Source organism: Acartia tonsa, chromosome 10 (assembly GCF_053477335.1).
Source record: "Acartia tonsa isolate MP-2025a chromosome 10, ASM5347733v1, whole genome shotgun sequence".
Lineage (NCBI taxonomy): Eukaryota > Metazoa > Arthropoda > Copepoda > Calanoida > Acartiidae > Acartia > Acartia tonsa.
In genome coordinates this window covers 1,975,010-2,119,188 of record NC_137269.1, presented here as the reverse complement: position 1 = coordinate 2,119,188, position 144,179 = coordinate 1,975,010, and the positions used below count along the sequence as shown (strand labels likewise).

The window sequence follows — 144,179 nt, the reverse complement described above, 5'->3', positions numbered from 1 at the left end:
GATCTCGCTAACCGCTGAACCGATATTGTTCTCCTTTACAGTGAAGCTTCTTATTGGTCCTGGGAAGGTTTTAAACTATTTTTGGGAAGGGTATCTTCACCCCCCTCCCCCCCAAAATTTTTTTTTGCTCTTTTAAAACTCAAATTTAAAATGGGATGAGGTCCTTTTTCCCCTCCTACCTTAAGTGCCCCTAGAGGCTTCTAGGGGCGTAGCCGCTTGTCTATAATACAAAGTAGAATGATGTCTGTTGTATCGACCGTCCGTCTGTCACTTAAGATCTCGGTAACCACTGAACCGATTGGATTCTACTCTTCAGGGAATATGCCTCTTGGTACAGTGGTGGTTTTAGGCTATTTTCTTGGGGGGGGGACACCCCCCCCAAAAAAAGAGCAAAAATAATACCCCCCCCCCATTATTTTTTTCCCGAAAATTTCGAAATCAAAGTGGGGGCATCTCCAATTTTTTTTTTAATTACCTCTTGGGGAAAAAAAGCCCCTAGAGGCTTGGGGCGAAGCCGCTTGTAGTACATAATTGAAAAGTGTGGATTTTTCCCTCAAAATACTATGTTTTCATTTGTTTTTTTATTAGGTATTAGGTAGTAGCCCCGCATGGTTAAAGCCCCTCGCAAGGGTTAGATATAGGAGGAAATACTTCCCACTTTCTCAGATTTATATTTATCTCAAAAATAAGTTTGGGGGGTCAGTGCTTGACTAACACTTTGTGGTAAAGCCCTTCATGGGAAAAAACTTTCTAGATTTAAAAATGATAAAAGTTTTGTTATGCTAATATCGTAGAAAACGCAGACAAATTTCATTGGCGCTTTAACCAACTCAGAACTAAAGTACTAAATTATGGAAATTTAAAGCCATTTTTAACATTACTTGCGGCTTTGCCCCTAGCCTATAGGGACTTTGCCCCATGAGGTAATTAAAAAAAGTGATAAAAAAAATAAAAATTGGAGGTGCCCCCACTATATTCGATTTAAAAAAATTGAGAGGGATTTTTTTGTGTCCCACCTACCAAGAAAATAGCCTAAAACCACCACAGAACCAGTAGGTATATTCCATGACGAGTAGAATCCGATCGGTTCAATGGTTACCGAGATCTTAAGGGACAGACGGATGGACGGACAGACAGATATCGTTCTACTATATAATACGTTCTGTGCGTCTGTCAGTAAGATATGCTATTGGGGAAATGTATTTTTTTCTGCTACTATTTAAGATAATTGGCTAAAATTTTGAGTTATGAATCCTTATATCAATGAGCAACCAGTTTATAATTTATTTGGTTTAAATGTCCGTCGGTCATGCTCTCTAACTTAATTTGTTCGTTTCATTATTTTTTTGTGCTTCGCTACTTGTCATCTTTGTTTGTTTAGCTTGTTTTTTTTCATGGATGTTGAGTTTCTTGTTTACAGGTTGACTGGCTTTTTTTTTAGATTGAAAAAAGTTTTTTTTTGCACATATAGATACCCTGTGGCAGGACATTACTGGTTAAACATATATTTTTTTAAATAACGAAACTGCTCTATAAGTTTGTAAGTGTCTGACCATCTGTCGGCTATCATATTCCTAAATCATAGCCCTTCATATTTAATAATTGTAAAAGCAATCCATTTTTGAAGTATTTTGTTTTGTCTTTCGTCCCTACTTAAGTCTATCATTAATTAAAGTAAAAGAATAGAGGGTCATGAGCTATAACTAACTCTGCCCTCAGAACAGAGACCCTGTTCCAATTTTGTATTGGGTCTTTGAAATGAGCTAATAGGGCCGAAAATATGTAAACAAAGCCGAGTTCATACAAAGATCAAAAAGCAATTTGCTAAGAGACGAAAAGGGTCTTTGTGACTTGGGGCAGGTGGTTGCCTATTACATCTATATTTACTCTTTCAATGTATGGTTGTATATTTTGGTTAAATTAACAACAGTAACGCTATATCTGATGTAACCACCCTTGTTTGTTTACATGCCACACATCTATACAGTAGTTATGTGCCAAGGGGAAATTTTTGTCACTACAACTAAATTTAAACAAGGATGACAACATCCATAAAAGCGAATCTCTGAAACGGTGGGACAAAAGGGCATTAACACTTGTAGAATGTCAGAACTGAATAATAAGAATATAAATGTATAAGAGTCGAAGCAAAATTGTAAGTAAATTTGTTAAAAAACTGCTTGATACAGGATAATGTTTAAGGACATATTTACATTTTTAGGACTTGATAATAGAGTTGCTTCGCTTATAATAGTCTTCTTTGTTGTCCCAGGAATCAGTATACCAAAAAACAGATTACTCGAAATTAGATCTTATAAAAATTTGTTTTTAAAAACGGAAAAAAATCTAAATTCTAAATTCTAAATTGTACCTAACTACTTCAGGAATCACCATCATAGACGTCCAAGGGGGGGAGGTAATGGGGCGATTTCCCCCCCCCCCCAAACGAATTTGGGGGTGCCATAGGCACCCCCAAAATTTTTTTCATTTTACCCCCACCATTTAAAATTTACCCCTACCTTGGGGGTGCCGTAGGCACCCCCAACCATTTAGGAGGGGGTATTTACCCCCCCCCAAGCAATATTTGGGGGGTAAATACCCCCCCCAAAATAAAAAATCTCTATAAAAAAAAATTTTTTGGGGGGTAAACAAATTTTACCCCTGCCAACAGATTTCAGGGGGGGTAATTACCCCCCCCTCTAGGCAAATTTTACCCCCGGGGTAAAAATTTTGGGGGGGGGGTAAAAAAAATTTGCGCCGCGCTTCGCGCGCCATTTTACCCCCCTCCAAAAACGAATTACCCCCCATTAAAAAAATTTTACCCCCCCCCCCAAAATAAAAATCTTGGACGCCCCTGATCACCATGCAAAGTTTGAAATCGATAGGACAATTCTAACATGCCTAAATTAACGTAAAAAGATATTCGTAACGGACTGACCCTAATAGAAAAGCCTCGCTTTTAAAACTGGGTTAAGAAGAAAAATTAGCTTTTTGATTTATTATTAGACGTTTTTTTTATATTTGTACGAAAACGAACAAGGTACTGAAAAGGGGGGGGGGTGAGGGGGTGAGAAGAAGAGAAAAAAGGGAAGATTTATATGGTCTGATAGATAGCCACTGTGGTGTAAAAACTTGGATTGATGGATCAGAAAACAAACTTTTTGTGAACATAAATTGCTATTATTAATGTTCATGTTTTAACCACTTAGATTTCTCTTTTTAAATAGTATACTAGCGGCTACGCCCCCTAGAGGCCTCTGGTAGGGTGAATAGTCTATTAACCCTCGTTTTAAATTTTAGTCTTAAAAATAAAATTTAATGATTTTTTTCTATTATTTTCTAAAAACATTGAAAACCTTGCCAGGACCTATGAGAAGCTACCCTGTAAATGAGAACCATATCAGATCACCGGTTAGTGAAATCCTTTTATATAATTGGTTAGAAATTGTATGCATTATGGTACGAAAGGGCAGTAATTCATTTATTTCCTCCTTAGTTTGACAGGTAATATTAGGGGCTTAGAATCTACATCATTTTTAAAAGCGAAGCTTTTCTATACCTAGGGTCGGTCCATCCGTTCGTAACGGTTAGGTCACAGATAGCTCTAAATGTTAATTTAACATGTTAATTATTCTATCGATTCAAACTTAGAATGATGATTCCTGAAGTAGTTTGGTATGATTTAGAAAGCGTAGCAACTCTATAAACGTTACCAGAATGTCCGTACGTCCATTAACATCGTATAAATTAACCCTGTCAAAATTTGGTGCCGTTATTATGTCAATCACGACGACTAAAATGCATATCTTTTACAATTAAAATCTTGTACAACAATGGCTCACATAAAACTGTTTATACTATTCCAGCAATTTAAGTAGTCTAAACGGAAAAGTAGAGAAGTATCGTACCTATTTCCGAAAAGCGAAGCTTTTCTGAAATTATGGTCTGTCTGTATGTACGTACTAATGATTTATGTAACAGTTATGTACAATTTAGAAACTCTATAATCGTGCATTATTTTAAAACATCATATTATCAAAAAAAAATCCTTTTAAAATAAAATCTTTTTCTAAAATACGAAAAATTGGTTTGATCAAATCTCTTTGGGCAAAGCCTCGAGAGGCTAGGGGCGAAGTCGCTATTGTCCTTAAAAAGTATTTATCATTGATAATTTTTCATCAGATTAATGTTAAATTTTTAAAAATCAATATTCTGCTTAGTTTTAACACTCTACAAGTATTTATGTTTGTTTGTCTTACTCTTGTATTTGAATACTAGAGCTTTGCTTTTATGGATGTTGTCATTCTTGTTATGTATGCTTTTAAACAAAGCCAAGCTAAACCAACTGAAGCTCTATATAATGCCTACTAGTGGTTTCGCCCCCTTGAGGCCTCTAGGGACACTTGAAGAGGGGGGAGTTGAATCCCAAAACCCAGTTTTTAAAATTTAGATTTATAAAAAAAAAAAATTTGTGGGGGGGGGGTAATTTTTTCTAGAGGCGATTTCTCTTCCCGGGAGAAGCTACCCTATTAAGGAAAGCCCAATCGGTTCAGCGATTAGCGAGATCCTTTGGTATAAACAAACAGACAGACTGAAAGACAGACATTGTTCTACTTTGTATTATAGATAGAAAAGTTGGATTTTAAACATAAAGATTTTTTTGCTTATTTGATTTCATTTATTATATTACAAGATTTGATTATCCTTTTTACTTGATTTGCATTAATTCCTAATATATTGTTATATTGACTTAAAAGAGGGTATAAATTTAAAACTTTTGGTTGGCCCAAGTATCCCGAATGACGTCATATTAGAATAATGAACTTGTTTATAAAGATGCATCACTGTTAATGTTATGGCTAATCTACCTAGGAATTAATATTTCAAGAATCAGATGTAAAGGATATTATACAACTAGAGTTGGCTCGATATAATTATCTCCCTATTGGCTAGTTTTCTATATGCATATCTATTTCTCAATAAATCTATTTTCCTCACCCGGCATTACTATCTAAAAGAAAGTAAATATTTAATAATTTAAATGATTTTTAAAAGATTTTTTTAAATTATATTTTTTTCTTTACATTACCATCACCAAAGGGTTAATGATGATGATTACAATTTTAGTTTAATATTTGAACACACAAAATGTCGCCACAATCGAATTCTTTTAAAACATAGTTTTCTTAAATTTATCATATTATAAATTTAAATTTTCTTTTTTATGATTAGAAATTAAATACATCAATATAAGGTAAATAGCAACATGAAATGAAAAAAATGAATTTATTTTTAATAAAGTAAAATAATGGGTCTTATCGTTCTGGGCAATGAGAGTTTATTATGGATTATTGGAGCACTATGAGTTTTAATCATATATTCCTTGGAAAACTTGAGCTCGTTTATAGACATTTATTTCCTATATAGATCTGACATGGATCTTGAAGCAATTAAGCAGGCCGTTTTGTACATGTTAAAAATTGGAAGATTTCATTAAATAAAAGTAATCGTAAATATACTTAGTAAATGAAATAAATTTAATAAGACTAGCGGTTACAGCCAAGCTTTAGGGGCTCTGTAGGCAAAGGGGCAGAAAGGGGGCTTAACTAAAACCATTTCATTAACTACATATATGAATCTTACTTTTAATAGAAAACCTAATCATTTCGGTAGTTTTTGAGATCCTAATTAATAGACAAAAAACGTTACTTCTTATATAATAGGATATGCATAAAAAAATTTTATGTTTAAAATTGACATACTGACTTTCTGGTAATGAGTTGTGAGTTGCTACGATGTTTTAAACTCTCCCCAAATTTTACAGAAGTCGCCATATGACAAGTTTAAAATGAATAAACATTAAAAATGTAGAAAAGATATTTTTAGTTGGTATTTGTACAATCATACACAAATGCACACTATTTTTCACAATATTTCCGAGGTACGCGCGTTCTGTGCAACGCGCGACGGGTATGTTCAAAGTCACCCGGTCAGAAACGGACTGAAATCTCGGCAGCGGCGTTCCGCCACTCATGTCCATGCGCTGAGGAAAGTGTACGAAAACTGATAATAATACTGCTCGTTCCATTTCTATGGAATTTAATTGTCATCGTGGTCGGTTTCACTCTGTTCAAATATTTCCCATTGAAAAAGATAGAAAACATAACAACAAAGAATTCTTTCCTTAACTTCATAGTTTTTGGGGTTGATAACAATTATAGTGTTATTTGAAACACTAGCGGATTCGCCCTTTAAAGGCCTCTAGGGGCACTCGAGGAGTGGGGAGTTAAATCCCAAAACCCATTTTTTAGATTAAGATTTTTAAAATAAATATTAAACAATAATTTGTTGGGGTAGGAGGGATGAAGGGTGCCCGCCCCCCCCCCACCCAATTTTTATTTTAAGTTTAAATAAAAAAAAATTTTCAGGGTGGTTAATTTTTATAGAGCGATTTCTCTTTGGAGGGTGGTGGACCCTCCCCCAAAATAGTTATATAAGTCCCGGGACCTATAATAAGCTACCACGTTAAGGAGAACCCGATCGGTTCAGAGGTTATCGAGATCCTTCGCTACAAAAAAAACAGACAGACAGACATCGTTCTACTTTGTATTATAGATTATTTCGAAAATTGTAAATAGTTTATTGTCAGTTTTTTACTGTTTTATTTTTTTACACTTCGATACGATATTTTCTTTACACAAAGAACAATTTTTTTTCTTCATTTTCCTTGTTGATAGATAGATAACTATCAAGCTATATAGATAGATGAATAGATAGCAAGCCAGGCGGCCAGATAGATAGATAGCGTGGTAGACTAGACAGAAAAGTAACGATTCTTTTCGCAGAAAAAAAGTAATTATGTTGCATTTTTATTACCCTATTAGTTTTTATGTATACTTTCTAGTTCATATTTTTAAAAGGTAAGCTTTTCTATAATTAGGATCGGTCCGTCCGTCCGTCCGAAACAGATAGCTTTTTTCGTTAATTTAGGCATGTTAGAATTGTCCTATTTATTTCAAACTTTGCATGGTGATTCCTGTAGTAATTAGGTATGATTTAGCAACTCTATAATCATTACCAGAATGTCCGTACGTCCATTTTAAACATGTTGATTTTTTTACTTTTTTTACTACATTTTTTATGTGATCTAATCATTCGATTGATCTGTTTTTTGGTATGCTGATTCCTTGGACAACATAGTACAGTCTAAAAACATTATTCTATATCAAGCAGTTTTTCAACAAACTTACTTATATTTTTATATTCTGATTATTCAGTTCTGACACTATACAAGTGTTAATGTCCATTTGTCCTACCGTTGCAGTGCTTCGCTTTTATTGATGTTGTCATCCTTGTTAGAAACTAAAACTAAACTTAGTTAGAAACTAAAACTAAACTTTGATTAGTAGGAGGAAAGGAGGGGACATTGTACTGTTATTTGCAGTGGTAACAAAAGTCTTATAACCACGTTATCTTATTCGTGGGCTAAAAAACTTTGCAAATTTTGAACAGTTGGTTTCCAAACTTTCAATATAGCAACGCATTTAATATTTATAATTATTTTGATGAATTAACATTTGTGGAGTATTTATACTCACATATTCCAGGGATCTAAAGGGAAAAGACAATGGCCGTTAAATTGATGTGATTATCCCTTCTGTAGATAAGTGGTTAAAACGTTTGGACACTTAAATATAAAAGCCCTCAAAGTTTTTGAGCCATCGAAAAAGAAAACGTTAATATACAACTTTGGGGACTATTGTAATGAACAGCCCAATTTATTTATTAAAATGTATTATTGAAAATTAAAGTCAAAATTAAAGAGTAAAAGCGCTTTTTAATTGTATCTAACTATTACATGAATCAGAATGCCAAGTATGAAATCTTCATAAAAATTCTTAGATGCGCGAATTAACGTAAAAAGCTTTTTGTTACTGACAAAGCTTTTTTACGATTACCATAATATTTCCTAAAACAATTTACAATTTAGAAAGCGTAGCAACTTTTTTCTATAATCTTAACCAAAATATACATTTTAAACATGTTGATTAGACATTTTAACGCAATTTTTTTAAGGAATGTTATTTTGATGGTACCATATTTATATTTAATACTAGAGTTTGGCTCGATATAATTATCTCCCTATTGGCTAGTTTTCTATATGCATATCTATTTCTCAATAAATCTATTTTCCTCACCCGGCATTACTATCTAAAAGAAAGTAAATATTTAATAATTTAAATGATTTTAAAAAGATTTTTTAAAAATATTTTTTTCTTTACATTACCATCACCAAAGGGTTAATGATGATGATTACAATTTTAGTTTAATATTTGACCACACAAAATGTCGCCACAATCGAATTCTTTTAAAACAGAGTTTTCTTAAATTTATTATATTATAAATTTAAATTTTCTTTTTTATGATTGGAAATTAAATACATCAATATAAGGTAAATAGCAACATGAAATGAAAAAAATGAATTCATTTTTAATAAAGTAAAATAATGGGTCTTATCGTTCTGGGCAATGAGAGTTTATTATGGATTGTTGGAGCACTATGAGTTTTGATCATATATTCCTTGGAAAACTTGAGCTCGTTTATAGACATTTATTTCCTATATAGATCTGACATGGATCTTGAAGCAATTAAGCAGGCCGTTTTGTACATGTTAAAAATTGGAAGATTTCATTAAATAAAAGTTATCGCAAATATGCTTAGTAAATAATTAGTAATGATATGTACTACTATCGGCTACGCCCCTAGAGGCCTTTAGTGGCACTTTAAATGTTTTTTAAAATAATACGTAACATTTCTATGTTGTGTTCAAGTCTCTACATACAAATTTTTTTTTGAGATTTCTCTTGGGAGGGTGGTGGTACCCTCCCCTAAAATAGTTATAGACCTTCCCGGGACCTATGAGAAGCTACCTTGTTAAGGAGAACCCGATCGGTTATGCGGTTAGCGAGATCCTTCAGTACAGACAAACAAATAAACAGACATCCTGTTACTTTATTAGAAGGATTTATATAAATGGTTATTTTTTCAAAATCTTTAAATATCTCAAAGCATTCAGAATAAATGAATTCAAGAAAATATGAATTCTTTATTTTCAATTAATTTAATTTTTTTGAGAAGCTTTATATTGGACTATTTTCTCCTAACTTTTCAATGTAGGTCACAGAATGGATGATATATTATAACTTAAATCTTAAACTAGATTTTCATGTTCTCTAATAAAGTGAAACTTGCAGCCGGGCTAAAAAAACGATTCCTCTTCCATCCCCTCTACCTTATCCCCTCCCCAACTATTTGAGGAACTAACTGACTAATAAGCGAGTTTCATGTTAGCAATATAAATTGATGACAATTTTTCCCCTGTCATAATATCCACGTATATTTTACATCTATAGGTCACAGTAAGTTATTCTAAACTGACCCTAGTTTGGTTTTACATTATTTATAAATTTTATAATAGATTTTCTAACAAATAGAGTAACATCAGGGATCTATAGGGATAAGACAATGGGCAATGAATTTATGTAATTCCTCGATGATGAAACACAAAATTACCCCTTATGTAGATTAAAATAAGTGGTTGAAACACTTAAACACTCAATTTAATGAAACAACCAGTCAAAGAAAACAATATATAAAACTTTGGGGACTAGTGTAAAAAACATTAAACAGCCCATTTTCCCGTCTCTCACTGGAGTAACATACTAATTACAAAATCATCACATAGTAATGTTCACTTAAAAGCACATGATGCTAAACTAACATCAGGTCAAGCAATCAAGAATAACCAAGGGGAGCAGTGGCTTTATTTCTAACACTACTCAAGTTGAGCCCGCTAAACAACCCACCCTGCAATTGCACGACCTTTGTTTGAGCATGTTTGAGTCTGTTTTTGGGCCGTTGTATTCCACCTGCCTGACTTTTTAGCATCTTTTGTATGATTTCTTACAAAAAGTGTGAACGTGAATTTTATGGGGTTAATTCTCTAGTTTTTATATGACGCTATTTACATTAAAGGTGAAAGGTATAATATTAGAGTAAAACACTAGAGGGGAAAGGGTTTAAATAGCTGTATTTTCCTATCCCAATGACCTTGTGCCGACTCTCAATTGGGTCTTTGAAAATCAACCAATTGGGTCGGGATTATTAACACAGATAAGTAGTAGATAAAAATTTTGCTAGCAGATCAAAAAGGTCATTGGAAAAGGAGGGGAGGGAGTAATCTGTGTATACATCTATACTATAGTTCTGATGGTATAATACAGAAGAAATACAAATAATTTTTCGACCAACTACAATGTTTTACACGTACTTCTAGGCCAAGCGGGGAATCTGTCGTGGATCTTCTGACCGTTAATTAACCAAACCTACAATAAGTATACAAATAAGTTTTTGGTCTAAACGCGGAATTAAGGGAGACACTATAGTATTTTGTAGGAGCGTATCTATACTTTAACTAGAGTTTGTCCAAACGCTGGAATGTTAATGCATAAGACGATGGACTATAATCCAAAGTTATTTTCCCATACTATTAAGATAACGTGATCTTAAACTTTGTGTAATTTATAGTTCAATGTCCCCTCACTCTCTGATTTTGGATGCATTAGGGGGGGGGGGTGTAGACCTTTGTCAAGGGGGTTATCGGAGTGGGGGTTACCGGGTACCCCTAGTAGGCATTATTCGCCAAGCCCTAGTTTTTTAAGGAGGTTAGGTTTTTTTGGTCTGTAGCAAAGGATCTTGCTAACCACTGGACCGATATGGTTCCGCTTTACAATGTAGCCTCTGAAAAGTCCAGTGAAGGGGTTTTAAATATTTTTGGGGAGAAATGACTACCGTTTAATTTTTTTTATTGTTTAAAACTAAAATTTAATGATAACTCAACTCAACAACCGTAGCTGTATTACTCTATGTTATCTCAATTAAGAATTTGAAGTTAGCCAAAGCCGAGAGGTGGGGTTAACAGGTGATTTCTGGGCATATCCAGTATAATACTTTGTTCGTACTATAGTCTTCATACTACAGTTGGGAGGATCAAACTTTCTTTCTTATTTTAATTAAACTTTTAATCTTTTTTTTTGGGGGGGGGGGTAAATTTTTTTTTTGGAGGGGGAGGGGGTCCCCATTTTTAATTTTAGTTTTAAAAATTTAAAAATTTAATTTTTTTTTGGGGGGGGGGTATTTTTTTCTAAGGGCAATTGCTATTGGGGGGGGGGGGGGATGGTGGAACCCTTCCTCAAAACCTTCAGTACAGATAACACACATCCTGTTACTTTATTATAAGGATAATCAATAAATTAAATAACCAACACTGTTAACATAGTAAATCCTCGCATTGTATTATGGGAATCTTTCCGCAGATATTATATGAAAAATTATATGATTAAAACCATAGACGTCCAAGGGGGGGGGGGTATTGGGGCGATTACCCCCCCCCCCCCAAACAATATTGGGGGGTGCCGTAGGCACCCCCAAAAATTTTTTCATTTTACCCCCCCCATTTAAAATTTACCCCTACCCTGGGGATGCCGTAGGCACCCCCAACCATTTAGGAGGGGGGTATTTACCCCCCCCCCCAAACAATTTACCCCCCAAGAACGAATTACCCCCCCCCTTAAAAAATTTTTACCACCCCCAAAAAAAAAAGCTTGGACGCCCCTGATTAAAACAATACATCCATAATAAGGTGGGTTGATTTGCCATCTTTTTTTGATTTTCACATTAGTACACTTTGAGTCAACAAATATGATAACATGTGTATAATACTTTGGGTACCAGTATGATTTATTGTCCAACGTGAAGCTAGTAAAAGTTGCTGCCTCAGATTATGACGTCAAAAAAAGTTAACCAATGAGAGGCCACTATAAATTTTACCATTGGTCAATTACAGTTTATACTGGCCTCTCATTGGTTATTTTTTTATGACGTCATAATCTGAATCAGCCACTTTTACTAGCTTCTCCAATGCCCCCCCCCCCCCAACCTCCTGTGAAAACATCAGTTTATTAACTAAGCTCTTTCCAGTCCGTACTTTGTATAATCTTAAAGAAAGAAACTTATTTTCAACCTCCCAACTTGAAGATTTTGTACATTTATGTATTTTCATCATAATACCCAGGGATCTCAAGGGATAAGTCAATGGACGTTGCAATGATGATAAACAAAACTATCCCCACTGTAGATTGAATTAATGATTGAAATTGATGATGACATTGACGAGTTTGAACCAACCAATAAAGCTTTATCTAATGAAGGCAACCAATAAGATAAAGTGTTTATAAAACATTGGGTACCAGTATAATTTACACTCCAACCCACCACCCCCCATCCTCCTCCCGGATAATACCACAAAGATTTTTTAAATGGTTCGTTCAGAAAACATTTTAATTGTTTGTAACAAAGACTAATTAAGTTTAAAGTATGCTTTAAAACAATAATAATAATAAAAATTTTAAAAAAATATTAACTTAAAACTAAGGTAGGAATAAATGCATGGAAATGGAAATGAAAAAAATTTAATGAGCTTTAATGAACAGTCTCATCCATAATTTCAAATATTAGATTACCTTGCACTGCCCTATCACTGCTTAAATGGATGGTTGATTTAGATTATTAGGTACACTAGCTAAAACTTAAAAATAATTTAACAAATCTAATGTAACAATGGATTTATTATTACATAGATCTTACCCCAGCTTTTCATGTTCTCTAATGAATTGAAATACGCAGCTGGCTAGAATTACAATTCCCCCCCCCCCCATCCACCCTTCTTTAACCCATCCCCTCCCCTCCTATGTCCATGTAATCACTCTAAAATGGCGACAATTTTCTCCTGTCATATTATCGACGTATATTCTATATCCATTATTGTACTTTTCACTAGCAATTTTCTCCTAGCCTCTGGGGGGAGGGAAATTTTCTAAATCTAAATGGATCGCTAATTCCAATTAATAAAGAGGGTATATCTCAGATAACAAAATCGAAGCTCTAAGATTAAGGCAAACGAGCAGATTTTTATTTAAACTTAAAAGAGCTAACTATTATGCACGTAAGGACGGACGGACAGACGTATAGAACGTAATCATAGGAAAGCTTCGCTTTAAACAGATTTCATATTGATTCTAGGCTAGTTTCGATCTATTTTAGGAAATTTTGCTGGTTAGGTACCTTAGACTGTAAATTATACTGGTATCTAAGGTTTTTAAAACTTTTTTTCTTCAAGGCTTACTTTGGGTACTTTTATTAAATCTTGATTAGCTGGTTCAAATTTATCAACCCATAATTTTAATCCATATAATCTAATTGACAAAAATTTGAGATGTACATTAATTTATCCTCCATCGTCCCATCCCTAAATGTTGCGACCCCCTTCACCTTCTACTGCATCATTTCAGAGCTTCACTTTTTTGGATGTTTTCATTCCATAGTTATATATAGATTTATTTAATAGTTTTATATAAAAGTTTATATAAAAGTTATGGGCAATAAAACTAGACTTTGCAATCTTTGAAAATTCAGGGGTTTCAGGGATAACACAATAACCGATATGTTTATATACGTGCCTTGGACGTACGGACCGACCCTAATTATAGAAAAGCTTCGCTTTTAAAAATTTTGGTGAAAAAATTGCGAAGCAAAAATAAACAAAATTTCAAATTAGTAGCAAATTACAAAAATCAACGAAGAACAAACGTACAAAGTGAATAGTAGACTCGTAGAGTGAATGTTGAGTGGTCATAAAAAGAGAGAAATAAAAATAAAAGTGAAGAAGTATATTAAAATTGATTTTCAAAGCTACTTCGGCTGAAAGTAATAGAGTGCAGAGAGAGAGAGAGAGAGAGAGAGGGGGGGGGACAATAGGCTGTTTATCACACGAATCCCAAAAATAACGTTTTCTTATTTGTTTGCTAAACAACTTTGGGGACATTTAATGGATTTTGATTGGTTGGTTCATTAAGTTAGGTGTCTAAATGTCTCAATATATAATCTTTATCTACCAAACAAAAGGGTAATTTTTTGTAACATCATTGGGAATGTGAGTTGCTTGGTACAGCTAAATTATTCGGCTAAACAGATTTCTAAAAAAAAATGCACCGGATTAGCTACAAGATCAATGCTCTGTTTGTATTAACAAGGATGACAACATCCATAAAAGCGAAGCACTGAAACGTTAGGACAAACGGACATTATCACTTGTATAGTGTCAGAACTGAATAATCAGAATATAAAAGTATAAGATTCGAAGCAAAATTGTAAGTAAATTTGTTGAAAAACTGCTTGATACAGGATAATCTTTATGGACATACTTACATTTTTAGAACTTGATTATAGAGTTGCTTCGCTGATTACATTATACTTTGTTGTCCCAGGAATCAATATACCAAAAATCAGATCAATCGGATGATTAGATCACATAAAAATTTGTTGTTAAAAAAAGTTAAAAAATCAACATGTTTAAAATGGACGTACGGACATTTTGGTGATGATTATAGAGTTGCTACGCTTTCTAGATCGTACCTAACTATTAAAGGAATCACCATGCAAAATTTGAAATCGATAGGACAATTCTAACATGCCTAAATTAACGAAAAAAGCTATCCGTTACGGACGTACGGACGGACCGACCCTAATTATAGAAAAGCTTCGCTTTTAAAAATCAGATTGTAACTTTGACAGGGAAGAATGGAACACTTGACTGTAAATTACACTGGTACACAAAGTTTTGTAACCAGAAGGGGTAATTTTGAATATAACCATTAGGGTCGTCCATCCGTCTGTCCGAGACATGGATAGCTTTTTTCGTTAATTTAGGCATGTTAGAATTGTCCTATCGATTTCAAACTTTGTATGGTGATTCTTGTGGTAGTAAGTTACGATTTAGAAAGCGTAGCAACTCTATAATCGTTACTAGAATGTCCGAAACCATTTTAAACATGTTGATGTTTTACTTTTATAGTAACAATTTTTTATGATCTAATTATCCAATTGGACTGATTTTTGGTATGCTGCTTCCTGGGACAACAATATTATAAGCCAAGAAACTCTTTAATCAAGTCCCAAAAATGTAAGTATGTCCATAATAAACATTAGCATGTATCAAGTTTACTCACAATTTTGCTTTGACTCTTATTCATTAATATTCTGATCATTCAGTTCTGACACTCTACAAGAGTTAATATTCGTCTGTCATACCGTTTCAGAGCTTCGCTTTTTTTGGATGTTGTCATCCTTGTTATTGTAATATTTATGGCTAATGTGCATATTTCAGCGCTTGGCAGCCGCGACTAAGCCTCAAATTAAACTTTTTTAAAAAAAGGGATTGTCATTTTTCGGTCGTCACAATCAGACATCTAGTAAAAGGTAGACTTACAGACGGCTAACGCGCGTCTACCAAGCCCTTGCACATTCTTCTAGTCTGCCTGGCAAGAAACATAAAATACGATTTTTGATGTGGGATTAAAGAATAAAGGCATAGGCAAAGTAGAATTTAAAAAGCCCAACCACACTGTGGGGGGCTCTAACCGTGCGTGGCCAATCACCTAACTTATTAAAAGCTACTCTGAAAATACGACCAAACGCTCCTTAAGAGTCTTTGCCACGAAAGGGACTATACCTCAAAAGTGTTTTAATAAAGTTAAATGTCCATTAATTGCAATTAATTGCCACAATCGTAAAACGTATGCATAAAATGTAAGGGGGGGGGGTTGCATCCTTCCCTCCTCCACATGAAAAAGTACATTTTCTGACTGTTAATTCATCGCATACAATTCAGTGATGTAAGGAAAGGCCAATGTAATATTATAAAACTTTTCCAGTATAGCTGCTTATTCTGGATTAGAACCGGGTCTGGTCTATACTGAAAAATAATGTTTTATATCGTAGTAATAAGAATTTTCCGCGAAAAGTAAAATAAAAATCATAAAACTAATTGATTTTTGGTAAGGCTAAGTATTCGTCTCCGCGGAAAGCTGTCTATTATAAGGTGCTATCCAATTGAATCCGAGTTTTTACATTTTTATGAGTAACATATAAAAACTAGGGAGGGATGGGACATTAGAATGTTTATTACATTAGTCCCCAAATATTTATAATAAAGTTTTTTTTATTTGTTTGCTAAACAATTTTGGGGACATTTATTGAATTTTGACTGCTTGTTTCATTTAGTTAAGTGTCCAAACGTGTCAACCTTTTATTTTATCTATAAAAGAAAGGGGTAATATTGTGGATCAATCATTGGGGATGTACATCAATTTATTGACCTATGTCTTATCCCTTTAGTAAATCCCTGACAAACTGATTCTACACCACTTAACTGAGACGTTTTTTACTCGGAACAAGATTAATTCTCCTTTGATCTTAGGGAAAGTTGTTGGAGATAAAAATATGGTAAAATTTAGCAGGAGAACAAGGACAGGTAAATTGAACATTAATTTAAGAGAGGTGTAAAACATACCACGACACACATAAAATTATGTCTGTCTGTGTGTACCAAAGGATCTTGCTAACCGCTGAACTGATGGGGTTCTTCATTTTATCTTCTAGTAGGTCCTGGAAAGGATTATAACTATATTGATAAGGGTACCACCACCCTTTCAAGATAAATCCTCCTTGGAAAAATATGACCCCCAACAAAAAAAACAATATTTATACATTTATTTATAAAACTTGAAAATTTTAATATAAGTTTTTTACAAGTTCCTTTATTTGTGATTCGTTTAGCCTGTAAAATTTGAACCTCGTTTTTCCACTTCTTGTATGTTCAAACAAGAACAACAACGTACCTAAGTAGCGCAGCAATATACAAGCTACAAATATCTTTATCAGTAATAGGAGACCAGGATTCTGGCAGACAAGTGCAAATTTTTCCCTGACCTAATTCCTTTAGTTCTCCCCCCATCTTATCTCATCCACTTCCCTTCAGTTACATCGCATTTCGGCAATTTTAAATGGAATTATATTGCTGATTTACGGTCCCTGTGTTTAAATGTTCCCATAAAATTAATTTCAATATAGTCACACGACAGAAATGTTCAAATTATTATTGATAAAATATATTTTTACCTATAATATAAAGTATTGGGTTTTTATCTGACGCTAAAGAACTCGAAAATTGAATGTCCAAAGGGGTTATAGAAATGTCTTGGGAGTAGTTTTATGCTATTTTCTTCCCTAGAAGCTTGGGGCGAAAGCAACAAGTCTGTATTAAAGTTACTGAACGTTTAGCTTGTTCAAGAATTATATTTTCGTTGAATTTTTTTAATAAAGCAAATGTAAACAATATATTATTCTAAAATCTTTTAATTTTTAAGATTCGCAACAGTTTGATAATAGAACTTATATTTAGGACCGAACAACATGACTGAACTACTTGTAGAGTTGGTTCGCAACTTTAACTCTCTAAATTCCTGGTCTGTATGTATAATGTATATAACATATACGTATAAAATGTATAAGAGAACTAGTTTTAAAACAGTAAATGTACTATGATCCAGATATCTAAAGTGATAAGACAATGGCCGATAAATGGTTTAAACCTTTGGACAATCAACTAAATAAACCAACCAATCAAAATTTAATAAACCTCATCTAGGTTGTTAAGCAAACGAATAAAAAAACGTAATTGTAAGACTTTGGGGACTTGTGCAACAAACGGGGGAATATCCTGGATAGGATCTATTGGAGTTTCATTTATTATATTTTACTTTATCAAGGATGAAAACATCCATGGATGACATTCTTCCACGGATTAACCATTACAACAATCAAGTCAATAGAAAATTATGAAATATATATAATACAAGGATGACAACATCCATAAAAGTGAAGCTCTGAACAAACGGACATTAACACTTGTATAGTGTCAGAACCGAATAATCATAATATAAATGTATAAGAGTCGAAGCAAAATTGTAAGTAAATTTGTTGAAAGACTGTTTGTTACAGGATAATTTTTATGGACATACTTACATTTTAAGGACTTGATTATAGAGTTGTTTTGCTTTTAATATTGTACTTTGTTGTCCCAGGAATTATGTAGTATATTCTGGGAGTGATTATAGAGTTGCTACGCTTTCTAAATCGTACCTAACTACTACAGGAATCACCATGCAAAGTTTGAAATCGATAGGACAATTCTAACATGCCTAAATTAACGAAAAAAGCTATCCGTTACGGACGTACGGGCGGACGTACGGATGGACGTACGGACGGACGTACGGACGGACCGACCCTAATTATAGAAAAGCTTCGCTTTTATAAATTATCCAAGTATCAATTTCTATTTTTATCAAACTTTATGAAATCATTATCCATAAATCTTTATGGAGATATATGCCTCCTATCCTTGAGATTTAGAAAGTTTCTACCTATAAAAAAATTCACTATGGCATAGAAACCGATTAATAACCGCTGATTTAGAACCGGTTCTCAACCATACTGAAAAATAATGTATAGCATCGAATACAGACAATTTACCACGGATATTAAAATAAAAATCATAAAATTAATACCAGTTTAGTTGGCCCGGGCCAAAGGACCCTCGGGGCTAACAAAGATGGTTTAAATATTTTTTTTTAAGAAAAACTTTTAATACCCGCGGAAAGCCGATTTTAATACGATGCGATAAATAACTATTAAGAGCCAAGCTATATTGCATTTAATATTTTTACGCCATAAAGGATAACTTGATGTCTATCTTTCTTTACAAGGGTCAACACCCGCTCTACCAGCCAAGATAGGGGGTGTTAAGTAAAAAAAATCACACCCCCTTTTAAATTGACACCATTCACCCCTTTCGATTTTGGTTTTGAATAGTTTTAAAACCATAAACTTTCAAGATAAAGGGAAGAGTGTAAAAAGTGTATACACAGAATCCGTATGTGTAATTGTGTGTGAGTGTGTGTGTGGATGAATATTTTTTATTTTGTGTGTGTGTGTGTATGTATTTTTGTGAAAGTATATCTTAACAGGGAGTAAGAGAGGGGACAATGGATCGAATATTCAATTTTTAGACTGTTGGTACTGGCTTAATGGGAATGTGCAAGAATTTAGCAGGTTCTGACTGACTTTCTAGGAATATGGGGTAAAAGAGGTCCATGGAGATTTTTCTAGTAATTAATTACAGAATGAATACATCAGTCTGATGTTCTGGTAATCTAATTTTCAAATGAATGCTTTTTTTCTTAGAACTTTTTCTTATTTACAGTTTTCTAAATTTGATTAACACACCCTTTACAATTTTCTTCAAATTTTCTGGATAAATCTGGATTTCATGGCCTTTCAGCAAAAACTCTTAAATTGAATTAATTGCCCATTTTCCCCTCCCTTACTCCCTGATATCTTAATAATGGTATTTTTAACCTTTTATCCAACCCGCCCCCTATCTCTATAAAGTTGTTCTTTAACTTTAAATCTACAATCAATATAAATGAAGAAAAAAAACTGTTATTTTTGTAGTTTAAAGTCCTCATGCTGAGTTGATACATTACATCTATAGAAATTTTGGGTATAGTCCTTTCCATGACATCGCTCCATATGGGGCGATGATTTTAATTGATCGCCTCTTATGACAAGGGGCGATGTATTGGCTCCTTGAAAGGAGCGATTTAATAGCCCCTTATAACAAGAGGCGATGTTATGACTTCTTGAAAGGAGCGATTTGATAGCCCCTTGCCCTAAGAGGCGATTAAATGATCCTTTATCGCTCCTTTATCGCCCCTTCTAAAGAGGAGATGATATGTCCTCTTATCCCAAGGGGCTATTTAATTAAATATCGCCTCTTCATGGCCCCTTCACTATTATATATATCTTAGTCCCTTGATGGCCCCTACATTGCTCCTACATCGCCCCTTCATCGCTCCTCCATCGCTCCTTCTCCAAATTTATATTACATTGTACTTTAATGGCCCCTACATCGCCCCTCCATCGCTCCTACATCACCCCTTCATCGCTCCTTCTTCAAATTTATATTACATTGTACTTTGATGGCCCCTACATCGCCCCTCCATCGCTCCTACATCGCCCCTTCATCGCTCCTTCTTCAAATTTATATTACATTGTACTGTGATGGCCCCTACATCGCTCCTACATCGCTCCTTCATCGCTCCTACATCGCCCCTTCATCGCTCCTTCTCCAAATTTATATTACATTGCAACTTGATGGCCCCTACATCGCTCCTACATCGCTCCTCCATCGCCCCTTCATCGCTCCTTCTCCAAATTTATATAACATTGCAACTTGATGGCCCCTACATCGCTGCTACATCGCTCCTCCATCGCTCCTACATCGCCCCTTCATCGCTCCTTCCACAAATTTATATTACATTGTACTTTGATGGCCCCTACATCTCTCCTCCATCGCTCCTCCATCGCCCCATCGCCCCTTAATAGCCCCTTACCTTAATTTATATAAAAAAGCCCCTACATAGCCTCTCCATCGCCCCTTAATAGCTCCTTACCTTAATTTTTATAACATAGCCCCTACATAGCCTCTCCATCGCCCCTTAATAGCCCCTTATCTTAATTTATATAACAAAGCCCCTACATAGCCTCTCCATCGCCCCTAATAGCCCCTTACCTTTATTTATATAACAAAGCTCCTACATAGCCTCTCCATTGCCCCTTAATAGTCCCTTACCTTAATTTATATAACATAGCTCCTACATAGCCTCTCCATCGCCCCTTAAAAGCCCATTACCTTAATTTATATAACATAGCCCCTACATAGCCTCTCCATCGCCCCTTACCTTAATTTATATAACATAGCCCCTACATAGCCTCTCCATCGCCCCTTAATAGCTCCTTACCTTAATTTATATAACATAGCCCCTACATAGCCTCTCCATCGCCCCTTAATAGCCCCTTACCTTAATTTATATAACATAGCCTCTACATAGCCTCTCCATCGCCCCTTAATAGCCCCTTACCTTAATTTATATAACATAGCCCTACATAGCCTCTCCATCGCCCCTTAATAGCCCCTTACCTTAATTTATATAGCATAGCCCCTACATAGCCTCTCCATCGCCCCTTAATAGCCTCTTACCTTAATTTATATAATCCTTACCTTAATATATATAACATAGCCCCTACATAGCCTCTCCATCGCCCCTAAATAGCCCCTTACCCTAATTTATATAACATAGCCCCTACATAGCCTCTCCATCGCCCCTTAATAGCTCCTTACCTTAATTTATATAACATAGCCCCTACATAGCCTCTCCATCGCCCCTTAATAGCCTCTTACCTTAATTTATATAATCCTTACCTTAATATATATAACATAGCCCCTACATAGCCTCTCCATCGCCCCTGAATAGCCCCTTACCCTAATTTATATAACATAGCCCCTACATAGCCTCTCCATCGCCCCTTAATAGCTCCTTACCTTAATTTATATAACATAGCCCCTACATAGCCTCTCCATCGCCCCTTAATAGCCCCTTACCTTAATTTATATAACATAGCCTCTACATAGCCTCTCCATCGCCCCTTAATAGCTCCTTACCTTAATTTATATAACATAGCCCTACATAGCCTCTCCATCGCCCCTTAATAGCCCCTTACCTTAATTTATATAGCATAGCCCCTACATAGCCTCTCCATCGCCCCTTAATAGCCTCTTACCTTAATTTATATAATCCTTACCTTAATATATATAACATAGCCCCTACATAGCCTCTCCATCGCCCCTAAATAGCCCCTTACCCTAATTTATATAACATAGCCCCTACATAGCCTCTCCATCGCCCCTTAATAGCCTCTTACCTTAATTTATATAACATAGGCCCTACAAAGCATCTCCATCGCCCCTTAATAGCCCCTTACCTTAATTATATAACATAGCCCCTACATAGCCTCTCCATCGCCCCTTAATAGCCTCTTACCTTAATTTATATAACATAGCCCCTTCATAGCCTCTTCATCGCCCCTTACCTTAATTTATATAACATAGGCCCTTTATGGCTCCTGTACAGCCTCTGTAATTGTATTGCCCCTTCATTATAGAAGGTAGGGCATTAAGGTAAGGAAGGAATGTGACCCTCTACAGTTTTAAATTTAAGTTTTAAAAGGATGACAAGGATGACAACATTTATAAAAGCAAAGCTCTGAAACGGTAGAAAAAAGTTTAAAGGAAGCCTGCAAGAAATACCACGCTTTAACTGCTGAAAGACTGCCACAAGTAGACCAAATACCCCAAATTTGAAGCCTTCAGCTTCTATAACAAAAAAGTTCTAGGCATTTTAAAATGACATTTTATGTACAATGGAAATTTTGAAAGAATTGCAATGCTCATGTTGAAAACTTTAAAATTAAACTACGTGGCCTAGAAACAAAATTATAAGCTTATTTTTTTTGTCATAAATTTAGGTTTCCAGTAACTAATTATATTTTTACAATAAAAATACCCATTTTTATAGTCAAAATCATTAAAAAAAAATAAGTTTTACTTGCGTTGTACCGAATGTACTGTAGCCAATCAGAAGGCTGAATCAGCTTAACAACCAATCACAGCTAAGCTTGTATTAGTTTACCCCTTTGTTTCCGCTATGATTTTCGTTTAAAAATGCAATTTAAATCGATTTTTTTTCATAGATTTTGACTATGAAATGTGGTGTTTTTATTGTAAAAATGTAATCAGTTACAGGCAATCTAAGTTTCTGACAAAGATAAGGTTATAATTTTATGTCTAGGCAACGTAATTTAATATTGTTTTTTCTTTTTTGAGCATTGGAAATCTTTCAAAAATTCCATTGTACATAAAATGCTATTTTGAAATGCCTAGAACTTTTTTGTTATTGAAGCTGAAGGCTTATAATTTGGGGTATTGGGTCTTCTTGTGGCAGTCTTTTAGCAGTTAAAGCGTGTTATTTCTTGCAGGCGTCCTTTAATGAACATTAATAATGTAGAGTGTCAGAACTGAATAGTCAGAACATAAATTTAAAATTCGAAACAAAATTGTAAGTAAATTTATTGAGAAATTGCTTACATGCAGGAAAATGCTTAAGGACGTACTCACATTTTTTGGACTTGATTATAGATATGATTCGCTTATAACATTCTATTTTGTTGTCCTAGGAATCAGTATCCCAGAAATCAGATTAATCGGATAATTTTGATACATAAAAATTTGTTGTAAGTTAATAATTAGTATGCTTAAAATGGACGTATGGATATTCTGATAATGATTATAGACTTTCTAAATCGTACCTTTCTACTACAGGAATCACATGCCTAAATTAACGAAAATAGCTAACCGTTACGGACGTACGGACTGATCCTTAATATAGAAAAGCTTTGCTTTTAAAAAGTTAAAAAGATTTTTTGAGGGGATGGGGTAATATTTTTCTTGGGGTGAATTTTCTGGGAGGGTGGAGATACCCTCCCTCGAAATAATTATAAACCCTCTATGAACTTAAAAGAAGCTTCACTGTAAAGGAGAACCATATAGGTTCAGCGGTTAGCTTTTCTACAGACAAAAAAAAGATTACTACTTTATATAATAGGTTATGAAAAAGGAAAAAAAAAGCAAGATAACAAGGATAACAACATTCACAAAAGCAAAGCTCTAAAATCAGGAGGTCAAACATAAATTTTGTTAAAATTAGCGTAAATCTATAATACAAAGTAGAATGATGTCTGTCCATCCGTCTGTCTGTCTGTCCGTCTGTCTGTCCGTCTGTCTGTCCGTCTGTCAGTCCCTTAAGATCTCGGTAACCACTGGACCGATTATATTCTACTATTCAGGGAATATACCTACTGGTCCTGTGGTGGTTTTAGGCTATTTTCTTGGGGGGTGGGATACCCCCAACCCCCCCAAAAACAAAAAAATCCCCCCCCATTTTTTTTTTTGCTGAAGATTTTCTTGGTCCTATTACGAATTTCGCCAAAAAAAAATTTTATCACCTCTTGGGGCAAAGCCCCTGAGGCTAGGGGCGAATCTGCTAGTATAGAATATAGTAAAAGGGCATAATTTTATTTTTAGTATTTGATTATAATACTAAACCTTGTTGTCCTAAGAAACATTACTCCAAAACCCAGATGAATGGGACAATGATATTATACAAAAAAATGGACGTACATACTTTCTAGTAATGAATATAGTATTGTACCCAACTGTTATAGAAATCATTCTGCAAAGTTTGAAATCGATAGGATATTTATAACATGTCTAAATTAAAGAAAATGTCGTCTAACCGTTTGGACGTACGGACAAACCAATCCTTACTATAGAAAAGTTTCGCATTTAAAAAGGAAAATTATAATGAAAATATAATGAATTAATAAGATAAATATAAATAATATAATAACATAATGAAATAAAGAAAAAAAATAAACTAAGAGAATGAAATTTTTTAGTTAAATAGAAATTTGAATAAGGATCATATAATGGACAAACAGACAAAGTAAGTTATAGAGCAGACTTTAAGAGAATATGCTATTACTCAAAGATTATCACGAAACCTAAGTCTTTTGAAGCATAATTGAGAGACAGACAAAATAATTTATAGACTGGATATACATATGTCATGGGAATATTCACTAAAAATCTCAACAGTCTATCATTAACAATAGCAGAGAAAACCACATGCTTAACTTAATGAGAAGAGCAATGACGAAAGGACTAGCCCTAATTGTAGAAAAGTCTCTCTTTTAACAAAAAAAGTATTTTTTTTTGTCTGAAGCTTAAAAATTTCATAAACTGACTAAATTCTCCATTTAAGGGAAGCTTCACATAGGTCATGGGATGGTTTTTTGCTTTTTCATTTTCAGATTTAAGCCCCTAATTGGTTTAGGCTATTTTTCTGCCTCCTTACATTAAAAAGAGCGCAGCTGCAAGTGAATAAGAAAAGAGAAATATAAAAGAAGAATACATATTATCCTATTATATAAAGTAGTAAAACATAAACAAACGTTGGAGTGGACAAACCTAGGAATGGGACAATCGTCGGAGTGGACATTGCTTATGTAAAACGCAGGAGTGTCTTTTATTTTATTTATAAGATAAAAATCTTTCAAAACAAAAAAAAATCTTGAATATCTTTTCTCACAGACTGAAATTTTAAAATCAGTCTAACAGTTTTCCAAAGTAGGTAAGTTCTATCGAAAGGCAAAGGTTTGAAACAGATAGAACATTTCATTAAACTAAAACATATTTTTTTCTCACATTGTTTACAACTGTCAAATATGTTTTTTTATATGCCTAACCCCTGCAGGGGGCTTATTTGTATATTTATATCTTAACCTAACCTAACCTGTGTAGAAATAACTAAACAAATGTTGTTGAAACCTAATTTTTAAGATATTATAGACACTTCTGCGTTTTACTTATATAATGTCCACTCCGACATTTGTCCGAAATATCCTGTGTTTGTCCACGTTAGTAAGGCTTTCTGTTCTGAAACTTAAGATCTCAATAACTACTAAACAGATTGGGCTTTCTATTTCAGGTAAGCTTAATATTTGTCTTGTAATGGCTTTAGGCTATTTTATTTTAAGTCGAGGGATGGTTTTAGGCTATTCTATTTTAAGTCCTGGGAAGGCTTTAGGCTTTTATTCATTCCCCTTTGAATACAGAGCCAATAGATGCTGGGGGCGTAGCCGCTAGTCGATATACAAAGTTTTTTTTTGTCTGTAGCAAAGGATCTCGTTTGCTGCTAAACCGATATGATGTATGTCTGTCTGTCTATACCGTAGGATCTTGCTAACCGCTGAGTACTGAGATGATTTTAAGATAGTTTATTTTTTTTCCTTATAATAAAATAACAGGATATTTGTCCATAAAAAGCGAAGCAATATCTTAATTTTTGTTGTTGGAACTGTTATTCAGTTGATTATACCAAGGATCTAAAGGAATAAGACAATGGCCGATAAATTTTTATCCATCCCTAATAACGATACACAAAATTGCAACACTACAACCAAAATATGACAAAAGTCCCCAAAGTTTTGAGCCAACGAATAAGAAAACTTCATTATAAAACTTTGGAGACTATTGTAAAAATTGCCTAATGTTTCCTTTATCCCTGAGATTATACAGACTATCCTTAAACTAATATTTACATTAAAGTAACAGGATGTTTATCAGTATCAACTGAACCGATATGCTTCTCCTTTACATTGAAGCTTATTTTACTCGCAGGAAAAGTTTTCATTTTGGGGAGGGGACTAACACTTTCAGCCCCCGGAAGGTATCACTTCCCTTAAATTCTTAACCTTCCCCCTCCCCCCCCTCTCCACCACATCTATTCATTAAAGTACTCCTAGGGTCATCTATGGGATTAGCCGTTAGTGACTTAAAAATAATTCAAGTGCAATGATATATTTACCAAATTAATACGATAATTTTGTATACATTTTTTATGAAAAAAAATTATTTTGCCAAAGGCAGCCAAAAAATAAGCAGCAAATATTTCAAAAATGCTCTGATAATCAGAGATCTACAGGGATAAGACGATTGTCGATAAAATGATATATATACATATATACAGTGTGTTTTTTTATGAGAACTTTTTTGAAAGCAATTTTACCTTACTTATAGTTATTAGAATTTAATGATTAATGGCTTATTCTCTTCTTTTTTATAACCTTTAATAGAAAAGCAAAAAATATTTCAGTTTTTATTCAAAAAGTACAGTAAATTAAAAAATTTTAAACTTAGGTGTCAACATCTAAAAATGGTTTTAGTGCATTTTTCTTATAATCTACCTTTGCAAGAATGGCTGCAAAACGCTTCAAAGTTGAGATATTGAGCTAAAAATTTATATAGATACTACTTGTGACATGTACTAGAACATTTTGAAATTTGAAGGCCATATCTCAACCAGGGAGGGAATACTGGCCCCCCAATGTACTCCCTCCATTCTTGGAAAGGGTAGAAGATTTGAGCATAAGAAAAATGCGCTAAAACCATTTCTCGTATTCATTTGAATCCGGTGGATAGGAACCGGTTCTCATCCATACGAAAAAACTATGTCTAGCATCGTATTATATCCAGCTTTCTACGAATATAGATATGTACAATCATAAGATTAAACCCAGTTTTTTTAGCCGGTGCCTTCTGCACCTCGGGGCTAAAAAAACTAGTTTTAATCTCATAATTGTACTTTCTATATCCGCGGAAAGCCGTTTATAATACGATGCGAGAAATAACTATTTTAGATGTTGACACCCATGTTTTGAAATTTTGAATTTACTGTACTTTTTAAATAAAAACTGAAATATTTTTTTGCTTTTCTGTTAATGGTTATAAAAAACGAAGAGAATAAGCCATTAATCATTAAATTCTGATAACTATAAGTAGGGTAAAATTGCTTTCAAAAATGTTCTCATAAAAAAAACACTGTATATATATGTATGTTTATATATTAATTATTCCCATTGATGATTCACAAAATTACCCCTTCTTTAGTTTAGAATTAGTGGTTGAAACATTTAGACACTCAACTTAATGAACTAAACAATCACAAAACAATAAAAAGTCCCCAAGGTTGTTAATCTAACGAATAAGAAAACGGTATTATAAAACTTTGGAGACTAGACAGCACTCTTGGATAAGCCAACTTATAACACTTTGGGAACTATCCTAATCCTCCCTGGCGAAATGACAATGAGATTTTTTGGTAAATTTGTGGCAAACTTTATTCTTAATAAATTAGCACTTGGCAAAATTATACTGGAGAGATATTTCATTGAAGAATAAATTTTTTTTTGCCCAAACTTTTCGTCAGCCAATAATAACAGATAAGTTAAACATTGTAAAAATAATATAGTAACTTAACTCGAGTTGTCAACGGCAGAAATTAGGTCCTGAGATGGTTTTAGGCCTGGAAAGGTTTATAACAATTTTATCTGTATTTCTTAAAATAAATTAACAGAATCTTTGTCTGTATGTATGAATGTCTGTCTGTACCGAAGGATCTTGCTAACCGCTGAACCAATATGGTTCTCCTTTACAGTGAAGATTCCTATAGGTCCTGAGATCGTTCTCCTTAATAGGGTAGCTTCTCATAGGTCCTGGGGAGGTTAATAACTATTTTATTTTAATCCTTATAATAAAGTAACAGGATCTTTGTCTGTATGTATGTCTGTCTGTACCTTGCTAACCACTAAACCGACATGGTTCTCCTTTACAGTGAAGCTTCCTATGGGTAATGAGATGGCTTTAGGCCATTTTATTTTTAATCCTTATAAAAAGTAACAGGATCATTGTCTGTATGTATCAAAGAAGATCGCTAACTGCAGAACCAATATGGTTCTCCTTTATAGGGTAGCTTCCAATAGATCCTGGGAAGGTGTATAACTGTTTTGAAGGAGGATATAAGGGGCTATTAAGGGGCGATGGAGAGGCTATGTAGAGGCTATGTTATATAAATTAAGGTAAGGGGCTTTTAAGTGGCGATGGAGGGCTATTAAGGGGCGATGGAGAGGCTATGTTATATAAATTAAGGTAAGGAGCTATTAAGGGGCGATGGAGAGGCTATGTAGCGGCTATGTTATATAAATTGGCTATTAAGGGGCGATGGAGAGGCTACATAGGGGCTATTTTATATAAATTAAGGTAAAGGACTATTAAGGGGCGATGGAGAGGCTATGTAGGGGCTATGTTATATAAATTAAGGTAAGGGGCTATTAAGGGGCGATGGAGAGGCTATTTAGGGGCTATGTTATATAAAATCGGGTAAGGGGCTATTAAGGGGCGATGGGGAGGCTATGTAGGAGCTATGTTATATAATTAAGGTAAGGGGATATTAAGGGGCGATGGAGAGGCTATGTAGGGGCTATGTTACATAATTAAGGTAAGAGGCTATTATGGGGCGATGGAGAGGCTATGTAGGAGCTTTGTTATATAGATTAAGGTAATAATAATAATAATAATAATAATAAGAACTTTTATTCAATAACTCTTCAATCCTGTTATGAGTAAATCACATAGACAATTAATTATTATATTGAAATTACATGTTAATATTTCATAATATAACGATAATAATTATATGTTTTTATTGTTACTGGTAAACATAATTGCGGAATTTGATAAACTAGGTGATTTCTCTTGGCGGGCCAGGTGCGGCTGAGCCTACTTCGGGCTGGACTGTGGTTGGTGTCGGTACCACTTTCGCCGGCCGGTGACCGCCATATAAATGCGGATCAGAAAGTTATCCGCTCGTGGTTCCACCGCTTTAACATCTACGAGCTCGCCTTCACATCAGCTTTGCCTGCAACCCCTTCTCCATAACTTCCATATGTCAACCTGTACAGCAATGTTAGTACGTGACCGGTCAACGAGTTGACCGGCTAGCGATTAGACAGATAGATGGATCCTGTGCCCAACATGTAAATATGAACCAACCTAATCATGACATATAGACATTTCGTGTGACCAAAGAAAATTTAGAAGGAAAAAACTAAAAAAAATTACGAAAAAAGAAGGAATTTTGATTAAAAATAGGAATTTGTTTAGAATTTAATAAAATTTAATAAATTTTGTGAGAATCTCAACAGGTTTCTAGATGCGCTCCCCCGTAAAAGTAAGTTGAAAAAGAAAGAAAAATTGTAAAGAAGGTGTATCAACTATTTTTTTATAGCTAGCCGGTTCTTTTAGTAAGTAGTAGATGTAAAATTTTTCATAGAATTCAGATATGCAATCGGTTTTTTTGTAGACCTCTTATTTTTTAAGTAATTTAAGTTTAAAAAAAAAAAAATTAAGTCGATTTTAAGGTACTAAAATGCAACAAAAAAAAGAAAGAAAATGGTCATTATGAACAAAAATAGTAAGATCTTTAATTTGACACCTTACTTTTTCAATTCTGTCAGGTAATTATTGAAAAAATCGATTTTTTTAAACCCACGAGAATAAAAACTTTGAACTTAATTTTATTATTTCACAAATAAAAAAATATGGGTTCATATATACCATTAGAATCAGAAAAATATTACGAATCCATTGTAAGCAAAATTGAAAAAAAAAGTTTACAATATAGTATATAAACTACAATAAAAGGAATTATATGAAAATATCATATTATGTTGTACAGGCAACGTCTTAATTCTTCAATTGAGTATAAAAATGGGAAGGGGGTAAAGAGGGGGTAAAGAGGGGGTAAAAAAGGGAAAACAATAGTGTTGTCTGAACAAAAAAAATAATTGGCCATTTCTGTAATTTTTTAATTTTTTAATTTTTTTCAATTTTGCTTACAATGGATTCGTAATATTTTTCTGATTCTAATGGTATATATGAACCCATGTTTTTTATGTCTGTTTGAGAAAATATTTAGGTCTAAAGTTTTTATTATACCGAGGTTAAAAAAATAGATTTTTTCAATAATTACTCAACAGAATTTTAAAAGTAAGGTGTCAAATTAAAGATCTTACTATTTTTGTTCTTACTGACCATTTTCTTCTTTTATTTTGTTGCGTTTTAGTACCTTAAAACCGACTTAATTATTTTTTTAAAAAACTTAAATTACTTAAAAAATAAGAGGTCTACAAAAAAACCGATTGCATATTTGAATTCTATGAAAAATTTTACATCTACTACTTACTAAAAGAACCGGCTAGCTATAAAAAAAAAAGTTGATACAACTTCTTTAAATTTAAATATTGTTATGAAGAAACATGTTGAAAAAATGTTGAAAAGAGAATATTGGAAAGGAGTTGCTAAAAAATTGATAAAAAACTGTAATGTAAAAAATTTGTTGAATGAATTTAATTTAATTGCAGGGGTTAACATCTAGTAAGAACTCTATTTTGAACGACAACTCGACGACGGGGATGTAGGTATTTAGGTCGGACTCGAAGGACACAATGTACGCCTTCCAGGAGCTCCTGGTTGTACAGACCGGGACAAGGTAGTCTAAAATAAATTAGATAAATTAATTGAAAAATAAAATTGAAAAATAAAATTAAGTTGAAAAATGAATCGAAATTAAATTTGAATTTGAAGAGTTAAGATTAAAGAAGAATTTCTATGTGTATTAAGTCCTAGGTAGCTAATTTGATATTAATTGGTCATTTGTATTTAACGTTTCCCGGCCGTTTACAAAAAACTCCGACGTTCTTGAACTAAGTTTCAACCCTTGCTAAATTTCCAATGAATCCCTTAGTCCCTGAGACGACCATGTACAACCCCAATGAATGAAAAGAAGGAAAGAGAAAAAACATTGCTTGAAGGCATCAAAATTTTGGTTGTAAGGGGCTATTAAGGGGCGATGGAGAGGCTTTGTAGGGGCTATGTTATATAGATTAGGGTAAGGGGCTATTAAGGGGCGATGGAGAGGCTATATAGGGGCTATGTTATATAAATTAAGGTAAGAGGCTATTAAGGGGCGATTGAGAGGCTATGTAGGGGCTATGTTACATAATTAAGGTAAGGGGCTATTAAGGGGCGATGGAGAGGCTATATAGGAGCTTTGTTATATAAATTTAGGTAAGGGGCTATTAAGGGGCGATGGAGAGGCTATGTAGGGGCAATGTTATATAATTAAATTAAGTGGCTATTAAGGGGCGATAGAGAGGCCATATAGGAGCTTTGTTATATAAATTAAGGTAAGGGGCTATTAAGGGGCGATGGAGGAGCGATGTAGGGGCCATCAAGTTGCAATGTAATATAAATTTGGAGAAGGAGCGATGAAGGGGCGATGTAGGAGCGATGAAGGAGCGATGGAGGAGCGATGGAGGAGCTATGTAGGAGCGATGTAGGGGCCATCAAGTTGCAATGTAATATAAATTTGGAGAAGGAGCGATGAAGGGGCGATGTAGGAGCAATGAAGGAGCGATGTAGGAGCGATGTAGGGGCCATCACAGTACAATTTAATATAAATTTGGAGAAGGAGCGATGAAGGAGCGATGTAGGAGCGATGGAGGGGCGATGTAGGGGCCATCAAAGTACAATGTAATATAAATTTGGAGAAGGAGCGATGAAGGGGCGATGTAGGAGCGATGAAGGAGCGATGTAGGAGCGATGTAGGAGTGATGTAGGAGCGATGTAGGGGCCATCACAGTACAATTTAATATAAATTTGGAGAAGGAGCGATGTAGGAGCGATGGAGGGGCGATGTAGGAGCGATGGAGGGGCGATGTAGGAGCCATCTAAGTACAATGTAATATAAATTTGGAGAAGGAGCGATGAAGGAGCAATGGAGGGGCGATGTAGGAGCGATGGAGGGGCAATGGAGGGGCGATGTAGGGGCCATCAAAGTACAATGTAATATAAATTTGGAGAAGGAGCGATGAAGGGGCGATGTAGGAGCGATGAAGGAGCGATGTAGGAGCGATGTAGGGGCCATCACAGTACAATTTAATATAAATTTGGAGAAGGAGCGATGTAGGAGCGATGGAGGGGCGATGTAGGAGCGATGAAGGAGCGATGTAGCAGCGATGTAGGGGCCATCAAGTTGCAATGTAATATAAATTTGGAGAAGGAGCGATGAAGGGGCGATGTAGGAGCGATGAAGGAGCGATGTAGGAGCGATGTAGGGGCCATCACAGTACAATTTAATATAAATTTGGAGAAGGAGCGATGTAGGAGCGATGTAGGGGCCATCACAGTACAATTTAATATAAATTTGGAGAAGGAGCGATGAAGGAGCGATGTAGGAGCGATGAAGGGGCGATGTAGGAGCGATGTAGGGGCCATCAAAGTACAATGTAATATAAATTTGGAGAAGGGGCGATGGAGGAGCGATGTAGGGGCCATCAAGTGGGTTGTTATATAAATTAAGGTAAGGGACTACGGAGGGGCGATGGAGAGGCTATAAAGGAGCCATCATGGGGCTATAGCATAGCCTCTTATCATAAGAGGCGATATTAACGCCCCTTCAAAGGAGCTATTAAGAGGCCATGAAGGAGCTATAGCATAGCCTCTTATCATAAGAGGCGATATGAACGCTCCTTAAAAGGGGCTATCACATCGCTCCATATGATAAGAGGCTATGCTATAGCTCCTTGAAGGAGCTATAGAAAATCATCGCCCCATATGGAGCGATGTCATGGAAAGGACTATACCCGAAATTTTAGTTACTTTAAAAAAAAACTTACATTTTCTTCATCTATATATAGGTACAGAATAAGAAGCAACAATTGAATTCAGGTGTTCTTATAATTAAGCAATATTTTCCTTTAAGATTTGTTGCTAATTTTGTAATCTTTTTATCGGGGAGGTGTCATGTTTGAGTCAAAACCAAGTTAAGTCATACTTAAGACGTATACATGGGACACACTGCTGCTTTGTTAGGCGCGTTATGCCAAAATAAAGATTAGATGTAATGCCCTGGCCGATAAACAGAAGAACTCATTACAGTTAGGACTATCAGACAAATAATTTATTGGATAAATTCACTGAGTAAGAAAGTCTGTTTCTTCTTAGTTATTTATTTAAAATATATTTAGGTGAACTGAAAATGGCACCCTCTTCAGTCTAAATGACATCAATCATATTAATTTAACTTACATAATTTGTAAAACTATATAGGCAAAAAATGATGTTCAAAGGGACTGTTGTCTATTCGGTGTTCTTTACCTAATACCCCAGCCGTGGGGACAGAAATTGAGACATTGTTCCACTTGATTGCTAGAACTGACGTTACAGTGCCATGGGCAGCAGCCTTATGGGGTTATTGGCGAGGTAATGATTCTTAGGATGCTAGTGTGAAGCTATTTTTTATGCCGTCTGTCTGTCTGTATGAGGGTTAAAAACAAGAGTTTAAACATGTACATATGAATTTGGTTACCAATTTTAAAATTTTTTCTAGAAATTCTTTAATTAAAAAAAAATTACTTTAAATGGACAGAATTGACTTTTTTTTACATAAATAATATTTTGTTCTTGCGGTACTACACACACACACACTCACACTCACACACACACACACACACACATAGTGAATGATCATGGGAAGTGTTAGCTTTCTATTATTATAAACATCTTTCCGCGGATATAATTATACGAGAAAATATATTAAACCTATATATATCTACATATACGCCTACAGGCCTCTAGGGGTAATTGATAAAGGGAGGGGGGTTGATTTCGACTGCCCCTTTTCTGTATTTTAGATTTAAAAAGTAAATTTTTAACAATTTTCGTGGGGAGAAACTTTATTTTTTTTTGGGGTGGGGGGGGGGGGGGGGAATCGACGATCCCCTAATTTTAGTTTTAAAAGAAGAAATATTTTTTGGGGGGTGGACCAGTAGGTATTTCTCTGAATAGTAGAGTCCAATCGGTTCAGTGGTTACTGAGATCTTAAGCTTCAGACAGACATCGTTTTTCTTTGTATTAAAGATAAAGAAATCTGTGATATCCCATAAGACTTGTCTAATCCCATTTAACAGGGCTCGTGAGACGTCAACCGCGCGTCAGCCGCCTGTTAGGAAATCTACCTTTCGCAATTTTAAAAATCAGCTGGAAGTCTAAACCTGACCAAAATATGGCGATCCCATTTTTTTTATCCAAAGCATACAAACGGATTTTTATTCGAGGCTTAGTCGCGGCTGACGCACAGCTGCTGAGCCCTGCTATTTTTATCGACCGCCATTGATAGGACTTCCGTATATTTACTTTAACCAAAATAAAAGTTGAGGGTTAAGTAATATAAATTGTTCTGATTACAGACAGACACAGCATACACACTTATAGAGTAGCTTTCCTACTAAATAATCAGAGATCCGTTACAAGGACGTGCACAGTAGGGGAGGGGGGGGGGGTTGGAGATAAATTTGAAGAAGAAATAGAAAACTTTGCCATGTCATGTTTTCCTTAAAAATCGACATAAAAATGAACACTTCGAAAAATATTTTAATGGCAAATCTCCTCTGCAAGTCATCATGTCGTTTTCATCTATCTATCTATTTATCTATCTTTCTATCTATCTACCTATCTATCTATCTATCTATCTATCTATCTATCTATCTATCTATCTATCTATCTATCTATCTATCTATCTATCTATCTATCTATCTATCTATCTATCTATTTATCTATCTATTTATCTATCTTTCTATCTTTCTATCTATCTACCTATCTATCTATCTATCTATCTATCTATCTATCTATCTATCTATCTATCTATCTATCTATCTATCTATCTATCCATCCATCCATCCATCCATCCATCCATCCATCTATCCATCCATTCATCCATCCAAATCAAATTTTAGGTTGTTGTTCATCTATGAACATGTATGATGATAATGACTTGTCAATGTTAATAGAATTGTACACTAATGGATGTAGAATATGCGTGGATATTATAACAGGAGAAAATTGTCGTCAATTTAGCTTGCAATTTCCCCTCGCTTTTATTGGTCGGGCCGTTTATCCAGTAGGAGGGGAGGGGATTAGGTAAAGGAAGGGATGGAGGAGGTCGTTATTTTAGCCCACTACAGAGTTCTCTTTATCAGATAGTATTAAAATCTGATGTAAGATTCAAGTAATAATATATCCATTTATAAACTGGCCACCTACTTCATATGTTTATTTAGTAATTTCAAATTTAAAAGTACATTTTTGAAATTGCCATTACAAGGACGCAAACGTTCATAACAAGCAGCTGTGTAAATATTAGTTGTAAATCTACTTTGTAACTAACTAGCGGCTTCGCTCCCATAGGCCTCTAGGGGTACTTGAAAAGGGGAGAGTCGAATTTGATAACCCAATATATTATTTTAGATTTTAAAAGAAAAAGTTAAAATAATTTTTTTTGGGGTGTCAACCAATTCCTAATTTTAGTTAAAACAAAATTGTAGTTATAAACCTTCCCAGGACCTACCCTGTTAAGGAGAACCCGATCGGTTCAGTGGTTAGCGAGATCATTCGGTACAAACAGACAGACAAACATACACACATCCTGTTACTTTATTATAAGGATGTATCCCCATTCAACGTGCAAATAAGAAAGTTCAGAAACAGCAATTCTAAGTTATTTATTTTTTGTTATTGTTCGAATTTTCTTTTACCGTTACATCTCCTTTTATTTTTGAATGTACTTTTCTCACACAATCTATTAAAAGCAAAGCGTTTCTATAATTATGGTCGTTCAACCCATCTGTCAGTCCTTCCCTAACGGGTAGCTCTTTTCGTTAGAATTTTCTTAACAATTTCTAACTATGCATAGTGATTCCTATAACAGTAAGGTACAATTAAAAAGCTTAGCAATTATGTAATTGTTACGAGAAAGTACGTACTTCCAAATAAAACATGCTAATTTTAGTATGACATAATTATTCTATCATATGATTTTTAGAATAATGATTCTTGGGACATCAAGGTACCAGGTATTATAAGGTAAAATCACATCCTAAAATGAAAGTATGTCCTTTTACTGTATCCTATACTAGCGGCTACGTCCATAGAGGCCTCTAGGGGCACTTGAGAAGGAGAGAGTCGAATTTAATAACCCAATTTCTTATATTAGGTTTTAAAAGAAAAAGTAAAAAAAAATGTTTTAGTTTTAAAAAATTAAGAAAAAGATTTTTTTGGGGGGGATTTTACACTTTTTGGGAAGTTGGGGGTGTCCCCAAGAAAATAGTTATGAACCTTTCCGGGACCTATGAGAAGCTACCCTGTTATGGAGAACCTGATCGGTTCAGGTGGTTAGCGAGATCCTTCGGTACAGACACACAGATACACAGACAAACAAACATCCTGTTACTTTAGTAATATATACGCAATTTAAGTGCAATTTCGTTTAGACTTGGAAATTAATTTTCAGCTTATTCTGAAGTTCTGAAACACTTATTATTGTTCGTTTGTCCTTCCATCTGATTTTAGAGCTTCGCTTTTATGGCTGTTGTCAACCTTGTTAAACTAAAAACAAACAAATTTGCTTTTCTCAATAATCCCATTTTGCGACCTGGGTGATTGCACATCCTTTGTCCAAACTATGCATAGTAATTAGTTGTGATTGTTTGCGGGCAATGGCAATACTCCATACTCCAAGTACTATGTTCACACGTACACTGCGGTATGGCCTTAAAACTGTAGCTAGACAAAGTGTCTCAAAATCGCCATGTGACTTCATAAAAATGAGGGAGATGAGAGGAGAAGATTGAAAGATTGAAACCCCTAATAAAGAGATCGATATTCCCTCATTTCAGTATATATTACGCCACATGGCTGATTTTTGAGACACTTGGTCCAGCTACCCAAAAACTTCTTAAGCTTAACTCCTTATGGTTCGAAGCCACTTGAGGCTAAGGGGAAGTTATTAGAAATAGAGGAAGTTTAATTCTCGAAGATAAAAAAAGACATATACATAAGATACCAAGAACAGTAATGTGCATATAAGTACGCAGCATAAATAACATATTTCCATTCCATATACATACAAACGTGAACACAAGCAAGCAACATTATTTTATGTTCTAAGCTAAACATGGCCGTTATTTAGGGGAATATGCACAAAAAAATATAGGTGGCATTCGTTAATATAAGCTAAAAACTAGTAGAATTAGTAGAAAATGCAATAAAATAAAAAGCGACTAAAAGCAGTTACTAGACTCCCAATGTTGTCAAATGCCCAAAATATCATTATCCAACAGCCAGGGGAATCTACACCAGAAATCTCAGGATGATATTGACCCACAAATGGATCAACCCTAGTTATTGAAAAGCTGCACCATTAAAAATAATTATTTTCAGTGTGCCAACTGGAAACAGTGTAGTCATTTTATTGTTTAGTTCTCAAGGAGGGGGGAAATTAAAATGATTTATCAAAAATGAGAAATTTTATCCATGACTGGCAAAAAAACGGTACAGGATTTTATATTGTGTATTTCATCGACCAACTAAATTCTAAGAAACAACAAGGATGACTACACCCATAAAAGCGAAGCATTGAAACGGTAGGACAAACGAACATTAACACTTGCATAGTGTCAGAACTGAATAATGAGAATATAAATCTATAAGAGTCGAAGCAAAATTGTCAGTAAATTTGTTGAAAAAATGCTTGATAGAGAATAATGTTTATGGGCATACTTACATTTTTAGGACTTGATTATAGAGCTGCTTCGCTTATAATATTGTACTTTGTTGTCCCAGGAAATCAGATCAATTGGATAATTAGATCACATAAAAATTTGTTGTTAAAAAAGTAAAAAAATCAACATGTTTAAAATGGACGTACGAACATTCTGGTAATGATGATAGAGTTGCTATGCTTTCTAAATTATTTATACCTAACTGTTACTGGGAAATTTAAATTTGAAATTTGTCTGTAGCTGAACCGATTTAGTTTTCTTTTTTAAGTAAGCTTTAGATTATATCAAATGAAATACTGTTTAGGAAAAGACAAAAATCATCATGTTTGAAGTTTAAGCAATTGCCCGTCCCTCTTCCCCTTTTCTTCTGTTCACTATTTTTTTCGATTAAGTCTTGGAAAATGCCATTTCTCGCGTTTGTACGCGGTTATGTGTCATGTTGCAAGGGTGACGCAAATTTCAGATTTCAAATTTCGCGATTTGAGAATAGTTATTTCTTGCATCGTATTATAAACAGCTTTCCGCGGATATAGGATGTACAATTATAAGATTAAAATCAGATTTTTAGCCCATTTTTATATTCGTAGAAAGCTGGATATAATACGATGCTAGACATAGTTTTTTTCGTATGGATAAGAACCGGTTCTTATCCACCGGATTCGAATGAATACGAGAAAAAATTATCTTTATATTATAGCAATTTAATTAATATTGCAAGCGTCGCTTTTATCTTATAGAGAAAAATAATAAATCAAATAGCAAAAACTGAGATCTGAAATTTGCGTCATCCTTCCAAGATGACGCATTACTGCGTACAACCGTGAGAAATGACATTTTATTAGACTCAATCGCATTTTTGCAGGGTGCTTATTGAGTTACTCTTTCCCCCCTTCCAGTCAAAGAAGGAAGGGGAGGGATGATAGTAAAATGGGAAAAATGCCCTCCCCTCCCATAAAAAATGGCTTTGCACACTCCTGCTTCTTGTACCACAAATTGTATACCATTCAAAAATACATTCATAAATAAACATCTTGCTATTTTATTCTGAACCTCACTTAAAAAAGCTGTTTTTTACACTAGTCCACTATAGGTTTTATTTTATAATATTTTCTTATTCGTTGACTTAACATGGGGCCTTTTAATGTATTTTTATTGGTTGGTTCATTAAGTTGAGTGTCCAATTGTTATATAAAGAAGGGGCAATTTTGTTGTTTATAAGCATTAGGAATGTACATCAATTTATTGGCCATTGTCTTATCTCTTTAGATACCTGAGATGGGTTTTTAAAAGATGCCGCGTTTTTACTCCACATTTTTACGCTATGAATAACAAGTGTGGCATTTGCGAAATCTAAACAGAGTATACAACTTAAGAATTCAAAATTTTTAAATTATCATTTTAGCCATTTGTATAATGTCTAATATAGCTCTAAAAAGATATATTATTGAATTTGCAGCAAAAATGGATTTAAGATAATTTGTTTTTCTTTTAAAAAGGCTGTACCAACAAAAGCGAAATAATTAAATAAATAGTTGTATACTCTGTTTAGATTTCGCGAATGCCGCGCTTGTTATTCATAGCGTAAAAAATGTCGAGAAAAAACGCGGCATCTTTTAAAAACCCATCTCTGGCCATTATTCTTAATATGTCTTGTATAAACAACAGGTGGATCAATTTTGACTGTATACATGTATTTCAAGTCAGGGATCTAGAGGGATAAGACAATGGCCGATACACAAAATTACCCCTTCTGTATATTAGAATTAGTTGTTAAAACGTTTGCACACTCTACGAACCAACGAATCAACCAATCAAAATTCAAACATAAAATGTCTCTAAAGTTCTTCAACTAACGGATAAGAAAATGTTATTATGAAACTTTGGGAACTAGTGTAATAACAGCTCAATGCCACCTTCCTCCCTGATTTAAAGTAAGTACGTGGATTTTCTTCAATATTAATGTTTGCGCTCTTATTGTTTGTTCTTTCAATATTTGTTTAAAATTATTTTTTTTATTAATTTTAAAGCAAACCTATTCTACAAATAGCACTTGTTGTTCGTTATAGTTTGTCATTCAGTCTGCTATCAATAATGAAACAAGGATGACAACATCCATAAAAGCGAAGCACTGAAACGATAGGACGAACGGACATTAACACTTGTATAGTGTCAGAACTGAATAATCAGAATATAAATGTATAAGAGTCGTCAAAGCAAAATTGTAGGTAAATTTGTTAAAAAACTGCTTGATACAGGATAATGTTTATGAACTTACATTTTTAGGACCTGATTATAGAGTTGCTTCGAGTATAACATTATACTTTGTTGTCCTAGTAATCAATATACCAAATTTCAGAGCAAACGGATGATTAGATCACATAAAAATTTTTTGTTAAAAAAGTAAAAAAATCAACATGTTTAAAATGGTCGTACGGACATTTTGGTAATGATTATAGAATTGCTACGCTTTCTAAATCGTACCTAACTACTAAAGAAATCACCATGCAAAGTTTAAAATCTATAGGACAATTCTAACATGCTTAAATTAACGAAAAAAGCTATCCGTTACGGACGGACGTTCGGACGTACGAACGGACGTACGGACGGACCGACCCTAATTATAGAAAAGCTTCGCTTTTAAAAATAAAAGTATAAGTTTATGTATAACCCAGACAACTACTTGGCCCAAGTTGTGGGGACCTTTTATCGAATTACTTTCTGCTGTTTTTTAGCGACTTGGCTTTGTTATTTCTAATGCCATTGGCTGATATTGAAAGACTCAATTGAAATTCAGCACATGGTCCCCGCCAAATTGGTCGAGTTACGTATAACTCGTGCCCACTCTTGTTTTATTTTTATTGTTGAAAAGAGTAAAAAACACAAGGAATTATACAATAAGTAGTAAATTAATGTACCCCCTGTTATGATAAACAAAATTACCTTTTATACAGATCTATATTATCAGAAACTGTAACTTTTTACACTCGAATCAAGATTTAAGCCCAACCCAACTTTAACTTTGATATTTGCGCCGATCTGGCGCGCCCCGATCTGGCGCACCAATAAATGATTTAAAGATCCAGCTCTGATTTTGGCTGCACTTACATTTACTAAAAGCGAAGATTTTCTATATTTATGGTAGGTCCGTCCGTAACAGATAGCTTTTTTTGTTTATTTAAAATTATTAGAAATGTCCAATCGGTTTTAAACTTAGCATAATGATTCTTTTAGCATTTAGGTATAATATAGAAGGCATAACAACTCTATAATCAATACCAGCTAAGGTAGTATGTCCATTTTAACATGATGATTTTTTTAACAATATTTAATTTAATTTCTTGTATTCATTCGAATCCGATGGATTAGAAGTTAGAACCAGTTCTCATCTATGTCTAGCATCGTATCATATCCAGTTTTCTATGAATATAAAAATGTACAATCATAAGATTAAAACCATTTTTTTAGCCCGGGCCTTCGGCATCTCGGGGCTAAAAGAACTGGTTTTAATCTTATAATTGTACATTTTATATCCGCGGAAAGCTGTTTATGATACATACAATGCGAGAAATAACTATTAATTATTTTATTCACTTAATTTTGGAATGTAGACTTCTAAGACCACTAGGTATAATCTTATGTTTTGACCAAGTCTAAACATTTAAGTATGTCCAATTCAAGTATCCTGTATTTAAATAATTTTGAGTTCGATTTTTAGGGAATATCATTTCATAAATAAGAATATTGAGTGTTAATCTATATTTGTTAATGTTTGTTTGTCTGACTTTCTGATTATTTAGCTTTGCATTTGTGAATGTTGTCATCCTTGTCTCAGTTTAATAAAAAGCTTGCTAGGAAAAATTTACTTTGTTAGTTTGTCCTTATAGTGTGTTTTATCTTTTAATATTTTAATAAAGAATTATATAATTCTTCATAATGAAGTTCTTATCTTTGTATTATAATGATTATTAAGAAACGGGGACATATGTATACCTAGACATTAAAGTTTTGTTGTAATTCTACCCCATACCCCTCACTCTTTTTTACCGATTGTTACAAGCGAAACTTATATAATTAGGGTCTTTCTGTACGTCCGTCCGTACGTAACGTATAGCTCTTTTCGTTTATTTAGGCGTGTTAGAAATGTCCTATTGATTTTGCATGATGATAGGTGATAGGTACGAGTTAGAAAGCGAAGCAACTCTATAATCGTTTCCAGAAAGTCCGTTTGTTCATTTTAAACATGTTGCTTTTTAACTTTTGAAGAAAAAAAATTATTTGATAAAATTATCCGATTGGTCTGATTTTTGGAATACAGATTCCAAGACAACAATTAATACGTTGTTATAAGCGAAGCATCTCTAGAATCATTTAATCAAGTCCTAAAAATGTAAGTATGTCATTAAACAAAATCTTACTGTTCCTTTTTCCCGAATCAGCTTAGTAGAGAGGCTTCCTCTTTGTTCTCTTCCTAATACATGGAATGACCGTGACAATATAAAAAATGCCTTAAACCTAAATCAATTTAAGAAGCAGCTTTAAAAATGTATTCTCTCAAGAATAGATATAACATGTAATAGACTACTTTGTCGTTCTTGCCACCTAAGAATGTAAAACCTCTATGTTGTCTGTTTTACAAGCCCTAGATTAATCAATTCCCTATTCTTTACTAAATTATAAGTATTTTAATCAATAATATGAACTCACACACACTCACACAATCATCCTACCATTTCCTTCTGCAAATCCTTTCCCTATTAATATCCCTGTAATATACCCTTATAAAATGTTTACTTTCTCGTTTTCATAAATAAGATTCACACTACCTTTTAGTTTATTTTTCTATGTTATTTGCAAAGGCTATCTAATATCACCTCGAGAGAGATTATTTAGTCCTTTGACACTTATATTAAATTCTTTTTTTTTGTCTTATGTGGATATTATTAACCTTGTTATTATACTTTAATTATTTAATCATGATCAATTTTACTGCTTGTTTGTGATTATTTATGTCATGTATATATGTAATGTATGTCTATTTTACTATGTGTGTCATAAAATAAATATTTCATTTCATTTCAAAAAAAAAAAAAAAAAATATATGTATATACATAGGCGTCCAAGGGGGGGGGGGGGGTAATGGGCCATTTGGCACCCCCAAAATTTTGTGAACAATACCCCCCCCCAAAAAAAAATTACCCCTACTTTGGGGGTGCCGTAGGCACCCCCAACGATTTTGGGGGGGTAATTACCCCCCCCCAAAATAAATGTTCTTTAAAAAAAAAATATTGGGGGGGGGGTATTTACCCCCCCCAAAATTGAATGTTCTTAAAAAAAATTTTACTGAAAATTTTTTTTTGGGGGGGAGGGAGTAATCCCCGCCCCCCACCCCCTAAAAAAAGTCATTATTGTATTTTTATGTTCTAAAGAATGAGATACAACTATATATTTGAATAGTAGTGGCGCCCTTAGCATCTAAGAACTCGTGTTTTCTAAAGGGTAAAAAGGGAGGAGAAAAATAGCCTAAAACCACTCAAAGGATTGACCTATAATAGTGTGGAACCATCATGGGATCTATGTGAAGCTTTCCTAAAAAGGAGAACTCAGTATTAAAAGTAATGAAATCTGAAGCTATAGTCAAATAAACCTTACTTACTACTTTATGTTATAGGATAATACTTATTAACTTAATAGATTAGGTAGGTGCTTTTTTACATAATTAAATTACCCCCCCCAAAAATTTTACCCCCCGGGGTAAATTAGTTATGGGGGGGGGGAATTACCCCCCCAAACAGATTTGGGGGGAGTATTTACCTCCCCCCCCCAACAGACTTTAGGGGGGGTAATTACCCCCCCAATCAAATTTTACCCCCGGGGTAAAAATTTTTTTGGGGGGGGGGTAAAAAAAAATTTCGGCGTGCTTCGCGCGCCATTTTACCCCCCCAAACACGAATTACCCCCCCCCCTAAATTTTTTTACCCCCCCCCCCAAAAAAAAAAGCTTGGACGCCCCTGTGTATATACAAAAAATAAACCTTACTTACTACTTTATGTTATAGGATAGTACTTATTAACTTAATAGATTAGGTAGGTGCTTTTTTTACATAATTAAATTACCCCCCCCAAAAATCGAAAAAGGGCTTACAAAACGTTACTGGATACAAAAATCATTTTTAGTTTTATTTTGCCCTAAAAGTTAATGATAATAAGTTTTAAAAGGACGATATTTAATAAAATCGACAGCGCCACTAGCACCAAGAGATGATTTAAGGGGGGCAGAAAAACAGCCAAATACCACTCCAAGACTTAATCTATGACCTATATAAAGCTTCCCTAAAATGGAGCATTCAATAGGTTCAGTGGTTAGCAAGATCTTTATGGACAAGTAAAAAATGCATTACTACTTTTTTCTATAGAATTTTCTAATCATTTGTACTTCAGATTAAGCATTTTTTATCTTATGTAACTTTTTATTCTAAATCATAAAATACAGATAATTCCATTATTTTGTTATCTTTATGCATATTTCCAACTAAAGGCCTCAGTATTTAAATAATATTGAAACAATGCTGACTAACATATTTTTGTCTCTGTGCCTTTGTTTAACAGTTTCATCAGGTTGAAAATGTCAAAGCTCATAATAAACAAGGATAATAACATCCATATAAGCGAAGCTCTAAAATCAGACTGTAGGACAAGCTAACATTAACAATGTAGAGTGTCAGGTTTTAAGCAGAATGATAATCTATAAGTCTAAACTAAATTGTCTGCAAGTTAAAGGCGACTAGAATAAATTTTTGTTTTAGGACATGCTTACATTTTTAGGACTTTATAATAGAAATAAATAGTGTAATCATATCATATAAAAGCTTATTGTCATAAAAATACAATCCAACATAGTTTAAATTGACATACTTAAAGTTTAGCCCTTTAGTATAGAGATGCTTCGTTTATAAAGTTGTACCTTGTTGTCCTGGGAATCATTCTTCCATGACCTAGATGAATAGGATCATTATATCCTATTAGATGGTTGTCAAAATAGTTTTAAAATACAGATTTTTAAATTGACCTATGGCTTTCTGATAACGATTAAAGAGTTGCTACGCTTACTAAATTGAGCCTAACTGATACAGAATTATTATGACAAGTTTGAAATCGATACGACAATTCTAACATGCATAAGAGCTATCCGTTACAGACGGACGTAAGTACTGACCGACCGACCCTAATTATAAAAAAGTTTTTTTAATCACTTATAATAAAAGCGCTGCAACTCTATAATTGCATTTTTGCATGTACATAATTGTGTTTATTCTAGAAGATGTAGTTAAAGAGGATAGTTTCGGAGCTGTTCTTATTGGTGGCTTCGAGTCAGGTATGTACCAGTGCCTTTACAAAGTGTCTAAAAGATTAGCCATGTGACGTCATAAAAATGAAGGAATGAAATGAGAGAAGTGGGAAAGAAAACCCCTTAAAAAGAAATAGGTAATCCCTCATTTTTATGACGTCACATGGCTGATTTTTTCGACACTTTGTAAAGTTGCGTCAGGTATTTGATAATTGGATAAATTTCAGGAAAAAGGGGACATTGGACTGTAAATTGTACTGGTACCCAAAGTTTTATCAACATCCTATCTCGTTCGTTAGCTTACAATTTTTGAGTACGTTTATCAAATTTTGATTAGTTGGTTCTACTTTCAGTGATTCGGTGTCCAAACTATTAAAACAAAATGAGTAATGTTGATTTAATAATTGGGTGTGTGCATAAATTTATCGTCCATTGTCTTATCTCTTAATATCCCAGGATAAATTTTTGAAACAAATTTCGAGAAAAACCAAATTGCTGCAAAATTGTGTAAAAAGTTATCCAAGTTACGTCATAAAATGAGGGAGATGAGAGGAGAAATGGGAAAGAAAACCCTTAAAAAAAGAGATGGACAATTCCTCATTTTTATGACACAATTTTGTAGCAATTTGGTCTTTGTCAAAATTTCGCTATACCTTATTTCTTGGTTAAATTATACCCATATTAATGCGCAGCAATAGATTTTTTAAAATAAGAAGAACTTTGAAACCTGGATTACTTGATTATCTTGTATGTGCTTAATATTGTAGTCTTAGGTTCAAAGTTTACTTTACTTGTTTGACATCCAGGCAAGGACGTCCAAGCTTTTTAGTTAGGGGGTATGTTTTAGGAGGGTAACCTTCCCTTACTACCCCCCCCCCCCCCCAACAGTTTTGATCACATCAGAACTAAAATTAGTCGGAGCCTGAACAATTTATATGATCTTTATGATTTCAAGAGTTGACTATATAAGTCCTTACCTAACTCACCCCTGGCTAATGAATTAATTCAATTAAGGAGTGGAGAGTTACCCCTGCAGCCTAGAAGTGCCCCAGCTGCCATCAACACTGAGAAGTACAGCTGCCACAATCTACAACGGCTCCCTGCAAATTTGTGGCGGCTGGAATTTCGATGAATCTTTCTTGTAAGTTTTTAGTAGCGAAGCTACTCTATTATTATATTTGTCTGTCCGTCACTCCGTCTGTAACGCTATTGGGGGAATGTGATTTTCTCGGATGCTATTGAAGATAGACGGCTGAAATTTTAGGTGAAGATTTCTTGTATCTATGAGCATCATGTGTATAATTTACTTTCTCGTATTCATTCGAATCCGGTTGATAGGAACCAGTTCTCATCCATACGAAAAAACTATGTCTAGCATCGGATTATATCCAGCTTTCTACGAATATAGAAATGTACAATCATAAGATTAAAACCAGTTTTTTTTCGGCCTGTGCCTTCGGCACCTCGGGGCTAAAAAAACTAGTTTCAATCTTATAATTGTACATTCTATATCCGCGGAAAGCGGTTTATAATACGATGAAAGAAATAACTATTCTCCGTCAGTCTGTCGGTCATGCATGAAAAGACAATAAATAAATTTATCTTCTTATTTCAGAAAAGTTTCGTGATTTCTAATTAATTATTACATACTTGTTAACTGAACATATTCTCTATAATTCATTTTGTCTGTTTGTCCTTCCATGAATTTGTATTGCTTCGCTTCTTATGGATGTTGACATTCTTATTTTTTATTTTTTTTTAATTGAAAATTTAACTGCATAAAACTTTTCTTTGTTAAAATATTTGGGTATAGTTCATATCGTGGCAACGCTCCTTAATGGACGTTTCTTCGTTTTATTTCACAGTAGCTTGTCTCCTATTTCTAGTCCCTGCGGAGGGCTCTAACCCTGCGGGGCCAATTGCCTAACACTGTAGGGCAATTACTTATCCCAACATAACCTAACATAACCTATAAATACCTATAAAAAGCCATTAAGGGACGTTGCCACGATAGGGACTATTCCCAAATATTATTATCTCCCCATAGATAATTTTGTCGAGCTATTTTAGAGATCTTTTATGATTACTATTTTGTTTCTAGTGATGAATGTAGAGTTGTAGAGAATGGGGAGTGGAAAACTGTTTCAAAATTAGTGGTAAGAAATATTTAATCGCTAGTTCAGCAGCTACTCTATAATTTATATTTAATGTTATTTATTGTGTATTTCTTCATTTAAAAGGACTATCAACAATAAACTAATTTTTAGAAATAAAAAAAAACAGACCTTTTTATATTTTTTCCATAGTTTTCCAGCCTTGAGGCCTCTAAATGCCCTTTAGGGAATAGTGGGGGAGTTAGGCCGACCCTCAACTCTGCATTGGAATTATCTATAAGAAAGAGGGGGAGGGATATTTTTCCATTGGTGATTTTTGTTGGAGTGTGGTGGTACCTATAGACCTATAAGAAGCTCTACTGTAAAGGAGAACCATCTACAAGTACAAAGACATACACAGAGAGACAGATAGACATCCTGTTACTTTTATAAATAGAATAATTTTGTAGGTGCCTAGAAATGACCATACATTGAACACCCTTGGCTCCAAGATGATTGTTACAGGAGGATATGGTGCTCTCAAGTAAATTTTATAGTAGCTATGCTACAATTGATCTTCTTGCAATGAGAGGTGGCTGGTTCGAGCCTATACCTCACTTCCTGAAAACAAAGATTGTAAGAGTCGTACCCCTACTACTGGATGCGGCGTATTGTAGTTTGTTTAACAAATTGCCTGTAATAAATCTAAAATAAAGTGGGGGGTAGGGGTGGGTTTAGTTTTTTTCCTGTCCTTAAATTCTATACCTGGTCCTGCAGTACTCTAACCCTGGCTAAACAGTACTCAATACAATCTAACTTAACCTGACATACAGAAATAAACAAGCAAACAAAAACTACCCCCCTTCCCCCTATAGTTTTGAATTTTGTTTCAGATTTAAGGAATATAGGGATTTGGTGTTCAACAAAGTAGCTGTCTATAGTGCCCTAGCAAAATGTGAATTCCCTATATCCCATCTTTTATCTAAGGTTGTTTCTTTCCTTCTTCTCTTTCTCTTTCCCTCAACTATGACGTCAATTGAATAGGTAGGCCAAAAGCGGTGGCATCTATCCCCATTTTCCTAGGGCACTAAACACAGCTACCTCAACAAAGCATTTCGTGGGAAAACGATAATTTTGTTAAGGTTTTTGGACGTAGTAGAAATATTTGATGGAGAAAGTTGGAAAAGATCAGCTGACAAACTGAGTATTCCCAGAAGTGGACATTGTGCTGTTAGCATCAGGTTATACAATAACATTTTTAACTACATATAGATGTACATCTAGTAAGATGGATGTAAGCCGCGGACACGACGGACGGACGTATCTTGATTTTCAGTTTGTAGAGAAACTTCGCTTCAAACCCAAACAACAGAAGAAAGTTCTATAAACAAGTAACTTAACCAGCTGCGAGTATTACTTTATCAGAGTATACTATGCATTATAGATATGAAAATCTGACTCAACATCCAAGTAATAATATACAGATTATCTTACTTTTGTCAATCCATGATTTTTGTGCTTCGCTACTTACCAAATCTATAATACAAAGTAGCTTGATTTTTGTCTGTCCGTCCGTCCCTTAAGATCTCGGACACCACAGAACCAATCGGATTCTACTCTTCAGGGAATATACCTGCTGGTCCTGGGTGGGACACCCCCCAAAAAAAGCCCCTATAGGCTAGGAGCGAACCCGCTAGTATTTCATATTTTAGTGACACAGAACTGATAACCATTGGTGGTCAGACCAGCAACGGAGGTCCTCTCCTCGTACCCCTGCCCAATATTGAGATGTATGAGGAGGGGATTGGATGGTATGAAATTGGAGAGATCTACCCACCCAGGTAATGTTTATAATTGAGCCATGTCATGCAAAAGACGTTAATAGATACAGTTATTAAATAGCAATACAAACAGACAAAAGAACACCCCTATACTAAAGTAAAATTAATCATTACTTTGTTCGCAAGGATTATACTGGGAATCACCTACTTTTAAAACTCAAGACAAATTAAAATGTATGAGCTCTGAGCTAGGGACTCGAAATTGTGAACCCGTTGGCTGCGGAGAAGAAGGTTGGGTAAAAGGGGGGGGGGTAAGTCGACTCTCCACTTTTCCATTTTAGTTTCAACTATTTTTCCTCTGTGGAGGGTGGATGTGCCCTCCTCTAAAATGGTTATATTCCTTTCCTGGACCAATAAGAAGCTTCAATGTAAAGGAAAACCATGTAGGTCCTGCTATTAGCTCCAGATCTTAAGCTACAGACACGCAGACAAACAACCATATGCTTTTCATGTAAGTTTTCTTGTTGTCCTAAACCATACAAATATGAAATACGATGCTCTCTGAGAGGGGCGGGTTTTTTGTAGTTGTTCAAAATTGGAAGAATTTATCAAACAAAAGTTGTCGCAAATATAGGTATTAAATAATATCAGATTTGGTCATGCCTGTGTCCTCATGGGAAATGAGATAATAATATCTGGTGGGAGCGCTGGTGATCATGTTGTGGAGGCCATGAACCTCGAGACACTGGAGTTTAGAAGGCTTCCTTCCACCATTCAACAAAGGTAGTTTTAAAAGCGAAGCTTTTCTATAATTAGTGTCGGTCCGTTCGTCCGTCCGTAACGGTAAGCTCTTTTTGTTAATTTAGGCATGTTAGAATTGTCCTATTGATTTCAAACTGTGCATAGTGATTCCTGTAGTAGTTAGGTACGATTTAGAAAGCGTAGCAACTCTATAATCGTTACCAGAATGTCCGTATGTCCATTTTAAACATGTTGATATTTAACTTTTTAACAACAAATTTTTTGTGATAATGGATTTAGAAAATATGTGGATATTATGATAGGGGAAAAGTTGTCGGTTGGAGGGTGGGGCGATCGTTATTTTAGACAGCTACAAGTTTCACTTTAATAGAGTACATAATAATCTGATGTAAGAGATCCAAGTATTAATAATGTTCATGTTTTCATTGCATTGTTATTTTGTGAATTTACCTTGTTTGATGAAATTAAAGACATCAAAACTATTTTAAATACAAAGATCTACAAGGAAAATATAAACCTTTAACCTAGAAAAAAACTAATAAGATTATTTTTAAAATCAAGTAAACTTTTTTAAATTAAGCACTTAAAGCATACAGACGGACGAATTAAAGTACAAATTAGGTATTTAGTTCAGGGATTGTTTACAAAAAAAAGTCAGCCATCTATCTGAAATAATAACAAAGATAATAACATTTCCCAAAAAACATTCTATACAAACATAAAGACAAGGTTCTTGAATTACTGAGAAGCTTTACAACTTATATTACAATTAACAAAAGAAATTTTCCAAGATGGCTTCGAAACCGATTAATATCCGCTAGATTAGAACCGGTTGTCAGCCATACTGAAAATTCATGTATATTATCCTATTATATCCAGTTTACTACGAATATAAAAATGTACAATCATAGTATTAAAACCAGTTTTTATTTCGGGGCTAACAAAACTAGTTTTAATCTAATAATTGTACATTTTTATATCCGCGGAAAGTTGTTTATAATACAATGCGATAAATATTAAATAACTAATCTAAAATTTAGATGGGACCACACAATGGAGGTTGTGAACGGCCAGCTACACATTTTTGGTGGACTCTGGGAGCCTTACACCATGGAGTGGTTTGATGGAGAGGAATGGCATCTGGAGGATCTCCAGTTCAACCATCTTGACTCTACCAGTGCAGTCCTTCCCTGTAATTAATCATTGTTATCCTTGTTTTTATTGTATTTTTTTTATTCAATTAAATAAATTTGTTAAACTTTTTTCTCTATAACTAAATTTCATGTACGTGCGAATGGGACATTTGGGGCAATTTTCATCCCCTACCGTCTATAACTAAATTGCCTATTTTATAATTTATCAAAAACTTTTTTTTAAATCAAAAAATAAAACAATATTAAAATAATAAAAAAAAGATGATTTTAAGATAAAACTAAGTTAAAAAAGATAAAATTATAATTTAAAAAACGCATTTATTGCAAAACAACAAAGAAAATTTCATTCATTTTATTTTAATTAAAACACCAATCCCAAAACCTCTTAACATTGCCAGAGTGCGCTGTTGGAGATTTAATGTATTCTCTAGCATTCTCAATAGTCAAATCAACGTGACCTTGAATGAAACTTAAGATGGCAGGAAATCCATCCAATACAGCTGTAGAATAATCATCTAATGTAATATCTGAATCAATAAATAAAGTTGGCGGAACTGGGAAATGATGCATAATATCTCTCAATGATTCTGGAAATAATGGACAGTAAACATTTACACTTCCACCATTGATTGTAGCCACATCACCGCTGTTTAATCTAGAATGATTCTTCAAATAGTGGGCTGAACAAGGAAGCCATCTTATATTCAAGTCCAACACATCTCCATCGGAAGGACAACCCACCTCTATTCTAAATGCACATTGGTATTCTTCTTTAATAAGACTCAATTTACACCTATCCACCAACTTTGCGTAAGATTCTTTGGATGTTTTTGCTTTATCACAAGCAAGAAGTCCAGCAGCCAGCAGGTCTTGAAACGAATACCATTCTGTGTGCCATCTGTTGTTCATGAACAATAGATTATTAGCTTGCACCGGATAAAAAAACTGAACCTCAGGTATTGGGTTACACCCTAAAACAAGTTCAAGATCTAACGGTATTCTTAGAGGTGTCTTTGAACCCAGAGCAACTCTAAACTCTCCAGACAAGGACTTTCCATCACTTACAGCACAAACAGATAAAATAGAATTTATGCCTTGTTTCAACAGTTCAGGTGTAATTGTTGGATAAAAAGAACCAAATTTATCAGCAGTTTGGACCAACCTTAAAATAAAACAAGTCATACACTAAATAGTTTTAAATAAAAATAAAACTAATAATGAATTCTACTATAAAGAGTAAAATTTCATATTAACCATTAATATTTAAAAATAAATTCTGACTATAAACAGTCAGATTACATAAACATAAAATTTTATGTGCAAATATTAATTACGAATTTTAAACTTCAAAAACAGATTTCAAAATATGAGAAAATAAAAATCCTCAATTTAAATAAAATTTTCTTTTCTTTCTACGTTTTAATACATTATTATAATTAATAAAAACTACTTACTTATTTGGATTCGGTACCATCGTTTCAGTTCTTTGGGCCGAAACCCGCCGCCGCCTCTCTGTTGAAAAACTTTTAAATAAAATTTAAAAAATCTGAAAATATAATAAGATTAAAATTGATAAAAAGATGAATTTTAGATAAAAACAAGGTAAAAATATAAAAATTATAAGTTACAAATAATCACGTTCATTGCAAAACATTAGAGAAAATTTCCATTCATTTCAATATACTTGAAATACCAATCGGATATTGCGCACTTGCCGCGTTCAATTTTAAAGTCAATGTAAACAAACAAAGCAGAAAAGTATTTTGAAAGTTTTACTTTACATTTTACCTAAAAACTTCCAATTTTTCCTTATTTTAATGTATTTTCCATTTATGAATTATTAAAGTTGACTATGAATAGTTTATAAATAAAATGAAACGAGTTCTTTAAGATCTAAAATGTCCTCGAGTAGAGAAAACGAACCGTTTGAAAAAGTAGAATCTGTATGTAGAGAATTAATTGCTTCTTTAAAGGTAAAAAATACTATGGATGAGATAATGGCCGATAAATTGATGTACATCCCCAGTAATGATACACAAATTACTTCTTCTATAGATTAAAATTCAAGGTTAAAACGCTTGAACGCTCAACTTAATAAACTAACCAATAAATTCTCTGAAGTCCCCAAGGTTGTTAAGCCATCGAATACGAGAACGTTGTTACAAAATTTTGGGGACAAGTTTAATAAACAGCCTAATGTCCCCTCTCTCTCTCTCTGTAAAAAAAACATGTATATATATTTAAGTAGCAAAGACAAGTATGTCCCCTTAATAGCGCAATTATAACAATAGCAAAGCCACTAAAAACAACAGTAAATTAAAATTTAAGTGTTGCCTTTTAAACTTTTCACACTAGCTACCAGTAGACATTTTTGAAATTGAATTTCGGAATTAGGATCTGAATTTATGTGGGTTTTAGCGGATGCCTGCGCCCCTCTCATCTAGCTACTGGCACCTATTTGAAGATAAGGAATGGGCACAAAAATAGGCAACCCTCCCCCATGACTATAATCTAGATATAAAAAGCCTATATATATGAAAACCAACCCGTGACATATGTGAAGCTCCTCGAAAAGAGAGAACTCAATTGTTTCTGAGATCCTAAGTAACAGACAAAGAACAAAATATTATGCATAATTAAATTTGTTTCTATTAAAAGTCTGAAAAAGTAAAGACAAAGAAGTTAGAAGAAGAACTGAAACTAAGTCGAATCATGAATGTTAAACAGTTAAAAGCTATCCAACAGTTTCAACTAGAAATAAAGGTAAGTTTTATAAAAAAAATTACATAAAAAAACCGCCAAATGCAGTAATTAAGGAATGGGACAATAGATCTAAAATAATTCTCTTGGTGGACTTGAACTTTGGGTACTGTAATTAACGCAATTCTTCTAATTTTTGCCTTAAACCGACCATAAGACTTTGATTTAGAAAAGATAGCCTAAATCCATACCGGTAGGAATATGAATCTTTCTTAAATGGAAAACTTAATTAGGTTAGTTGCAAAGTAGAGAAATCTTAACTGTCAAACAAAAAAACCTCCCATTCTAAAAAAATTAAATTAATTATTTTTAGAGCAAGGATGAATACACTGAAGAATTAAAGAGAAAACTGAAGGAAACAGAATTAAATCTTCTAAAATGTTCTCAAGAATTAAAAAAGATGAAATGCATCGGGATAGAATTAGGTAGGTACCTACCTATGAGTGTATAAAAATAATTAAATTTTAAAAATTAACTCACATAAGAATAATTTTGTCCATGTATGCAACAAAATAGTACTAATATTTTAAAATAAAGCAGAAGAGTAAATTGAAATACAGATTTGCTTAGAAAAATTTATTTCATACTGAGTGAATGTTTTTTTAAAGACAACAAGAAAGTAGTAGAATATACGTGGATATTATGACAGGAGAAAAATTGTTGTCAATTTAGGTTGCAAAATCACCTCGCGTTTATTGGTTGGGTCATTTATCCAATAGTTGGGAAGGGGATGGGATAAAGAGCCCGCTACAGAATTAACTTTATAATAGAACATGAAAATCTGGTGTAAGATCAAAGTAATTATAAATCCATTATTAATAAGTAAGTCTTTTTTGTATATTTGTACTATTTTATGTGTGTGTGTCTCTCAATTTGCATATATGTTATAATTGTGATTACATAGATCAGTAAATAATACTCTAGTTACAGAGAAGTTGCAATACCAACAATTAAAAGATTTTCCTAATATAAAAAAATATGTTTATTTGCATAAATTATCTAGGTAGTTATTTGAATTTCATATTTATTTTAAATAAATTTTTGTTTAGATAAGAATCTGGAATCAAGTAAATATGAAGAAAACAAGGTATGTTTCATATTTTGTTCTTTCACACAAAGTGCATTGTTGAGCACTAACACCCCCCCCCCCTCTCCACCTTTATTTTTTAAGTAAATTAAAATTATGGGTAGTGGGGGGTTATTATTGCTAAACAGGCACTTGTTGGAAAGCACCCATATTATTTCTCATTTTAAAGCTTTTCTTAGCTTTATTAATTACTAGCGGCTACGCCCCTAGAGGACTCTAGTGGCACTTTAAATGTTTGTTTTTTTTAAGATAATACGTCACCTATCTATGTTGTGTTCCTTCAAGTCTCTACGATAATATTTCGATTTTTTTGTGATTTCTCTTGGGAGGATGGTGGTACCCTCCCCCCAAATAGTTATAAACATTCTCTGGACCTATGAGAAGCTATCCTGTTAAGAAGAACCCGATCGGTTCAGCGGTTAGCGAGATCCTTCGGTACAGACACACAGAAATCCTGTTACTTTAGTATAATGATTGTGAACAGTAACAAGTTTTTGATAAATTGATATACATTTAGTAGGTAATACAATAACAATAAGTGGTTGTTAAGGATCTAATGGGATAGGACAATGGCCGATAACTTGATGTACAACCCCAATGATTGATGATACACAAAATTACCCCAGACCTTCTGTAGATTACAATTAGTGGTTGAAACACTTAGGTACTGAACTTCATTATACAACCAATCAAAATTAGAAAGGTCCCCAAAGTTTTTAAGCCAACGAATAAGAAACGTTATTATAAAACTTTGGGGTCTGGTTTAATAAACTTCCCTGACGTATTCTCTCTATCTGGGTTGGTGGTTAATTAGGAGGATAAAACAGTTTTCAATTAATTTAAAATGCTTTTATTCCTCCGTGGATGGGTAGTATACTAAAATAATGTTGTTGTTAAATTAAAGTAAAAGAATAGAGAGGCATGAGCTATATGTTACTCTGCCCCCAGGGCGGGAATCCTGTCCCGATTTTTGTATATGGTCTTTGAAATCAGCTAATAATGTCTGAAATACAAACACAGCCGAGTTCCTACAAAAGAACAGAAAGGAATTTACTAGCAGACGAAAAGTGTCTCCATCACTTAGTTGTTCAGATCACAAATCTATACTTATACATTTATTGTTGTTTCTTCAGAATAAAGACCCCTTGAAAGTGAGATTATCAACTGAAGAAAATACCATCTACACTCATGTGGCTGAGGTAGGGACGTTGATTTTAAACAAGGATATCAACATCCATAAAAGCGAAGTTAAACATATTAGACAGCCAGCAACAATCATTAACAAATATAAAGTAACAATCTAGAAGACAAATTTTTCATAGCATAAAATATCTCAAATTTACTTACATACAGGATCCTTAATATAAACAAAATATACTACGATTTGAGACTTAATAGAGAAGCTTCTCTTAAAACATTGTACCTAATCGTTTTATGACCTAAATCGTATCTATCTGTTACTGGACTCATCATGTTAAGTTTGAAATCGATAGGACAATTATACCATGCCTAAATTACCAAGAAGAGCTATCCGTCACGGACGTTATAATCCTTGTTATTAATACTATAATTTTTATTTTATTTCTTAACTAGTGGCTACGCCTCTAGAGGCCCCAGAGGGGGTGGGGGGGTTGAATTCGACCGCCCTATTTTTTTAGTTTTAAAAGAAAAGGTAATTTTTCTCTAGGGGTGATTTCGGGTAACCCTCCCCCAGAATATTTATAAACCTTCCCAGGACCTATTAGAAGCTACACTGTAACTCAGAACCATATCGGTTCAATGGTTAACGAGATAACTCTGTATACACACACACACACACACACACAGACAGACACAGATCCCTTTACTTTTGTCTTTTGTTTAGACTGAAGATAATGAAATGGTTTATTCCCAATCATACCAGGACAACAAAACCAACCAAGAATCTATAAAAGATGTTTATAAAAGAAAGACACAAGAAATATCTACATCTGATAGTGAAGCACAAAGTCAAAGTATAAATGTTAAAAAAGAAAATTATAATCCTGAAATTATTACAGGTATGTATTGATGAATATTTAGTTTTTTTTACCAAAATACTCAACAAGAATCAATTAATGGAGAATTTACACCTGCACCTCCCACTTTCATGATATTTTTTTTGTTATGACGCAGGTGCTAATTAATTTTAATAGCACAAATAAAAATAGTAAACTTTTTTTTCATCTACCTAATATTTGAAACTTTATAACTATGCATGATTAAAGCCTCTGGGGACGCATTCAATCGATTGATAATGACGGAGGGCCAGCCAGGCAGACAATTAACCCTTCGATTGTATAATATTTGTCCTGTGTATGGTAATGAGCTACGCCAGTTATGGGCCAAGTCATTCCCCCTTACAATTAATGTGGCGCGCCTTACATAGCAGCAGTAGAAGCTACGAGCTTTAAGTGTGTAGTAATGACGTGGTTTGGGCTGAGATTCAATCAAATCACCTTAACCAAAGACAAGAGGATGCGCTACGTGTAACGATACAGTCACGTGTCCTATGGACGAAATTGTCCTTGTTTATCGTAAAAATAACTATATTCACGTATAACTTTATCAACTTATATTAAAGGAGATCAGTATGATTCATCATCAATATTACATGACTACTACACCCCTCTTGATCATCAGAACATCATAGACCACTCAGAAACCTACCATCCTCCTGTTAAAAAGAGAATCATTGATTCCAGAAATCCAGGAAAGTGACCATGAAAAATTATTCTCAGTTGGAATACAAAGTTTGAAGTCGATAGGACAATTCTAACATGCTTAGATTAACGATAAAGTCTGTTACATATAAACGAACAAAATTCATTATTTGTAATAATTTATAAATAATAATAATAATATAAATAATAATTTATACTGTTATGGGTCAATCTAAAGCTTTACGGAAAAAAATTAATTTCCTGGTTCACTTTATTCTAAGATCCTACTAACAAAAAACAGGGCTCGTCAGCTGCGACTAAGCCTCACATTTAAACTAGTTTGGGTCAGGTTTAAACTTTCCCTAAGGCTTACAGGCCGGCTTTCGCGCGGCTGCCGAGCCCTGAAAACAATCATACAGCCCTTTAGGTATTTTTTTTACATTATTTTCATGGCTCACACTATCAGAATCTGAAAGCCAGAGAAACTCAAATATACAAAAACAAGTAGAATCAAATTATTATAAGTCGCAACTAGAAATTAGAAATATAACTAGCAATTCCAATTCAATAGAACAGCATTCCTATTATTCGAAATCACAAAATACAGGTCTTAAAAGGATTCTAATATAGATTTTTTTTTATAAAAACCGCAGCGATTATAATATTAAGTCTTTGTCGGTCCGTCAAATTCAACATCTGCTTTTTATTGGGTTTAGGATTAGGATTCAAATACTTTTTAATGTAACATGACAAACATATCATTAATAGGAAGAAACGTCATTTTATCACTAGTGAAATTATCATAAAAAATACATTTCATTAGGTATTAGGGGGGATGTACACTTTCCTTTTGAATGGGGTGGGGGGGGGGCTAACAGGAAGCTAACAGACTCTTGGACACCGATTCCAGATAACCACCCCCTCTTCTGCTTGAATTATGTCTATGAACTTTTATTGGTTGGTTTAATATTCAAACAATACAATCATGGGTGTACTGGCAACCAAATACAGAGGGTACAGGTGGGCCAGTATTGTGGTCAAAAATAGTCCAAGGTGGGTGATAGCAAATTCGGACAGCACCCATTTTATGATATCTTCTGCAACATTTACTCGTTTCATGGTGAAAAGTATAAAATGTTATGTGGCATTTAGTCCCATCTGGGATAAGGAATGGACTTAATTTCCCAGACATTTTTTCCGCGGAAATTTTGGGGAAATTTTGTCCGAAAATGAAAATGTTTTGATAAAATTTCTGAAAAGAATGGACAAATTTTAAGTACAAAAAGTCCCTTTTTAGGGAAAAAGGGTACAAAAACAATTTTTGAAATTTTAGAGAATTAACAATTAACATAATACAATGGAGAGCATGAATTATACTAATTTTCTCAGGATCTAATATCCAATAGAGTCAAATGAGTAAACAGTGCAGCAAGATAACACATTCTGCTTAAATGGTCATTAAAAAGGGGATTGATACTTTCAGCGTCATTACGACTACAACAATGGGGTATAGTCCCTTTCGTGGCAACGCCTTTAAACTGTTTTTAATCTATTTTTAAAATGTATATCAAAAATATACTATGACACCAGTAGAATCAGACTGCAGAGCCCAAATTTGAATTAAGTCCCCAATAAACTTTTTTGGGGGGATTCAAAAATTAATTATTACTGTTGCTCTGGTCAGATTGACTAGAGCAAAAGGGTTTTTTTTACTTGGGGTAATATTGTAGCTTAGAGAAAATTTTTATATAATTCACGTTATATTGATACAATAAAAAAAAACATTAGGTATTCTGTTCAATGGAAATAATTTTTTCTCTAAAACAATTAATTTCAGTGAAAAATTAAACATAATACAATAAAACACATAATGCTAAAGTCAAACCAATAAGATTTCTTGTTTCATTTCAATTCTTTAGCATTTCCGAAAGAGTGTTTTCACAAAATGACTTATTTACAATGTAGTTAAATAATTTTTATTTAATTAAAATGAAAAGAATGAAAACTACACACGTAAAAGATACATACTTTTTAAAATATTTAAAAATATAAGTTTGAATAATCTTATTTTATATCATATTTGTATATGTGACAAAAATAATTTTGTTGTATTGCATAAACATTTGTTGTCATCTTGTCATGTTGTCATCAAATTTAACCCTTTACAGCCAATTTTTATGTGTTTAAAATAGGTGATAGAACACAAACATGTTAATGTTAATTCATTGGTATATTGTAAAGATTTAACTTTTTAGTGAATTTTACAGTAAAATCATAAGGCCTAATTTTACTCTATACCAGAATACAATATTATTATATTTATGAAGCAAAACACTCTAAAAGCTACGAATTTTACCCAAATAAAAAAAGACCTTTTGCTCTGGTCAAAATGACCACGGCAACAGTAAAAATTAATATTTAAATCCGCCTTAAAAAGTTTATTGGGGACTTAATTCAAATTTAGGCTCTGCAGTCTGATTCTACTGGTGTCATAGTATATTTTTTATATACGTTTTAAAAATAGGTTAAAAACAGTTTAAGGCGATTCGTCGTATTTTTAAAATGGCTTTTGATAGGTTATTTTAGGTTAGGTTAGGTTATATTGGGTTAGGTGATTGCCCCGCAGGGTTAGAGTTAAACCGCAGGTGCTAGGAATAGGAGAAAAGCTACTGTGAAAAATACGAAGAATCGCCCCTTAAGGAGCGTTGCCACGAAATGGTCTATACCCCAATCATGTTAGAGATCAAATTATTATTAGAATTCTCTTATAAAATATCTGAAGACAATCAAGAAAAAACTTATTTAAACAAAACATCAAATCATTGTGATAAAAGTACAAAGTCTCCAAATCAAATTTTAATGGGCAACAATACAGAAACTTGTTCCAATAATCAATCAATTGTAAAATCTACAATTTATAAAGTAAATCCTAAAGAAAATGCATTTACAATAAGAAACGTAGAAATTGGTACGGGGGCTTATGTCATGGGAAACGAAAATGATAGGCCTAAAATTATTTCTTTCACAGGAAATATAGCACCAAATAATGAAGAAGCAATCGTACAAGGTAACTAATTTTTTAAAAATGTGTCTATATAATAATAAGATAAAATGCGGGGCTATCCAGTAGCTAAAATAACCAGGGGTGTATATTCTGCACAAGATTCATTTTTTTCCCCTGCTGCAAATTTTTTTTTCCCCCACCTATTTTTTTTCCAGCCAGGAAGGGGATAAAATGGAAAAATATTTTCAAAACTCTTTATTTTATTCATATTATCCCCCCTCCCACATATTCTTTTAGTTTTTTCCCCCAAAGAGGGGAGAAAAATGGAAAAAAATGCTTTCATTTCTCTTAATCTTTACATTTTTTCCCCCAACCACATATTTTTAATTTTTTACCCCCCCACCCGTAGCAGGGTCAAATTTGCAGATTATACACCCCTGAAAATGACCTAACCTAACCTGACCTAAAGAGATAAACAAAATACTTAATACTTATCCCTTCGCCTTATTTTGAATTTCTTTTTAAACATTAATGATTTTTTCATAGATAAATCTAGACAAACCAAAAAAATACTAATTTTTGTTAAAAAATGATACCATAAAGACATTTCTTGTATTCATTCGAAACTGGTGGATTAGAACCGGTTCTCATCCATACAGAAAAAAATTATGTCTAGTATTGTATTATATCCTGGTTTTAATCTTATAATTGTCAATGTACATTTTATATCCGGAAAGCTGTTTATAATACGACGTGAGAAATAACTATTATGTGTGTTTGATTGAGGGGGTGGGGGGGAGTTAAAGAGAATTCATATTTTTTTTGATTATTATTTAAATATTGAAGAAATTTTAATACAATCATTTTCTTTCCAAATTGAATAACAACAAAATTACTATTTTTAGAACCAGAAATAATTACAACTATTGAAAACAATGAAACTTGTGGAGATAATATTGCAGAAACTGATCCTTACATTGAAGAAACCAATTCAGTTGGAAAAAATGAAGAAGTCTTCTTTTGTGATATTACAGAGAGTTCTGACTATGAAAATGACCAAGGAATGATTTTTAGGCTTTTTAGAATACCTATGCTTATTTTATTATTTATATTCGCAAAACTTGAGCGCTTAGAAAACCTATAAAAAAAAGGTAGCTACGCTTTCTTGATTGTACCTATCGTCCAAACTTTAAAGTCGATAGGAGAACTCGTAACATGCATAAATTAACGAAAAGAGCTAACCGTGACGTACTTAAGGACGTACAGACCTTAATTATAGAAAAGCTTGGCTTTTAAAAATATAAATAAAAAATCATTTCCAGACAATGAAAATCTAGAAGATTCAAAATTCGCCATTAATTTAACTTGCCCACATTGCGAAAGGTAAAATTTTTTTTAGGACTGAATATTTAATCTTTTAAATACCTAAGTAATTAGTCCTAGAATAGCTGTAGACTTAACATTTGATGCTTTTTTTCACTTCTTCCACCAATTCAAAAAAATTCCTAAATGCACCTTGTCATTTGTATGGGCTTTGGGACATCTAAAATGATGGTCCCAAAAAATTTTCTTTACGTTCTTTCGTTGTCTGTTCGTAAGTTACGCTTAAGACATGTTTTATGATTTTCGTCTTACGTATTCTGTGATTCGTATGTCCGTACGAAGGTCCGTCCGTGTAAGATAGATAGATATAATTTTTTGTTAGTTTTTATTATTATTGAGTTGATTTTAGATTGCAATATGATTTATTTTAAAGGTTTGTATGTTTTTACACGAAAGAAGAACAATATTTTTTTCATTCAGAAAGGCATCAGTTTTCATGACAAATATTCTTCTTAGAAGATAAATAAATCTTTTGTTTTGATTATCCAAGTATTTGGTTAGGTTTACAAGTTTCTGAGATCTTTTTTTGCAGATAAACAACCTTTCTTGTACCCTAATAGATTTATGGGGTATAGTCCCTTTCGTGGCAACGCCCCTTAAGGGGTGATACAGCGTATTTTTAAAATGGCTTTTGATAGGTTATTTTAGGTTAGGTTAGGTTATATTGGGTTAGGTGATTGTCCGCAGGGTTAGGGCCCCCCGTAGGGGTTAGAAATATAAGAAAAGCTACTGTGAAAATACGAAGAAATGCCCCTTAAGGGGCGTTGCCACAAAAGGGGCTATACCCGACTTATGTTTTAGGATGCTAGATTCAGAGGCCGACCTCACCTTCCACATAGCCGCTGAACATAAGTGTGTGTGTGCCGCTGAACATCATATCAGACCAACGATCAGTCCATCTTGTAGGATATGTCTGGCACAATATAATAGCATTAAAAAGTTAGTATAATTTTCTTATAAATAAAAGATGTGCAATCAAAGGGTTTTCTGATTGTTATGAATGTAATTGTAGATAGTACCATAAATCGATATATAATTACTTGGATGTCGAACCAAATTTTCATGATGATGTACCTTAATAGAGTTATACTTTCAGCTGGCTAAAATATTAACGTTGCCACCACCCCCCTCCCCTTTACCTCATTCTTTCCTACTGGATTAAAACAAACGGACCAATAAACGAGGCCCATATAAGCAATTGACGACAAATTTTGCCCTGTTAATATATCAACGCATTTTTATATCCACTGTGCCAATTTTTCTATGTCCCAATTTCATTAATGCTTCAACAAAAAGAAATGGCGTCGTCATTACAAACTGAAGGTTTAATTACTTGTTTTGGTTGCCTTAAGAAATTCAGCTAATAATGGCGTTATTTTGAAAATTTTGATAACCCCCCTACCTCCAGTTTCTTACAATTAGGTTAGGTTAGGTTAGCAGAGCGCTCGCAGCTAGGCAGGCAAGAGGGCCGAACGTTGCGGCTAGGCAGGGCAGGGGGACGAGCGCTGCGGCCCTGGTTATTATTTTGTGGGAGGGGGGGGGGGATTAAAATTTTTTAAAATTGAAAAAAAAATCCTAAGAGGTTATACCCTAATTTTTTTCCGTATGCATATGTAGCAGGACCTCACCTTTTTGTCGCAAGACTTGTAGAGTAGCTTCGCTTCTCAGCTCAATTGAAATGTCCCTTTATCTGTCTGCCCTGCTAGGGGAAAAGCTATTGTGTAGATAGTTATTGATTATTTTGTATAACAATCTAACTAATGATGGTTTGACCTTTTTTATTCCCTCTAAACGGGACTTTTGTTGTTTTCCTAGCCCTACCCTTCAAGGATAGGGCCAGACATAACTAGTGAAGTGTACGTCTGTCTGTCTAAGTTGCTTGTTATTTAAAGAACCCAGAAGCTTGTCAACAGGGACACACTCCCACACATGATATATTTTTATTTAGGTTAACATCTCACGCTAAAGAGAAGCACTGTCAAGATAATGGTGAAGTTAAAGAAGACTCTTGTTTAAATAATTTGGAGGGGTAAGCTAACTTTTAAGTACTGTAGCTTATTTATAACTAGGGGCTTTGCTCCAAGGGGTAATCAAAAAAAAAGTACCTGGATGTGTCCCTACCTACTACGTAACTTTCCATTAAAAAAAAAAATTGAGGTGCATTTTTGTTTTTGTTTTTTTGGGGGGGTTGAGGGTGTCCCACGCCCCAAGAAAAAAGCCTAAAACACCACAGGACCAGTAGGTATATTTCCTGAAGAGTAGAATCCAATCGGTTCAGTGGTTACCGAGATCTTAAGGGACGGACAGACATCAAGCTACTTTTTATTATAGATTATGATATTTATTTTGTTTATATTATTATTTTTCAGTGGTTCAAGTATTCAAACGCAGCCCTCGAAAACTACCCGCATTGTAAGTATTTCACTTTAATGTACTGTCTAATTTTTAATTTTAAATCCGATTTCTAGAAGAAAAATGATATTTCTTACATGATACAAAGTAGAAAGATGTCTGTCTGTCTGAAGCTTAAGATCTCATTAACTGCACCGAACCTATTAAATTCTCTCTCCAGGGAAGATTCCTACTGGTCCTGTGGGGGTTTTAAGATAAGGGTTTTTGTTATTTTTATATATAAAAGTGGGGGAGGGGGAAACCACAACACCCTAGGGCGAATCCACCGTGAAAATATCCCCCCCCCCCCTCAAATTTTCCCCTATTTTTACTACAAACGAACGATTATAATAAAATAGAAGGTTGACTTTCCAATACTTCTAGGGGCGAAGCAGCTAGTTTGCTACAGAGAATGGACAACAGACAAAAATTTACAGTTGAGGTGCCTGTCTGTTTCATTCTCACACAACAAACCTCTATCTTGATTAACATCCGAGAAAACGACTTTTTAATTAATTCCTTTCATGACCAGGTTTAATTTAAGTATACTTTTTTTAGAGAGACAAAGGCCTGAAAAAGTCTCCTGCATGCGAGTTGTGTGGAAAACAGTTTTCCACAGAATACTACCTGAAAATACACACGGACATCTGTAGTGGGGTCAAGAGATATACTTGTACCCTATGTACTAAGGGGTAAGTTACAATTCTTGGTGTTTTTTTCCCTCAAAGTTCCTTGTCAAGCAAAGGAACCTCCCTCCCATTGATTTTAAATGAAGAAAAAATAAGTGGTTGTTGTTAGTTTTTATCTTTTTTCTACTTTAGGTCGGGTTAGGTAATATTGGTTACGGGTTAGCCCGGCAGGCTTAGGGCATTACAGTATCCTACCTTTCTTTTTTCAATTTATTTGAAAATAAGATTTGGATGTTTTGTGCTCGCTAGGCACTTTCAGTGAAAGCATTATAATTATTGTTTAATTTACCCCTGGAGACATAGATTAAAACCTGCCCAGTACTACAACAAAGCTTGTGTACTTATACATGATATTTTATTTTTAAAACACATGAACACTCCAGGGATCTAAAGGGATTAGACAACGACCCATAAAGGGAGGGGGCAGAAGTGACACTTTTTGAAACCAAAACTAAAAGTCAAAGGAACTCAACTAAATAAAGAGTTACAGCTCTGAGATTTGACATGGAAGTTGCTTTATAGAGGTGAAATATGGAACTGTGAAGAAACGGCGGTGGAACCGCCGAAAACCGCCGATATTTATCTTTGCCTTTTCTCGCCAATTTTCAATCATATGAGATAAACTTTTTTTTTATAAAAATTTCCCTTTTTTGAAATATTTCAAACATGTCAATATTAAAAACGAAAGTGTCAAGTGCAAATATATTGAACGGCATCATACTTCTAGTAAAACCACAATTCTCCTCTGCTGCATTAGCAGCCTTCCACTTTCCTGTCGTTCCTTATATTTTCATTTGGCGAGAAAAGACATAAAAATCACAGTTCTTTCTTCACAGTTCCATCGCCGTTTCTTCACAGTTCCATATCATACCTCTTTAAAGCAACTGCCATGTCAAATCTCAGAGCTGTAACTCTTTATTTAGTTGAGAACCTTTAACTTTTAGTTTTGGTTTCAAAAAGTGTCACTTCCAGTTCCGCCTCCCTCTTTATGTACAACCCCAATGATAATACTCAAAATTACTCCTTCTGTAGATAACCATTAGTGGTTGAAAACGTTTGGACACTTAACTTTTTTAACTAACCATTCGAAATTTAATTCAAGTCCTCAAAGTTACTGAGCCAACTAATAAGAAAACGTTATTATAATAATATTATGAAACTTTGGAGGCTAGTTTAATAAACAGCCCAATTTCCTCTCCCTTCCTGCGAAAACTCAATGCTTAATAATTTACATTACAATGTTTTGTGATTAAATAGGTTTACCCGAGAAAATTTGTTACGAGACCATATTAGAGTTCATACAGGAGAGTTGCCTTACCAATGCAGGATCTGCAACAAATCTTTTAGGTGACTCAATTTCTTTTTTTATTAAAAGCGAAGCTTTTCTATAATTAGGGTCAGTTCGTCCGTCCGAGACAGATAGCTTTTTTGTTTGTTAATTTAGGCATGTTAAAATTGTCCTATCGAAATCAAACTTTGCATGGTGATTCCTGTAGTAGTTTGGTACGATTTAGAAAGCATCCGTTTCAGAACTTCGCTTTTATGGATGTTGTCATCCTTGTTAATTTATATGCTTTAGTTTAACATATTCAGTGGCGTGAAAATTTTACCTCTCCGTTACCAAAAATTGAAGGGGGTATAATTCAAACAACAAGAGGGGAATAATTTATTGTGAAGGGGATGGATACATCATGCAAGATGTCCAATAATAATTTTACATAATCTATATATTCAAAATTACAAAAAGCGTCTTTTGACTGGTAAATTAACGAGTTGGTCGAGCTAATATTTTTTCACACTTCCCATAAATTCAAAAGGTGTGTTACCTTAAAAACTCCCTTAACTGTGATAGGAGGGTGCAGAGTCCAGACAGTAGACCCTTGTTAAGGGAGTTTAGAGGTGTGGACACCTAGGGGGATGTATTCATTCACCCCTCTTAATTTTTCCATTTTGCCAGGGGGTTGATACACCTTCCTCCTGCACATACATGCAGTACTTTACAGCTCCTCAGTTGCGCTTGGTGTCCCCTCCTTTTTATAGGGTTGGACGTCTGGGACAAAAGTTGGGTTTCACTTGGGTTGCCCTTAATAAGGAGGTCAAATGTTGGGTTTCACTTGGGTTGCGAAAACCCAATTAATGCATGCATGCTTCTGCACACCTCTGAATCTATGTTTATCTTAATACACGTCCTTGTTACATAGTTTTCTTTTGGGATTAATAATAATATATTTCTAGTAAAATCTTTCTTAAACCTTTGACTGCACCTAACATAAAGTTAAATTAAAAATACATTTCAGGAAATTATTTATAGTGCAGTGGTAATAGTAAGATAGCATTAGTCAAAAAACTTTGAGAGGAACTATCAAGAAATAAAAAAAAATATGGGTAGCTCAACATATTTTCATGTCTTATCTACGCCATTCCTAGTCCAAATTGCTATCAAAGAAGTTAAAGTATAGAATTGAAAACCTCAAATGTATTTTGGAAAATTGAAGAAAAGTCGCGCTTGCGCAATAAAAAACTTATAACCAACTTTAATTGTACGATTGTCCAGTTTGGGCAAAACTGAAATAATACTTTTTAAAAAGAAAATATATCGAATGTGCAAATATCATTATTTTTGTCCAAATAATTCTTAGTCATTTTTACTAAATTCATGTTTAAATTTAATTTTATTCATGGTTTTGCACATTATACAAAGCTTTAATCCATTGCGAATGGCCGAATTAAATTTTATTATTGTGTTAAGGTCCTACAGTGTGCTACTGAACCACGCAAGAAACAGTCACAACGTCAAAAGTGCCAAGGAGCTGAGAATTGAAAAATCTGTATAGTTAACAAATTTATTTATTAATTGTTATTGCGATAATATATTGTTATTAGGGTTGGCAATCCGAATTCGGAATCCGCCCAATGTTTAGACAATTTTTGGACCCAGAATCCGATTCCGCAACCAACACTTAAAATTGCGGATTGTTGATTTTTATGACTTTTGTAGCACTTACAATTTTTAATTAAAAATGTGACAAGACAAAAACCAAAAAAGTATTTCATTGTTTCTTTTAACTACAAGTAAAATGGTGGGTAGCATCTAAAGTTTTTCTGTATTTTAGTTCACAATAGCTTTTTATACTTATTTTAGGTTGGGATAGGTTAAGTCAAGGTTAAAAAAAATTATGAAAAGAACTTTAAAAAAATTACTAGAATCCACAATCAGACAATCCGCAAAAAAATCAAGAATCATTAATCCGCTTTTTTTTTTGGGGGGGGGGGGGCGGATTTTTGTAAGAATCCGAATCCGGTTAAAAAATTGGGCGGATTGCCAACCTTAATTGTTAGGATGTATTCTAAATAAATTTTTAGTTTTTCTAAAATAGTTTGTTTAATAGCGATGTTACTCTATAATTTATTTGTGTATCCCATTTTTCAATTGCCCCTTTCATCATATTTCTAAGTTAGAATGTTTCTTGATGAGATTCTAAAATTTTAGGAGCCATGGGGTTATTATATTACATTCATTTGACATACAAGTAAGTATTCAATTAAACAAGGGTGCCAACATCCAAAAAAGCGAAGCCCTGAACGGTAGGACAAACGAGAATTAGTACTTGTAGAGTGCCAGAACTGAATATACATGTTCAGTTCAAGTCTAAGCAAAATGATACTGTTTAAGGACATACTTACATTTTTAAGATTTGATTTTAAATTAAATTCGGACTGACTATAATTTTAGAAAAGCTTCGCCTCTAAAAATAGTCTACATCACTGCTGGAAGGTGCTTAAAAATTGCTTTCACTCGTTTGTGCTTAGTTTCCTGCAAGTCGGAGAAACCATGCAGCGGAATGAGTAACTTATTAACGTGTCAGCTTGCTGTCGAGTTCGAGTCTGGTCCACAAGGAGTCATACTTCAGACGTTAAAACCATACCAATAACGAAATTAATTCGGAAGAAAATCACGAAACTTATACGCGTTATTCAGCTGTCGTCGGGGGGCAACACATCGTAAAATTGACAACCTCTCCATTTGCCCGCCAAATATTATTTTAGATTTATTTTGCTTGTTTGTTATACCTTATTTCTGCGTTAAACCTGATACCTTCCATGCTGCGCGTAACTACAGAAGAAGGGAAACAGGAATTGTTTGACCCATAAACGGGCACAAGGGGACACTTTTCCCCATTAATTTTCTTTTGGTATTTTAATTATGAGATAATACACAAAAAAAGAGAACATATGGGAGGCGATTGTGACACTTCTTGAAACCAAAACTAAAAGTCAAAGGAACTCAACTAAAAAAAATAAGAATTACAGCACTGAAATTTGTTATGGCAGTTGCTTTAAAGAGGTACAAGAAACGGCGGCGGAATCGCAAGTATCGCTGATTTGTTTTTTGGCGGGAAACGGCGGTAGCGGCGATATCACCAGTTTTTCTTCACATTTCACATTGTACCTCTTTAAAGCGACTGTCATTCCAAATTTCAGTGCTGTAACTCTTTTTTAAGTTCAATTCCTTCAGTTTTGGTTTCAAAAAGTGTCACAACCGCGCGCCCCCTCCCTTTCAAACACCCAAATAATTTAAAAGATTAAAATGCTAAAGTTAAACATTTATTTAAAAAATACATGAACTTCACAAATCACAAATATGAAAAACACAAATTTATAATGTAAATAAAATCATCACGAAAATTCACAAATGTATTGGTACCTAAATTATCTAAAAATTTGAAAACTATGATCTTAATACTTGTAAACTATCAGTATTTATACTTGTATGCAATTGTAAGGGATTGTTAGAATCTTAATGTTAAAAAAAGTTGTTTCAAAATAATAAATGCTATTGAGATAACAGTTGAAAATGTAATATGCAATCACAATTCAGTCCAGAAATTACAAAAAAAAATTCAATCTAAATCTGAAAATTATTATTTCATTTTTATAGATATAATTTAAGATCCAATACACAAAATTGCCCATTCTTTTAAGTACATTTAGTGGTTGAAACGTTTTTACACTTAGCTAAATTTCCTAACTCAACACAATGAAAGTCTATATCTATAGCTAAATTCCAGTCGTCCATGAAATTTAAAATGTATGTATAAATATACATAATATAAATATGCATTAATAAATAAGGTAGAAAGGCCTTAAAAAATTATAAATTAACAAACTTTATACCTACTAAAAACACTAAAAAATCAAATAAAATGTGCATTATAAGAAAAATAAAAATATTTGGTGCAAAAGCTTTACTTATTTTATTTTCACTGGTTCAATTTAAAACTTAAATTATTACAAAAAAAACTTTTTTTTATATTGTTTTATATCATAATAATCTACCTAACCATAATTTATATAAATCTTAACATTGTTATATTAAAATTACTATCTAAACTATTCAACAAATTTAAAAATCTAAACTGACTGAATTTTTCTTGTTTCAAAAGTCGATAATTTTTCAAAAAAAAACTATTTGTTAAACTATATAAAACCAATTATTGCCGTTATCACCTGGCGGCTAACTTAAATACTAAACTCTTCAGCTTTACACCAAACCGCAAGCGGCAAAAACTTTAATAGAATCTTTTTTTTGCAAATCCACAATTTCACAAAATCACAATTTGGTGGTAAATTTAAAAAAAAAAGTTGTCTGTCCTCTCTAGTGAAGTAAACTTTATAAATATTCGTCTTTAACTGAATTGTTTCCATTCACACTAATTGATCTTTCCTCCTAAAATAATAAAAAGATTTTATCATTATCTGCGAGGCAGGGGTGAATATTCTCCTTCTATAAAATTTATTTTCCCCCTAATTTTTTCCACCGAAGAGAGGGAAAAAAATAGAAAAAATATTTTTAGTTTTCTTAATTTTTTACATTTTCCCTCCACACCACATATCCCCTCCCTCCCTTTAGCAGGGTCAATTTTGCAGAATATACTCCTACTGCGAGGAAAGATTAAAATAGGCCTTTAACAATGCAGATTTTGTAAGATAAGCTAGGATAACGCCAACTCCCCATGAGATAATATTTGTATTTATATTATATATAAGTAATAAAAAAAGGAATATGTAGTTTTCGCAAAATTCCGTAAAGCTGTACGTATGATTTCAGTCAAATGCGCTTATTAGGTCAAAATGTTTTTAAATATACAACTAATTATACTATGCGTTTGGTCAACATTAAGAACAGTTAGATTTAATAAGCGCATTTGACTAGAAGCTTGCTCACAATTTTAAGGAATATTGCGAATGCTACTATTACCTTCCTTAAATTTATAAAATAAAAATTTTATGTGGAAGTTGGGTACCCCCCTTTTAGTACAAAGCCACTAGTGAAGTGACTAAAATATTACCTGTAGATTTCTTTTTCCACCAATATATTACCTATAGATTTCTTTTTCCACCAATATATTACCTGTAGATTTTTTTCCACCAATATATTACCTGTAGATTTTTTTCCACCAATATATTACCTGTAGATTTCTTTTTCCACCAATATATTACCTGTAGATTTTTTTTCCCACCAATATATTACCTGTAGATTTCTTATTCCACCAATATATTACCTGTAGATTTCTTTTTCCACCAATATATTACCTGTAGATTTTTTTCCACCAATATATTACCTGTAGATTTCTTTTTCCACCAATATAGGTATTACCTGTAGATTTTTTTTTCCACCAATATATTACCTGTAGATTTCTTATTCCACCAATATATTACCTGCAGATTTCTTTTTCCACCAATATATTACCTGCAGATTTCTTTTTCCACCAATATATTACCTGTAGATTTCTTTTTCCACCAATACATTACCTGTAGATTTCTTTTTCCACCAATATATTACCTGTAGATTTCTTTTTCCACCAATATATTACCTGTAGATTTCTTTTTCCACCAATATATTACATGTAGATTTCTTTTTCCACCATTATATATTACCTGCAGATTTCTTTTTCCACCAATATATTACCTGCAGATTTCTTTTTCCACCATTATATATTACCTGTAGATTTCTTTTTCCACCAATATATTGAAGCCTAAGGAGATCCTGGCTCAGTGGAGAATCCTCCAACGGGTTTCTATCAAACTTGGCAGCACAGTTGGGATCATTTTCACACAGTGCACTATCCCTGTCCATGTCATGGTCATCCTAAATTGATAAATTAAATATTATGGTTGGGCCGGATACTTTCTTGGTCGGATACCGGATATCCGGCCGGATAACCGACATTAGAAACCAGCCGGATATTTAATTTGATATCTGAGTAGTTTCAATATCCTGAGCCGGCCTGATATTGAAAATGGCTGGATATCCGGCCCAACCCTATTATTATTATTATAGCATCAGGTTTTGCCCTGTAAGATCTCCTGAAAGGCTATACAAAGATTTTTAACAATTTTCTGGAAAGGTTGATATTAATCTAGATCAAGTTTTAGCAAACGATAACAAATTATAACTCTCATGAGTCTTCTATAATATGAAAATCAAAAGAAATAATTTAAGCTTATATAAGATTAAGATTTAGGCATTAAATCTAATAGGTAAATCTTATAAGTTGTAAATTCAAATGAGTTTATTTTCAAATAAATTGAAGCCTACCCTCTTGAAATCTCTGCCAGACTTGACATTGTTGTCAAACTTGCCACCCAAGCCTGGACTCTGCAACAAATTTGCCTGTCCCAACACTTCTGCCTGGTTCTTCATCTTGAGGTGGGCGTTGGGGACTTCAGCACCCGCCTCGTGGTTACCTAAATAATGAAAATTGGGCTCAATACCAGCTGAGTATCCACAAATTCCCGAAAAGTAGCTGAGTATCCAAGCATATTTCCCAAGAGTATTTGAATATTCACAATAGTTTCGTATTGGTATTTTCATTATATCCTTTCATTATTTTTATTTATATAAATGCTGCGCTACTAATATAAGTTAGTTCTATAAGATTTCATATCAAAACCTTTGTTATAAAATACAAAATTGTTTTAAAACTTTTTTCCCCCAATGTTAGTTGAATATCCAAACATTTTCCCAGTGGTAGCTGAGTATCCAAAAATGACCCCAATAGTATCTGAATATCTTACGTGGATACTCAACTGAGATAAATTCTTTAAAAAATTTTGCCCTTCTAAAATCACTAAAATTTTAGTGAGGCAAAAGTTTTAAGAATTCACCTCTGGTATTGAGCCGAAAATTGTACCAACAATAAAAATCCCATAGTTTTTGAAGAACAAAAAGAACCAATACAGCAATTAATATAATCTTAAGGCGTTTTAGAAATATAAGCTTAAATAGAAAAACGGTAGTTACACCAAATGTAGATATAGTAGTATATATTTGTATGTCTCAGTGTGTAATTTAGACATTTAGAGAATATATTTTTGTAAAAAATCAAATAATTATTTATTAAGGTTGGCAATCAAAATCCGCCCAATTTTTGACCAATTTGGGAATCCCGAATCCGGAATCCGTTTTTTGGCGTTCTCCTCAATTTTAAAAATCCGTTTTATTTTTGGACGGATTCTTGTAAGACTCTGAATCCGGTCCAAAAATTAAACGGATTGCCAACCGTTATAAAAATAAATATTCTTTATTAACACTTTTTACCTGGATTAAAGTTATTATTTCCATTCACTGAATATGCTGCCATTTGCGGCTGATTATTGAATAGCTGCTGTTGAGGCTGGGGCTGATTATTCAACATTTGCTGGGGTGGTGGCTGAACATTCTGCAGCTGAACCTGTTGATTGGACTGTTGAACATTCATTTGGTTGTAGTTATTATTCATTTGTTGTTGTGGTTGAATATTTTGCAGCTGTGGCTGTTGTTGTACAATTTGTTGTTGATTATTTGCTTGCAATTGCGCATTGTAAGACCCTGGAGAGGCATAACCTTGATTTAGGACAGGCTGCATTTGTTGGCCTTGATATTGTGGATTTTGGATTGGCTGCTGGGGAAGTTGTGGAATTTGGACTGGCTGTTGCCCTAAAAATTGTTGTTGATTTTGAACTGGCGGCTGAATTGGCTGTTGATTTTGGACTGGCTGCTGAATAGGTTGTTGATTTTGAATAGACTGCTGTGGTAACATTTGATTTTGGACTGGCTGCTGCAGTGGCTGTTGATTTTGGACTGGCTGCTGAATAGGTTGTTGATTTTGGAAAGGCTGCTGTAGTGGTTGTTGATTCTGGACTGGTTGCTGAAATTGTTGATTTTGGACTGGCTGTTGATTTTGGAAAGGCTGTTGCATGGGTTGTTGATTTTGAACTGGCTGCTGGGGATTAAATTGTTGATTTTGGATTGGTTGCTGCTGCCCTACAAACTGTTGATTTGGAATTGGCTGCTGTTGTAATTGAGCAGGTTGACCTTGCTGATTTTGAACTTGTTGCGGGGATGCAACAGGCTGTTCTTGTCCACCAAGAGCAGCCTGTTGTCCTGATTGAACAACCTGCTGTTGCTGGCCTTGGTATGATGCCTGTACTTGGAGAGCAGGACTGTTTGCTCCAACTACTTGCCCGCCTGAAATTTGATTTGCAGGCGCTGGATCTCCAGGTAGCTGGCCACTAGCAAGTTGACCTCCAGACTGAGGTGGAAGTTGACCGGCAGCTGCAGAATTGTTGGTCAGAGCCGGAGCGGGCTGCTGTTGATTTTGTTCTTTTTTGGCCACATCCTCAAGTTGATGCTAAAAATAAAAGATAATCTAGTATTATTTTATAATTATCATAAATGTATAACCCGACAACTACCTGGTTCCAGTGTTGGGGACTTTTTTGTTTGCTATCAAATTACTTTCTGTTTTTTTTTGTAGCAACTTGGCTGTGTTAATATTTTCGACGCTATTGGCTGATATACAAAAACCCAATTAAAAGTCAGCACAGGGTCCACGTGGTTATACCCTTCTACTCAACTGTTTTAGTTGAATATTTTGTATTAAAACAACATCAACTAAACTACATACATATTTACATATTACAACTGTTACTATCAATTAAAATATTTCTCTTTTTTTTACCTGTTTTAGCTCACTCAGAATCTTTTTCTGTTCCTGTAGGACACTCTCCTGCTCCTGCTTATATTTCTTCATTTCCTTCAGCAACTCCTCTGGATCTAGCTTCTCCTCGTCTGTGATTTTCTTGTTCTTGGCATCTTCTTTATCAACTTCTTTGTCTGTTGTTTTATTATGTTGATTTTATTACAAGAGTTAGTTTGCATGAAAACATGGAAGTTTTCATAAATGTATTATGATTAATTGTATCCCATTTTTTATTCTATAATCCCCTTACAAAAACGTTGTCATATGTATAATAATTGAATTGAAATATACTACTACTACTAAAATAAATTTCTTTAAGGGGCAGATGTACTACCCTAAAAAATTGTACAGGTTGTCACTGGCAGAAATAGGAAGAATATGATATGATTTGATAAATAAAATCACAAAATAAATGCCTGAATTTTTCTCTAGTGTTGGTTTAGCAGAACTTGTTGACTTGTTGTTGACCTCACTATTGCTGCTGTTAACACTCTCTGATTTCTTATCATCTACTTCAGACTTTTTAATTACCTGAAAAGTGAACTGTGAAAACTTTATCAGGGATCTAAAGGGATAAGACAATGGCATATAAATTGATGTACATCCCCAATGATGATACACAAAATTACTCCTTCTGTAGATTACAATTAGTGGCTGATTGGACACTACACTTAAAGAACAAAGTCCCAAAAGTTGTTAAGATTGTCAGACTATTTCTCTGTTTAATGAGATGATCATTACCTCTGGCTCCTCTGGAACTGCAGGTTCTTGTCGTTTATTTTCAGGTTCATCTTCAATATTTTTGGCAATATTCTTTACACTTTCCGATACCTTCAGTTCTTCTTTCTTTTGTGTGTCAATATTTTCAACTTTTTCTGAACAAAATGGAGATGAACAATATCTCAGCTTATACCAACAATGAAATTAAATAGGTATAAAAAAAACACGAAACCCAAACGTGTTTCTTAGCTGTCTTTGGGGCTAGAAGCACATACCTAGTAAAATTGACAACCTTTCCATCTGCCCCCCAAATATTATTTTAGATTTATTTCGCTTGTTGGTTACACCTTATTTTTGACATTATCTAAATCAGCCAATGGGAAAACAAAGGAAGAACAACCTGGTCATACTATTGGTTAGAAAGTGTATAGATTTGTAATATATAGGGAGTTATTTTTTTTATTTCATTCGCATAATGAGTCTGCTATAAAAAGTCGCATTACAATTGCTAAGTTAAATTATACTGGTAAAAGAATTTCTTTTCTTGTAATGTGAAGCATGTGGCAAAACATGTATTATAATTCAGCTATGCATAGTTGAATTTCTAAGGATAAAGCTATCTGATATCCTCAAAAAATTTCGTCGCGGGTATTATTTGAAAGAATGGTGTATAACAAACATAAATAAAGGTGTTTGTCTGCTAGAATTTCCTTTTTAAGTTAGATAGATAGATAATCAAGATAAATTAGGTCTTTAGTCTGAAAGTATGGGTTTTAAATCGATAAAAGTAGTTCCAATTGGTGCTAAAATCCTGAAGATTTTTTTGGGGGAATAAGGTATTTCTTTGTTAACCTATTAATGACATGGAATTATAACATTTTCCAGCTCACTGACTTTGGGAAAAAAATATGACACTAAATCTCTATAACTAGATGTTGCCCCCCTATCAATTAGGGTTCTTGTATTAGAAGGGATGGGCAAAGGTTTGAAAAATAGCTTTAAACTTTCCCTAGACCTTTATAAAGCTTCCTTAAAATGAAGAACTCAATCGGTTCAGTAGTTATTGAAAACTTAAGCCTCATACAAAAAAAACAAAAAACCTTATTTTTTTTATATAATAGGATATCTCTACTAACAGGAAAATTATAAAATAATCTTTTTCACAAAAACACACGAAGCGCATTAAAACCTGAATTTAGTGAACTGCATAGTTTTGCTGTTCAATAGCTTAAACTACATCTATAGGACATATGTTTGAAAGAATTTAAATTTTCTACTATGTAGTTTCAAAAATAGCAAGACTTGAAAATCATGTATATGCATATATGGCTGTCCTGTTTTCACAAAAACACTATGATGACTATTTTGGTGGTGCCTAATTGATTGCTGTTTATTATAATACAGAATTATATATGTTAGATAGCATTCTTGTAACTTATGCTTGCAATCAAACTTTTTAAATACACTCCATGCAACTATCCCTTTTACCTTGTATGTTATTTTGATTGTCTACAATTTTATCAATAACAGCTTCTCCATTCTTTATAATATTTTCACCTGAATATCAAAAATTAAAAACATTGGAACAATAGATTTATAATTACTTCTTGGCTATACATGATTTTTTAATATGGCAAAGAACCAGTTCTAATCTAGGCTAACGAATATTAATCGGGTTAGAAACCATACCGGAGAAGACTTAACAGTGCTGAAAACAAAATGTGTAAAATTGTCTTGTAAACACATGTCTTAATTTACAATCAATGAACTGTCATCAAATCATAAATATAGAAAAGCTTCATTACCTTCGTCCACGCGTGGATCGGCCAACGGCGGCGGTACTCCGCCGTTCTGGGACGGCACATAAACCGGTTTGGGCTGTTCAAACCGTTGCTGATATTCCTTTTGGGTGACATCAAAGTAAATGGGCTTATTCTCATAATTTGGAACTTTTGATAATTTTTCTTTATTAGTATAAAAAGAAATCTTTTGAAAAGATGGCAAAAAAAGGAAGGGTGTTAATTTTTAAAAACAAGGCTTTTATAGGTAAATTCCAATAATTTTCAAGAATAGTGTACTTAAAAAGTCCATTTATTCAGAGAGAGAGAGGGGACAATGGGCTGTTTATTAGGGTGGGTCGATTTTAGACATTTTTTTTCTGAGGCCAAAGCGGGGATCTGCACTCAATTTATATAGATATAATACACCTCTGGATGATTTAAAATTTATCCTAAGTCTTAAAACCGCTGACGACCAGACATTCAATTGTATAGCTATTTGTAAATGGGAGTTAAAAATTTATTGAATCAGAACTATGGCTTCATTGTGCTCCCTGGAAATGCCTTGAGGAGCTGAGTCAGGAACTTTTGTCCGTTTCAAAAAATCTCGTTCCTAGCCTGAGAAAATCTAAAAAACCTCTACAAATTGGACAATTCTCAATAAACCTTAATTTTTTTTTTTTTTTTTGTGATTTCTAAGGCTAGGAACGAGATATTTTGAAATGGACAAAAGTTCCTGATTCAGCTCCTCAAGGCCTTTCCAGGGAGCACCATGAAGCCATTGTTCTGATTCAAAAAAAAATTTGAATGTAGTCTTTGCATACTAATAAGTAAAGAATTATATTTTATTTATAAGTGGTCGTGTTCTAAAACTCAATCTTTTAAAATTCTTTTTCGGTCAGAAATGTTTTTAAGGTTAATTTTAATTTTTATCTGTTGCATATCCCCGCTTTGTCTAATTCCGATATGAACCCACCCTACTGTTTATTACAGTAGTCCCCAAAGTTTATAAAGTTTTACGTTTTCTTACTAGTTGGCTTCACAACTTTGGGGACTTTTGTTTGGTTCGTTCATTAAGTTGAGTGTCCAAATGTTTCATCCACCAATTTGAATCTAGAGAAGGGGTAATTTTGTGTAACATTATTGGGAATGTAAATCAATTTATCGGCCATTGTTTTATCCCTTTAGATCCCTGCCATTTACTTGACAACTACTCCTGCCTGTGCTGGGGCTGAGGTATGCTCCGCCAGATTGACATAGGTGCCAAGGATCATTGTGATTATTCCGATAATTAGGGCTCCCTAAATTAAATAATACAATCTATTTAAAAGGGGTAGTTGCACGAAATTCATTTAAACTTGAAACAGAATATTTTTTCCTGTTCAATGTTCATTTATGAAGCATATATTTTAAAGAATTTCTTTCTACTAACGATTATTTTGAGCGCATTTCCTTTTTATAGCTACGCTACATATGAATATTATATTACTTTCTTGTTTAAAATTAATAAAAATAACCTGAGCAGCTAATCTCTCAGTTGTATTCTTTGAAGTTAGTTTTAAGAACGCCACTGCTGGAAAAATCACACAAATGCCAGAACCTTAAAAATATCATTTTAGTTTATTGTATTTCAAGAAATTAATATATCTCCCAATTTCTCTTTAGTTTTTAAGAGAAAAAAAAATTTGGGGGGGAATTTTTTTGAGGCAGTTTCCCCTTTGTAAACATTTCCAGGACATATGAGAAACTACACTGTAAAAGAAAATCATTTCGGTTTAGCAATTATCGAGATACTTCGGTACACAGAGACAAATATCCTGATATCTTTATAGAAGGTCAGACTGTCTAGTCTCTGACAAGTAAGAACTTACCCATAGTAGAGCCAACAATACCCAGAACCAGTTCAATATCCGGGACCACTATGCCAATACAAAGGGTCAACACAATGACCCCGAAGGTGATAAGATTGAATCTTGCTGGGGGTATGTAGTCGGTTACAAGCTCGGTTGAGCCAATACCTTGGTACGTCTAAAAAGTATAAGTTTTAGCAATAGATATTATTCCCAAATATAAGAATAATGGACAAGTTTTAAATTTTTTAATGGTATATTTCTCGTTTAAAATGCCTTTCATTCAGAAAATAAAATATATTTTATTATTAAGTAACTGATTACTTCGCCCCTGCTCTCTCGGGAAGGACGGGGAGTTAAGAAACATAGCCTAAAACCACCCAAAGATATTTAAAAAGTTTCCCTGAAGAGAATAACGTGGTTTTATTCGTTGACGTATTAACTTTGGGGACTTTCATCTAATTCTAATTAATTGGTTCATTAAGATGACTGTCCAAGCGTTTCAACCATGTATTATAATCTACAGATGGGTAATTTTGTGTTTAAACATTGGGGATGTACATCAATCTATCGGTCATTGTCTTATCCCTTTAGATCCCAGACTACAACTAAATGTCCTACCTTTCTAAATATTAAAGAATGTATAGAAGTTCTGCATGGGAAAACAACAAGAGGAAAGGAGACGGCAACGCTGATCACAAATCCCAACTTTAACAAATCTAAATAAAATGTTATTATTGAAAAGACGACATTTGATTTCCTCCAATTTCTGAACCCATTTCCTTATTTTAGCATGACAGTGGGCTCTTAATTATGCTACACTAGAAGGTACACTACATATGTAACTAACAATGGATATTATAATGAATACATGGATAATTATATTGTGAGAGATTCTCGCATACTCTGGACAAAATGTTTCTTCCAGTTGGCTAATAGAACAATACCACCCATCCCCTCCCTTAAGACATTACACCATCCATTCCCATGACCATGGAGAAACGTATTGACAAATATCTGAGGACTATATTAGCAATCTAAATTGCCCTGACACAAAATCCACGTATTCTATTTTCATTAATGTAACTAACATGACTTTAACTGCCTTGGCCCATAAACAGGTGCAGCTAATTACACTACAAAGAACTTCCAGCAAAAGATTATGCTATCAAAGATTTGGTTGTCTGTAAAGTCATCAGTCAGGCATGGTTATTGGTTAATTAAAATGCAACGTCTTTATGTCTTACCTACAAATTTTGTAGTTGGCGTAAAGGAGGTGAGAATATTTCCCCCAAAATCCTGGGCATGAAAGGCCAGGTACCCAAAGAATCCAATGGTGATGTAGAGTCCAGAACAAAGGTTGACAGCGCCCTTCACCACCAGGTTCATTTTCTGCGGGGAGGGGTCAGGCAGACAGGAATACACCTAAAGAAGAAAAAATATGTAGCTTACGATCTCAAAAACTTTTGAATTCATGCAGATACCTTTTTTCTTTATTAATTCTGGGCTATACTTGGAAAATCTTTAAAAAACACTTTAATTTACGAAAACAGTTTCTTGTTCAAAGTATTTTTTATTAAAATCTATACATTTTGATTAAGATTATTTATGATAAGCAGAAATGGTTTACATTAGGTCAATATCATATTCTTGGATACAGATTAATACAGCCAATAAAATATCTAAATAAAATAGATGTCAATAAAAATTACCTCAAAAATATTGGCTTGGCAAGCAAGTGCCATGGAAAATATTGGGAAGCACTGTAGGATGCCAGCAGGACGCCAGAGAGCCACTCCCTCCAGCCAGTGCCCGCTGGAAAGTACTGGAGCAGCCTCCAGAACAACCCTTATAAAATACATTCAAGATTAATTATCATGAAAAAATTGCACATAACATAAAAAAAGATGATCTAAGTTAGTTATAAATAAGCGATATTTATTTTAAATCAAAAATTAAGAGGTAAAAAGTTTAGACACACTTATTATGAACCAAACATTCAATATTTAATAAAAGTACCCAAAGTTTTTGTTTTTGTGAATAACGTTATTATATATCTTTAGGTTCAGTGTATTTTAAACACTGTTTTAGTATGATTTTACAAACGACAATAAAAAGCAGGGTTTCGGATCCGGATCCGCAAAGATCCGCATATTTTTGAGTCCAAGGATCCGGATCCGCAAAAAATGCGGATCCGGATCCTTGGACTCAAAAATATGCGGAAAAAATGGAAAAATCTACCTAAATTTATATAAAATCTCAGACATTCTCTTGATGAGAGCCAATCTTTAAGGTTTAGGTTCAGACTTGAAAATTAAAAGTATTTTTGACTTCGAATTATAAATAAATTATTTTTGAAAAGTTTGGTGATTTTATTTTTAGTGTCAAGGATCCGGATCCGGATCCGCACTGACCAAATTTTAAGGATCCGGATCCGCATACAATCAATGCGGATCCGAAACCCTGATAAAAAGGCCTATTTACTTCTTTTTTTAGCACAGTTTCCATAAAAACATGATATTTTTTCTCTCTCGCGGAATAAACATAATTTTTACTCGCAAAATATATATTTTTTACCTGAATACGACAGTAAGGTAGAACATGATGCTAGAAGCACAAATAATCTGTAAACTCTCAATATTTCTCAACATTGACAGGGGTAGGGCTACAAATAATCCCAGACCTAATAATAATAATAATAATAATAATCTGTAAACTCTCAATATTTCTCAACATTGACAGGGGTAGCGGTACAAATAATCCCAGACCTTAAAATAATAATAAAAAACTTTTCAGAAAGGTTTAATACCAGGGTTGATGTCAGGGAAAAAGATAAACCATACCCCGAACCAAATTTTACTTCTATTGTATTAAATACTAGCGGCTACACCCCTAGAGGCCTCTAGTGGCACTTTAAATGTTTTTTTATATTTAATTATGTCTATTTTGCGTTTGACGTTTATGTTTTGTTGAACTCTCTTTGTTAAATTGAGAAACGTAACAAAAATTTGATTTTATGTGATTTCTCTTGGGAGGGTGGTGGTACCCTCCCCCAAAATAGTTATAAACCTTCCCAGGACCTATGAAAATCTACCCTGTTAACGAGATCCCGATCGGTTCAGCGGTTAGCGAGATCCTTCGGTACAAACAAACACACAGACACACAAATAGACAAACAGACATCCTGTTAATTTAGTTTTAAAATATCGGCAATCAGTAATGCTCTCTTGTTTTAGATATTCAAGAAGAACCATGAACTGACTATCAAAGGCCTCGATAATGTCAAAGAAACATAAAAAAATATATATATACATTTACAATGACTCACAAAGCCTATCTGGTAATAAGAGGTTAGAGAGGAGGTAGGACATTATCTTTTGCTGTTGTCCTTTCCCTCTTAGATAAAAAGATATGTAAAAGTGAGTCTAAATCCAATGAAAGTGAGGGCATTTTAGAGATCTTTAACTACAAAATTTCAGAGCATAAGATAAACACCAAACACTAAATTCAACAAAGACTTCCGAATTTTAGTTAATTTTAAAAAATCATTTTAAGTCTTCTTTTTTACAAATAAAATAAACTTTCAATCCGTATTTTTGACCCATATATTATATTTATACCTATTAGAATATTATTATTAAATTTACCTGTTAAAATAATAAGTCTAAGATTATATGTTTCTTCAATCCCGGCAAGTTTTGCTATCAGCGGGGGTCCCAGATCACCCATCACAACAAAAAATGCAATTGATGTTCCAATCAAGTAACCAATAATTCCAAGCTGAAAATAGAAAGGAAAAAAATTAGTTTAAAAAACATACATCAAGGGGTTGCTATGCTCAACATTGCAACTTCACCAGAAAGTAAAGAAGCGTAGGTATATCTTGAAACATTTAATTGATTTAATCATCCAAAAAAGTTATTAATAAACAAAATGAGTTACTTAGAGTTTTCTTTACCAGAGAAATCTTAATGATTTCTATTTACACTTCTACCACTAAAAGTAGTCAAATATAAACGGACATAAAGACAGACACGACAAAACCTATGAAACTTCAAATCCTATTTAATAGGTATTAGGTTGGTTTATCCGTTAAGATGCCACTGTCGCTAACCACTGAACCGATTGAGTTATCAATATAAGGAAAGATTCACAGATGGTTTTAGGGTTTATAATTTTTTTAATTTTTAAGCCTTTGGACGGAATTTTATATTTTTCTGTACAATCTTTTTGAATTTAGAACTTCTAGATGCTAAGGGCGCAGCAGCTTGCAAAGGGAAGAAAACATCAATTTCCAGTGTATAGAATTTTTTATAAAACTGTGTACCTCAACTAGAAGCTTGCCAACAGGTCCATGTGTATGAAATGCAAGATTCTCAATATTTCTCCTTCTCGCCATGATGGCTGATTTGATCAACAAATGACAGGCCACCTGTAAAATATAATCATACTTGGATAATCATATCAAGTGGCATCAGGAAAGTGTCGGGTTCAAGTCTCTACAAATCTACAATATCTGGCTCATTTTCACACAAAAAAAACAGTATGACGACTATTTAAGTGATGCCCAATTGTGTGTTATTTATTGTAAAACTAATACAAAGTTCTATAATATTGTTTTAGACGGTAATCTTGTAACTTATGCTTGCCGTAATTTTTCTGAAATCGCAACTTTTTTCTACACAAATTAGATTTTTTAAAAACATTTTAAGGTTCAAGTGTTCCAACTCGTTCAATGCACTTCTTGCAACTATCCCTTTAATTAAAATAGTTCAGACAAAAGAGTATATTTGCAATTATCATTGACTGGCTTTGATAAATAAAAACACACTCACGACACAAAGATAGCTTAATACAAATATACAGGGATATATTTTCTGTATGGGATCCCCTGCTAAGGTGGCGGGCCGGGAAAGAAAATGAGGGGTGGAACAAAAATAAATTGAGCCATGTGTATAAAGTAAATAATAAAATAAAAAAGAAAACTTGAATTAACTAAAAGAATTATTCAGCTACTTCATTGTTTTTTTTTCCATTTTTTTCCCTTCTTAGCCGGAGAAAAATTAAATTATATATGTCTTGTGCAGAATATACACCCTGCAAATTCATATTCTTAATAATATGTAAAGTTTACCTTGACAATTGTCCCCGATAGTAGGACCATGAGGGTAGCAAGTATGACTCCACATTGTTTATAACAATATGGCATAGCTAGGATACTTACACCTAATAAAAAATAATAACAGATTAGTGTTATTCAATAAGTTAGATACTTTAAAAACCAATAGCGGCTACGCCCCTGACTCTAGGGGCACTTGAACAGAGGTTAGGTTAATTTTGACAACCTATTTGACAATCCATGAAGAGTACAACCCATGCGGACAAGATATTCTGAAATATTAAGCTTCAGACAAACAACCCTTTTTATACTTAATATTAAAGAATATACTCGAATTCGTTTACACATGCTTTTAAAAAGGGGGTCGTCTGGAAACACAATTGGTTTTTATTTCCATCCAATACATCCCATTAATAAATAATAATAAAGAACGAAGAATTTTTTTCACTTTACAAAAATAGATTGAAATGGAGCGGGGGGGGGGGGTCGACTTAGCTTCCCCTCCACCTACTCAAGTACCGCTATTAATATATAAAAAGAATAAAAAAAGCCTTACCTATAATGCTATTAGCAAGGGTAATCACAGACGAATACATTTTTAGACTAGCACACGATACAAATCACACAAAAATAATAAATAAGCAACTTTTGGAGCGTTTTTGATCAATTAAATCTTATTCTTTGTCTAGTCAGGTTGCAATTTCCACATTATTTTCTAAAAAAAATGTTGTTTTATTATTTACACTGTAAAACAATTCAAAGTATGGAAAAACTATAAAAAAAAAGAGGATTAAGTTAATTAGAGCATGCCTGTTTTGACATACTGCTTTATTTGTCAAAATTTTGGCATGCTTTGCTTTACTTGTTAAAATTTTGTTATGATTTGCTTTTCTTGGCATTCTGTGGTTTACTTGTTTAGCATTGGCATGCCCTGCTTAACTTGATCCGGAAAAAGTATTGTAATTAAAAGTTTCATCAATGGACCTATTTATTACATCGTTTTTTTAATGCTTTACTTTGTTGGATTTAATTAAGACCATTTTTTTTTTATAAATTAAGTTTTTGTTTAACGATATTCCTATTATTTTCAATAGGTAAGTATTTAAAAAATATTTACATTAATTACAGTACAGTGTACATTACAATGTACATACAATATAGAAGGTATGACCATTTTAACTGGGGTGAACAATTTGAGATCAGGATTTTCCGTTCGCCGAGGGTAGGAGGGGAGGCCCCATAGGGGTCGAGGATTTCTTAACACTCCTGAAACCCGAGGTGGCTGAGAAATACTTCGCGTTCGCCTCGTCTACCTTCTTCTCCGCAGCCAACGGGTTCACAATTTCGAGTCCCTGCAGGTAAAAAAATTGGTTGAAGCAAAAAGTTTTTAAAAAATAAAATCAGAAGCTAAAGCACTAAAAGACCCCTACCTTATTAGTAGCTAAGCTACTCTATAATTCATTTGAGTCTGTCCGTCAGTCAGTCCGTAATGCTATAGGGGAAACGTGATTCTCTCGGCTCCAATTCAAGATAGACAGCTGAAATTTTTAGTGAAGATTCTTATGACAAATGCCCATATAATATATACATTGTTTTGTCTATCTGTCTGTTATTTGGGGTGCTAGATCGATTCCTAGATTTTTAGGTTTTCGTGATTTTAAAGGTTGCGCGATTTCCCTATTTTATCCAGTAAAATTTTTATTGTAATACACTGCTCTAAAGTAATTTTTCCCTTTTATCCATTCATGATTTTTGAGCTTCGCTACTTATGGATGTTGTCATCCTTGTTTTTCTTCTTCAATAAATCGAAAATAAAATGGATTGTTTTTCCCCCTATGCATAGCTTCTGTGGAAGCCCTTACTCTACTGGGCGAATACCTGCGGTACTCTAACACTGCGGGGATCATGTACACAATATAACCAAATCCAACTTAACCCTACCTTAATTTCAATTTTTTTCCTTAAAGTATTTTGAGTTTCAAGAATTATCCAACTAAATTGAAATCATTATTGGTAACAATTTAAACATACCAAAAGAGCTTTTCATTACAGACGGTTAGAAAATCCCAAATTGTAGGAAAGCTTCGCTTTAAACAACATCTTACCTGAACAGGAGTGAAAGCAACTGATGAAGCAGTTCCACTTGTAGCTCCCTTTCTTCCTATACTTGACATACCACCCCATACAGCCTATATAGATATAGATATATAGAAATATAGTTCCACTTGTAGCTCCCTTCCTTCCTATACTTGACATACCACCCCATACAGCCTATATAGATAAATTATTGCATAGATTGATTTCAAATTTATAACTAAACAGGTGCAGTTGATGAATACACTTTTATGTAATATAATATCAAAAGTACCTTTACGTCATGTGTAACTTTATGGGTGGGGAGTGTTCCTTTATTAAGATTTTATTTGTGAAATGACAAGACTTTTTTGTGAAACGTTTTATCTAAATTTTTTATGTTAAGTCATTTTAAGTTAAATATTACTGATCCATATCAGTAAACAGATAGATAATATTTATATAGAGTAGGGTTGGCAATCCGTATCCGTATCCAGTATCCGCCCAATTTTTGGCAAATTTTGGAATCCGAATCCGGAATCCGTTTTTTAATAGCGGATTCGGATTCTTAATTGGAAGGTAAAATTAGCGTCTTGAGTTTTTTCTTTCAACTCCTCCTTTTTGAAGGCAAAGATTATCATCATTATATATAATATCTTTTAAAATATGGTTCGATTTTCGGAAGTGAATTATAGAGAACACCAAGAACAGTATTTTTAGGACATATGTAGCACTTATTAATTTTTTTAAAAAGCCTTTTAAAATATTGCTAGAATCCAGTATCCGAATCCGGAATCCGCCAAAAATAAGAATTCGTAATTCGCCTTTTTTTTGACGGATTCTTGTAACGTAAGAATCCGAATCCAGTCCAAAAATTTGACGGATTGCCATCCCTAATTTAGAGAACCGGAAATATAGATAGAAAATAAGTAGATAAATTATAATGAGGTAGATAGATGGGCCAACAATATAAATAAAGGTTGATTTTTCATAAATTGATTAAAGGCAGAGAGATTGCATTATAAGATAATTTAAAGCTTTCAATAATATTAAAATAAAATATTTTACCTGTTGTTTTTGCATATTTTTCTTAAGAGTTTGACTAATACGCACTTTGGTTCGTTCATCAACCTAAACAAAAACAATTATGTTCAAAAGTGGTGCAGGATTTAAAGGGATAAGACAATGTCTTATACATTTATGTACATCCACAATAGGTATACACCCCTTCTGTAGATTACAAATATTGGCTGAAACTTTTAGACACTCAACTTAAAGAACGCACCAACCAATCAAAATTCAATTCAAGTCAACGAATAAGAAAACGCCTCCTTTCCCAATATTTCCTCTATTGGCCACAGGACACTATAGTACATAAAAACCTAACCTGAGCCATCATAATACCACCTCCCGCCACGCCTCCTTTGCCAATATTTCCTCTGGTGAAAACAGGAAACTTATAATACATAAAAACCTTACCTGAGCCATCCTGATACCACCTCCGGCCACGCCTCCTTTGCCAATATTTCCTCTGGTGGCCCCCAGGTCACTCTGGTATTCGTCATCTGCCAATTCACCAAATGCCATTCTACACAAAACAAAAAATGTAAAATACTGCTATCTAATTTTTAGAAAAGCGTCAATGAGATAATCCCCTGCTCCCCCTTCCCCTTCGATATGATCAGTCTTCTCAAAGGAATATGGAAAATTATGTTAAAATTGGTCAAATCTGTCAATATGTCATTTTTTTGATACAGCAATAGATACCTATAGAATAAGGGGAAATTTTGTCGTCAATTAAGGTTGCTACAAGAGTCCTCATTTAATGGTTAGTTCGTTCTTACAGCTAGAGGGGTGGGGATTGGGTGAAGGGGGTGGATAAAAGTAACGTTGTTTTAGCCAGCTGAAATAAATAAAAAGTATCAGTGCATGGAGAATGCGAGAATCTCTCACAATATCCACGTATTCTACACCATTGACACAGCAGACAGAATTTTCGTTTGATTTGAATATACCAATTAACCAAGAATTCCATTTCTAGCGGTTGCGCCCCTATCATTTAGTTGAGGACGGGATAGGTCAGGTAAAAAGCACAAAACCACAAAGGGACATTAAAAAAAGCTTACTTAAACATTACAATTAATTCGGACTAGAATTTTGCAAGATCTTTATTATCAAACAAAAAAAGCCTTATTACTTTGTAATATTTTATAGACAAAAAGACAAAAGTACATCCTCTAGTCATAAAATAGTTGGACTTCTAACATCTAGAAGTTTATGGATAACCTGTTAGCTTGTTTTCTAAGTTCAGTGACAGCGTATCTTTCTTTCAATTGTCTCACTCTCCTACCACCTCGCTTCTTCTTGGGGGCGTCCATGGGGGCTTTCAGCGCTCTCACGCCTTTCACAGGCGGTGGCTCAAGGAACTACAAATAAATAAAATTGTAAAAAACATTTATATTTCCTTATATTCTATGTTAGGTAGGTAAGTTTCTTATTTTGTACGTATCTCTTTGAATTTTAGAGTTTTTTTTTCTGAACTTGAACAATCCACAAGCTACAACTTCAAAATTGCCTTTTGTATTTTTCGTTTAAAAAATCATTTCAATTTCTTTTTTTTTGGACTACCTTATAATGCAAAAGGCTATACCTAAATAGTTTGATTTTAATAATACTTTTAATTTGGAGAAGGGGTAACGTCTGATTTATTACATCCCCCCCCCCCAAAAAAAAAAACAGACTTGAATTACTCCCCCCCCCCCCATCTCCTTACCATAATGCAAACAAAATCTTTTGTGTCCGTTAAAAAATGTTTATGTACCTACCTTGTCAACTTTCTTCTCAATATCTTCTTTATATTCAGCACCCACGTGTCCATCTGATGACTAGGGAAAAAATATATAGGTTTAGCAAATACATACATTCATACATTACGTGAAGGTGCTTTCATAATAAGCACTTATAAGACCCCGGCCCCCCGTATTTTTAAATAAATTTTAAAAAAGTAACGGGTTTTGTAGAGGTATTTTTTTTGTTTGCTTGTTTATATTTGGTACTAGTTTAAGTTTGTCCCAAGAGTTAGGGAACCGCAGGGTTAGGCCCCGCAAGGTTAGGCTTGTAAATCACAATTAAATTACCAACTCTTTTGCATGACCTTTGTCTAGATGTCCTTACTGTACTACAATGGAAAAAAGTATCGATGAACATAACATAAAATTGCATAACTTCTTTTATCATTTTGTTTCATAAATAAAATTAGATAGGAAGTGCTTTGAATCATCCAAAAGTGTTTTTTTTTGAGGGGGGGGGGGGGTAAATAACCACTCCTTTCAATAAGATCAACCACCATCATTTTAATTTTACTAAGTTAGGTAACGTTAGGTAAAGGAAGGGAATATTGAATGTACCTCATGAAAGCTATCAACTCTTGCAGCTAATGTACACTTGGTGCCAACAATTCTAGCAACTTTCCGCCTCAAATCTGGGGGTACATCCTAGAATTTAAAATTCAGCAATTGGAATTCAGAAAATTGTCTATTAATTTCATATTCCTATACTTATAACAGTTGTCCGCAAATACGTAAATAAATTTTCTAATATTTAAAACTGAGGTAGATGCGGTTCAGAACAAATATAACTCTAGTAGAATCAAATCAATATGAAATGTTTTATTATATCCTTGTTCAATTTGGAACAAAAATAAAAACCGGTTTTAATCTAACGAAAATTCATAAGATTACGGATATATAAGAAAGAAAACGAGTAGAAAATGATTAGGTAATCTTATATGATGGATTTATTTGAAGCAAAATGTCAAGGCTTTGAATTTATTTCAGTCTTAGTTGAATTAATTAATGGACCTTATTGATAGACAGATACTCAATCATTTCTATGTTAACAAACTAGTTACCTGTACAATCTGTGAATAATAAACAAAACCAGTGTGAGGTAACATTGTAGCTGTACTAAAACCTAAATCAAGCATAAATAAAATCCCCCAAAAAAGTACAGAGATATTTTAATGGTGATTAGTTTTATTACTTTAATTTAGGCATGAAATGTGACCTTAAATTAACTTACTTAAGTATTAATAAAGCATCATTACCATTACGTTATATTTCTTTTTTCTTAAAATGCATTATCATTAGCTCACATGGAATAGAACTTATAATCAAATTGTGAAAATAGACTTCTTTAAATCAAACTATTATCTGATTGCTGAAGATCTTTTCTGGTAGAATTTCTTTAAAACCGATTAACGTACGCTGGATTAGAAACAGTTCTCAGCCAAACTTAAAATCATGTCTAGCATCGTATTACAGCCAATTTTCCACAAATATTAAAATCAAAATAGGTGCTAGTAAAACTGGTTTTAAATTTTCATAATTTTAATTTCTAACATCCGCGGAAAACTGTCTATATAACGATGAGATACATAACTATTCCTATCACAATCCAACCCCCCTAACATTTTTTTCTTACCTGTAGAAGCCCGTTTAGTTTGTCCAAGGAGAGCAATGTTATTAGCTGGCATCTTGGACAGGTTGGTCAGGCCGCCAGCAGCTCCAAGTAATTTTGCTATAATATAAAGAGACATCAACTATTAATTCTTTGTCTTTGTGTTTAACACTAGTGGCAAAGTCCAGCAATTCCTAGAAGAATTTGTAATGCAATATTTTTAAAAATAAGGGTTGGGGTGTTAGTTTTTTTTTATTATTGTAGGTTAGGTTAGGTTATTCTGATACCTGCAATATTTGCTCCAACAATGGCCGACAAATTTGGAGCAATGAATGCCATTCTGCTTTCAACATATTCGAATATCTTGGCCTTTATTTCAGCTAGTTCAACAGCCATGCTGCAAGAGGTTTCTACGATTTCTAAAATATACAAAATTGTTAATTAAAAGATAGTTCTAAAAAATTGAATAATTTTGGTTCAGAGGGTTGATTAAAAGTACTTCACAGCTTAACGTTAGGCTAAGTAGTAAGTAGGCTAAATAATACCTGCAAGGAAAATCTGTATAATTAAAAATAAACAAAAACAAGGGCTTTATTTGTATTGCAAGCCGAAATCAAAAAGAAGATCAACTATGTGTCCCCTAAAAATGGCTTAAAACCACTAAAAGACAATACCAGACTGTGCCAATTCCAAATAACTGAGCACTGAACAGTTGTCTAATGCCCAAAAGAAAGATTCTTACCTAGTTCTCCTTTGTCTAGAGGTTTTCCTTGTGTTGTTGAGGCTGTCACACTCACAATCATAATGGTTGCCTGCAAATATTTACATATTTTCGATGTAAAATATACGCGTAAATGTCATGACAGGAGAAAAATACTCGTCAATTTAAGTTGCTATTTCCCCTGTCATTTAATGGTCAGTTGTTCGATCATTCAGAAAAATTATAAAGTTACTAAATACATTGCAACGTTTTTTTTTATCAATCATCCTTACTCCTTCAAATAGACAGCCTCTAGATACAAGAGGCGCAGCCGCTTGTGCCCAATATATCCTATTTTATAAAGTAGTAATAGTTTTTTTTGTCTGAACCTTAAGATCTCAATAACACATCAACCCGATTGGGTTTCTTAATTTTAGGTAAGCTTTACATTTATGTCATGTGATAATTTTAGGCTATTTTATTTTTAGATTTAAGTCTTGGAGTGGTTTCAGGCTATTTATTCAGCCCATCCTTACCCTTGTCCCTTTCAAATAAACATACAAAACAAAACAAAACATTAACTATCACTATAACTAAAGAATAAAAATAAACCTGAGAAAGGTATTGTTGTAGAGTCTCGTTGTTCTTGACATTCTCCAGCTGATTGCCCAGCTCCTTGGCGGTCATCAGGTATTCAAGTGGCTGCACAACAAGAGATTCCAACTCGGGAAACCGTTTAGTGTACACGTCTCTGCAAAGTAATGGGGAATGGGATGCATTGTTCAAATTTGCCCAAAAGTAACGCAGCAATAAATAGGTAGCAAACAATATGATATTTTTAAGAAATTAGAGACGAGAATGTGTCAGAAAGCAAGATTTAATTGCAAGAGAATGTTACGATTATTTAGTGTTGTCGGTCCGACTCCGTTAGGCGGGCATCATATTATTACAAGTTTTAATGCTAAAATATTTTTTTGGGTTACTTAATAAAATAACCACAGTAATATACTAATTAACGATGGAAATCTATTTCTAACATGAGCTGTAGTATATAGAGATCATTTGTTGAAAAAATTATACTGAGGCAACTAAAAAGGGATTAAAAACCGAAATTTTCCTTGTTCCTCATGCAAGACATTGATTTTACCCAGAATTGATTGATTGGTTAAAGTTATAATAATGTTCTTATTTATCAATACCACTCAAACAAATAAAAATATTTAATTTAGGGTATTTAATGATAGTGATCAATCATGTAAAAAAGTCATTACCTTGCAAACTTGTGAATGATTGAAAGTTCATTATCAATATCAGCAGCAATGTTATTAGCTTCAACAATCAGTAAATACTCAGGGTCTGCCTCAACAGGTCCTAACAAAATTAAGCATTACCAGTGAATCTTAAATGTAATCTTTATGTTAAAGTAACAGGATCTGACAAGACCTGTTTTTAATCTAATAGAATCGCCTCTAGAAAAAATTGTCCCACCTCAATTTTTTTTTACTTTTTCTTTTCAAAACTAAAATTTGGGGTTAACCCACCCCTCCCAACACTTAAAGGGCCCCTTAGGATGTCTATCTCTGTATAGTAAATGATCTCGCTAACCATCAGACCAATATGGTTCTCCTTTAAATTAAAACACCTTATCCAAAGTTTATATTATACTGAACTAGATCCCCTCGCCAAAAAAAAACAACTTTTTCATATTTTTGTTCTAATACCAAAGCTGAAAGTAGAGGGGTCGACTTACAAAGCAATATTCAATTAATAATTAACCAAATAACCAATAATCAGCATCATATTACCTACTAATTCCTGTGGTTTCCTTGGTTTATCAGCAAACTTTTCCATTTGTGTTAAAATATTTTGCAGTCTTGTTGAGGATAATAATTTTGCGACTTCATCTAAACTGTGTCCCTTCGGTATCATCTCTAATTCAAGCCTTAAAAAGAATCAAAATAACCAAAATTATCGGTACACCGAAAAACCTCCTAATGCGACAAACGTCCTAATGCGATATGCCTCCTAATGCGACATCTTTGAAGTAAAACCTCCTAAACATTTTTTCAAGTGAAATCCTTTTTATTATTTGTAAGTTAAGGGTCGATTTTTGTAATCCAAGGTTGTATCGGGTTCGAAACCATGCTGTTGGGTAGCCAACACAGACTTTGGACAAACTGTCGGACGGATTTTTAAATTTTATCCTGTGGACAAAGTTATTCAAGAAATAAATTTCGGTTTTAATTTTCGTCCCTGTGTGTTTTATCGCCATATTGGATTGGATTTTTGCATTGTTTCACTGTTAGTACATAATGTTTCATGTTTGGAAGATTTTTTTTCTAAAATTTTGGATGATTTCAAATAAATTTTTTAGAAGGTTTTAGGAGGTTTGTCGCATTAGGACGTTTGTCCTTTAGGAGGTTTGCCGCCTTATGACGTTTGTCGCATTAGGACGTTTGTCGGTGTTTCCAAATTATCAAATGCTAAAATCATGAAAAGTTCACATGCAAACCCCTTTCGAGTACCTATACCTTTTAAAATTAGGATAATTTTTTTTCGCAAAATTCCGTAAAGTTGTGTACAAGCTTCTAGTCAAATGCGCTTATTAGGTCAAACTGACCTTAATTATAACCATATAGATCAGTCTGACCTTTGACTGGACCTAATCTTTCCGAATTTTCCGAAAAAAATTAAGGGGCGATTCGTCGTATTTTTAAAATGGCTTTTGATAGGTTATTTTAGGTTAGGTTATGTGATTGACCCACAGGGTAAGGCAATTGGCCCCGCAGGGTTAGAGCCTCCCGCAGGGGCTAGAAAAACGAAGAATCGCCCCTTAAGGAGCGTTGCCACGAAATGGACTATACCCCCTTTTTAGTTTGGTAAAAAAAAGAGAATAGGTATTATTTCCATTTTCTGAATGGCCGCAAATCTGATTTAAGATAAATATTTTTCTTTAAAAGTCCTTATTTAGAAGGGAGGAGTAGGTTGCGCTAAAAATCCGAAAAGAAGTAAGTTTTAATGCCTAAAAATAGTAGTAGAACGATAATATTTACTAAAAATGTGTATTTCTTATTGAAAAGAAGTATACCTAGACAAAAAATTTTCTTAAAGTAAACATAATTTTTTTCGTTTTACTACTGTTTTAAACTTATAACTCCAACCTTTACGGATTTTTAGCGCAACCTACTCCTCCCTTTTTTAGATAAGGGACCTAATTATTTCTGAGTTTGCCCTGAATGCTATCACTCAACAAGAAAAGTAAAGATCCAGGGATCTAAAAGGATCAATGGCCGATAAATGGATGTACATCCCTAATGATAACACACAAAATTACCCCTTCTGTAGATTACAAATAGTGGCTGAAACGTTTGGACACTCAACTTAATGAACCAACCAATCAAAAATGAATAAAAGTCCCAAAAGTTGTTAGCCAACCAATAAGAATAGTTATTTCTCGCATCGTATTATAAACGGCTTTCCGCGGATATAGAAAGTACAATTATGAGATTAAAACTAGTTTTTTTAGCCCCACGGGTGCCGAAGGCACCGGCTAAAAAAACTGGTTTTAATCTTATATATGATTGTACATTTCTATATTCGTAGAAAGCTGGATATAATACGATGCTAGACATAGTTTTTTCGTATGGATGAGAACCGGTTCCTATCCACCGGATTCGAATGAATACCGAGAAAAAATATTATAAAACTTTGGGGACTTGTATAGACCTTGATGAATCTTTTACCTGGTTGGCTTGATGTCCATTTCCTCCATCTCCTCCGTCTTGATCTCTGTCTCCATATCCTCCTCATCATCCTCCAGATCTGCCAACAGCTCATCAGCTAAAGACATTTTATAGCTAGCACCTGATTAACTCTGAAACTGGTCATCCATGTTTTTAAATTATTTTGTTACCATCATTGAATATTAAAAAATACATTTCAACATTTACGTCTATTTTGCGTTATTTTAGTTTAAGTGTGTTTGCTGCGTTATAAATAAATATTATTGTACTATTTATGGTTTAAGATTTTTTATTTAGGGAAGAATTGCAATATACATGAATATGATAAAAAAAACTAAACATAAGACACCAGAAAAGAAGTAAACAATAGAGGTCAGGTAACTGTGTGATGAAAAAATAGAAAACAATCACTTTTAATTAAATGCTCTTTTATATTAAGTAGTTTTAGCGCAGTTTTCACTATACATGTATTGATTGATTGATTGATTTTGGCGCCATTTAAGCATTAACAACAATAACAGTATGTGTTTTGTTTACATTTGTCCACATTGAGATATTGTTATGTCCACTTTTGGTTTGTTGTTTGGGCCTACTGGAGCATTTTCTATTTTCCTGTTGAAAAAGAAACTTTAAATAGTTGCTATTTGCAATTTAATGTACGAATGAACGAATATCAAGAAACTGCAAAATGTGTGATAATTAGAAGGGTTAACCATATTTTTATGAAGAATCTTTTAAAATATCTAACTTTATATTCGACATTGCCCATTTTTGTCATTTGTTAATAGAAGAGCTGAATCTTTAAATTATTTAGCGCACCATCAAAATGATTTAAAGATTCAGCTAAGGTCTATCCAGAAGATTCAGCGAATCTTGGCATGAATATTCGAAGAGATAGGGGGGGGGGGGGGGCTTCATAAACATATAACACTCCCCATAGAAAAATATACATTACAAATAAATATGTAAAAAATACTATAAATTTTTCAAACAAAAATTAAAATAAGTATTAAGTTTCTATGCCTGAGTACAAGCATGCCATCAATAACTCTGCCAAAGACGACGTGTTTACCATCCAAAAAGTCACATTTTGTACAGGTCAAGAAAAACTGACATCCATTTGTATCCTGAACAAATAACATGAATTGAATAAGATCTTTTAATGAATTAGAATTATAAAAATAGCATTGTCATAGTAAACAATGCAATTATTAGAAGGCTGGCATCCATAATATCAAATTTTGTCTGTCCTTTTGACCTCCGGTATAAAAATGTTGTTTTCTAGGCTGATCCCAGTACAGGACGGCTAATTTTTTTTGTTTGCCATGCCAGTCCGTATAAACTTTTGTAAAAAAAATGTACTGTTGCTTTTTTAAAATAAATATCTGATATCTGCTGTATAGGTATAAGTGTTAGGTATATACATACATACCTACATAACTTATCTTTTTAACATTTTATAATAGAATACTTTTGTTTCACTACTAATTAAAAATAGATTATCATTTCCAATTAAGATGTATAGAATAAGAGTTAACAAATTTTTTTTTTGCATTTTGAATCATAATCAAGTGATAAGTTATTTTGCTAGAAACCAGATGTCTCTTAATAAAAGACCAATTTTGTTGTGGACTTCAGATGGTTCGGTGGTTCAAAGTACCCAATAATATTTTCTTACCTTTCCGCTGTTAGCCATTGATAGTACACCAGCTTCATTGTGTTTAAACTTCATATTTTCATCAGCAAATGTGGACCCAGAATAAATACTCATGCACCCTGTACCATCTCCGTTCACAAAATCACCACCCTGTAAAAACAAGCATATAACTAAAAGTATTTAGACCTTTGTATGTATGTCAAGTAAATTATCTAAAACGGCTATTTATTTTGGTCTAAATGTTGTAGTGTCTCTAGATTTACAATTTGAAACTAAAAACAGAAGAAAAAAATCAAAATAACTAAAATGAGAATGCAATAAAATCAAGATTTTAAATCTAACAAGTAAGTATACTTTAAAAGATTAACTACCAATAAATGTAGGTAATCTACAAACTGCTATGTTTTTTATAAATAAGTCATTCCAGTTTCATTAAAATATGAGAATTCTTTAACCTGAATCATGAAATCCTTGATAACCCTGTGAAAAGTGGAGCCCTTGTACCCCAGCGGAACTCCGTCCTTCCTGTACTCACCAGTACAAAATTGCCTAAATATTTACAAACATGTAATGTACAGTAAATAAAGAAATTGGAAGAAAATAACGAGAAATTACCCTCCCCCCCCCCCCAAAGACTGTTTGTTTGAAGTTATTAGGATAAGTGATTAGAAAGATTTTTCTCGTTTTCATTCGAATCCGGTGGATAAGAACCGGTTCTTATCCATACGAAAAAACTATGTCTAGCATCGTATTATATCCAGCTTTCTACGAATATAAAAATTTACAATAATAGGATTAAAACCAGTTTTATAGCGGATAGCTGTTTATAATACGATGCGAGAAATAAGTATTCTCGTATTCATTCGAAACCGATTAATATCCGGTGGATTGGAACCAGTTCTTATCCATACAAAAAAATATGCCCTGTATCTTATTATATCCAGTTTTCTACAAATAAAAATGTACACTCATCTCGGGGTAAAAAAAAATATTTTTATTTTTTAATCTTATTGCCTATTGTACATTTTATATCCGTGGATAGCTGTCTATAATACGATGCGAGGAATAACTTTTAAACTTTCTAAATAAGCTTTGTCCCTAGAGATTTTATATTAAATATAATAGAAGGGGGGGGTTTTTAATGCAACCATCTCGTAATCAGTGATTAAATGGTACTTAGAATTCGAATTTCGATCTGAAATTTTGCATGAGTAATCCTTGCTAGATCTATTTTCCCTAAATCGAACAAAAAGTTGGAAAAGTAGCGGCTGGCAGCTCAGCCGTTTAGCCGTTTTTTGACTATTTTCAGGGCAAATTCATCATTAATTACGTAGGAATCAACTTTTAAAAACTTATTTTTGGTTTTATTCATGGTAAATGATAGCAATAACCATTTTTTAAATTTCTAGTACCAGCTGCTAAACGGCTAGAACCGGCTGAAAACGGCTGGGAGCTTCAAAGAGTATGAAGGGTAGATATGGCTTGTGACGTGTCTGGGGTAGGTTTTTATGGCTGCTGAGCTCAAAAATACTTCCAAAAATAGTGGCCGCCCATCCATATGGCAGCTGGGTAACAGCTGCAGCTCAGCTGGGAGCGGCAAAGAGTAGAATGAGTAGATAGGGCTTGTGACGTGTCTAGGGGTAGGTTTTTATGGGTGCTGAGTTCAAAAATACTACCAAAAATAATGGCAGCCCATCCATATGGCAGCTGGGTAACAGCTGCAGCTCAGCTGGGAGCGGACAGGAGTAGAATGAGTACATAGGGCTTGTAACGTGTCTAGGGGTAGGTATTAATGGGTGCTGAGCTCAAAAATACTACCAAAAATAGTGGCGGCTCATCCATATGGCAGCTGGGTAACAGCTGCAGCTCAGCTGGGAGTGGCCAAGAGTAGAATGAGTACATAGGGCTTGTGACATGTCTAGGGTTAGGTTATTATGGGTGCTGAGCTCAAAAATGCTACCTAAAATAGTGGCAGCCCATCCATTTGGCAGCTGGGTAACAGCTGCAGCTCAGCTGTGAGACCAAGAGTAGAATGAGTACATAGGGCGTGTGACGTGTCTAGAGGTAGGTTTTTATGGGTGCTGACCACAAAAATACTACCAAAAATAGTGGCGGCCAATCCATATGGCAGCTGGGTAACATCTGTAGCTCAGCTGGGAGTGGCCAAGAGTAGAATGAGAAGAATGAGGGCTTGTGATGTGTCTAGGGGTAGGCTAAGCTCAAAATTACTACCAAAAATAGTGGTGGTCCATCCATATGGTTGCTGGGTAACAGGGGTAGGTCTGAGCTCAAAAATACTACCAAAAATAGTGGCGGCCCATCCATATTGCAGCTTTGTAACAGCTGCAGCTCAGCTGGGAGCAGCCAAGAGTAAAATGAGTACATAGAGCTTGTGACGTGTAAAGAATATCACAAAATTTATTATTTCAGTAGAATTAGGTAAACTTCTCCCAATTAACATTATAACTTCATTTCATGGACATATTACTAGTAACAGTTTTTTAATTTCTAGATTTCACTGAAAACTACCAATAACGTCTGAAAACAGTTATCAACAGCCAAAAGTATATGTTGTAGATATAGCATGTAACATTTCTAGGAGTAGGTTTTTAACTTTTTATGGGGGTGTTGAGCTCAAAAATACTACCAATAATAGTTGGGGCCCATCCATATGGCCACTGGGTAACAGCTACAGCTGAGCAGCAGCCGTTACCTTGATGCCATATGGATGGGCCTTTCTATTTTTGGGGAGTATTAATAAGCTTGGCACCTATAAAAATTTACCCCACACATCACAAGCTTGTCTTAAACTTTTACCTTTATCTGTTGGTAACTGTTCTCAGCCAATTTCAGCTGTTTAACAACTAAATCAATACTGAAATATTCAATATTTGGTTATCCTTCAATAGTCCCAAAAAGTGCTTATAGCTTAAACAACAGCTTACTGCACAGCTGCAGCTGTTACCCAGCAACCATATGGATGAGCATCCACTATTTTTGGTGTTTTTTTTTGAGCTTAACACCCATTTAAACCTACCCCTTGACACGTCACAAGCCCTATGTACCCATTTTACCCTTGGCTGCTTCCAGCTGAGCTGCAGCTGTTACAAAGCTGCAATATGGATGGGCCGCCACTATTTTTGGTAGTATTTTTGAGCTCAGACCTACCCCTGTTACCCAGCAACCATATGGATGGACCACCACTATTTTTGGTAGTAAATTTGAGCTTAGCATTCATAAAAACCTACCCCTAGACACATCACAAGCCCTATCTTCTCATTCTACCCTTGGCCACTCCCAGCTAAGGTGCAGCTGTTACCCGGCTGCCATATGGATGGGCCGCCTCTATTTTTGGTAGTTTTTTTTGAGCTTAGCACCCATAAAAACCTACCCCTAGACACATCACAATCCCTATCTACTCATTATACTCTTGGCCGCTCCCAGCTGAGCTGCAGCTGTTACCCAGCTGCCATATGGAAGGCCATTACTAATTTTGGTAGCATTTTTGAGCTCAGCACCCATAAAAACCTACCCCTAGACACGTCACAAGCCCTATGTACTCATTCTATTCTTGGCCGCTTTCAGCTGAGCTGCAGCTGTTACCCAGCTGCCATATGGATGGGCCGCCACTATTTTTGGTATTATTTTTGAGCTCAGCACCCATAAAAACCTAACCCTAAACACGTCACAAGCCCTATCTACTCATTCTACTCTTGGCCGCTCCCAGCTGAGCTGCAGCTGTTACCCAGCTGCCATATGGATGTGCGGCCACTATTTTTGGTAGTATTTTTGAGCTCAGCAGCCATAAAAACCTACCCCTAGATACGTCACAAGACATATCTACCCTTCATAATCTTGGCAGCTCCCAGCCGTTTTCAGCCGATTCTAGCCGTTTAGCAGCTGGTACTAGAAATTTAAAAAATGGTTATAGCTATCATTTACCATGAATTAAACCCAAAATATGTTTTTAAAAGTTGATTCCTACGTAATTAATGATGAATTTGCCCTGAAAATAGGCAAAAAACGGCTAAACGGCTGAGCTGCCAGCCGCCAGCCGTTACTTTTCCAACTTTTTGTTCGATTTAGGGAAAATAGACCTACCAAGGATTACTCATGAAAAATTTCAGATCGAAATTCGAATTCTAAGTACCATTTAATCACTGATTACGAGATGGTTGCATTAAAAAACCCCCCCTTTAATTAGCACAAAAGCATCTTTTAATGCTAAAAATCATCCACCAGAAATTTGTTTAGGAAAAACAGTTCAAAAATAGTTTCAAAAATTCACCTGAAATTTTCAGCAGTTTTAGGGACTTCATCAGCATACAATTCTAACAAAATTCTCCCAATTTCTGTACCTCCTACTTTTATATCTAAATGCAAAAAAATCGTGTTAATAACTTTGTTAAAAAGCTACATACCTAAAACATTATATATTTTTAGTACTGGAATGCAGGTAGGAAGGGGATATTGGGCTGTTTATTACACTAGTCCCCAAAGTTTGGCTTAAATACTTTTTTTTATTTGTAATCTACAAAAAGGATAATTTTGTGTATCATTATCAGTACATTTATTTATCGTCTATTGTCTTATCCTTTTATCCAATATTGAAATGTCTGTTTGATATGTTAATTTGTTTTTTTTTTTATTAACACGGTTTATGGCTATTACACAGAATACTGTAGAAAAATTAAGTAAGTACTAGCTAACGTAACAAATTGCATAAGAAAAAAATAAATTTTTTACTCACCGAAAAAAACGACTGGATTTTCTGGATTTCTCAGCTGCGACTGAATTTGGCTCCAACTGTGAATAGTCGACATTTTCTTTTGTCTGAAACTATTTGAAGATAAATAATAAATATTCTTCACAATGTATAAAAACTAGAAAAGAAAATATTCTAAAACAAACAACAAATACTTTTATCTTTTCAAGCAATAAAACTAACAAAAACAATGAGGAATTTCACAGCCTTTAATATATAACCCATTCTAATCCAAACTGGTAGTTTGACTGATATGGGGTTGTTAATGTTTTAACTTTCTACAAGAGAATACTATGGACATTATATTAATCATCAAAAAGGATAATATTCATGAAAGAGATCTCATGACTTTAGATACTTTTCTTATTAAAGCAAACATAACCAGTCTTTAATGTAACTATTATTAAAAGCGAGGCTTTTCTGTAATTAGGGTCGGTACGTCCGTGACGAATAGGTTTTTTCGTTAATTTAGGCATGTTAGAATTGTCCTATCGATTTCAAACTTGCACGATGATTCCTTTAGTAGTTAGGTACGATTTAGAAAGCGGAACAACTCTATAATCGTTACCAGAATGTCCGTACGTCCATTTAAACATGTTGATTCTTAACTTTTTTAGCAACAAATTTTTATGTTATAAAATCATCAGTTCTGACACTCTACAAGTGTTAATGTTTGTTAGTCCTACTGTTTTAGAGCTTCGCTTTTATGGATGTTGTCATCCTTGTTTTTTTTTATAGTTTCATGTTGTCAAACACGTTGTTAACGTTTAAAGTACATTAAATAATTACAATTAACTGGAAATGTGCTACGTACATTACACTTATCACGAATAGTCCTCTTTGAAACAGATTTTGTTCTTATTACATAAATATTTGACTAAAATTATTATTTTATAGGGTGATATCCATACAGAAATTTTTCTTCGTTTGCCATTAACATATCTTTTAGGTTCTTTACTCTCCTACCTATAGGTTCCAAGTCTTTATAACATCTGAAATAATAAATTAAATAACAACCTCATTAGCTATAATACAAAGTAGAACGATGTCTGTCTGTTTGTTTGTTTGTGGCAAAGGATCTCGCTAACCGCTGAACCGATCGGGTTCTCCTTTACAGGGTAGCTTCTCATAGGTCCCGGGAAGGTTAATAACTATTTTCTTGGGGGGTGGGACACCCCCAACCCCCCCAAGAAATGATAATACCCACCACCCCCCCAAAAAAAAATTCCCCCCCAAAGAAATTTTTTTTTTAAATTTTCCTTTTAAATATAAAATACGAAAAATTGGTTTGATCAAACCTCTTGGGGCACAGCCCCAAGAGGCTAGGGGCGAAGCCGCTAGTATGATATAAAAGAAATGAGCTTTATTTAACTTAATATTCAAATTACTTCTGGATAGAACGATGGTCGATAAATAACAAAGAACAAAATTACTCCCCTGGTAGGTACTAGGTATAGAAAGGCAAAAAAGGTAAGTGACTAATACAAAACTAAAAATTAAAGATCTTACAATTAAAACTGGAAAAATTGTTTTGTAACATTAGATAGTTTTAAAAAAAACATCATAAAACCAAAAAATCTTACTTGTCAAAAACTTTATCAACTGATTCTTTGGCTATTTCATCAGGAACAAACCTAAAAACATTAAATTTTTTATAAAATTACATTTGTCTTAAATTCACAATTATTTTAAATATGATTAAATGAAGAAAATAGAATTGACAAAAATAACATTTATCTTAAAATCAACATTATTTCAAATTCAGTTTAATAAAGAAAATAGAATTGATCTCTTTTCTTTCATACAACATATATAGAGAGCAATCAATATGAGTCAAATAATCAAATACTGTAACTTGTTAGCCAAAAGTCCACAAACATGAAACAAGATATAACATCCTGTTTAGTCAATAATGTTATAAAAAAAACTCAAACATTCTTACTGAAATAGGGTTTGGAATAGTATTTTTTTCCACTTCGAAAAACATCCTAAAATCCGTACAGCATGCATATTCCAAATAATAGTCAAGTTCAAGATTTCCTCTGATATTTTAAAGCAAAGATTACCTCGTTTTGACAAGAGACTCAAAAGCCTTCAGCTTAACACAATTAGCATGCTCCCTCTTCACTCCAATAGAAGCACCTTTCGTGAACATGTAGCTCATGTAGTTACAGTTGGCTAAATTGGCCTTTCTGTCCATAACACATTCTTTTTGATAATAAACAGGAGAGCAACTATCAAACGCTTTACAAAACTCAAATAGCTTAAACAGAATTATCATTTCCTCACATGTAGAATGTAGATACAGTTTGCTAGACTAGCGGCTACGCCCCTAGAGGCCTCTAGTGGCACTTTAAATGTTTTTGTTTGCTACGATAATTCTTTAGTACGATACCTCTTTATTTTACGTTGAAGTCTCCCGTATTTAACAAAAATTTTCGATTTTTTTGTCATTTCTCTTGGGAGGGTGGTGATACCTCCCCCAAAATAGTTATAAACCTTTCCGGGAACCATCAGAATCTACCCTGTTAAGGAGAACCCGATCGGTTCAGCGGTTAGCGAGATCCTCCGGTACACACAGACACACAAACAAACAAACATCCTGTTACTTTAGTATAAGGATTAGCCTTTCTGTCCATAACACATTCATTTGATAATAAAGGAAAATAACTGTCAAATGCAAGTTTGTACAGAATATTCAAACATTATACCTATACATAAAGTTACAAATTATTGGAATAGCTTTTGAGTCCTTAACATATTCATTTAGATACTTAGAAATGCAAGTATCAAACGCCTTGTAAAAGTCCAGAAAAGTAATACTGAGAGAACAATTGATTAATGCAGTTTACTAAAACTATTTAATTTTTCTATAATTGAATGAGGATTAATTCATATCAAACGCCTTTCAAAAGTCAAAAGATATTTTAATTATATGTATATTATGTATTTTATTATTATCAAACTAAAAGAAAGTTTCCTTATTTCAGTGCAGGCTATATGATCGGGATTGTCGAAGTCATACTTATTCACACATCTAATCAAGTTCAGGCATTTAATATTATTTTAATATTAAGATTATACAGGGTGAGGTAGGTTGTGCTAAAATTCCGTAAATGTGTGAGTTTTAAGGCTTAAAACAGTAATAGAAGGTAGTTAACTTTCAAAAAAATTTGTCAATAGTTCTTTTCAATAAAGAATATACATATTTAGTGGATATTATCATTCTACTACTGTTTTTAAGCCTTATAACTCACACTTTTAGGAAATTTTAGCACAACCTACCTCCCCCTTTTTTATTTATAGCAACAAAAATGTCTTAAAAGATGGAAGCTATTATGTAGTAGATAAGAATCACTAAATCTGATAATACAACCAGGATTAATTTAGGGGGAATGACAATAAATTACCAAGCAAAGCTTAGAATTTTAGTTGGGATAGTGCAATCGAAGGATTGGCTGTCTTATGTGTATTACTCCACTTTTTACACATGTTGTTTATAGGAATAATAAAATAAAAAAATGATAAGTTCCTACAAACCAAAGATCCCCCTGAAAAATTTATCATTAAAAAATAAATGTATAAGTATAGATGAATACCCCAGACCACTACCTGGTTCCAGTGGCATATTGTGGGGACCTCTTTCGTCTGCTAGCAAATTGCTTTCTACTCTTTTGTAGCGACTTGGTTGTGTAGGAACAGAGTACCCACCACGTGAACATTCACTTATTTAACGTCTGCCCCCTCAATTCTTTTACTTTACTAATTAAATGCGCTGCCTGTCGAACATGTAGAAAAGATTTCTTAGCATAACAGCATGAACCTCGCCAAATGTCGCAACATTATTGGCACACACAAAAATCTAAAAAAAAAATGGGGTTAGGCCGGATACTTTTTTGGCCGGATACCGGATATCCGGATGATTTATAATGCCGGATATCCAGTATCCGGCTAGATATTAGGCAAACGTTCGATATCAGGTATCTGGCTGGCTTTCAGGCCAACGTTCGATAACCGGCAAATTACCAGATATCCGGCATTCGAAATCTGCCGAATATCCGGTCGCCGGATAGTTTCAAAATCCGGTATCCGGCCTGATATTGAAAATGTCCGGATATCCGGCAAAACCAGATATACGGCCCAACCCTCGTGGACATTATTAATTTAAGGGATATTAGAAAAATATTGTTTGGAATATTATAAATATACTTCTTTCTGTAATACTAGTAACTACGCCCCTAGCATCTAGGACTCTTCAGTTCAAGGAGAAGCGATGGAAAGAAGAAAAGCATAAAAAAAAAGACTTAAATCTAAATAATAAAATAGTTGCTCTAAAATGGAGAACTCAATCGGTTCAGTAGTTAAAAAAAAATTAAGCTCCGCACAAAAAAATACTACTTTACATAATGCATTAGTTCTGAGGATTACTAAGATAAGAAGCATCGCAAGTTTAAAACCTAAACATAATTTAATGTAAAGCAATTTCCAGTATGACTTCGAAACCGATTAATATCAGCTGGATTAGATCCAGTACTCGGCCATATTGAAAAATCATGTAAAGTACCGTACTAGAGATAATTTTCCAAAGAATGTTAAAACAAAATTATAAAATCCATAATCGAAGGCCAGTGTTAACAAAACTGATTGTAATATTACAATATTTTATTTTAATATCCTCGGAAAGCTGTCTATAATACGATGCGATATAAACTATCACCTGATTAAATTTTTCATCGTAATTACCAAAGTATTGTATATCTGATCCTTTGAGACACATCTCACAGCTGAAGTGTTTAGTTATATCTACGGGACAACCAGATGCCTAAAATATTACAGTATTCCAATTGGGCCTGGCTATTGTAACAATCAATTCTACAAAAAATCACGAAACCTTTAGAAGTTAGCTTCAGGTATATCTTGTTATTTCATATAATGAAGAGGGCACTATGTGCCCAGAATTCCAATATAAAACAAAAACTCATAATTCTGTTAATTTTGCTTTAAATTGAGTAAAATCTTTTGTGTTGGGTCACTAACTACCCCAAGTTTTTGTATCTTTCAAAAAAAAACGGCGGCGGGATCGCCGCTCCCGCCATTAACCGCCATTTTCCGCCGCCTAAAAAACAACATTATCTCAAATGATTCAAAATTGCCTAATTCGGCGAGAAATGCAAAAAAAAAATTTGGCGTCGGTGGCTGAAAACGGCGGGAGCTGCGGATCCGCCGCCATTATTTTCAAAGATATCAAAAGTTGGGGTAATTAGTGACACCCTAAAAGCACAGGAGAAGCACTGAATTTAAGATATATCTTGATAAATGAGAATTTGAAAATGAAGTCCCCCACAGGGTTGGTTATAAGAAAGAAAAAATTCTAAGAGGATAATACCAGAAAAAAAACATGGTCTCAAATGATTCCAAATTGCCTAATTCAGCGAGAAATGCAATAAAAAAATTTTTGGTGGTGTTGGAAAACGGCCGTGAACGGCGGTTCCGCCGCAGATTTTTTTTATAGATACCAAAACTTGGGGTGACTGTTGACACAACCCAAAAGATTTTACCCAATTATCTCTAAAACTAAGGGAGTTGCGCCCAAAATAAAATTGCTGGTATGTCGTGTTTCAAGTCACCACATTCCCCCCCCCCTTAAATTATCAATGAAATACTTATATATCAATTGATTTGTTTCAAGGGAGGGAGAGGACATTGGGCTGTTTATTACACTAGTCCCCAAAGCTTTATAATAACTTTTTAGTATCCATTGGTTTAGAAACTTTAGGGGCTTTTACTGAATTTTAATTGTTTTTTTTTCAAATGTTGAGTGACAAAATTAATTGTAATCTGCAGAAGGGGTAATTTTGTGTATCATTATTGGTTAAGTTCATCAATTTATCGGCCATTAACTTATCCCTTTAGATCCCTGGATTTGTTGACATTAATAACTATAAACAAGGAAATATGTTAAAAACAGTTTGTAAAATAATTTTCTATTTTCCTATACCTAACCCATTTTACTGTACTTTTTCATTGACCTGTTATTGCTGCGCTACTTATAGACAAAACAATCCTTGTTTAAAAAATAAAAGCAAATATATCACCAATGACCCCAAAAGCACTAAAAACTTTAATCCAAAAGCCTTGAATTCAAAGGATTGATTGTCTGCAATAGGGCCTTTTTCAGGAAGAAAGGGGACATTGGGCTGTTTTTCACTCTAGTCCCCAAAGTTTTGTAAAAACATTTTCTTGTTTGTTTATTAAGTTGAGTGTCATAACTTTTCAACCAATAATTGTAATCTACAGAAGGGTAAGTTTGTGTATCATTATTGGTAATGTACATCAATTTATCTGCCATTCCTTATCCCTTTAGATCCCTAGGCCTTCATACATTTATTAACAAATTTGCTTAAATCTTTTATTTTCTTTAAAACTCTTTTAATTCTTTAGGGCAGTCATATGGGGTGAAATAGGTTTTAGTTTTATTAAATTGAGACATTTAAGATATTATTCATTTGATTAAAAAGAATGGTAATTGATTAGAAGCAACAGGTTCGATTACATAGCTTAAATATATATTCCTAGGCGTGTGCATGGGGGCCTCCCCCCACACTCTGGGGGTGGGGAGGGGGGGGGGCGAGGATATCCTTCAAAGACTTTAAACAATAAAGATAAGGGATTGTATCAAAAAATTGCATAGAGAACTATAAATATCATGATAAAATGATTTGTAAAAAAAGTTATTTTAATTTGTCTTATTTTTGTGTTAAAATTGCTACAAAATGGGTCCAACTGCTCCTACAAAAATGCGAAAAAAAAAATTCAGCTAACGATGCCGCCATTGAAACCAACGGGATTCATTCACTGAGTGCCTTGGTTAAACATGTGTAAAGGTCTGATATGCGGCATCGTTAGCTGAAAAAAGATCAAACTATTTGAAGTTGAGAGTATCATTACAAAATATTATAATTCCTGATTCTTTAAGGGGGAATGCTTTGATATCAATTTTTTCATAAGTTTTATAAGTAAACGTATTAAAAATAATTTAAAATCGTATAGTATATTCAATAAGCTTTCAAAAAAGGTATAACATATTACTGTAGCTCAATTTTTGGTAGTTTGACGATAATTTAAAGTTTGCATATAAAATGTAATTTCAATAGTCAGGCTTTTATTACAAAATCCTAAATATCTAGGTAGGCTACTTCTCGAAGCTGTAAAATTATAGGTAATTGATATTTTCACCTCTAGCTTTGGGAATCCTTCTCAAATATGACAAAGATTAGCCTAAAACTTTAAAATTGGTCAATATTCAAAAATGATTTTTTTGGAATCTTGGAGTTTTTGCATTGGCTGGGCACATAGTGGAGGGGTGGGTAAGAAGGTTGAGGAAAAGGGGAAAGGGTTGTGGGGAAATTTTCCTTTAGAATTGTTAGTCAGAATATCATTCCCCTTTCCACGATTCCAATATTCTTTACAGATCCCGAGGACGTGCGTACATTTGAAGGAAGTATAATGAGGGGTGTCAAATGTTTAGGAGGGTAATCTCATGTATTATTTACACTTTGATGGGTATAAAATGAGGGGTTTCAAAGTTTAAAAGAGTTTAACCCCCCCCCCCCCCCTGGACGTCTAAGCCTGATTCATTTATATATTATTACCAGGGACTGCTATTCAGCCAATTAATTCTATTTGAAATTAGCGAAAATTTGAATATTTTGTTGGCGTAAAGCTTGTTTTTTATGTGTAACTGAAGGGAAATGGGTAAGAAAGGGAGAAATAGGTGAAGGGTGTTGTAATGGAATTCTCACTTAGAATTGTTTGTTAGAATCACATTCCCTTTTCTGAACCAACAAGTCAATGTAAGGACGTGAACTTGTTTTGGTACAAAGAATGTCCCTCTGTGCGTGTGTCTGTTCCGAAAGATATATGTTAACCGACATGGTTCTCCTTTACAATGTAGCTTCTCATGTGTCCTGGGAAGGTTTTTAACTGTAGAAATCGCCTCTAGGGGCGTAGCCGCTAATATCTATAAATAGTTGAATTTCTTTGGACAAAGCTAGCTTTAAGAAAATTTCGTCCAAATTATACATTTGATCGCTATAGGGATAACTTTCGTCTGCTAGAGATTCCTTATAAGATGAACAGATAATTGTGTCTGTAAGTCCATCCAGGGTAATAAATCTATTCCGTATTTGTCTATGTAAATGGGTCTTACACAAATATCAAACCTAAAAACCAAACAAGTATAAACTTATACAATAAAAAAAGATAACAAGAATTAAATAAACCTTCAGCGCAGCTAACATATGTCTGATCATTGGAGCAGATTCAACATTTTCAATAATTCTGTTTTCACATCTGCTTTTCAAGGCTTCTGGATGGCCAGCACCTAAAAAACAAATTTTTGTTGATTTTTCGGATGACGATGATGATGATGATCTGTAGGTATGCTTTTACGGTCAAACGCCAATCAGACGCCTTTTGATTGTACAACCTTTATCTAAAAGTCTAAACTGTGAATGGTAAAAATTTGATAGTGTTTTAAGATAAGGCATTCCCTTAACTCCATTTAAGTCGCACAATTTTAACGTCTATAGTAGTGGCACGAGATTAGGGAAAGATTCGAACTTATCACCCTCCCGATAACGAGCGGGACACTCTGCACATATATATTGCATAATACACATTTCACAGTCCCCAAATGTGTTTATTACAGCCTTTTCTAATCAGTACATGTTATTTTAAGTTATTCTAACCCAGGTGTGAGGTATAACCAACAAGCGAAAATAAATCTTTAATAATATTTGGGGGGCAGATGGAGAGGTCGTCAATTTTACTATAGGTTTAGTGATTTTTTTCCCCTGAATTCGTTTCTATATCTGATCCTAACCTGCTGCCCGTTGTAGTACGGATGGATTAATAATTGTATTTCCCCTCCGTTCAGGATACAAATCCTCAAAGTCCATAGTTTCTGAAATCAATCAATCAATCAAGATTTCAAAATTAAAGAAAAAAAGGTTTCTTATACTGAGTGAATTTGAAGGGTTTTTGTCCAGGTACTTTTGCATGGAAAATTATCGGCTATTTGAACAATGAAATTTCATAAAATTCATGAAAAATATAGATTTTTACATCCTACCTAACATGGAAGGAAATAAAGATGCACTTTTAATCTTAATTTAAGTTTTTTTCCCTATAAATCTATTTAATACTTCAATTTTATTAGGTATTTGAAAATTAAACCAACAATACATTTGATAGGATTTAATTACACAACACAATGATAAAAAAGGGTATTTGAAAAATACAATTCAGCCGGTGGAATACAACATATTTATCCGCGTCTGGCGGCCACCCGCTGCCAGTATCTGGCGACCGCGTCCTCAAACGCTTCGCCGACCGTTCTCTTCTTCCAGATGTCAATCTTGGGTGTCTGGGCGGCGGCTGTATCCTCTCCATCTTGCCCAACCATTTCAACATCCTAAAGAAAGCAAAAAAATTAATGAGAGCTCAAATTGTGCTTCGGTTAGTTAGTTGGTCGGTCGGTAATAAAATTGCATGAGTGTATTTATAACTTCTATCTTTTACCTTTTCTATTGAACCATGCACAATAATCACCAACCTATTTAACAACTATCAAAAAAGATTCTTTCAAAACTGTATACTATAGTATAGTGTACCTTTTCATTTCCATCCAGTTTATCTTTGGACTTCTTCTGCTTGGAGGCATCTTTAGCATTTCCTTCTTCATCACTGCTACTCTCATCCTAAATAGATAGATAGATAGATGGATTGTTGGATGAAAAGATGGATATTATTAGGTTTACATTATACTTCTAAGTTTTTACATTTAAACTGCCTAGAAAGAATTTAAGTTTGCCGATAAAATCTAACTAACCCCTAAACTGATTAAGCATTCCATTTTCTGGAAGCATCACAAGTAACATAGATCCCGGGATGGCTAAAGTCAACCCTCCCACTCCCCCAACCCACAAACAAAAAAACTTTCCTAAAATCTAGAGATCCTAGATGTTAGACTATATTGATACAGGGGTGTATATTCTGCATGGGATCCCCGGCTCAGAGGGGGGGAAAAAAAATAAAAAATAAGTGGTTGGAGGGGAAAAAAATGTAAAAATTAAGAAAACTGAAAACATTTTTTCCATTTCGCCCCCCTCCATGGTTAAAAAAACTAAAAAAATGTGTGGTAGGAGGGATAAAATAAATAAAATATAGAGTTCTTTAAATATTTTTCTATTTTCCCCCCTACTTTTTAAGAAAAATCTAGAGGGGAAAAAAAAAAAAAAAAATTTGTAGCAGGGGAAAAAAAATAAATCTTGTGCAGAATATACACCCCTGTATTGATACCGAAAAAAAAAATCAAAACATGTTAGAATTGCTAATCTTATTAAACATACTCTTGAATATGTTTTATTCCAGCAATAAAAGCAAATAAAAAATAGACAATACCTGTTCAATTCTCCTTTTTCTTGCCTCCCTTTTCTCCTTTTGTTCTCTCATTTCTTTCCTACGTAGCTCTAGCTTCTCCTCCTGAACAGAATGTAATCCTTGTAATAAGGTAACAGGATGTCTGTTTGTTTGTGTGTATGTTTGTATCGAAGGACCTCACTAACCACTTAACTGATATGGTCCTCCTTTACAATGAATCATAGGTCCTGGGATGGTTTCATGCTATTTATTTTAATTAAAAGTCTGTGGTATGGTTATAAGCTAGTTTTCTGCCCTTCCATATCCCTTCGAATATAGAGCGACCAGATGTTAGGGGCGCAGCCGCTAGAGATATATAATTGACAAGACGAAAATATTAAATTAATAAATTTTTGTATAGAGACAGAAAGAAAAGGACAGGACAGACAGACAAACATATATAAATATACCTGAGACAGAGTCTCCTGTTTTATTTGTTGCTGTTCAGTTTCATCCTCACTGCTAGAGCTACTTCCAGAGCTACTCTCCTCCTCAGAATCTGAACCTCTTTCATCTGCTTTTTGTCTAAAATCATGTCCCGTTATAAATCCTATTTAATTTTAAAGTAGTAATCTTTTTTTGACTGTAGTGAAGGATCTCGCTAACCGCTGAACCGATATGGTTCTCCTTTACAGTAAAGGTTATTTAACTATTTGGGGGTAGGGTATCACAAACCTCCAATTATAAGATACCCCCCCTCCAAAAAAAAAAAAACTGAAATTGAAGATGGGAGATCGACTTTTCCCTATCCCACCTTGAGTGCCCCTAGAGACTTTATAAACTATATTTAGGGGAAAAAAAATAAAAAGATATGAAATATTTATTTCATGCAAACTTACGCCCTTATCTCGTATATAATAAATTGTACAGTTTCTGTCTGCAAAATTACCTTTTTAATTTTGACGAAAAATGGGGTCAGATGGACTATCTATATACCTATTACCTATACTATGTCTATTTTAATTTATTTACCTTAATGCTCTCTTTTTATTAACTTTCTTAATATTGATGCTAACATCCTTTTCTGTGTCTTCTTCTTCAACCTTCAAATAATTGGTAATTGGATGTGTGTCTGCATGTTACTTTAAATCTCTAAAACGGCTAGACCTGTTGATCTAGTAAAGGAGAAGTGCACTGGCAGATACATTAGTCAAATTTAAATTTCACATAGACACTCAACATAAAACCAACTCTTTGATTGCAAGATATTTGTCTGGAAATCCTAACTGTCCATGGCAAGGACGTCCAAGGGAGGGGTCATAGGCATCCGCAAAGTATTGAATTTTGAATCCCCCCCCCCCCCACCACCTCCCCCAAATGAGTTGCGCCTAATTTGAGCCAAGGCATTCCCCCTGCTCTAAATATCAATGTCGCGGATCTGACTTAATAGCAGTTGGAACGATTTATAACGTCTTTAATATTGACGCAGTGTTTATCTGAGATTCGCACCCATCACCCCCCCCCCCCCCCGATGACGAGCGAATGCGCTATGTGTTAAGCCACGGTTGCGGATATATTTTACACATTAGATACAGACTAATAACTGATAGTTAATTTCGCAAATTAAAATAACTAGGAAATACTTCTAAAAAAATGGTACCTTGATCTTTTTCATTTGTTCTTTCACTTTTTTAGCCTTGAGTTCTAAGCTTTCTTCGTCCTCCTTTTCTTTCTTAATCTGATCCTCTACCTAAATTTAGGATAGAAATAGTTATATTCTGGTTTTATTTAATACCTATATTTGCGACAACTTTTGTTTAATAGAATCTTCCAATTTTAACATTTACAAAACGGCCTGCTTAATTGCTCCAAGATCCATGCCTGAGAGAGGTATCTTAAATCTTAAATAAATCTAGCCAAAAGCGAGATAAATATAATTCACCACCTCTAGTAGTAATAGATTTATCAGAATTTATAACTATATACATTACTTTTTTTAGACAAGGCTTCAGAGGCCCCCCCTTATTTTTTATGGAGGGTAAGCATTTATTTAGGGGAAGGTTGTCAAACCTCCCAAGAAAATAGCTTGAAACCTTCACAGCTTTATAAGCTTCAGACGGACAGACTACTTTGTATTATAGATTATACTAACAAAAGCATTTCTTGAAAACTAAGATTTATGCTAGTAGTTATATGCTAATATATCTTTAATGAGGTAAATCGTAAGACTTATTTTCCTTCATTTGAACTTAATTTTCAAAGCGAAGATTTTCTATAATTATGGTTGGTTCGTCCATGCGTCTATAACGGTCAGCTGTTTTTTCATTAATTTGGGTATGTTAGAATTGGCTTTTTACTGACTCCTATACTTTAATACAAGAGTTTCGTTCGTTTGTCCTTACTTCTAATTTCAGAGATTCGCTTTAAACTTGTTGATTAGAACTTACCTCTTTCTTAATTTTATCCTCTTCTTCTTTCTTTAGCTTATCATCAAACTCACTTCTCTCCTCACCATGAGTTTGTCTAAAAGTTTTAATATTTTTTTAAAATAATCATTCAGTTATTTTTCGCATTGTATTATACCTTGACAATTTTCCGCAAATATCAAAATTATAATATTTAAACCAGCTTTGTTAGACCGGGCCTTTACTTTTATGATTTTTAAATATTCGAGAAAAATTGTCTGTAGTTCGATGCGATATATGATTTTTCAGTATAGCTTATAATCAGTCTAATCTACTGGATATTAATCGGTTTCGTAGCCAAAATGGATATAACTTTTCAGTTCCTAATCAAATTTTTCATATATGTATAGATTTTCAAAAGAATTACAAACTTAGTAAACATTTTTACATTCATTTCTTAAAGATAATTTTGAATAACTAATGTGAATATTTTAGGTATATATAAAAGAGTGGAAAAAGTTTTTAACTCAAGGGGAACAAGGGGGATCTTGAATATTAAGACAAACATGACTAAAAATACAAAAAATGCTCCTATGTCAAAGCAATCATAATTTGAAATTTCAGCTGTGTATCTTCAATAGCAACCGATTAAATCACATTTCCCTCATGGCGTTACTGGCGCACGGATTAGCTTCGCTATTAATTAATACAGATAGTAGGGGGTGTAACGGTACTTCAGTAATCCACAGGCGACCAAAAGGGTTCTTTCAATGACAACAAAAAATTAATATACCTGTATAAATGTCTATAAAATCCGGAGAGATCATTTTGTCTGGTGACATCCAAAGCCGCCTCAATCCGAGCTTTCCTCTCCTCCTCCTCCTAGTTTGTCCACAGAAAGATCAATATTCACATTAAACTAGCGGATACGCCCCCAAGAGGCTTCTGGAGGGGGGCCAAGTCGACCATACAATTTCAATTTTAGTTTTAAAAAGTTTTTTTTTATTGGAGTTAAAGGTTTGTTGTAGCAATTTCCCTGAAGAGAGTGTTGGTAGTAGGTACCCTCCCAAAAAACAGTTTCAAGTCTTCCCTTGATCTAAAAGAAGTTTCACTACAAAGTGAAACCATATCGGTTCAGTGGAAATGTAAGCAATTGAACTTTCTTAATATAAGATTAAATAAGAAAAGTTATGTCTAATTACACAGATAAGTAAATAAATTGCAGCGAAAAAAATCTAATTTTTTCCATAATTAAAAAAAGATGGATAAAACATGCGTTAGCGCATTTTTAAAAATAAATAAATATTATCTTCTTTCCTGTTCTTTGGCCATCTCCTCCATCTTGGCCCTGTAGGCAGAGGTGACAAACTTCTCCTTGTCCGCGTACATCTCCCCCTCTGCCTCTCTCTCCTTCTGTACCTGTCTCTCTATACGACGCTCATTCTCCTGTGGGGTTTATCATTCTTTAACAATTTAATTATATAATACCTAATACGCAGGGACTTTAATCCGTTGTTATCAAGCCTCAACTTAATTTATATAAGTTGTATTTCAAAAGATAGATATATATTGGTTTATGTTAAGTCGTGGAAAATATCAATTTCTGAATCAACAAGGATGACAACATCCATAAAAGCGAAGCTCTAAAATGGAAGGACAAACGAACATTAAAACTTGTAGATTGTCTGAACTGAATTAGCAGAATATTAATGCATCAGTACAAACAATATTTTAAGAAAATTTGTTGCAAAACTGCATAAATAGATGATACTGTTTAAGGACATACTTACATTTTTGAAACTTGTTTATAGAGATGTTTCGCTTATAACATTGTACCTTGTTTTAATAGGAATCACTTTTCAAAAAATCAGAAGAATCGGTTAAATTTAACATACAAAAATTTGTTGTCAAAAAAGTTAAAAATCGACATGTTTAAAATGAACGTACGGACATTCTGGTATTGTTTATAGAGTTGCTACGCTTTCTAAATTGCACCTTACTACTATAGGAATCATCATGCAAAGTTTGGAATCGATAGGACAATTTTAACCTGTTTAAATTAACGAAAAGAGCTAACTCTCTGTGACGGACGTACGGACGGACCGACCCTAATTATAGAAAAGCTTCGCTTTTAAAAATACATTAAAGTAAAAGAATAGAGCTTATGTAACTCTACCCACAGTATTTCAATTGGGTCTTTGAATATCAGCCAATTACCTCGGGGGAAAAAAAACAAAGCAAGAGTCGCTCCAAAAGAGCAGAAAGCAATTTGCTATCAGACGAAAGAGGTCCACGCCACTTGGATCAGGTAAATTGTCAGTGTTATAAATATATACTTATACAATACTTTTATAAAATATGCAATGACTGAACAACAGGCCCATTCAGGGCATAATATGTCCTGGTTTGATATAATATAAAAGTGTCATGTATGTATTTATTATTTGTTAATCACCAAACCTACACATAAAAAATAACCAAAATTTAATTGCGCTAAATTTTTCCACTCTATTTTAAAAAGTTACCTAAGTCAAATATTTTCATAAAGTTTTTAGAATGTAAGTATTTTACAGATATTTATGAATACCTACATATTTAACAATTTCCTTTTGAAGTATTACTATTTGTAAAAGAATTTCCTTATTTCTGATTTCAGCAGATTTGAGTAATTGTTTGATATATTTTGGTTTTCTATCAACCTCTTTCTTTTTCTCAGCTACTTCCTCCTTTTTTGCCTCCATGCTATCATATACCTTAAATTAAAATGCGAATTATGGGCGTTTACTCATTTGATTTGTTTTGGAAGTCGTTAATGATTTAAATTTTTCTCCTTCAAAGATCGGTGTAATTTTAACTTACTAAGAAGCCCCTACCTAAGATTAACACTAGCAATGTAGGTCTCTTTTAGCTACACTTATCTTAAACTAGGTAATTAAGGATCAAAATAAAATTTTTAAATATTTGTTTGTACCTAGCCTACTTCAGATTGAAGTAAAATTGCTATGGGATTAGTTTTAAATGAAAAAAGGGCATTCAAAATATCAATCTTCCTTGTTCACAGTTTACTTGGTATTCTAAAAAGTTAATTAAAAAATATTAAATCTTAATCTCAGCAAAACTATTCGAAAAATTACTTTGATAAAATTTTCTTTGAAACTATTTTTAAAAGGGACTATCCACGAACGAGAGCACATGATTCTAAGTACCTTTCAGCATTGATCCTAAGTATTTTCTTTCAGAATATAATAAGTCACCATATATAATATCATTATTGTATTGACGAGAAAAATTATGTTTCACCATATTTATTTGTTAGGTAGGTATTTTAATTGATTTTGAAAACTTTTATGAAGCTAATTCTTTTAATAAAATGGATGTTTGATGATACATATGCGAATACTTGTGTTATATAGATTGTAAATTAATCCATATTAGCATTAATTTAAACATACATATGAGATATAGTATATGTGCTTTTAACTTTTTAAAATTTTTATCATTTGACAACATGGACAATTAAAAACACCCGGAACTCAACAAAACGTTTGATAGAAGTTTAACTAAAAATGCTGGACATTTTTTTACTTTTCTTCAACGTGAAGTGGTGAAACATAAATTTTCTCGTCAATATATTAATTATTAATTGTGACCTATTATATTTTGAAAGAAAATACTCAGAAAGAAAATACTGGAAGGTACTTAAAATCACGTGCTCTTGTTCGTGGATAGTCCTCTTTAAGTTATACAAAATGGATACTCCTCACACACATGAAAAAAAAGCACATAAGTTACCTCATCATATTGAAATACTGTAGGATCTTCCTCCATTGCTTGGGCCATCACTATTTTAGTTTGTTTCTTTAATCCTGAGGATTTAGCAGCTGTGCTTTTCAGAGATTTTTTCACCCAATCATCACCATCTGAAAATTAACAATGATTTAGTTTAGGGTTGGGTCGGATACTTTTTTTGCCGGATACCGGATATCCGATATTTTAAAAAGCCGAATATCTGGACCAACCCTAATTTAATTATTTTGATACGATAGATAACACCAAGGAAGAAATAAGGAACAACCAACAAGCGGAATAAATCAAAAATAATATTTGGGGGACAGATTCATAGATTAACAAATATTATTCTTCAAATTAATTCATTGGTTGGTTACAGCTGGAAAACACCCGAGTTTTGCAAACAATACTATAGTCTCTTTTTCTTCTTCCTAACTCACCTGTAAAATTCTGCCTTTCGTAGCAAATATAAAGGGTTGTAGAATTAGATTGATTATTCATAGTTTAGTTCCTCTCTATTATCTCCATCTTTGAAATAAAATATAGGTACCTACCTGATTTATCAGAATCAGAATCTGACTGATTAAAAATACTCGGCTTCTTTCTAGCCGCCAAGCCGCTGGCCGCCGGCTTACTTGCAGCAGCCGCTGCACCTTTATTGGGCAATATCAATCCATACTTCGTACCAGGCTTAAAAATCGACATCTTTAGAAAAATAAATTGTTAATCTGAAATTAAAAAATATTAATGAGAAATAATCACATAAAATATCACTAAAGTTAAAAACAAATTTCGGTAAATCAAGTAAAAAAATTGTATGTATATTATAAATCAGAAACGATACCTTTGAAAATAGAAGGATTGAAGCGTTTCTTACTGCAAAAAAATCTAAGTAAGGGGTTTATTTACAAAAAGAACTTGTTTTTTTTTAAATTACGAATTTGACTAAAAGCATAACTTAAATTTTTACTGCAATCTATTTTAAGAAGTTTTTAGCGTTAAAAGTATAAGAAATGTGAAAAATTAAATAATAATTTTCAAGCGTAAAGTTTTGCACTAAATTTCCTAAACCAACAAATACCTTTCATAAATAACCCCTTTTCATCTATGACACAAAAGATAAAATAAAATTGTGACGTTTTTAATTTGAGTTGACCATTTATGCTTCTCCCTTCAGAGTTGGAACAAGGTCGCCAGATTCTTTTAATTCTTTAATAATATCAAGTCCACCTATCAGCTCTCCCTGATAATAGTAACATTTACATTTTAAGGATCTAAAGGGATAAGACAATGGCCGATAAATTGATGTACATCCCCATTGATGATACAAAACATTAGATTGTAGATTACAATAAGTAGTTCAAACGTTTGGACACTCAACTTAATGAAATTACCAGTCAAAATTTAATAATAGTCCTAAAAGTTGTTAAGCCAAAAAATAAGAAATCTTTTTTATAAAACTTTATGGACTAGTATTAAACAGCACAATATGCTCTCTCCTTTTTTTACTCTTAATTCACATAGTTTAATATGTTACCTACCTATGTACAATCATTTTAGCATATTATCACATCTGCAGTGTTTTGTGTTTCCAAGAAGACATGGAATTAATGACGCAATAAAAAAAAAGAATGAAGTATAAAATTAGGCTCTTCAAATCTGAACAATTCTGTTCGGTTGACTGATATTTCATAAATATAGAGAAGGGTTGCAACAAATGTTTTTAATGTAAATGTTTTTCCTTGACATAAACTTGTGGATAAGTGGGCCAGTTGGAAAACTTCTTCAACCCCTAAAATGTAATAAAATTATCTAATAATTTTAAGTCCAGAATCATGATTGTTAAACAGCAATCCCCCTCCCCCACCGATCATATATTATACAATATAATTGCACGCACCCTTAACTTAAGAGAGGTATTAAATATCTTTAGAGGAAGGTGTAAAATGTTTACTCTGGGTACCCCCGGTAACAATCATTAAAATCAAAACAACAAACAAATTGTCATATAAGAGAAATCATTGTTCATTCTGTAACTCCAATGTCACGAATAAAGACATAACAGCTACATTTTCAAGTTTTAACAAATTGATATTAGACTTAGATTGGGTGTTAAGGTATGATCCCAACTTTTGTACGACAACCAGCGAACAACGACGACAGCTACCTGTCTAACATCCTCATCACTGAGAATATCAAAATGCTTGAACTCGAGTTTAGTTTCCTCCATGATTTCCATCAACTGCCGGCTGAAACCACACTTTGGCCCCTAAATAAAGTTCGGATCAGCTCTAATATTTTAAATGAGGAGGCTGGGTGTGCATATTTTCTAGGGGCGATTTTTTTGGGGTGGGGGGAGATAAAATACTGTCTCCAAAAATGAATTTTATAAGTATTTCCAAGACTATAAGAATCTGCAATGCAAAGAGATTCATATAGGTTCAGCGGTTACCAAAATCTTTCTATACAAACACAGAGACAAATATATATCTTGATTCTTTTATATAAGGATAAAAAGATGGGAATACATAGCGCTAAAAAAATGTATTAAATTGTTTAATGTTTATGTGTAAAATGTTCCTAAAGAATTAGGAGAAATATATATATAAACAGGGGTGTATATTCTGCAAATTTAACCCTGCTAAATGGGGGGTAAAAAAAAAATATGAGGTTGGGGGAAAAAATGTAAAAAATAAGAGAACTAAAAACTTTTTTTTTCATTTTTCTCCCCTCTTTGGTGAAAAAACTAAAAGAATATGTGGGAGGGAAAATAAAATAAAGAGATCTGAAAATATTTTTCCCTTCCTTGCTGGAAAAAACTAGGAGGGGAAAAAATATAAAAAAATTCAGCAGGGGAAAAAATGAATCTTGTGCAGAATGTACACCCCTGTATAGTGTATATAAATGAAAATGTTTAAAACACCTTTGGTTCTCCCTTCATAAAAATAGTGATTTCACCAAGATTCACCAGTTCCTGTTAGTTTTATTCATAATAAAATATTGTCATTATCCCTTCAAGTGCCTCACCAAGCATATCTCAAATATTTTGAAATAAAGGGGTATATGCAGAAAATGCATTTAAATTTTATTTAGTAAACTGCATATTTTTTTTCCTGTTCAATAGTTAAAACTACAATTATAGGGCATATATTTGAAAGAATGTCAATTTTCTACCTACCATATAGTTTAAAAATTAAATATAAAGACTTGAAAATCGTGTTCTTGTGATATATATGCAATTTATATAGCTGGCTCATTTTCAAAAAAAAACAGCAATGACTAAATTAGTGATGTCTCATTAGGTATTATGTATTGTAATACAATATTATACAGGTATGTTTGATGGTATACTTGTAACTTAAGCTTGAAATAATTTTTCTGAAATGCACTTCATGCAACTATCCCTTTAAATTAAGGGGTGGAGGGTTAAACATTTATACCAGTCTAGTTAGTTTAGGTTATATTGCGTTAGGGTTAGGGCATCGCGTTCAGTGCTCGATAAGCACTTTGAGAGAAAGCACAAAAAATAGTAATCTTTTCAAATTTGCCCTATAGTTAAGATCTATAAAATTTAGGATTTAAACATTTTTAATTTTCCAACTACTATTTTATTAGAATATTATATTGAATTCCTTGAGACGAGCATCTAAATCAACTTGTTTTGGAATCATTGTCTGCAAATCACCTAAAATAAATCAATGACAATTAAACTACTTATATTTTTGATAAGTAGGTATTAGGTAATGACTAAATGTACAGAACAGAAAATTAGCACAAAGGATCGAATATTTTACAATAAATACAAATTTAGGAGATATTAAAAATGAGTATTTGATTTAAAACACACACACACACATAGAAACTTTTAAAACTCAATATCCATTGATTTCAAGTTATTAACTATCTACCTAGATTAAATATATTTCCAAGACCTATAGAATCTTCCCTTAAAACACAAACACCTTTCCCTTGTTTGAAAATTCCTAGTTATTGATAAAAAAAAATAACAGATTATTCAGGACATTTATAATTAGGAAACCTAAAAGCTAAAATATTAATTTCAAATAATAGGTAAAGTAGAATAGAATTAAGAAAACCACAAAAACCTAAAATTCTGAGAATTGATCTAGAACCCCAACCAATAAGCAAATCTCAATCAAACTTTATGGAAATGTGTAGAATGTGGACATACTCAATCCCTAAATATTTCAGCCGTCAATCTTGAATAGAAATTGAGAAAATCACGAAAACCTAAAAATCTAGGAATCGATCTAGCACCCAAATTATTGGGCAACTCATGATTAAACTTGGTTGAAATAAGACAAATGTAAACTTGTTTAATCCCTAATAACTTAAGCTGTCTATCTTGAATAGGGGCCGAGAAAATCACGTTTCCCCCACTTTGTCTCTAACAGACGGACGGACATTTCGAATTATAGAGTAGCTTCGCTACTAAAATTCTAATTGAATTTTTTTTGCTTATCTATCTTGAAAAACATTATATACCAAGGTATATCTCTACCTGATTCTAGCATCTCTTTAATAATATCCAGGCCTCCAACTAGCTCTCCATCAATGTAAAGCTGGGGATATGTTGGCCAATTTGAAAAAGTTTTCAATCCCTGTAGAAAAGAAGAAAATTAAGTTTTAAAAAGGGTAGATGCACGAAATGAATTTAGACTTGAATTTAGTGAACTGCATATTTTTTTCCTGTGATTAAGCTACTTGTATCGTTTAGTCCACCTCTAGTTTTCTTGTTTATACCAGGTTTTTTTTTCCTAGTACTTCCTTTCTCCTTTTAGCTATATAGGTAGGAAATTTTTGTCTAATCCCTTTAGAACACTGTGTTCTTCTTACTCCCAAGGTTTTCAATCATGAAAGGCAATATCTATATCATTGTAAGAATCAGATTATCATCCCCTTTATGAACAACATTTTTTATCAAAATAAAACGTTGTCATTAGTCAGGTACAACAATTCTATGTGAGAATTTCTTCACAACCCACTGCCTTCTTTTCCCTTTTTCTTATCCACTTTCCTTTAGTTGCAACACAAAACAAGATTTAAGCCAAGTTGAGTACCACAAAATATCCAATTTTTTAGCAATTTTAAATATAAATAAATCTGCTGAATCACAGCCCCTGCGTACAGGTAGTTACTTAAGATCTTTGGAATTTCTAACCTGTCTGACTTCATCATCTGTTAAAATATCAAAAGTTCCATACTGGGCCTTCAGGTCCTCCAGGATGCCAATTGTCTGCTTACTAAAAAAATTATTACAGAATAATTTCAAATACACAAAAAGTCATTGATTTCAGTTTCTATTCAAATCAAGTAATGGAAATTTAATTCACAGATATCATATGTTGGATCTTTATCTAATCAAGTAAAAAAGAATTTCTATAAACTTCGCTTATGGTAAAAACGCCAAATTTTCTGACATAAAGGGATAGTTCTATGAAGTGTATTTAAAGAGTTAAGGTACTTAGAGTAGTGAACTTCTATATGTCTTAGTAGAATATATTAGGCATTGGATAGATATGATTATATGTTAAAGAATTTTTAACATTGACCAGACCAAACTTTTTTTATTTGACAATATCGAAAAAAGTGAAGTAATTTGCCACATAAATTACATGAGAATGGTCTATTTTTTTCCAAATATGTATAGCCAAAACACCAATATCAGAGAATCTTTTTCCACATATTTCACAAGAGTTATAAAAAAATTGAACAGGGGTTCCCCTTGGGACAAGTTACTTAAAAAACATAAAAAATAACGTCCGGTTCATTATAGGAGAGGTTTTCTATAGATTCTTTTTAAAAAAATTAAGACAACCGTCCGGTTTACTTACAATATACACATTATCTCACGCGGAAATACCAACTAACCATACAACATATATATATATATAAAGACCATTCTCATGTAATTTATGTTGCAAATCACTAACTTTTTTAGATATTGTCAAATAAAAAAAGTTTGGTCAGGTCAATGTTAAAATTCTTTATCACAATCATATCTATCCAATGCCTAATATATTCTACTATGACATATAAAAAGATCACTACTCTAAGTACCATACTAAATATTTTATTGATCATTCTTTGTTGTTATGTGTATTTTGTTGTATAAAAAGTTTGAAGTTCTATAAACTAGTAAATGCTATCTAAAGTTGTATTTATGACAAAAAAGTTTTTGCCATATATAACATGCAACGAAGTTGAAAATAAAAATGAAAAACTCATTTTTTAAGGAAAATCCCTGGTCAAATCTTTTAATTTTAATCAATAACTTTATATTATGCACTACTACGTTATTTAAAATAGAAAAAACTTACAGTTCACTATTTTTTTTAAATTGCACTTCGTGAAACTATCCCTTTGCAAAATCTCTCTACAACTCTTGTGCCAAGCCACTTTGCTAATAATTATTAGACACCTGCCATACTCTACGGTCTATAAACGGATATTGTCTTGGTTTTGAATGCTATAACCAGCTTTAATATAGATAGATATGCATTTTAACATAAGCATACTACTAATAATGATACTATTACACATATACACATAATTTTGAGCATAGTTTGGTACTTTTATAACCTGGGTTGGCCGTTGCAAGAGCTAGAAGTACCAATGAATTAATATCTAACAAAAACAGAATTGTCTTGGACTATCAATCAATCAATCAACTTACCTAAACCCACATTTAGGCTCCTTGGGACTTCCCTTCATGAAAAGCATACACTTGTGGGCGCTGATAAGTCTCTTCAGTCTGGTATTTAAATCTTCTTTCTTCACAGCAGGCGGAGCCTGGGTAAAACAAGAACGATTACATCCAATAAAAACAAGGACATACTTAATATCAATATGCACCAAAGGACAAGAAGCGCAATAATAAATAGCTGACAACTACAATTGTTTTTATCCTGTTTTCTGTAATTGAAAATTCTATTTTTAAACAACAAAAAAAGTATTCTTATGCAACTTTAAAGCCACGAATTAAAAATTGGCATAACATTGATTTAAGAAAAAATAAGCCTAATATTCAAAAATATTCTGGTTTTACTATAAATCGAAAGGGGTAATGGAAAGAAATAGAGGTGGAGGGAAAAACGTTCAACTTGATTGGAAAATATACACCCCTGATATTAAACTGTTTATAATTTTCTTATGAATTGTAATGCTAGTTACCTGAGCAATGCCGTTGGTATTGACAGGGCTGGCAGCATGATCCTTCACTTTCTTACTGATCTCAGCTGCATTCATACCATCAACTCTGACAAAAGATTTATATCTCATAAATAACTAACGATGCTTATTTACCGCAAAGGTATGTGTGAAACTGCCACCTAAAACCTTATATTTACTTTAGGCAATTGTGATCTTTTGATTTTAATATCTAAAACGTACCCCAGCTCAATCGAAAAAAAATGTGTGAGGTGAAAATATAAGGTAATTTTTTATAGTTCGAATAAAATGATTTAAAATTTTATAATTTAGCAAAAAAAAGGCGAAAAATAATTCGGCGCCCTCCAAAAGTTTAATCATTTAATTCATCAAAGTGGTACCAACTATATAAGCAAAACAAAGACCAACCATACCTGTCCACAGCCTTTCCAGCTTTGAAGAGTATAACTGTAGGTACAGCCACTATTTCATGTTTCATGCTAATTTCTGGTAATTTTTCAGCCTCTATACTGTATACGCAAATATTTTTTACTTCCTTAAAAATAAAGTTTCTGTATTACAATTGAAATCTAACTTAAATAATGAAATAGAAAGGCTTCTTTTTGTTTGTATTAAAGGTTCTAGCTAACTACTGAACCGATATGGTTCTCCTTAACAGTGAAGCTTCTTATAGGTCCTGATATGGTTTTAGGCTATTTTATTTCTATAAGTCTGGTTAGGTACTCATGGTTTTAGGCTTTTTTCCTGCTCTTTCATATCTCTTCGAATATAGAGCACATAGATGCTAGGGGCGCACATGCTAGTTTTAAATGAAACATTATTCATCTCATGAAAAATATTTAATCAATGTTCATCTGCTATTAAAACTGTATTTCATACCTAAGGTATTTGTTAAGTTATTTTTAAGATGCAAAAAAGGTAGGTACTAAAGCTCTTTTTTAAAGAAAATTATTAGCTATATATAGAAAAACTGAATAAGTACCTATAAATAAAATAATAAAAAGGACGTAATTTTTTACCTTTTCAAGCTCATTTAAGACTTCTGTTACATTTTTACATTCCTCGGCAAAATCTATCATATTGAAACATTTTAAAATCCTTCAAAAATGTCAAAGTTCTCTATTTATTCATAGCTGGGTTTTCAAAGTATATGCTCTTCGATTAATGAAATCAATGGCCTTGATTCGGCAAACTAATTCTATTTGAATATATTAGATGCGTACAGCGTAAAACTTGTTTTGTGATGTAACTAATGGGAAGTGGGTTAGAGGGGGGGAAGGGAGGGGGTAAAAGGAAATGGGTTGTTTAGATTTTCACTTAGAATTGTTTGTCAGAATCTTTGTCCCTGGTTCTTGACAGAAATAATCCTCATATTGTTTGAGCAACTTTTTGAAACTCGGTTAGATATGTTTCAAAAGTATCAATAATTTTTTTTATTATGATTTTAAAATCTTGCCTGCCCAAAAATGGACGACTGCCATGCTCTGCGAGGCCAGCATAGCCTTGTAATCCCCCTCATTCAAGATAGTTACCACCATTTTGATTCTAGCTAACAGTCTGAAACAAAAAAAGTTTTTTCAAATCCAAAATAATCTAAAATGCAAGTTTAAAAATTAACATAAGTCCGTATTCAGACATTATACAGATTTCTAGTAAACATAGGGATGTTATCTGAAAAAAAATTAATATAATTTAGATCCAAGGACTTACAAGCGGGAGGGTAAGAAGTAATTACCCCAACCATCATTTTTTTAGGGGGGGTATTAACCCTATCATGTACCTATATATTAATCCCGGGGTAAAAATTACGGGGGTGGGGGATTTATTCAATTCTCTCTCGCCATGTCCTACCCACCAACAAAGATAAATTACCCTCCCAAAATGGACAGCCTTCAGTTCACATTTTAAAACAAGATCTGGGGTATTGAAATACTGGAAAAGAAGGATATTAAAGTTACCATTAGGTTACCCATCCCTCTATAAAATATGGTACATCAAACGTATTTTATTAAAACCTTTTCTTTTCAGGGAAGGCTACTAAATTAATTAAAAATCACAATTTTGGGTAATATTATAAATGCCATTTTTCAATGCTGTTTTGTTCTTAATAGACACTCCAAAGATTTTTCTGGAACATTCTTGAATATTTTTCTTCAGATCTTTGGAAAAACTTTTCAGTTCAGGCTCTTCAGAAAACATTTTCTACCCTATAAGATAAAACAAAATCAATCCTTATTACAAAGTAACAGGATGTATGTTTGTGTATGTGTGTGTGTTTGTCTGTACTGATTTTTAGAAAGACCTCGCTAACCGCTGAACCGATATGGTTCTTCTTTACAAGGGTAGGTTCCTGCTGCTATGTAAAGCGCACATGAAATCAATAGTAAAGGTAAAAGGGGGAATACTAATATATGACCCCCCCCCCTTCCCATTTTTTTACTTTACCTTTATTGTATTTAAAATCAAACGTACAGGGTCGACATCCCCCTTCCCATTCCCTAAAGTCCCCCTAGAGGCCCCAAGAGACGTATTCGCTAGGTTACCTTTATAGAAGTGAATTTCTTTTTATTTGTATCCATCCATTGTTGTTAATATTTGTACTTCAAGGTAGTAGCCTACTATATTCCAGATAAAATGCAGAATTCTTAATATTGTCCCAAGTCTTGTTGGCCAGGCTCACCCATCCACGCTCGGATAAACGAGTCTAAACAGATACAGATTTATAGCCAAGTATAGAAGTTTGAATCTGAGAAGAAAAGAATTAAGTTTACAGCATTATTTAACTATTATCTAGAAATTTTACCTACTGTAGTACTTAATTAGTAATTAGAAACGATTACTAGTGTTCATAAGCATAATAACGACTCACGCCTTTCTAAATAATCGTTCTTAATAATGACGTTATTCAAAACTAAACTGAACGCCGCGCAGTGGATTTGATTGGTACCCACCTGAGTTAAATTTCTTCTAGGCATATTCAAAACTTGATGTCTCAATTGGCGGCCAGCTCGTTCTATATCAACTCTAAAAAAGAACGTTTATAGATTAGCTATCCTTTAATGAAGTTTAAGGTATGTCCAATCGTCCGTCAAAGTATTATATACCTAGTCAAAATAAATTCCTAGTTTATGAATATAATATCTTTGGATTGGAGCTTGGTGAGATTTTAGTAGCGAAGCTATCCATAAGTAACTTCTTTTTGGGAAACGTGATTTCGCTTCTCTTAAAGATTATTGGTAAGATTTTCGTGAAGATTCTCCAAACTATATGAGCCGAGTAGCTGTTCAACTTACTTGGTCTATTGGTCTTTCGGTCATAATAGAAACACAAAAATGTATGTATAAAGGTTTAGTGATTATCTTCTTATTTATTAATCAATTCTTTTCCATCTTTTTAATAACCACTAAACATTTGGTCTACATCTCACTTTGTTCGTTTGTCTAACCATGATTTATTTGTGCTTCTTTTAGATGTTATCATCCTTGTTTTTCAGCACTCACCTTGGTCTTATTCTGTAGGAGAGGGAGTCCGCCCTCTCCCCCTCCTGGTCGGGAAGAAGAATAAGGTGGGGGGAGTCGGAATCTTTACTCTTCCAGTGGAGGCGGGATTTGGACCAGGCCAGGCTGTAACATTCCCTAAAAAGAAGCAAGTGAAAAATAAGTAAACAAAAATAATATTTTAGAATCATGCTTAAGGTTATTTCATATTTTTATTTATGTTTAGCATTTTAAATCACTTAATCTAAACAGGTTAAAAGACCATTTGGAGAAATCTCTCTAATCGACAAGTTAATTATCCTCTAAATTTTCTGGGTGCATCTCTTATAGCGTTCTACTTGCATGAGATATACTTTACAAAATAAAATATAGGTATATCTACAAACCCAACAGCTTTAACTCTTTGATTTTCTAACCCTGCGGGGCTTTTAACATTCAAATTATTACCTAATCTCTTCTAAAGAATCTTCCTCAAAGTCGGCAACTTCACACTTGTTATGCACCAACACAAGGTTTGGAAAATATTCAATAACCTAGATTATAACCAAAGGATTTTGAGGGTATAATATAATCTGCACAAGATTTGTTTCCCCTTATAAATGCATTCAGTTAAGGGGGGGGGGAGGAGTTCTGCAGGGAGTAAGGGAGGGGACAATGGGCAATTAATTCAATTTAAGAGCGTTCGCTGAAAAGCAATGAAAACCAGATTTTTCAAGAAAATTTTACCAAAATTGTAAGGGGATCATGGTAACCTAATTTAGAACAAAATTAGTTCTAAGAAAAAAATCATTTACTTGAAAATTAAATTATCAACACATCACAATGTAGTAAACATTCTGTAATTAATCACTAGAAAAATCTTGTTTAAACCACCCTCAACCCTTCTAATATATTTATAACTGACCCCAAAATTCAAGCGGTTCTTAGATTATTTAATACATAAATGTCACAGTAGAGTTTCTATACATGAAAAGACATTTTCTTGGGAAAAAATATTTGTTAAAACCAGCGATAAAAAAACAAACTTTTCTGTCTGCATATTCAAAACTAGCTCAGCTAGTTAGCGGGGCATTGATGCGCAAGTCCCCAAAATCAGTAAGAATCTGCTGTATTCGTGCACATTCCCTTTAAGCCAGTCCCCAAAGTCTGAGACTACTTAAAAATTGAATATTCGATCCATTGTCCCCTCCCTTACTCCCTGGGAGTTCTGACACATTTGCGTAAACCTGGTTATATAGGCTTTATCTTTGGACTGAGAGGATAGGTTATAAAAGATAAAATCATTCTTATATGATGAATTTTCCCAAGTTTTAAGATTTTTTGGATAGGCCTCCAGGTTCCGGAGCTCCAGGCCTCCAGGTGGTCTCTGTACAGGTAAAAATGAAAAAAAAAAATTTTAAGAGTTAGAGGTCAACTTATAAAGCAAAATGTGCATCTTTTTTAATGTTATTCACATTTTATAACCTATCCTCTCAGTCCAAAGATAAAGCCAGTTTTACGCAAATGTGTCAGAACTCCCCCTCCCCTTATTTTATTAAATACATTGCAAAAATGGCTCAATGTACTCTTCATTTTTTAAATCTTTTTCCCCACCCCATACATATTTTGCCATTTTCCCCATGCAGAATATACTCCCCTGGGTTGGCGCTAGTAATAAATTAAAATATTATTCAAAAAGAAACTATTCGATCTATTGAATTGGTTTTAATACTTTTTTTCTCTTTATTTCTTAAAATAAATATTTTTAAGATAGGTGTAATTTTTTATGACAGAAGTTTTATCAGTATAACTGGAAAAAATATTTAAGTGATCATAAAATATGAAAGACTTCGTTAGGTAAATAAATATCGGATTTTAGTACCTAAGCAAAATTTAAAGAAAATTGGAGAAAATGTATTTTCTAAGCTGCTTTAATTAAAATAAAATCTTTTGTGATACTTTATCATAATCATTAAATTATTGTCATCTATAATACAAAGTAGAACGATGTCTGTCTGTCTGTCTGTCCGTCTGTCCGTCTGTCTGTCCGTCTGAAGCTTAAGATCTCAGTAACCACTGAACCGATTGGGCTCTACTCTTCAGGGAATATACCAACTGGTCCTGTGATGGTTTTAAGCTATTTTCTTGGAGGGTGGGACACCCCCAACCCCCCCAAAAAATAAAAATACCCCCCCCCCCCCAAATTTTTTTTTACTTTTCTTTTTAAATCTAAAATACGAAAAATTAGGTTGATCAAACCTCTTAGGGCACAGCCCCTAGAGGCTAGGGGCGAAGCCGCTAGTATTAATAATAATATTAACTTTTCAGTTAAAGCCACTAAAATGACAACCTGACGGAAAAAGAGGAAAGTAGCTTCTTATAACTATTACAATACCTGGTTGTCATCGCCTGAAGTTGGAGTCACAGGTTTCAATGTTTCTGCTCCCTAAATATAAACTTGTTTCAACATAATATTATTATTTGTTTATTTTCATTTTTGGAGTATCATCCACCCTTCTACATAAGTCTATAATTTAAAAGTCTTAGGAAGAAAATAATAATGACCAAAATATATGATTGAGTTTATTCCTTATACCTATAGAAGTAAAAATTGTATATTAGTCTGCATGTGTGTAGCGAGGGATCTCTCTAACCGCTAGACCGATATGGATCTCCTTTAAAGTGAAGCTTCTTATTGGTCCAGGGAAGGATTATATAATTTCAATTCTCTCTCTACTTATAGGAATTGCCCCATGAATAAAATTGCCCCTTTATTTTTTTTACTTAGGTACCTAACTATACTTTTCCAAATCTAAGATTGTAAGTATTGGGCAGAAATTTCCCCCAATTATCCCGGAGGTTCTAGGGGCGCCATAGCCGCTATTAGACAATGAAGATTACTCCATTTGACCATATTAACTTAAAAAAGAATGTTAAAACCTGTAAAAGTCTGATGAGTCCAAAATCCATAAACCAATCCTGTACCAGCACAACTACATGGCATACAGAAAACATAAAACCTTAACAAAAATAAATGATTATTAATAAAGCATCATTTTAAACAATTTATCTGAAAATTTCAACACACACAAGTGGATATAGATTACGTGGATATATAGAACAGGGAAATATCATCGTCAATTTAGTTTGCTAATATAAACCTCATTTATTGGTCAGTTTGTTCATCTAAAAGGAGGGAAGGGATAGGGTAAATGAGTTGAATGTCGGGTATCGTTGTTTTGGCCAGCTGGGAGTATCAAGTTATTAGAGTACGTTAAAATCTGGCACAACATCCAAGTAATTATATATATTATATAATATACATCGATTCACACTAATTTTGATCATTTTTACACAGTGGAAATTTACACCTCCCTAAAGTGATCCTAATATATCCCTTGAAACCCATAGGATAGGATATTTCCATATGCCCACAAGTCTTACCGATTAGCTGTAAAGAATGAACTTGAATGGTATTCTCCGACGAGGCATACTCTGGCGCATTTTTCTTCTCCAATTGAACACTTCTACAATTATAAACAAGGATAAAAATATATTTATACGGGCAGCAAATATTATAAATATATCCTTTAATCTCTAAAAAATAAGGGCCATACAAATGACGAGAAATCAGTGAAAGCTAGATCCCTTTTTTAAAAAAGGCCCAAAAATAACCAAGTTACCGTGCAAATAAGACTTTGGGTAGGTAGTTTGTTATTAACAGTCCAATGTCCCCTCATTTCCAGCTAAATTAGGTACCTGTCCAGCACGCTAGCTGACATCAGAGGTTGACAATCAAGAAAAATATGGCGTCTAGAATTCACATACACGTCAATACCATTTGTACAGTGCTCAGCCAACATCTAGATATTGTAAGGGATATGACAATGAAAGGTAATCTAATGAGATTCCAATTATTAAACTAAAAATTCTGTCTGAGATATTTTTTCAATATTTATTGCTAAATTCTGGAATGATCTTCCTGTTCATGTGAAAAAGGCCGTGACCTTATCTACATTCAAGAAGAGACTTTATAATCATATTCAAACTTTGGCCTAGTTATTCAGACCTCTTACTAGGACCCTAATTGGGTTCTTAAGAGAATATAAACAACAACAAAAATAAATATATTGTCCTCCACTTCGACGTAAGAATTCTTAATTTTGTTTAAGTTTTTATGTACATGTATATGTTCTAAGTATTTGAAACTTTATTTCATTTTTTTTATTCTTTAGAAGATACCAATTAAGCTATATAGGTATGAGACATTAGATAACATCAAAATATGATTATATTGTTTGTCATAAAGGGGGGGTTTTTTAATGCAACCATCTCGTAATCAATGATTAAATGGCACTTAGAATTCGAATTTCGATCTGAAATTGTGCATGAATAATCCTTGGTAGGTCTATTTTCCCTAAATCGAACAAAAAGTTGGAAAAGTAACGGCTAACGGCTTAGCTGTTTTCCCATTTTTTTGCTATCTTAAGAGCATATTAGTCACGAAACCTATCTCCACATGATACTTTATCTCGCTCTAAAACCTTATCAAACGGTTCTAGCCGGTAGCTGTTTGTACTAGAAATTTAAAAAACTGTTATTGCTATCATTTAACATGATTTAAACCAAAAATATGTTTTAAAAAGTTGATTTCTACGTAATTAATGATGAATTTGCCCTGAAAATAGGCAAAAAACGGCTAAACGGCTGTGCCGCCAGCCGTTACTTTTCCAACTTTTTGTTCGATTTAGGGAAAATAGACCTACCAAGGATTATTCATGCACAATTTCAGATCGAAATTCGATTTCTAAGTGCCATTTAATCATTGATTACGAGATGGTTGCATTAAAAAACCTCCCCTTATGTTGAAACTAAGCAAAAGTATGCTGAAATGAAAACTTTTCTCCAATTTTTACCTTAAACCTAAAATTAGAAATAAAATTGAGACCTGGTGTTCAAAGCTCTGAACTCTGAATATTTCATCCTCTTCTGGCGAATTTTTGGCCAAAATATTTAGAATCGTGGATTTTCCAGTATTTTGAAGACCAAGAACACCTAAGAAAAGAATTTTTTTTTAATTTTCTGTTTATCTAAATTTTAGGCTGTAATAGTTATTTCGTATCGTATTATAAGATTTAAACCAGTTTTGTAAGACCCGAAGATAAAAAGGTCCGGGCTAACAAAACTGGTATTAAATGATTTTAATTTTAATATTATGGGGAAATTGTCTGTAATACGATGCTATACATGATTTTTCAAAATGACTAAGAACCAGTTCTAATTCAGCGGATATTAATCGGTTTCATAGCCATATTGGAAAATCAATTCTAGTGTCATAGTTTTGACTTATCTGGCGCTCTTCCGTGCTCCAGTCAATAACAACCCCATAAAAGACATTTTTCTTTATTAAACAATTACAGCAGCTTATTGTATAATTCTATTATCCAGCTAAAAACCATCAGAAATAATGAATGATAAAAATTTAATTTATATTTCAGGTCCACTATCGTTCTTAACTTTTGCTTTATATTTCTAACTAGCGGCTGCGCCCCTAGCATCTAGGGGCTCTATATTCGAAGGGATAAATAAGGGCAGAAAAATAGCTTAAAACCATACCCAGACTTATTTATAAAAATAAAATAGCCTAAAACCATCTCAGGGCCTATACAAAGCTTCGCTATAAAGGAGAACCATATCATTTCAGTGGTTAGCGAGATCCTTCGCTACAAACAAAAAAAGCTTATTACTTTATATTATAGGATAATTCTTTATCAGGTCCAGATGAAATATTTTATTTTAAAAAAAGGATTATCAATAAACAAAATAAATAAAAGAAAGTTAATACAAGAAATCAATATAAACTTACCAATGACTAGAAAATCTTGATTATCGCCCAAATAATCAGCAATGCCATCACAGAAAGACTGGGACTCGTCCAAGAGCTTCATGGGCTGTTTTTGCTTGTACAAACTCTTATCTGAACATATTAATTCAATTTTCTCTTTAGAGAGTGGAGTAACCTTATCTCCAACTTTATTTAAAAACCTACCTTTCACCCTTAATAATCTTCACTATAGAATAGAACCATAATATCAGTACAGCTGTTAGTGAAATGCTTCGCTACAAAATGATGGCCTGACAAACATCCTATTACTTTTACATTATGTTTTTAACTAGGTAACATTTATCTAATGTAGCGTTGGTAGTTTGTCTATTAAGATCTTTTAAATTTATGGACTAATTTTTCTACATTTCAGGGAAGTTACAAATGTGGCATTAGCAGTTTAAAAATGAAATAATTTTTTTTAAGTTGCAAAAAGTTTGTGAAGAAATTCATTAGTTATCTATTTTTTGATAAAACAATTTCATTTTAGTACAGAAGCACAGACTTATATTGTCGTAAGCTAAGATTAGTTATTTCTCGCATCGTATTATAAACGGCTTTCCGCGGATATAGAATGTACAATTATGAGATTAAAACTAGTTTATTTAGCCCCGAGGTGCCGAAGGCATCGGCTAAAAAAACTGGTTTTAATCTTATGATTGTACATTTTTATATACGTAGAAAGCTGGATATAATACGATGCTAGACATAGTTTTTTCGTGTGGATGAGAACCGGTTCCTATCCACCGGATTCGAATGAATACGAGAAAAAATCTTACCCTCTCTTCTTAAAGAAGGTCTGCTTGGGGTCATTCCACTAGTAGGATTACCTCCAGTATTTGTGTTAGTACCTAAAAGGATGGACAAGTTATGAATATGGGATAAGGTAACAAATAAAAAATATCTATCATTGGATTGTAGACTTAACTTCCAATTATCTGATTTTTTAAGGAAAGAAAAACAATGTAAAAAAAAATCTATAAATATTGGAACCTTAATTCTAAAGAATAGATGGGCTTAGGAAAAAGTTTTAAAATAGTTAGAAGAGAGAAAGGCTTCCCTGAAAATAAAGTTCAGATATATTACTGCCTAAATATTTAGAGGCCTCTGATAGTACATAATAAAAGAAATGGGAAATGTCGATCCACCACTTAAAGTTTTTTTAGCATTCTGTACAAACACACAGAAAGACAGCCAGCCATACTGTTACTTTAACAGAGGATATTTAATGACAAACCTGGCGAGTCACTGCGGCCGGCTGAGCTTCGCTGCTTCACTAGAATGACCCCTGGTGCGGCGGCTATATTACCAGCAGGATCACTTCCCTGACCAGCCACTGACGGGTCGGAACTATCCGCCATTTCTACGCTCTCGCTGGGGCTCTGGAATTAAGTAACAATGAAAAAATTGATTTACGAGCCAATTAACTTAAATATACCTCTCTCATTCTTATATTCAATGAGCATAAATAAATTGAACTAAGTTTCAGTAATATTCACGTATTTCAGAAATTAAAAAAAACAATATAAACTACTACATTTTTCCATTAGCCAATGAATTTCTACTGATTTTACTTAAGGTACCTTTCTAACTTCCGTCTTGACTAGGGCAGGGAAGTCACGCTCCATCTTCTCTCGTTCAAGAGCTCTTTCAGACTTGGCCAACACAATTGGTCGGTTCTGGTTCCCCTAACACAAACATCTTTTATTGGCATGCAGTGGTAACTTTTCAAACATCTATTTATTATTCCATCTAAAGATTTCAAAACAAAAAGGATAGGACATTCTGAAACTCAAGCTAGATTAAAGATTAGAGGGTTGTCAAAATTGAAGGCATAAAGGAATACATTGGTCTAAGTTAGCAGGAACGTTTACAACTAGGGATTGCAATCCGTCAAATTTTGGACCGGATTCGGATTCTTACAAGAATCCGTCCAAAAATATGGCGGATTCTCCGCAGATTCCGGATTCTTATTTTTGGCGGATTCCGGATTCGGATTCCGGATTCTAGCAATATATTAAAAGGCTTATTTTATTTAAAAAATTTAAGTGAAAAATATGTCCTAAAAATTAAAGTTCTTGGTGTTCTCTATAATTCACTTCCGAGAATCGAACCATTTAATTTTGAGTTTCGCTTTTTAGTATCACACAACTATCTTATTCACTAAAATACAGGGGTGTATATTCCACATGGGATCCCCTGCTCAAGGGGGGGGGGGGGGGAATAAAAAATAAGTAGTTAGAGGGGAAAAAGAAAACTGTAAACATTTTTTCCATTTCCCACCCCTCCTTGGTGAAAAAAAACTTTTAAAAATGTGTGGTAGGAGGGAAAAAATAAATAAAATATACCTAGAGTTCTTTAAATATTTTTCCATTTTCCCCCTACTTGGTGAGAAAAAACTAGGGGGGGGGGGGGAAGAAAAATAAAAAATTTTGTAGCAGGAGAAAAAAAATAAATCTTGTGCAGAATATACACCCCTGCTAAAATATATCATGTATAAAAATACCTCATCTATATTAGCAGAATCTTGTCGGTCTCTCTGGTTACCTCTAAACCTATCACGTCCTTCCCCATCCTTATTCAAACAGTATATATAAGTATCAATAAAATGTTCTTAAAATATAAATAAATATTTCATTTAGGTACTACTCGATTTGCCCCAAGAGGTTTGACCAAACAAATTTTTCGTATTTTAGATTCAAGAGAAGTTAAAAAAAAAATTGGTGGGGGGGGTGTAGTCGACCCCACTATTTTAACTTAAGTTTTAAAAAGAAAAAAAAAATTTAGGAGGGATTTTTAAAATTTTTTGGGGGGTTAGGGGTGTCCAACCCCCAAAAGAAAATAGTTATAAACCTTCCCGGGACTTATGAGAAGCTACCCTGTAAAGGAGAACCCGATCGGTTCAGCGAGATCCTTCGCTACAAACAAACAGACAGACAAACAGACAGACATCGTTCTACTTTGTATTATAGATAACTACAGAAGAAAAAAAATGGTAAAGAGATAGTTGCATGAAGTGTATTTCAGGAACATGATTTCAAGCATATGTTACAAGTATACCATCAAATATAATTTTGTATTACAATAAATAAGAAACAATTCAACTTTACTAGTTTAGTCGTCATGCTGTCTTGTGAAAATAAGCCAGCTATATACAATGTTTTTAAATAGATTTTCAAGTCTTTATATTTTTTAAAATAATTCTTTCAAATATATGCCCTATTAATATAGTTTAAACCATTGAACAGGAAAAAATATGCAGTTCACTGGTTTCAAGTTTAAATGCACTTTGTGCAACTACCCCAATTTACTGAACAGATCTTAACAAATGTAAATATACCTCGCCGCCTCGATAATATCCCCTTCTTCTTCCCCCTCCACCATCTCTTTCTCTATCTTTGTCTCTAAAAATAAATAAGCAATAAGCATACTTTAAATACCTACATTAATTTTCTGGAGAGAAAGAAGTAGCTGTTTGTTATAAATAAATATACATAATAACGAGTTTCTAGTGCTTTAGGTATAAAATATCAAGTAAGACATCAATTAAAAAGCTGTTTAAGTACTTTAATTCTTACTAACGGCTTCGCCCTAAGATTTATTGGGAAGTCACCCTCCTATATAGAAGAATTTCTTGTTTAATATATCTTCAAATTTGAAACCTGTTATTTCTGTAACCATGGGAGGGTCTGCCCCCACCTCCATCACCCCGACCTCCTCCACGCCTATTATTAAGTCCACGACCAGTCATAATCAATCTGAAAATATTGAATCACAAAAAAAACATATCAAAATTTGATTTACATGTAGAAAATATCGATCCAATTCTATCAAGGGTATTCCGATAGAATTATGGTATGATGTTATTTACTATTTGAGAAGTTACGAGGCATGCTCGCATTAAAGAAAATTAATCTTTATTAGGTTAGTTGAACCTAATCCAACCTAACCTAAAATAACCTAATATAGCCAAATAAATCTTTAATCTTCATTGATGCTCGCATGCGTAAATAGTATATAACGCCAAAACATAATTCTAACGAACAAGGGTTTTCTTTTTTCTGAAATTTAATGAAAACATTACCTAGTAAAAAAGTCAAATTGGTTATGTAGCTACTATAAGATTGAGGAGGAAGGGGACAGGACAATGTTTATTACACTAGTCTCCAAAGTTTTATAATAAAGTTTTCTTATTCGTTGGTTCATCAACTTTATTCTAATTTTGATTAGTTGGTTCGTTGAAAATGTTATTATAAAACTCTGGGGACCACTGCACTGTCCCATCTCTCTATGCCTATAATTTTCTTCCTTCTTTTAAAAGCATGTTAGTTCATTAGTAAAAATATCGGGTATAATCCCCAAAATATCTTTTTAATACATATACATAGTATACAAAATATAAATCAAAATAGAATAAATAACAAAAAAGTTATAAGTAATACACTGGGTTTTGTAATGATACTCTTCAGTTACAATAACATTTTAATACTGACAATAAAATCAAAAATCAAAAGTTTCAAAGATTTTTACAAAAAGACATTAGAGGATTTTTCATGAAATAATTTAAATTACAATTATTTTTTTAAAAATTTCATTACAACGTTAAGGCACTGTTTTATACAGGGGGGTTGGCTATCAAAAAAACCTTTATAATTTTGACAAAAAATAGGGACAGTTGGACCATCTATATATACTACGTCTACTGTAGCATCTTAGGTCTTCTGATGTTAAAAATCAACATTGACAATAAATCCATCATGATCTTTGATCTCAAGTTTAGCACCTCCATCCTTCTCAGGTATCTCAGTGTAGGCAATCAGGTTTTGTTTAAGCAATGGTGTTGGGTCTTGGTCCAGCTTTATGTAAACTCCGCCAACTCCATAATCAGTACTCAATCCTGACAACTCAAATCCTGCCTTGTATTGTATTTCCAGAGTCGTGTAATTGCGTTGCCACAGCCATTCTCTGTTCTCCACAGCGTGCAGGTTGTCTGACTGGGGCGGACAGTCATCTGTAAAAGCTAGAAAGTACAGGGTGAAGCCATACTGTTCAACCTCTTGGATGGATAACATTTTCATCCCCAAACTTTTCTCATACAAAGCCAGGGTCTTTTCAATGTTGGATGATCTGATAGTTATTTGTCCAATCTTGCCAGGCTGACCTAATGGTAATTCTGGTTTTTCCGCTGGTTTCACAAAATTCTTCTCAAAAGTATCCTGTAATAGTTCCAGAGAAAACCCAGCCCCGTCCTTCAGATGGCAAAGAAATCCAATTTCCTGGAACTGATGTGGCTCAGTGATCTGAACACCTTTGGCCAGAATCCTTTTCTGCCCCAATGAAACATCCTCCAGTCCAATGCCAATCTTCCAGTAAACACTCATCCCTGATGAATTGTTTGAGGAACTCTCAGCTGATTTTCTCAATGACAGCCTAAGGTCCTGAGTTGGATAACCACATTCATAAACATCCTCGGAAATCTGACTAACAGACATGCCCAGAATGTTGGTATACCACTCGGCTAGGGCCGCAGGCGCATCCACTCTAAACACAAGACTACGAAACTTGCTCATTTTGATTCTATTAAAACAATTCCCTTAAGTGAAGTGAATCAAGCAAATTTAGCTTGGTCAATTTTAATTGATACTTTCTTTAGAAAAAAATAAATATTTAGCATAGGTAATTTGGATAGTAGCTTTGAATTAATCGTAAGAAACTTCATTACCAACGAAAAATGCATGATTCTCAGAATAAAAAGAAAGATGCATGATGATCGGTGAAATTAAAAAATTAACAAGAAAATATCCTCCTGCATCCAACAAAATTATTCTACCATAATATTACTTAATAAAGTTTTAGCTAAATTAAAACTAGAAGGGAAAAGTAGGTTGCGGGTAAAATCCGTAAAGGTGTGTGTTTTAAAGCTTACAAATAGTCGTAGAACGATAATATTCACTAAATATGTGTATTTCTTATTGAATAGAACTGTAGACAAAAAAAAATCTTTTTTGAATTTAACATGATTTTTTATCGTTCTATTACTGGTTTTAAACTAAAACTCACAACCTTTACAGATTATATCCGCAACCTACTTTTCCCTTAATATCAACTAGCCTTGTATACAAAGCAGCACGGTTTTATTGGTATGTGTTCATTCAGAGCTAGATCTCGCTGAATTTTCAAAGCGATTGATTTCTTCATTTAGGGAAGCTTTACGCGAACAGCTTCCCATCCCATAATATTATAGTCTATTTTTCTACATTTTCCCTACCCTTTGAATTAAGGGCCCCTAGATTCCAGGGGAGAAGCCACTAGGTCCCCAATGGCCTTAGTACGTGAACGTACAGTCTTATTTAATTTTAAAAGTGAAAAATTTTCAAATGTTTTGAATCTAAAGCTAGGTATAACAATATGCAATAAAAACACACACATATTTTAACAATTTAAAGAACATTCTATATTTTTAAAAATAACTTATAATTTAAATTATATTGGTAATTTACATATTTTTTTATAATAAAAATGTATTTTATTCTTAATTCGTTTTATTTGCCCGAATGAAAACAATATGAATTCATTTTGTAAAGTTAGAATAATTGTGAATGAAATAAAATTAATTTTAACTAAAATACCTAAACTTACTAAAAGCCGATTGTGATCAAATGCCGCGTAGAATTATATTTGGTGGAATAAGGGAGAAAGGGAATTAATTTTTAATTTTAACTAAAAAAATGTCAAACTAAATAAATCAAAAACTGATTTCGAACTTTCCATGGCGATTACTGTAGTAGTTAGAAATGGTTTAGAAAACGTAGCAACTCTAAGATGAATTCTTAAAAAACTTTTGCCCCAAAATTTAGAGGGGTAATTTTGCCTCACTAAAATTTTAGTGGGGCAAAGGTTTTTTAAATTCACCTCTACAATAAATACCAGAATGTCCATACGTCCATTTTAAACATGTTGACTTTTTACTTTTTTTAACAACAAATTTTTATGTGATATAATAATCATTGATCTGATTTTTAGAATACCGATTCCAATTACAAATAAGTACAATTTTATAAGCGAATCATCTCTATAATCAAGTCCTAAAAATGTAAGTATGTCCTTAAACATTATCCTGTATTGGAGCAGTTTTTCAACAAAATAAAATTTTTTCCGACTTAAATAAATTAATTTCTGATTATTCAGTACTGACACTCTACAAGTGTAATGATTGTTTATTCTAATGTTTTAGAGCTTCGCTTTTGTGGATGTTATCATCCTTGTTAAAATTGTGCCTTATACAATATGATGACCTCTCGAGTCTCTTCTCTCTAAAGGTGAAAGAAAACACTCACCTTTAACAGAAGATTTATACCCTTTAATCTTATTTAAAGGGGGGGGGGACGAAATTCTATTACTAAAGTAACAGGATGTTTGTTAGTTTGTCTCTACCGAAGGATCATGCTAACTGCTGACCCAATTGGGTTCTCCTTTACAGGGTAGCTTCCCATAGGTCCTGGGAAGGTTTATGAGCATTTTTGGGGAGGGTACCACCACCCTCCAAAGAGAAATCTCCCCTATAAACTCCTTCCCCCCTCCGGAAAAAAAAGATTGTAGTGCGATAGAAGTGTGATTTTTTGGCTGAAGTTGGTCGTTAGTTAGACTGCTCCCCTCACGGAAATTGGCGGGGAATATCCTGGCTGATCATTAAGCTGGGGATCTCATACACAGCTGCTTCCTTTTACAATAAGGATTAGATTTTATGACAGATACACAATCATTAGTAGGAGGAGCAAATTTTGGGCATTAGCCATGAGTATTCGATGAAACTTGCCAGATATTTCCAGAAGGGTAGAAGGTAATAATATGTACATATCTTTAAATAGAGTGATAGGATGTGCGCTTGCTGGTGATAAGAGGGTATCGAACCCTTGTCTCTGTCCGGTAGGGGCTGTGGAGCTGGCACTGGAGAAGGAGGCGATGGTTAGGCTGAAGAGTGGGTAGAGGGCGAGACTGCTACCCTTACGGAAATTGGCGGGGAATATCCTGGCTGATCATTAAGCTAGGGATCTCATACACAGTTCCTTCCTTTTACAATAAGGATTATATTTTATGACAGACGCACAATCATTAGTAGAAGGAAAATTAGTCAGTCATACAAACAGACATTAGACATAATATATTTTTAATGATTATTGCATTATACATAATAGTCATAGGAATCACCAAAAAAGTCTAAATTGTTCACATTTCTTGATAATCAGAATGCAAAATTAAAAAACGATATGACCATTCTTTAGTGAATAAATTTATGTACAACAAATAGAAATACAACATAATATAAATTTATTCTAATGAAGATTGCTTACAACTTTTCAATTTAAAGGAAGCCTGCAATAAGAAAAAAGCGAATTATTTGCTGCAGGTTTACTTTAATGTTGGCAAAATTTTGACTACATAGTTGGTTATCTGACACAATAAAGTGAAGCTTTACAACAACAAAAATTCAGCTGGATGTCTAAACTGTTCCATAATAAAAAAAAATTTAATAATAAATAAACAAATATTTCTAAAATGGTTAATCAATATTTAACTTTAAAATTCGAGGAGGGTATCAAAATTAAAAGCTATAAATAAATTAATTTAGAATTCTAATTTCGATAAAGTTGAAAATACATTGTCATTTCACATGTCAGAAATTTTAAGTTACATGACTATGGTTTGATCAAATATAATTAGAATTGACAACAAGAATAATTAAATAATAATACAAATAGGGTTGGCAATCTGAAACCGAAATCCATCTAATTTTTGGAAATTTTGGAATCCAGAATCCGAATCCGGAATCCGTTATTTTATTAATAGCGAATTTGGCTTGTTAATTGTTAGGCTAAAATTAGCGTCTTTCTTTGTTTGAGTAGCCATTGTTTCTTAGTGTTTTGAGAAGTTCGAGAAACTTTTGAAAAGCCACTAGGGCTATCAAGCTCCAGGTCAAATAAATTACATTGTGCGGAGAGTACT

The 144,179-nt window shown here is 33.6% G+C and overlaps 11 protein-coding genes across 14 annotated transcripts; 2 read left to right on the top strand and 9 right to left on the bottom strand.

Annotated features, from left to right (window-relative positions):
- Positions 1–44,489: 44,489 nt before the first annotated feature.
- LOC145330884 (uncharacterized) lies at positions 44,490–51,236 on the top strand. The gene is made up of 9 exons (XM_080175553.1): positions 44,490–44,606; positions 45,307–45,363; positions 46,351–46,477; positions 47,438–47,492; positions 47,900–47,973; positions 48,572–48,670; positions 49,142–49,270; positions 49,862–49,993; positions 51,013–51,236. Exons 1-9 carry the CDS (start codon positions 44,555–44,557, stop codon positions 51,170–51,172), a joined length of 885 nt encoding a protein of 294 aa, XP_080031679.1. The 5' UTR covers positions 44,490–44,554; the 3' UTR covers positions 51,173–51,236.
- Positions 51,237–51,483: 247 nt separating this feature from the next.
- LOC145330377 (uncharacterized) lies at positions 51,484–52,692 on the bottom strand. Its single transcript, XM_080175015.1, has 2 exons — positions 52,581–52,692; positions 51,484–52,288 (listed from the first exon to the last, which is right to left on the bottom strand). Exons 1-2 carry the CDS (start codon positions 52,598–52,600, stop codon positions 51,484–51,486), a joined length of 825 nt encoding a protein of 274 aa, XP_080031141.1. The 5' UTR covers positions 52,601–52,692.
- A 255-nt stretch (positions 52,693–52,947) lies between these two features.
- LOC145330883 (uncharacterized) lies at positions 52,948–68,495 on the top strand. Its single transcript, XM_080175552.1, has 17 exons — positions 52,948–53,099; positions 53,785–53,889; positions 54,200–54,311; positions 54,936–54,973; positions 56,107–56,172; positions 56,838–57,012; positions 57,576–57,704; positions 58,121–58,261; positions 60,437–60,721; positions 61,564–61,719; positions 61,981–62,041; positions 62,843–62,980; positions 63,990–64,070; positions 64,411–64,453; positions 64,991–65,124; positions 66,379–66,468; positions 67,871–68,495. The coding sequence occupies exons 1-17, from the start codon at positions 53,025–53,027 to the stop codon at positions 67,953–67,955; spliced, it is 1,914 nt and encodes a 637-aa protein (XP_080031678.1). The 5' UTR covers positions 52,948–53,024; the 3' UTR covers positions 67,956–68,495.
- Positions 68,496–69,704: 1,209 nt separating this feature from the next.
- Positions 69,705–85,330, bottom strand: LOC145330874 (uncharacterized). The gene is made up of 20 exons (XM_080175540.1): positions 85,170–85,330; positions 84,629–84,720; positions 83,822–83,926; positions 83,142–83,274; positions 82,072–82,177; positions 81,207–81,342; positions 80,742–80,919; positions 80,116–80,213; positions 79,516–79,672; positions 79,162–79,244; positions 78,865–78,945; positions 77,672–77,768; positions 77,355–77,423; positions 75,888–76,021; positions 75,563–75,677; positions 75,126–75,280; positions 73,724–74,795; positions 72,722–72,870; positions 72,125–72,271; positions 69,705–70,849 (listed from the first exon to the last, which is right to left on the bottom strand). The coding sequence occupies exons 1-20, from the start codon at positions 85,207–85,209 to the stop codon at positions 70,793–70,795; spliced, it is 3,204 nt and encodes a 1,067-aa protein (XP_080031666.1). The 5' UTR covers positions 85,210–85,330; the 3' UTR covers positions 69,705–70,792.
- Positions 85,325–95,747, bottom strand: Prp31 (pre-mRNA processing factor 31). 2 transcript variants are annotated; one of them, XM_080175541.1, is made up of 15 exons: positions 95,588–95,747; positions 93,650–93,786; positions 93,116–93,215; positions 92,457–92,595; positions 91,887–91,956; positions 91,432–91,563; positions 91,169–91,264; positions 90,597–90,658; positions 90,094–90,180; positions 89,512–89,571; positions 88,973–89,112; positions 88,166–88,274; positions 87,755–87,817; positions 86,719–86,802; positions 85,325–85,965 (listed from the first exon to the last, which is right to left on the bottom strand). In XM_080175541.1, the coding sequence occupies exons 1-15, from the start codon at positions 95,692–95,694 to the stop codon at positions 85,813–85,815; spliced, it is 1,539 nt and encodes a 512-aa protein (XP_080031667.1). In that variant the 5' UTR covers positions 95,695–95,747; the 3' UTR covers positions 85,325–85,812. The 2 variants fall into 2 exon arrangements, with proteins under 2 accessions (XP_080031667.1, XP_080031669.1); XM_080175543.1 differs by lacking the exons at positions 85,325–85,965; positions 86,719–86,802 and having other exon boundaries at positions 87,771–87,817; positions 88,074–88,274.
- On the bottom strand, positions 95,725–102,085 carry LOC145330882 (peptidyl-prolyl cis-trans isomerase H). The gene is made up of 6 exons (XM_080175551.1): positions 101,995–102,085; positions 101,533–101,617; positions 97,700–97,793; positions 97,266–97,394; positions 96,611–96,714; positions 95,725–96,199 (listed from the first exon to the last, which is right to left on the bottom strand). Exons 1-6 carry the CDS (start codon positions 102,065–102,067, stop codon positions 96,121–96,123), a joined length of 564 nt encoding a protein of 187 aa, XP_080031677.1. The 5' UTR covers positions 102,068–102,085; the 3' UTR covers positions 95,725–96,120.
- LOC145330880 (mitochondrial inner membrane protease ATP23 homolog) lies at positions 102,084–111,046 on the bottom strand. Its single transcript, XM_080175550.1, has 8 exons — positions 110,894–111,046; positions 110,292–110,392; positions 106,727–106,831; positions 105,789–105,871; positions 104,992–105,046; positions 104,076–104,203; positions 103,593–103,643; positions 102,084–103,001 (listed from the first exon to the last, which is right to left on the bottom strand). The coding sequence occupies exons 1-8, from the start codon at positions 110,967–110,969 to the stop codon at positions 102,896–102,898; spliced, it is 705 nt and encodes a 234-aa protein (XP_080031676.1). The 5' UTR covers positions 110,970–111,046; the 3' UTR covers positions 102,084–102,895.
- Positions 110,972–119,364, bottom strand: LOC145330877 (uncharacterized). Its single transcript, XM_080175547.1, has 12 exons — positions 119,180–119,364; positions 118,629–118,756; positions 117,478–117,589; positions 116,156–116,284; positions 115,630–115,720; positions 114,879–114,954; positions 114,092–114,181; positions 113,464–113,534; positions 112,902–113,016; positions 112,474–112,554; positions 111,684–111,770; positions 110,972–111,484 (listed from the first exon to the last, which is right to left on the bottom strand). Exons 1-12 carry the CDS (start codon positions 119,328–119,330, stop codon positions 111,338–111,340), a joined length of 1,278 nt encoding a protein of 425 aa, XP_080031673.1. The 5' UTR covers positions 119,331–119,364; the 3' UTR covers positions 110,972–111,337.
- Positions 119,353–127,391, bottom strand: Grx3 (Glutaredoxin 3). The gene is made up of 12 exons (XM_080175548.1): positions 127,273–127,391; positions 126,836–126,888; positions 126,230–126,351; positions 125,820–125,904; positions 125,323–125,438; positions 123,808–123,889; positions 123,148–123,247; positions 122,260–122,310; positions 121,549–121,601; positions 120,793–120,894; positions 120,369–120,417; positions 119,353–119,870 (listed from the first exon to the last, which is right to left on the bottom strand). The coding sequence occupies exons 1-12, from the start codon at positions 127,352–127,354 to the stop codon at positions 119,785–119,787; spliced, it is 981 nt and encodes a 326-aa protein (XP_080031674.1). The 5' UTR covers positions 127,355–127,391; the 3' UTR covers positions 119,353–119,784.
- Positions 127,373–138,988, bottom strand: LOC145330876 (nonsense-mediated mRNA decay factor SMG9). 3 transcript variants are annotated; one of them, XM_080175545.1, is made up of 18 exons: positions 138,839–138,988; positions 138,517–138,580; positions 137,683–137,751; positions 136,760–136,864; positions 136,414–136,558; positions 135,956–136,027; positions 135,159–135,269; positions 134,241–134,347; positions 133,052–133,155; positions 132,737–132,819; positions 132,233–132,312; positions 131,688–131,738; positions 129,761–129,846; positions 129,317–129,451; positions 128,768–128,840; positions 128,360–128,520; positions 127,832–128,023; positions 127,373–127,487 (listed from the first exon to the last, which is right to left on the bottom strand). In XM_080175545.1, exons 1-16 carry the CDS (start codon positions 138,925–138,927, stop codon positions 128,419–128,421), a joined length of 1,476 nt encoding a protein of 491 aa, XP_080031671.1. In that variant the 5' UTR covers positions 138,928–138,988; the 3' UTR covers positions 127,373–127,487; positions 127,832–128,023; positions 128,360–128,418. The 3 variants fall into 3 exon arrangements, with proteins under 3 accessions (XP_080031671.1, XP_080031672.1, XP_080031670.1); XM_080175546.1 differs by having other exon boundaries at positions 127,855–128,023; XM_080175544.1 differs by having other exon boundaries at positions 127,373–128,023.
- LOC145330879 (uncharacterized) lies at positions 138,934–140,847 on the bottom strand. Its single transcript, XM_080175549.1, has 2 exons — positions 139,261–140,847; positions 138,934–139,003 (listed from the first exon to the last, which is right to left on the bottom strand). The coding sequence occupies exon 1, from the start codon at positions 140,744–140,746 to the stop codon at positions 139,904–139,906; it is 843 nt and encodes a 280-aa protein (XP_080031675.1). The 5' UTR covers positions 140,747–140,847; the 3' UTR covers positions 138,934–139,003; positions 139,261–139,903.
- Between the last annotated feature and the right edge of the window lie 3,332 nt (positions 140,848–144,179).

Excerpts from the sequence above, each read along its gene's own strand:
- LOC145330884 (XM_080175553.1), top strand. The coding sequence starts at position 44,555 with ATGCTGACTAACATATTTTTGTCTCTGTGCCTTTGTTTAACAGTTTCA. Across the intron at positions 46,478-47,437 it reads AATTTCGATGAATCTTTCTT|TGATGAATGTAGAGTTGTAG; the intron begins GTAAGTTTTTAG and ends TTTTGTTTCTAG. Across the intron at positions 49,994-51,012 it reads CCTTCCACCATTCAACAAAG|ATGGGACCACACAATGGAGG; the intron begins GTAGTTTTAAAA and ends TCTAAAATTTAG.
- LOC145330377 (XM_080175015.1), bottom strand. The coding sequence starts at position 52,600 with ATGGTACCGAATCCAAATAA. Across the intron at positions 52,289-52,580 it reads ATGGTACCGAATCCAAATAA|GTTGGTCCAAACTGCTGATA; the intron begins GTAAGTAGTTTT and ends TTTTATTTTAAG.
- LOC145330883 (XM_080175552.1), top strand. The coding sequence starts at position 53,025 with ATGTCCTCGAGTAGAGAAAACGAACCGTTTGAAAAAGTAGAATCTGTA. Across the intron at positions 54,312-54,935 it reads ATGCATCGGGATAGAATTAG|ATAAGAATCTGGAATCAAGT; the intron begins GTAGGTACCTAC and ends ATTTTTGTTTAG. Across the intron at positions 57,013-57,575 it reads TAATCCTGAAATTATTACAG|GAGATCAGTATGATTCATCA; the intron begins GTATGTATTGAT and ends CTTATATTAAAG.
- LOC145330874 (XM_080175540.1), bottom strand. The coding sequence starts at position 85,209 with ATGTATTCGTCTGTGATTACCCTTGCTAATAGCATTATAG. Across the intron at positions 79,673-80,115 it reads ATTCTTTAATATTTAGAAAG|ACGTACCAAGGTATTGGCTC; the intron begins GTAGGACATTTA and ends TATACTTTTTAG. Across the intron at positions 72,871-73,723 it reads AAATAATAACTTTAATCCAG|GTAACCACGAGGCGGGTGCT; the intron begins GTAAAAAGTGTT and ends TTCATTATTTAG.
- Prp31 (XM_080175541.1), bottom strand. The coding sequence starts at position 95,694 with ATGTCTTTAGCTGATGAGCTGTTGGCAGATCTGGAGGATGATGAGGAG. Across the intron at positions 89,572-90,093 it reads GAGTTGATAGCTTTCATGAG|TCATCAGATGGACACGTGGG; the intron begins GTACATTCAATA and ends TTTTTTCCCTAG. Across the intron at positions 85,966-86,718 it reads TTGCTTTCACTCCTGTTCAG|GGACTCGAAATTGTGAACCC; the intron begins GTAAGATGTTGT and ends TTTTACCTGCAG.
- LOC145330882 (XM_080175551.1), bottom strand. The coding sequence starts at position 102,067 with ATGTCGACTATTCACAGTTGGAGCCAAATTCAGTCGCAGCTGAGAAAT. Across the intron at positions 101,618-101,994 it reads AAATCCAGTCGTTTTTTTCG|ATATAAAAGTAGGAGGTACA; the intron begins GTGAGTAAAAAA and ends TTTTGCATTTAG. Across the intron at positions 96,715-97,265 it reads CAATGGCTAACAGCGGAAAG|GATACAAATGGATGTCAGTT; the intron begins GTAAGAAAATAT and ends TTATTTGTTCAG.
- LOC145330880 (XM_080175550.1), bottom strand. The coding sequence starts at position 110,969 with ATGGACTTTGAGGATTTGTATCCTGAACGGAGGGGAAATACAATTATT. Across the intron at positions 105,047-105,788 it reads CTTTTCTACATGTTCGACAG|ATGTGTGAATAAGTATGACT; the intron begins GCAGCGCATTTA and ends GAACTTGATTAG. Across the intron at positions 104,204-104,991 it reads ATATAGCCTGCACTGAAATA|AGAAAGGCCAATTTAGCCAA; the intron begins AGGAAACTTTCT and ends TGTGTTATGGAC.
- LOC145330877 (XM_080175547.1), bottom strand. The coding sequence starts at position 119,330 with ATGTCGATTTTTAAGCCTGGTACGAAGTATGGATTGATATTGCCCAAT. Across the intron at positions 115,721-116,155 it reads GGAGGAGATGGCCAAAGAAC|AGGAGGAGGAGGAGAGGAAA; the intron begins AGGAAAGAAGAT and ends TGTGGACAAACT. Across the intron at positions 114,182-114,878 it reads AGGATAAAATTAAGAAAGAG|GTAGAGGATCAGATTAAGAA; the intron begins GTAAGTTCTAAT and ends TCCTAAATTTAG.
- Grx3 (XM_080175548.1), bottom strand. The coding sequence starts at position 127,354 with ATGGTGGTAACTATCTTGAATGAGGGGGATTACAAGGCTATGCTGGCC. Across the intron at positions 125,439-125,819 it reads ATACCAACGGCATTGCTCAG|GCTCCGCCTGCTGTGAAGAA; the intron begins GTAACTAGCATT and ends TGTTTTACCCAG. Across the intron at positions 123,248-123,807 it reads CAGATGATGAAGTCAGACAG|GGATTGAAAACTTTTTCAAA; the intron begins GTTAGAAATTCC and ends TCTTTTCTACAG.
- LOC145330876 (XM_080175544.1), bottom strand. The coding sequence starts at position 138,927 with ATGACTGGTCGTGGACTTAATAATAGGCGTGGAGGAGGTCGGGGTGAT. Across the intron at positions 132,820-133,051 it reads TCAGCTAGCGTGCTGGACAG|AAGTGTTCAATTGGAGAAGA; the intron begins GTACCTAATTTA and ends TTATAATTGTAG. Across the intron at positions 129,452-129,760 it reads GATTCTTTAGAAGAGATTAG|GGAATGTTACAGCCTGGCCT; the intron begins GTAATAATTTGA and ends GCTTCTTTTTAG.
- LOC145330879 (XM_080175549.1), bottom strand. The coding sequence starts at position 140,746 with ATGAGCAAGTTTCGTAGTCTTGTGTTTAGAGTGGATGCGCCTGCGGCC.